A 109,981-nucleotide genomic window follows, 5' to 3' on the forward strand; every position below is an offset into this window, starting at 1 on the left:
TGTACTAATATTTGGATAAAAACTGAAAAGTAAGCTTTAAACACTAAGTGAAATTCACACTACAATTACACTAATGTAAGATAAGTATATTGTTTAATATGGTACTTTACAAAGGATATACTATGCATGTGGTAGATATAAGTATCTCAGTTGATTATGTATTAAAGAAAAGAAAACAACTCTTGATCAGGTATTGAAACACCATCTATTGTCAGCACAACTGTTCTTAAAAACAGATTTACATACGTCATTAAGCGTTCACTGCAGTCAAGTTCTGAAGGAGAATTAAAACGAATGATTCAGCTGAATACAGTTTAAAATCACATTTCTCTGTGTAGATTTGGAATAAAATGATGAGCATTACTTGTCTTTATTAGCACTGCACTGTTCTTTTCATTATCTGATTATCAGAATTATATCTTTCTGACAAACATTAACAAGATAGAGTAGTTACTCATTGTGTCCATTGGAGGGCAGTGATCCTCATAGATTATGTCCCTTTACCAGTTTTCCATTTACAAGTAAATACAACTTCAAGTTAAAATAAATGAGGATTAATTTAAAGACAAAAAGAATATCATAGAAGGAGAAAAAAATACATTACACGAGAGAAAGAGGCAAAGATTTCAAGACAAACACTGTAAGTTTGTATTTTGGTCGCAGAGTAGAAATTAATAACTAAGTGTTGAGCTGACTGTGAAGAGCCCGTCAGACTGACCTCACTTGTGTGCTTCAGCTGTACTGACATTTACATACTTTAGCAACAATATTAATCAATAAAGAAACTATGATTTCAGTCATACTGAAGAGGGATGGATAGATGGTCTTATCAGATTGGCTGATTGGTATTTACTACACTCAGCACGTCACACAATGCTCACAGCCTGGCAGTCAAAATGAATGTACACCGTAAAAATAATTACCACAAACATAAAGCAGATAAACTCTAAAGGCAAACAGATACAGGGCAAAATGATTTAGCGGACATGATAAAATATAGAAATGCCAAACAGAAAAACAATAAACCACTTTCATGTCCATGTGGGAAGAAACTTAATTTTTATATAGAAACTTGAACAATTTCTCTGTTAAGGCTGCAGCTCAAAGAATACTAATATATCCTGTAACGTTACACATATCACTGCTTTTCATAGTGATATTTATATTAGAAATACTGAGTATAGACATGCATTGAATAATACTGTTAGACTTCAAGAAATAACCAGTTGCTGCATTTCTGAGAAAGTGGAAACAGTTTCTGTGAACCTGTAAATTTGTCTTTTATCTTTTAAAGAGCTACTGGCCTTTTCTGACGTTCCTCAAACGCCTCACTGTGTTATGTGTGTTTCAGTTTCATTGTGAGAATGACAGCCGAGCAGATGATGTTCTCTGTGAGAAACCTCAATTTGAAGGTAATGGGTGCAGATTTGAATGCTTTGCTCGTTGACAACAGCATTGGTTCGGTTACTTACACTAGTAACTTATGCTCAAGTAACGGAGTCAGAACTTCTGTTTATTCGACACGTCAGCTACGGGCTGGAATTCGTCCAAAAATGACTTCACGTGTCCTCTCCCGATGGCTTTTTCTTTCATCAAAGAAATTTGTGAAGAATAATTGATGAGGACTTGGGAAAAGAGAACCGCTGTTAATAATACGATGACGTGTCTGTCTGCCATGTTTAAACTTCCTGAAGAAGTTTAAACATGGCAAGAAGCTCATCTTAGATTCTTCACCCATGCACGGGCGGACTGACCCTCGAGTAACAGATCGAGGAAATAAGCTGAGGGCACCATCAGAAGCACGCATCAAAAACAGGCACACACTCAGCCTGTTTGTATCATTATTGGTCATGTTTACTTTCACTGTTTGACGTTTCCTGATGCTTTTGCTTGATGATGTTGTCGAGTATAGGCTATGGATTATAAGTATTGTAACGTTCACAAGAACCAGACGGTTGGATCTCAGTCTGTCCGTTTATTCGGCAACACAGGAAAACGGGCCGTTAACTCCGGGGAGAGTGCCCTCGTACAACACTTCACTTCAGCCCCGCAGTCACACAACAACAACAAGAACCCCCCTCCCCTTCCTGCACACATTAACTCCCTATTTCCTGCAGCACAACCAAACATGTATCTTAAAGAAATAACAACAGCGTGCAGAGATAACCAACATGTCACTGTAAAATAACATTTAACCATCGTTACAGTATGTTCGTACTTCTTTCTACTTCATTTCGGACATGATGTGTTTATTAATTTATTTAGAGCACATATGTATACGCAGCTATCGGTGTATGTGTTTATTTTATATCTCCGTCCGGTTATCACCATCGTCATCATCACCATCAACTATATTCTTATGGACTCGCATTAAATGATCACGTCGTTTTGTGTGTCAGTGTCCCGCTCTCTGCTTTGTTGTGACCTTTGGCTGGTGTATCGTGAGTTTGTGAGAGTGACCGAGGCTTCAGCATGCTGTTAAACTCGGGTTTAAACTGCGCTTCAGAGGATGAAACTTTCTGTTGTTTGTACATTTTGCCCCCCCCGCAGCAAGCATGGTTGAAATAGTGACTTTAGCTCTTTTAGCTCTGTGGTAAAAACTGGCATGGCAGAAAAAACTGTGCCATGGATAGACAGGTATTGTTTCCATGGAGATTAGTAGTCCAGTCATTCCCTGACCAATAATAATAATATTAATAATAATAATGATAACAATCTGTTTCATTTAAATTTAACTGTAGTTACTGAATACTTTAAAACTGTACACTCAAAAAATTAAAAAGGTGGAGAAAATGTTAAGATAATTTTCATTTTCAATATCAAAATTCCAGTTACTAGTATTTTAAGGCATCTTCATTAAACTGGGTTCACCTTCATCTGAACTGAACTGGTTTCAGCCGTGAGCTGTGTAACTGTGTTGTATTAACTAAAATAGATAAGATCCGATCAGGGAAATGCAGCAGGACTTTCTCCAGGCTGTAGTTTAAGGGACATTCATGTTGAAATGACCTGTGGTGTGATTTCTTGCAGACTGATACTGATCCAGGGATGCTCCACCTTCCTGCATAGTTTCTTTTTCATTAACCTTTTTGGGGATTTCACAGCAGTTAAGTTGGAGCCTGTAATTATTGTCTTGTCTTAGCAGAAATCATTAAAACAGCCATGCTGTCTAGCCCCATCACTTGCTTATAATGTGTTCAGGTGACAGTTACCTATGAATCCATTAAATTTCTGTCATCACCAACATTTCACACTGCTTCATCTTAATCCTCAGTCTTGTCTCAAAGCTTATATGAATATGATTCATTTCCAGTGTTATTGTAGTTGAACGTGTGATTGTTAGTCCTCCTGACACATCATGACAGTCGGGATGCCATTGCCTCACCTGCATATGTTTCCAAAGACCATCACTGATCCACCACCGAGGTGGTTGTGCTTGTTTGTACAGAGACATTCACACCTGAGGCCTGCTGCAGGTAATTTTGTAGTGCTGGCAGTGCTCCTTGCATAAAGGAGTAGATAAAGCTGATGGGTTAAGAACCTTCTACAGCTCTGCTATAGTAATTGCGCGTGTTCTGGAACACTGCACTGATAGCAACATTTATCCCCGCAGTCCCACTACTGCACAAGTATTTCACAATTTTTTTCATGTATAAAGGGCAAATATAAGAGCAAATATTCAAAAGCCAAGTAGAGATATAATATTTACTAATAAGTGTTTCTGAGAAGCACAAGTGGTTTCTCATTATAATATCTGATTCTTTGAACACAGCTCAGACAGTCTAACCTGTCAAACCGGTCACAGTGATGTAATGAAGGTGTGGAGAAACATGCAAGCATGTAGAGAGGAAGAAGTGTTGCTTCGCTTCATCCTATAAAGGTTTAACATACAGAGCAAGACAGCTGTTGTATACAGAAGTGCTCGGGACACCAGAGAGCTGCACACTCATAGATTTTGTGTCTGAAAGTCCAGTGAGTAGATCACTGATCGGTTGCAATGGTATTAGCCTACTGTTAAACATTAGCAGTTTGATTATGTTCTCAGGAAAACAACTGAGGGTGAATGTGTTATTGTTGCGGGTGTAACATAATATTTGAATCACTCAAGAAAGCGTTTAATAATAAAAGATCTGAATCACATTATCAGCTCCATTGACAGACGTTTCATTATGTTATGTAATAGATCTGTTCAAGACACATGAAGTTATTTGACAGTTTATTTGAGTGAAAACTTTCACCTGCGTGTTCTCAGTGCTGAGGTCAATAAGCTGCTGCAGTGCTTGATAGCTTTAATCGAGTAAGAGGTATAATGTGACTCTCCCCCCAGCTTGATGTTTGTGTGAAGGTCTAGGCTTGGGTATGACTTGGATCTCTAACTATCCACGACTCTTTGATTGATTGATTGAATCTTTATTTTGAACATGTTGAAAAAGTACAACAAAATAGAATTAAAAGAGACAAATGAACAAAGCAAAACAAAAGGAAAACGAGCAACCACAACTCCAAATAACGTTCATGTTCAAAAAGGAGCAGGAAGAAGCATAAGCTTATTTAATCCCACCCCTTTTCCACTATCTAGTATCAATAGACTACAGAAATACCTCCTTGCAATTACATTATATGTTATGTGTAATTTTTTTTTTATATATATATACATATATGTTTCTATCTATCCATACATACGTATATACACATACGCACATATGCACATTTTCAATAACCCCATTAACACCTCAAGGATACACAACCTACAAATATATATATATATACCCATACCAACATACCCGTGCGCCCGCACACACATGAAAATATTAGACAAGAACACCCTATCAAATCTCTACCTTTTCCCTGTACCCTGTAAAAACCATATCCTTAAACCACTTTTTAAACTGCGCCATGCTTGGACATTGCTTCATATCTTTACTTAATCTGTTCCACAGCTTCACTCCACACACAGAGATGCAAAAACTTTTTAATGTTGTACGGATACAAGGATGTTTTAAATTTAATTCCCCCCTCAAATTGTATCCCCGTTCCCTTTTAGAAAACATTTTTAGAATATTGTCAGGAAGCAGGTTATTTATTGCTTTATATATATAATTTGTGCAGTGAGAAAATGAACCAGATCTGTGAATTTTAGAATTTTTGATTTTAAGAATAGTGGATTTGTATGATCTCTGTAACCAGTTTTATGGATTATCCTTATGGCCCTTTTTTGTAATATAAAGATTGATGATAGCGAACATTTGTAAGTATTGCCCCAAACCTCTGCACAGTAATGCAAATACGGTGCAGTCAGGGAACAATAGAGAATGTGGAGTGATTTGTGGTCCAGAATGTGTTTTACTTTACTCAAAATTGAGACACTTCTTGAAATTTTGTTATGTATATGATTTATATGAGACTTCCAGTTTAATTTATCATCTATAATCACACCAAGAAACTTATGTTCAAGTACTCTTTCAATTTCCACACCATCTAAATGAATCTGCACTTGTGCATTTCTAAGGGAATTCCCAAATAAGATAATTTTAGTTTTACTTAGATTTAGCGATAGTTTGTTCCTGTTAAACCATTTTTTAATTTTGCACATTTCTGAAGTAATTGTATCCAGCAGCTCCTTTAGATTCCCCCCAGAACAAAAAATATTTGTGTCATCTGCAAATAATACTAATTTTAATATATCAGATGCCTTACAAATATCATTTATATAAATAATAAATAATTTTGGACCCAGTACAGAGCCTTGTGGAACACCACAAGCAATGTCCAAGCATGATGAGGAATGGACACCCAGCTTCACAAATTGTTTCCTGTCACTTAAATAATTTTTCACCCATTGCAGTACAACCCCCCTGATCCCGTACCGTTCCAGTTTATTAATTAATATGTCATGATTGATTGTGTCGAATGCTTTCTTGAGATCCAGAAATACTCCAGCTGCATACTGTTTCTGATCTATAGCATTTGTAATCTCCTCAATTGATTCGATTAATGCCAGAGATGTTGATCTTTTTGATCTGAATCCATATTGACTGTCAGAGAGTAATTTATATTTATCTAAGAATTTGTCTAATCGTTTATTAAACAGGTTTTCTAGGATTTTGGAGAATTGAGGTAGTAAAGAAACAGGCCTGTAATTTGTGAAGTGGCGTCTATCCCCGGTTTTATACAGCGGCACAACTTTAGCTATTTTCATTTTGTTTGGCACTTTTCCCGTCTGAAATGATAAGTTGCAAATATATGTTAGAGGTCCTACAATTCCTTCAATGACCTTCTTGACGATTTTCATGTCAATATCATTACAATCAGTAGATGTTTTATATTTACACATGTGTACAATGTCAATTATTTCTTTTTCCTCCACTGATGTGAGGAACATTGAGTTAGGGTTCCTATCAATCAGGTTTTCACTACAGTCTACTGATGGCAGTGACTCAGGAATTTGTTCTGCCAGTTTTGGTCCAATATTTACAAAATAATGATTAAAGCTGTTGACCTTATCAGCAGTGTTTTCCATAATATTGCCATTGTCGATAAAGTATTGAGGATAACTTTGTTGTCCAGAATTATTTTTAATGATACCGTTTAAAACATCCCATATTCCCTTCATATTATGTTTATTGTTGTTCAATATTTTACTATAATACTCCTTTCTACATACACGTATAATATTGGTCAACTTATTTTTGTATTTTTTATATTTATTTATCTTCTCTGTATCAGAGCTCAGCACCTGATTATCATTCACAATCCCTGCTCTGTGTGTCCTTTGTGTTGAAGCCTGAGCAGCAGCAGCAGCAGCAGCACATGCCACACTCTAATGGACCTGCTGGACCTGAAACTGGAAATAAACTAAATTCTGTGACCATGAAAACTGACCAGCCAATGGAGTCTTATTTTAAAAAATTTGCTGATGGAAGGTAAATTTGGAGAGGAATTTTAGACACAATACTTTTTTTATTTAAAAAAAATTAATATTTACAGAAAGTCATTTATTAACATTTATCATTGCTTTTTCATTTCAGGATTGATCACAGACTACAATCTTCTGGATCTTCACCCAGCTGTGTCTCCTTCAACAGCAACAAGTCAAAAAGCGTGATTTATAAGTTTAAAAAGCAAGATCCTGATGAGCTGAAGTAAGCTGTCAGTAAAATGTCTCTGATGTGTCTTTGAATTGTTGTGTTATGGTTCTTACATCTGGTGACAGGGCAGGAGAGCTTTGCTAATGTACACAACTAACACACACATAGACACACACACTGATATTAGGAATCCATATTTCCTGCTGTCAGAAAGCTTCAAGCACAGTGTACGTTTTAGTTAAAGATACAAACTTTTTTAAATCTAATTTGTCTCTCATGAGCCTCCTTGATCTATACTTCTTCCCTCACAGTTTAAAACTCAAACTTTTTGGAGTCATAATGTCTCAGGGAGATGATGATTGATATAAGGATATTGTCATAATCTTTCCACCAATTGAACTGGTTTGGTCATCATTTGCTATTTATCCCTGCTTACAATACAAGGATAGACAAACTGTGTAGAACCAGGAGCAGTTATTGCACCCATAGAGGAGGATAACAAATTAGCATGTGTTAAAATCATTAGGCATTTCTAGTGGTTCAAGGATTAGGTGGGATAGCATAATGTCAAGCTTGGTCCGGATTCATTGATTTGATGCTATGCAGATCTTTGCAGGTAGACATCTACATGTTGTAGGAGCAGCGTACATTTATAAAAAATATATATCAGTTGTAATGCTTGTCCTTTTGTTTCCCTGCTGCACAGAAAACATGATTAACTGTAGCAATTATGTTTTGTAGTGAAGTTCTTAAACAGTTCATTGTGCTTCTTTGAAAGCTGCTATAGCACCTTGTTTTCACCCTGGAAGGGCCATGGACGTTCTGATTTTAGGGCGACTCTAATAAGTTATAGTGCTAAATAATGTTGGCAGGCACATCTTTGTAGAATCTGGACTCTATAGATGTGGGACCTGGAAAAGTAAACCCTTATCAGAACAAGGAAAAAGGTTTACTTTTTTTAAGCATTTATTCCTATTTATGCTATTTAATGAGAGATAATATAAGCTAATTATTTTATGGTTCATCCACAGGATTGAGGACTGGGAGAACTCAGAGGATCAAAGTCATCAGTATGACGTGGACTCCAAATTTATGGTTTGTCCATGTTAAAACTAATATTTTAAATATGGTCAGTTCACAGACATACCCATGCTATATTTTGCAAACCTGTGGTTTGCCAGTCTGGCCACCATAGATCTGATGTGTGGCTTCATTAGTCTAATTGTATTCTTCATTTACGTTCTATTACAGCAACTGGAGGACAATATTATCCCTTTTGGGAAAAATGAACTGAAAAACCTGCAGAAGAGTGTGAGTCCAGATAACTCAGAAGGCAATGAGTGTGAGGATGACAGATTTTTGGGGTGTGACGACAAACAGCAGAAAGACTCATTTCTAAGGAGCACGGTGCACTTCCTAAGAAAAATGAACCAGGGGAAGCTGGCTGACTGTCTACAGAGCAGTAAGACAACCTTCCAAAGATTTACCCCACTGAATGAAGACTAAATGGCTGATCGACTGATAGATTCAAATACTCATGCTTTAGGAGAATGCATAATTGGTGGTAGGTTTGATGTACCTTTGTACTTCTAAAAATCCTGCTTTGTGTGTGTTCTTTCAGAATGCCATGCTGCAGTTTGTCAGCATAAATTTAAATACAGTCTGAAGATGAAATTTCAGTGTGTGCTTGAGGGCATTGCTAAAGCAAGAAACCCTACCCATCTGAATCAGATCTACGCTGAACTCTACATTACAGATGGGGATACTACAGAGGTCAATAATGAACATGAAATCAGACAGCTTGAAACATCATCCAGGAAAGTAGACAGGCAAGAAACAACAATCAAACGAGAAGACATTTTTAAAGGTTTACCTGGAAAAAAGGAAGAGATCAGAACAGTGCTCACAAAGGGAGTGGCCGGCATTGGGAAAACAGTCTTAACTCAGAAGTTCACTCTGGACTGGACTGAAAACATAAGCAACCAGGACATCCAGTTCACATTTCCATTTACTTTCAGAGAGCTGAATGTACTGAAAGAGAAAAAGTTCAGCTTGGTGGAACTTGTTCATCACTTCTTTACTGACATAAAAAAAGCAGGAATCTGCAGCTTTGATGAGTTTCGGGTCATGTTCATCTTTGATGGTCTGGACGAGTGTCGATTTTCTCTGGACTTTCACAACACTGAGATCCTGACTGATGCTACACAATTTGCCTCAGTGGATGTGTTGCTAATAAACCTCATCAGGGGTAATCTGCTTCCCTATGCTCACCTCTGGATAACCACACGGCCTGCAGCAGCCAGTCAGATTCCTCCTGAGTTTGTTCAGATGGTGACAGAAGTCAGAGGGTTCACCGATGAACAGAAGGAGGAGTACTTCAGGAAGAGATTCAAAAATGAAGACCAGGCCACAAGCATTGTTTCCCACATCAAGTCATCACGGAGCCTCCACATCATGTGCCATATCCCAGTTTTCTGTTGGATCACTGCTACAGTTCTGGACGATGTACGGAAGACTAGAGAGGGAGCAGAGCTACCAAAGACTCTGACTGAGATGTACATCTATTTCCTGGTGGTTCAGTCTAAAGTAAGGAAGATCAAGTATCATGGTGATGCTGAAACAGATCCACACTGGAATTCAGAGAGCAAGAAGATGATTGAATCTCTGGGAAAACTGGCTTTTGACCAGTTACAGAAAGGAAACCTGATCTTTTATGAATCAGACCTGACGGAGTGTGGCATCGATATCAGAGCAGCCTCAGTGTACTCAGGAGTGTTCACACAGATCTTTAAAGAGGAGAGTGGACTGTACCAGGACAAGGTGTTTTGCTTCGTCCATCTGAGTGTTCAGGAGTTTCTGGCTGCTCTTCATGTCCATCTGACCTTCATCAACTCTGGTATTAATGTGCTGGAAGATCAGCTAAAAATGCCTTTATGGTCTAAACTGTTTAAAGAAAGAAATTATTTAAAATATCTCCACCAGAGTGCTATTGACAAGGCCTTGGAAAGTCCGAATGGACACCTGGACTTGTTTCTCCGATTCCTCCTGGGTCTTTCAACTCAGACCAATCAGGGTCTCCTTCGAGGCTTACTGACAGACACAAAAAGACATTTTGAGAGTAATCAGGAAACAATCCAGCACATTAAGAAGAAAATTGGTGAGAATCTGTCTGCAGCGAAAAGCATCAATCTCTTCCACTGTCTCAATGAACTGAACAATCGTTCTCTTGTGGAGGAGATCCAACAGTCTCTGAGATCAGGAAGTCTCTCTATAGATAAACTGTCTCCAGCTCAGTGGTCAGCTCTGGTCTTCATCTTACTGTCATCAGAAAATGATCTGGATGTGTTTAACCTGAAGAAATACTCTGCTTCAGAGGAGGCTCTTCTAAGGCTGTTGCCTGTGGTCAAAGCCTCAAGAAAAGCCGTGTAAGTACACAGGTACACATGTATTGAAAACAAAGTGTATAGATATTTGAAATTAGTGAATAGTCTTCTCTGTGAAACAGAAAATAAGGCTAAATAAATGTCTTTCCTATGTTGTTTTACCTAGATTGACTTTCTGCACCCTTGCAAAGAGAAGTTTTGAGGCCTTGTCTTCAGTTTTTACTTCTGAGTCTTCTAGACTGAGAGAACTGGACCTGAGTAACAACAACCTCCAGGATTCAGGATTGAAGATATTATCTGCTGGACTTGGGAGTCCACAGTGTATGCTAGACAATCTCAGGTCAGATGGATATAGTTCTGCCTTACTTAAAAGAAAGAAAATCCCATTTTGCAGTTGATTGTGGAATTTTTAGTAGTGAGGAAATTTTGCATCTGGATTGGACAAATGTTTGTCGTACCAGTCTACATGCTTAGATGCTTAATTTTATACACCTGTGGCTATGGAAATGATTGAAACACTTGAATTGAATGATTTAGATGTTTGACTGAAAAGTTCTACCGCCCAACACCCATTTCACCTGACTTCTTTGGCACTTCCTGTGGGTGGTGGGCTTACAGGACAGGAAGCCCATATTGCTTTTTTGGGCTGCACCCGGCCAGGCCCCATGGGCTAAGGCCCGACCACCAAACGCTCTCCCTCCAGCTCCTTCCTTTTTAGTCTGTGGGACTTTGGAGGCTGCTGATAGGTACTGGCAGTCCAAGCAGAATGTGGAATAGGTGGTAGCTGAAGCAAAAACTTGGAGCTTGGTCTGATCTTTTGGCAGTAAGTCGAACTTATTCTCAGTGGGTGTCTGACTCAGTCCTTTGTCACTGAATACATTCATAATTTTTATGGACAGAATTTCTAGTTGTAGCCAAGTGACAGAAGGCTTCCACTTTGGTGGCCTCAGAATCTCATCTCTGCTTTTAGAAGAGGATGTTGCCTTGTTGTTGTTGGCCTCAGGTGGTGGTCTCGAGCTCTCACTGGTGTGATTTGCAGCCGAGTGTGATTTGCAATCCGGTCCTCAGCCCAAAAAAGGGTGGAGTGCTCACTCCAGGTCAGAGATGAGTTTCTGCCCCAAAGCAGAGGAGTTTAAGTATTTCAGGGTCTTAAACTCCTCTGCTTGCGATCCTTGAGGAGAGAGGGGACTGAAGGGAGAGGGGAGTGAGAGATTGACCGAGGTATCAAACAGTCAGAGAGTGATGGGGATGCTGTACCAGTTTGTCATGTAAAGAGAGAGCTGATCACCACAGCAAAGCTGTCAATATAACGGTTTATCCCTATACTCACCTTTCACCACAAGCTCTGTTTATTGACAGAAAGAATGGTATCACAGATACAAGCAGCAGAAATTAGCTTCATGTAAAGGTGGCTGGCCTCTTCCTTAGTGATAGGGTGAGGAGTTCAGTCAAGAGGGTTTCAGAGTAGAGCCACTACTCCTCCACATTGAAAAGAGACAGTTGCGGTGCTTTGGCCATCTAATTACGATTCTCCTGGGCACCTTCTGCATGAGGTGTTCCAGGCATGTCACACGAGAAGGAGGCCCCTGGGGAGACCAAGGACACGCTGGGGGAATACCTACCTTCTTTTCATATATTATCTCACACGCAGCTATGGTCTCTCATTGATAATTTTATGCTTTCATGATTTTCGTGTTTTCTGTTCTTCAAACAATAGTAATGTGGGATATGTAAGAGTTAGTGCCACTTTTAGATAGATTAGACGGGTAGATAGGATTACATCTTATTCAAAAACGACTGACATGTCACTTTAACACAAATATTACTATTCATCATTTTCTTCAGGCTGAATGGCTGTTTCATAACAGAACGAAATGTTGGCTCCCTGGCCTCAGTTCTCAGCTCCCAAACTTGCAGCCTGAGAGTGCTGGACCTGAGTAACAACGACCTGCAGGATTCAGGAGTGAAACTACTGTCTTGTGGCTTGCAGGGTCCTTCCTGCACGCTAGAAACTCTCAGGTCAGATTGCAGTACAGTGCTGCTCTAGGGAAAACAGTTAGGGGAAAAGAAGTTGTTTCAATACTATCTCCAGTATCACCAATAAAGTCAATTTAGTTAATAGAACTATTTTATCACAGTCATGCTAAACACCAGATGACTGTATAATGTCAGACTGTACTGTCTATATTAGTGCTGTCAGCGTTAATCTCATTAAAATGACCTTAACACCATAACCGCATTAACGCGGCAAATCTCAGTTAGCGAGTTAGGGCGGATTGCCCCATGCGTCAACGTGTTTGCGCGGTTAGCTCGTTAATGCATTAGCACCGTGCAGCCCCATTAACAGGGCAATGCGTGCTAACTCGCTAACGAAGATTTGCCGTGTTTTGCGGTTATGGCATTATGGCACTAGTCTATATATATCTTTACTGTCTAGTATTGACTATACCGAAGGTATTTAATTGGGCTATTTATTTTTACAAGTAAACACCCCAAAAATGTGATAAGATCTTGATAACTTGTTTCACTTAAAATGTTATTTCTCTTATTGTCTCTTTAGACTGAGTGTCTGTAACCTCTCTGAAGCAAGCTGTGCAGCCCTGTCCTCAGTTCTTAGCTTGCAATCCTCTAGTCTCAGCGAGCTGGATCTGAATAATAACAACCTGCAAGATTCAGGAGTAAAATTGCTGTTGATAGGACTGAAGAATCCACACTGTAGACTGGAAACTCTCAGGTCAGGTTTCTCTAATCTAATCAAATGGTCATCTTTAAATTTAGTATATTCTTTTTGTGTGTCATACCAGTTGCACATCTATTCTGTTTCTTCCTATGGTACCATTTTTCAGGTACCTTTGTTGATTTCAACATCTCAACAGTCTAGTCCAGTCTAAAACACACCTTGGCACATTTCTATACAGTGGCTTTTATTATTGTTTAGATATGAATCTATTTCTCTGAGAGCAACAGCTCTTTATCATTAAAATAAATTAAAATATTGTATTTATGTCAAAACTGAAAATTTATGGTATTGGTCAGCTTGTTTTAATACTAGCCCACATCTCCTGCTGGTCAGGTTATTCTCTTCTATACATCAAGTTGGCAAAACTCATTTATGACATATAATATAGACAGCTTTAACCTTCCCGCAGTTGCTGCACTCTTCATGCCACTTGGCAGAACAGATCTATACTGCCAAATATGAATACTTGCAGATGAAAATAGCAATGGTAATTTAACAGTAATGGTCACTGCATTACAGAAAAAAAGTGATAAAATATTTAATTTCTTTGTGTGTTCTCAGGATATCAGGCTGTTCGATTACAGAGGAAGGCTGTGCTTCTCTAGCCTCAGCCCTGACTTCTAACCCCTCTCATCTGAGGGAGCTGGACCTGAGCTACAATCACCCAGGAGACTCAGGAAAAAGGCTGCTATCTTCTGGACTTGAAGATCCCTGTTGGAGACTACAGAGTCTCAAGTATGGAAAAATGTATTGCACTCAAAGATAATGACAAAGAGGAGAAAAAAGCTAAATAGGTATAGCCATAAGTAGATTAACTGGATAGTTACTGTATGAATGCTTCATTACTTTATTAGAAGAAACAAGGCAACAGATTTAGTGTGTACAAATTGTGGATCTGAACTTTATTTGTAGAGCGACATTTCATGTACTTCATGACATAGTAAAGTGATGATAACAGTAAAAATAAATGAATGGTAACTCAAAGAAGAACAGATCAAATAGACTTTAATCCTGTGTATTCAGCTTGTTTACAAGTGTTCCATACTGATGTAAAATGCATTCGTGAAGAACACAGTTATTACTCCAACACTGGCAGTAAATAAGTGAAGTGTGTGGATGAAAGTGCATTGTGAAAAGACTGTGTTGGTCCTGACAGTCCTCCTCCTTTCAGGTTGGAGCCTGCTGGTGTCCAGTGGCTCAGACAAGGTCTGAGGAAGTGTAAGTATGTTTTAAAATGAGTCAAAATTAAAATGACCAAAACTTACTGTGGATGAAGATGATCTCCAACGTTAGTTTTCATGAAAAGGTAATAATGAGCAGATTATGTCCTTTTGTCTTCATTAGATTTCTGTGAGCTCACAGTCAACACAGATACAGTAAACAGAAACCTTAAACTGTCTGACAACAACAGGAATGTGACATATGTGAAAGAAAATCAGTCATATCCTGATCATCCAGACAGATTTGACCAGAATCATCAGCTGCTGTGCAGAGATGGTCTGACTGGCCGCTGTTACTGGGAGGTTGAGTGGAGTGGAGGTGTGCATATATCAGTGAGTTACAAGAGAATCAGCAGGAGAGGAGAAAGAAATGACAGTTGGTTTGGAGGGAATCCTCAGTCCTGGAGTCTGTTCACCGATGGTGGTTACTCTATCTGGCATGATACAAAAGGAACATCCATCCCTTCCTGTTCCTCTTCTTCCTCTGTCTCTGGCAGAGTAGCAGTGTATGTGGACTGTCCTGCTGGCATTCTGTCTTTTTACAGAGTCTCCTCTGACAAGCTGATCCACCTCCACACCTTCAACACCACGTTTGATGAACCTCTGTATCCTGGGTTTGGACTCTGGTCTTGGTCTTACTTATCACTGGCTTCCTCGGTACGTTTGTGTTCTTTGCAGAAATAATTCACTTTTGTTAAATAAACTCAGACTGTTGACTGTGTCACACTGGTCAGGATCACACACAGCTACAGACCCAGTACTACAGAGCAAATCCAGATGTACATCAAGTATATCTTTTCATTACACAGATTCACATTTGAGCTGTCTTTCAACTCACATGTGACTGAATTTTGTTCTTGTGTCCTTAAAAGCAAAGGATAAAGACAGTAAGAGTTATAACTGCTGCCACCTGGTGATTAGTCACTCAACAACAAAATGCATATAGTAGCTAGATTGCATTTGTTTATTGTTTTCCATTTTGACGAGACAGATAGGCTTACTGAGTTTGGTTGCGAGCGTGTCCTGGAAAGAAACAGATTCCTGCTAATTATTACTTAGTAATATCAGAGTCTAAAGATTTCTTGTGTAACACTTTTAATGAACGCACTGGTACTTGTAGTATTTTTCTACACTAACTGAGCATTCAAGGTGAGTTTCACTATTAGCCACATTCACTCACAAATATTCATGCAGCGCTTTAATCTATGTTTATAAGCACTTTTTATCTGTCATGCACAAACTGACTGCTGGCTGCACTGGATACCCTCTTATACATTTATTAAAGGAGGGAATTAGCAAAACAGTTGTTGTAACCAGGCTGTAAACGTGTTTGTTATGTTGTTACCATGTTGTAAAAATGTTAATATTTTCATATTTTTTTAACAGTATACTTGTAGATGTGTTTTCAAAAAGTACTTGTATAAAATGTAAATGAAGATAGAAAGCAATCCGCAAACTATTTAAACATAATATTTATTAAAGATAAGATGAAAAAACACATAAAATTCTGAGGAAGTGTAACTTTTTTTTATTCCAGTTTGAATAGGGTGAATGTTGGCCTCTTTTGAAAGGACTCGTCACACAATTTTTCCAAATTTCTGCTGTTCATTTGTAATGAGTTCATAGCGCGAGTTGGCATGAATTGCACCATCGGTTGGTTTCCTGTTCTTAGCTAACAGGAATGGCACCCAGTGTGATCTAATGCTGCTGTAGCCCATCTGCTTCCAGGTTTGATGTGCTATTTGTTTAAAGATACTCTTCTGCATACCTTGTGTTATGATATCATGTGGTTTTATTTTGAATATGTTAAAATAATACAATAACAAAAAAGGAAAATGACAAGTTCATCATATATTATTGAGATTTCTACATGACACAGAGGATAAATACTGGGTGAGAACACCCAGTCAAAGCCATATTTGTTCCCTGTATATTGCAAAACTAGAGTCATTGCTCTAGTTTCTCACCAAGTTTGTTCCATAGCTTCACTCCCAATCCAGTATCATGGCAAAGCGTATAATAGACACGCTGGTCCACAGTGTCCATTTCCCAATGAGGCTAAGCGTGAGCTGCAAAAGTTGCAGTAAGCTGCAGTACCAGCAGAGGGAGATATTTTATTTCAATCCAACATGAAAATAATCACGGTTACACATTTAAAGAGACAACACATTTACATGTATATACACATTAGCCACATCTACAGTTTCATGCCATGATACTGGGATTTAACTCTTGTATGGACACAGATGTTTTAAACTGAACTCCCCTCAAATCAACAGTTTTAGAATATTGTCAGTGAGCACGTTGTTTTTGGCTTTAAACATAATTTGTGTGGTTTGAAAATGAGCCAGATCAGTAAATTTCAGTATGTTTGATTTCAAGAACAGGCTTTTGTGTGATCTCTGTGACCAGTATTTAGAATTATCCTCATGGCCCTTTCTTGCAAAATGGTAAATGATGACAGTGAACCTGTCATCATTTGAAACCTCTGAACAGTAATTCAAATTTGGTGAAATTAGTGGTCAGTAGAGAATGTGGAGTAATATGAGGTCCCAAATGTAAATTGTTTCAATGAAATAATGAAATGCTTTTTGAAACTTTGTTATACATGTCATGATCCTGGGTCATGTTGACCCAGCATTCTTAGTTTTCGTGTGTTTTGTATTTTGTTCTTTATTTTTGCCTTGGTTCCTAGGTTGTTCTGTTAAGATGTTCCTTATTGGATTTCCCCTTGTGACTTTAACCCCTGTGTGCCCCTCTGTGTATCTGTGAGCCCTTGTCTACACTCCTTGTGTTTTATTCCATGTTTTCCCCAGCCCGTTGTGTCTGTGCTCTCTCTCTCTCCTCCTGTCTGCACCTCTGTGTACTTCCTGTTTTACTTTGACAGTCTCCCATCAGTGTTTTACTCATGCCATGTCTCGTTATGATTATCAGTGTCACCTGTGTTCCCCGTGTGCTCCTACTTCCCTCGTTAACCCTCTGTGTATTTATGTCCATGTCTCCCTCAGTTCAGTGTCACGTTCTCCTTCATTCATGGCCGTGTGTTTCTCTGTGTACCAGTGTGTAGTTTTGCTCTCTAGCAATAAAGCTGTGAATTTTGAGTTCCATCCTGCCTCCGTGAGTTTGCGATTGGGTCCTCATCTTACCTGCACACAGCTGCATTATGACAATGCATGTATTTTATATGAGATTTCTAGCTTATACCATCAATCATCACACCAAGAAGGTTTTTTTCATGGAATCTTTCAGGGTCCACACCATCTACAGTATCTGTACATTTCCAGTCTTGTGAGTTTCTTTTACAATTCCAAAAGAATTAAGATAATTGTAGTTTTACTGATACCGATTATCTGTCATTATCATTAACTGTTTATGTATTTCATAACCAAAAACCTAGTGGTGTGCTGTTTATGCAATCCCATGTGTTCTCCTGGCAGCCAAATGCATTCATTATTGAGAATTAAAAAACAGAAATCTCTTGGTAAAGTAGCTAGTTTAGTAAATTTCAGCTTCAGCCTGACTCCTGTAGTTGCTGGACTTTGCCTTTGTTGGGCAGTTTAGCTTCATGTTTGTCTATGAACTCACACACCATAACTGTGCTTGCAGACTCTGGCTCCATTGTAACATCTAATTTAATGAAAGCTTGAAAATAATATTCATGCTCATGGTGAATGTGGAAGAACCGGCATCTGCATGATGCTTTTATCTTAAATCTGGTTAATATACCATATTTTTAAAAATGAACACATACGTGTATTTGGAAAATATATGCTTTATAGATATCTAAATTATAGACGTCTATATAGCAACTAGCAAAAAGAGTAGAATACCCACACTACGATACAAAGCATGTGCTCCTAGCTCAGAATAAATAGCCTGAAGGATCCTCACAAAGGCACATTTCAAACAAGTAGATGTGATTATGCAACCTCTGTTTTTGCCATTTAGAGTGTCCCCATTAAATATGAACATTAGCTAAAATAAACAGATAATCTCCCACTCTCTTTCTGCATGTGTGCATGCCTTGAGTTGAGTTTTTCTTAGAAGGCAGAAAAACATTAAACCTCTTCTCTGCTGTCTGTAATTTCCAGAGACCGAAAGACTTTTCTCGTTAAAGGGCTTTGAATGACAAACAGCCCACACGCACTAATCTGTCAGGGAGTCTTTTATTCAGGATTAACAAAACTGTAAAAGAGCAAATCACTGCTGGTAATTCACCCATTACAAAACACTGTGGAAGCAGCAACAGCAATGCGGAGAAGCAGGGTGGAATTACTGGAATACAGCAGGCGACTGTTTGTCTTGAACAGTGTGAATCTGTTTAAATGTAGAAAGTGTGAAGATGAGGCTGCATATGCAAGCTAAACTACCAATGTCTCTTTGATAAACAAAATGACGAAACCAAGAACATTTAGTATTAATGCTTTAGTGCAAAAGTAAAAGTTGCCTTCTATTTAAGGGCAATAGTCTGATGGTCTACAGTGAAGGTCATCTGATTTACATTTATGGGCTTTTAGCTCATTGCTGCTCACCAAGTAAATATTTTTTTGTTACGTTTTTTCTGTCTAAAGCAAAAAAAAAAGGAGAAAAAATACTTATTGGAAGCTTTTTAATCAGCCACATTTTAAGGGGTCTACAATAGTTGTGATGCCCCCCAGAGATAGTGACTGCTGACTGCTTAGCAAAATTTTCAGTTTTTCACTACTTTCCAGCACAAATGCCAGCTGTTTCAGCTGTTTTCAGCACAAACTTCAGCTTCTTAACCTCTTTTCAGCACAATTTTCAGGTTCCTTATCTTTTTTTTTTTGCTGTACATTCAGCAATTTTTACCTCTTTTCAGTACAATTTAGCTTCTTCTGCACAGTGCACATTTTTTCTCTCATCATATCTTTGTTTGAGACCAGAACTGCTTTGGCGCAGTGGGATGCGCAGCTGCCGTGAGATCCGGTGGCAAAGGTTCAAATCCTACATGTGACATTTACTACATATCTTCCCTCCTTGCACTCTCCCTGCTTTCTTGACACTCTTCAGTGTAGTCTTTCAAATAAAGCAGTTTTCAGCAAACAGTTCAGCTTGTACACAGTGTTTTCAGCAGATAGTTCTCCTTCTTCTGCTGTTTTCAGATTCCACTACACAGCATTCACACTGCATTTTCACTGGAAATGCAACTTTTTCTAGTTACAGTTGCTTTAATATCTAAGTCAAAGTGGACAGCCCTGTCTGGTTCCCCTCTTTGGGACATAAGATCACTGGTTCTAACACATGCCTTTGGCGAGCTGTATAGATAGATGTCTGTGAAGTTTGGCAGTCATCCAGGTCATTGTAGTTGAGGCAGCTTGGAAAAAAAAGGTCCTTTCCAAGCTCCTTAGACAGACGATAGATAGATAGATAGATAGATAGATAGATACTTTATTGATCCCACAAGGGAAATTGTTGCAGCAGCATGATGAAGTGTAAAAATAGTGCAGTCTACAATAAACAACAAGTAAACAACACAGTTTAAATAAAAGTGCCACAAAGGCCTGGTAAGGGCTTTATACTATGAGATAAGCAGCTTCTAATGATTTAACTAATACTACAGTCTTTTATTCATAAATGGGTTCTTTTTTAAAACAGTAAGATATTATTTTAAATCTTGGTTTTTGAGTAATGATATATTAAATCTCCAGGTTATTCATATATTTGTATATAAGGAACCCCGTTAGCTTCCACAATAGCAGTTGCTAGTCTTCCTGGGGCCCAAGCCATCAAATATAATCTAATAAAACATTACACAAAGTACATGAAAATATATCCACATAATTAGTAGGGGTGCAACGATTCAGTTTGGTTCGATACTTTGGTGTCACGGTTCGATATTTTTTCGATACAAAAAAAAAATGTTCATGCCTTTTTAATTTGTCATTTATTAAAATTATAAATATATATTTTAACTCAAAAGTACAGTTTTTAAATTTAATGTTGCTGAAACAACAAAGTAATAAAAAAATTAATATATCTGATTGAGGAATCACTCATCTTTGGAAAAGAGAGTTTATTACAGAGAAATGTCTCTTTCCAAAATAAAAGCTATACTATACGCTTCTTCTGGGCTGTATTCTCAGCAGCATATTAAACATATCAGGTCCCCATAAGGAGAATCATGTGCTAACGGCTGTCTAAATGACTCAGGTAAAGTGTGTAGCATGCGTGCTTGTTGTTTTTGTCTGCTTCCACTTGTCTTTGCACTAGGATGCTGTCGGAGTAAATGTGCAGTCATATTCGTTGTGTTCCCACCAGTGCTGTCAGCGTTAATCTCGTTGAAATGACGTTAAAGCCACAACACGGCAAATCTCCGTTAACGAGCTACCGCGGATCGCCTCGTGCGTGGGGCTGGACGGCCAACACGTCAACGAGCTAACTGCGCTAACACACTAGTTCCCACCCATGTAATTGAGCATTGCGTGGCACATCCAAAATACTGTTTTACTTTAGTCCATGACGCGCTTACCTTCAGGCTCATAAGTCACATGAAAACCAAAATAGTTCCAAACGCCACATCTGAATTAGGGTGGGGGAGGTTCAATTTGCTATGTTGCAAGGAGAGCTTAACTTCTGTCTGGCTAGCTTGCCCTGCGCTCAGTGAATCTGCGTTCGACTACTCCGCCTAGGCTGCACTGTCGAGCGCAGATCCACTGAGCGCTCAACACAGACAGCATCGTCAGAAGGAAAGTTGATAAAATAAATTAAAAATTTTGTATTGTTCGATACATATGCGTACCGAATCGAAAGCACTGTATCGAACGGTTCAATATCGATACGAGTATTGTTGCACCCCTACTATATATGTGTGTGTGTGTGTGTGTGTGTGTGTGTGTGTGTGTGTGTGTGTGTGTGTGTGTGTGTGCCGAGCCCAATGCACTGCATTTCTACTCAGTCTTATTTGTATGGTCACTGCACACAGTTCTTTATGGTCATCAATATTAGAAAACAAAATGAAAAAAACAACAGATTTAATAAGTTACTGAAATGGTCACAAGCAAGACAGGACTAAAGACAAGTTTTTTTTAATAAACCTTTGTTTTTATTAGTCTTATGCATTAAATTTCCAAAAAGGATGTTTCCGTTCCATAGATGACAGTTTTACAGTGATCGGGCTCCACGTAAGAGTATATGACATGCAATTAAAGAAAAAAAAACAACAACATAAGAACTCATATTTTACATTCTTAACCTCTGCCCCCTGAAATGAGTCATTATTCAACCTGAATTAAAAATAAAGACCCTCTCGTTTAGACTTTTGGAGATCTTTTTAAAAAGGGTTTTTTTCACTTCCTTACAAATTTTCTTATCAGCAGTTTCCGGTGATCATCACGCCATTCTCTCCCCAGATGGAGTCTGCTTCTCAGACAGTAAAGACAGCATGAGTGGTGACCAGAACAAGGTCACATAATCAATAACCTGGCGAATATCACTAGAGCCCTTCTAATGTAGCATTCAGAAGGCTGGCAGGCAGGTAAAGTAAACTGTCATGGAAAGTAGATGCCATAGCAGTTGCCAGTATAACATTTAAACTTATCCTAGTGCAAATGCCAAAAAAGTCAGGAATGTATTTCTGTTCACAGTTACAGCTAATGAGAGTTCACCAGTCACAAGTAAACTCGGTGACTAAGTATTAAGTACAGCACATTCACTTTCATTTCTATAGTCACTGGCAGGATTCAGCAGGGCAGTTCATATGCATAAGCTTATGTGAAAATGTTACAAACAAGACAAATGTTATGACATCTTTCACAAAGTCCAGCCTCGGAGTTGATTGAACAATAAAGTTTAGGTTAATTCTAAGATATTCTCTCCATCTCTATCATTCATTACACTTAATAAAGTTATATTTAGGATGTAAACATCTATGGTATGTCTTATGTCTTTTGGACTCTGCCGGTATGGATTCTTTGTGCTGTCATTTTCTAATAGTCACGAGAAATCACCAAACCCGGGGGTGTAGGGGTGGTGGACTGTGGTTTTGAATGGCAGTTCCAAGCCTATTATGTATATCTAATGTTTCTGGGCTCCTGACAACAGAATTTGATCATCCAGGTCTTCAGACGCAGTCTCCGATTAAAACGGTTCCATCTTTCTGAGTTAAGATGTTTCAGAGAAATATCAGCCAGGACTTGATGGACTTTTTAAAGCATTTGAGACCTTTCATGTATAATTTTCATTGCTCTCATTCACCTACATTTAGTTCTATTTTACCATAACTTTTTAAGTATTCCCTGTAAAAAAAAATCTGGATTATTCTGTGTATAATAAAGAAAAAAAACCTCTTCGCTTTTACACTTTCATCTATGAAACCAAGGATTTTGTTAAACTGAACAGCTCCACAAACAAGTGTATATCATGCAACCAGAATGAGTTCAAACAGCAGCACATCACGCACGGACACGCACAGGTGCGACAGATGAGTTACCGCTTACCTGACGTAAAGATGACATGGCAATAGCCCTTTTCAAAGGCAATTCACATGCTGTGATGCCTCGAAACGAGTCCCGCTGAGAGACTATTTTACATACAGAGGATGTATGGCTGTAGTTTCCATGAAGGGCCAGTAACCAAAGCCATGTCCATAATTCTACCCGCTATGGTGGGGGGCTTACTCTGTTCTCGCAGAGGTGCACATGGCCTGGCTTTGGGTGATGTGGGAATCATTTTTTAATGTAAATAATCAAAACTATCAAGATGATGTTCCTCATGCCACCTAACTGAAGCCCACTGCACTACCAACCATCCTCTAGAATGATCCCCAGTCCAAGATTTTCTTTTGAGGTCATTGCAAGTCCACTTAAATTTATCTCAGGACTGATTTCTTTAAGCTGAAGTCTATGATATTTTTTTTCACTCTTGCTAGCACAAGTTTAAATGACTTAACCAGGCAAATGATTTGCCCTACTTTGTGTTTTCTGGAAAACACCAGCTGAATGCATGACCCACAGTAGTAGAAGATATGCCACACATGCACGTGCCAATTTGAATACAAATATTTTTATTTGTCCTGTAAGCTTGATTTGTAGTAATATGACAGTGGCATTTTTGGCATGCCTAAACACGTCCCCAGTTACGGGCTGACAAAGAGGAGAACACGCACACGTATCTGACAAATCCAGTGTATTTGCAGGAAAGCTGTCCAGCCGATGAACAGCTGGGAATAAACTCTGAACTTCATCCCACTTAAACATGTTATGGCATGGCTGTGTAATGGGCTGTGAAAGTTTAGTTTTAGAGCAGTTTTTAAATACGAGACTCAAAGAATCCAATTTTATACATAAATGTTGTTTCAATGCCCCTGTGGTACATTTTCTTAAAATAAAATACAGTTTTTATTTTTTGTGTGTTTTTCTTTGACCACGTCTTTACTGACAGCTAATAATCTCCAACACTCTCCAGTTCAATCTCTCTGGATACAATGCACAGATTCTGTTGCCTGGAGACTCCTACAGAAACAGGGAGTTGTTTATTTTTTCATATTTTGGTTAATTTGGTGTATTCTCTACCAAACATTGCATGCTCAACATCTGAAAGGAATGTGTTAAGTATTCTTCTTTTTAGACATGGCACAAAAATAGCTCAAAGACACACTTACACGGTATAAACCAGGACTATATGGATCAACAACATGATCTCACATCACAGACACATAGAAAGACGCACACATATAAACACACACACACTTACAGTACACGTGTTGCACACTGAGACAGAACAATGGCTTTTTTTCTACATACATTTTCTTTGTCTACATGTTTAAAGATACAAGAATGGTAAGGATTTACAAACAAATTTATCCCTTTTTTTCGCTTCTTCTTTTCTTTTCTTTTTTTACGGGAAACAAACATGAGACATGTAACTTGAAATATTCTCTTTATATAATTTTTATTGCAATCTAAACAGTATGGCTTTGTCTAGTGAAAATTCCTATCTGAGCTAGAAAAATAATAATAATAAAAAAACTGAAAAAGGTGTTTTATGGTGTTTATGCCAACTTTATCAATGGTCCTAATAATCCCTAAAGTTGTTCTAAGTCACAGACTCCTGGAACAATGTACCGTCCGTACATTGTTCCATCACTAACCACCGAAATGTCATTGGGTCTTTTAAGAATAACCAACATGCTTTGTTTTATTGATTAATGTCCACATAGTAAATAGATTTTGTTTTCATCTACAGTACACCTATTTGAACATGACAAATCACTATGATATTAGTTGGATTAACTGATGCAGGATGCAGAATATTAGTAGGCTCTTTAGGCAGTGAGACACAACAACTCACAGACCAGTTATCCCAGACTCAGTCTACGGTAACATTACCTATTAATTATGGAATACCTTTGAGGAAGAAACAGAGCATCGGTTTTAGCTTAGCGGCGGTCCCTGGGATGCATGCACGCGCTGAACGAGCTTGCTGTGTGTCTTCTGCAGGCCTGGCACATATGATTGAAAATAAATTTACACATGCACGTCTTTGTTTATGACGAAAGAAATTAGGTCTTACCAGCATTTCTTTGGTCTGGATGTCGATGAGTGACAGTCAAGGTAGATTTGTACATTAAAAGATGAAGGAAAAGGTTAGCTCAGGTGGGATGTGAAGTCAATTTCAATTTCAGCACGTTAATGAAAGTGTGAAAAACACCAATAAGTTAATCAAGTGCTCAGTAACCAAATCAACCCGTTGCTAGTGGAGATGAAAGCATGTACCAGCAACCCCCAGTATCCCATTGGTCAATGCTCTGATTGTCTATGGCACCCACACCACCTAAATGATGACAACTTGGTCTGTTAGCTTATGATGAATGAAAATTCACACGTTGACATGAGTTTTTAAAATGTTTAAGCTGTAAAGTTTCTCTTCTGTCAAAACGTAGTGGCAGTCTAATCAGCTGACCAGATTAGAAAAGCTCTTGTAAAACTAGAGGTGGAAGCAGAAGGGATCTCTTTTTTTATCCTACTCTTCGCATACCGTTTTTTTTTTTTTTTTTGGAAGCTTTTGATCTTAAAAGGAATTACAAATCATATTTTAATGTTTTGCAATTATTCTGGCATTTCCACAAGTTTTGATGCTTTGAACATTGGCACCATCATCAACCATATATGCCCACTAGAAATCCTAATATCAAATACGTTATTCCAAAATTGTCCAGTCTTGTATCTTTGAACGAGTGCCTACATGCTACCAACAGCGTTGACTCAAAATGAAACCCTCATTTACAATTCCTTTGCTAGAGGAGATGATATGAAGGCACGTGTCCTAAAAACTCAAATGTTGATTTCTTGTACTATAAAGGTCTACACGAGGTTTGTAAAAGTCGAAAACACCCATTGATTTAAACAGAACATGCTCCATCAACTGGAAAACGCGGTGGAAGTGCCATTTAAACACAAAAGTAAGCAGACACGAATCCACTGTCGTCCAATGCTGTTCTCCACGATGGCCATGCTCCGTCTGTTCTTAATGGGCGTGAACAAGAGCAAAACAACTCAGGTGTAAGAAATGTGAAAGTTTTACAACTACTGCGGTAAAGAAAAGAGGAAGAATGACACTGTCATCAAAGAGTAGAAAAAGCAAAGTAAAGGTTCTCTACAAAGGCAGTGTGTAGCCTCTAACAGTTTGATGAGGACCCCCCCCCCCCCCATTGTGATCCCAAGAACCTCAACATGCCCCGAATCTACACTCAAACCCCAACAAATAATTTCCTCAGTCTCTTTTCAATTAACCCAAAGAACCTTTCCTCCCTCTGCCCCGCAGCCTCACCCATGCCAGACCGGACCCTGATTTTAGGGTTCATTTGATTTGTTTTGTGTTTTTTAGTTTTACTTCTTGAACATGTCCTGTAGAGGTCCAGGCAGAAACTTGAGGACCGTGTCAAGGATGCTCTCTTCGTCTTCCTCATCATCATCTCCGCAGCCTCGCGGGATCGCTTTCTTCGGGCGTGTCAGCGATCCCTCGCAGGCTTGCTCCATGGCCGCTTTTTCCTCTGCCTCCTTCTCTTCCTTCTTTTTTAACCCATACTGGACGAAGGAGGAACACCGGTGATGTGTAGGGAAAAAATAAAGGGTCATTAAATGACGAGTGAGACCCACCTCTGTAATCAGACCTAAAATGACATGCAGCATCAGTGCCAGTCTGGGGTGTAACATGTTACAAAGTAATGCGCTACTGTAATAACATTACGTTTTTCAGGAACACAGTAAAGTAACACGTAGCGATACAAAATTTCTTCTTTTCTTTCCAGTCTTCCCAGTATAGGTTTTTGTTTAGCGTTGAATTGGTTTTGCCTTTTGTTTCGTACTTCAGCCACAATAAACAGCTAACTTTTGGTTAAGAATCAAGTTTGGGTCCTCCTCCTCTGTCCAAGCAGTCGGAAGCTGACTGTGACAGAAAGAAAAGTATCAAACATGTCTGTGTTTCTAAAGTGGAATCATCTCTTTGAACTTTTCTTTGTGTTGTTGTGTTCACATTTAAACTCTAACACAAAAATTGCATGTGCGTCCTCATTAGGCTCGGGTGTGTTGGCGTGCTGGACTGTAGCCTCAGGTTTATATTGTTAGCTGGTAACTAAGTAATTTCTGTGTGTTGCAGGTCAAGTAGCGTACAGTAGTGTAGTAGTTTCTCCAGCTTGTGCATTACTTTTGAGAAAAGTAACAAGTAATGTGTAACGACCCCAACACTAACCTTGTCCCTGATGGTCTGCCGTACTTTTTCCCTCTCTGCCTCCATGCGGGCGTGTTTTGCCTTCCTCTCCTCCTCCTGCTGCCTCAGTGCCTCCTGTCGCTCCTCCTCCTTCTTGGCTGCATCCGGGTCCTTCTCCTCCTCCCCGCCTAACATCTTACCCATGTCTTTGGTGGCCCCTGGACAGAAAACATAGAAATACTGTAAGTTCCTTCCTCGTTATTATTTTTTTTAAATCCAGATGTTAAATGTTTCCAAAACCGAACAAATAAGAAAAATAAAAATAAGTTGCAGCAATAATTTCACTTAAGAAGAAGTCTAATAATACATTTGTGGCTGCTATGACGCAGACCGATTCAAAAGATAACATGTACCTGACACCTGCTTCTGTCATGGTTATCATCATCATCATCATCATCATCATCATCATCATCATAGTTTATTTACATAGCACTTTAAAAACACACAAGGCTGACCAAAGTGTTGAACAATAGAAATATAAGAGATACAGTAATAATAATAAATACGATAAAATAATAAATATAGTAAAAACAATACTTTTTTTTTTTTTTAGTCAACTATTAAAATACTGTGTGTTTGCATTTCTGAGGATTAGGTGGTGAACAGGTTCACCCAGGAGCTTCAAGGTCCGTTGGAAACAAGACGGAAGAAGGACAGCCAGCTGGAAGAGCTTCAAAGAAACACTGAGACAGAGGAAGACACATTCTTCCATCTGCTGTGGCCATCTGTTATCTCTACCTGTACCTCCGCATTCTGCTACTAAACATAATTCAGACTGAACGTAAGTTTTCAAAGTTTCTGGGCACAGCGTGTGGTGAAAAAATGAGACTTTATTATTATGAAGGAGATAGACTTTGGGCCTTTTTATACTTACAAATGAAAATATTGGTCAATTAGAAAAAAATCTGAATGAAATCAAATCAAATATTTAACATCATTTATCAAACAAAAATGCTAACAACCTCTGATTACAGAATAATTAGGTACACATCCCCGTACAGGGTCGGAACCTTGCATGCTTTTCATTAAAAGTCTAAGGTTAACACTTACAATAGTAGAGCGGTGTTATCGGTGAGCGTTACAGTCAGATACAATCAATTCTCAGAAATCTAAAAAACTAAAGCAAGCTGAGAAGTTCCCAGAGCAGTAAACAATTTTTTTTCTGAAAACGTTGATTCATTCAGATTCATTCATTGGCATTTTCTGTGTTACAAATACATTTTTTGGTTTATATCATAAAGAGATTAAAACTTAAACCACTGAAGCAAGTCTTTAGTCTGCCTCCTCTACATTCTTGGATACGTTTCCCAGCATCTGCTCCTGGAACACACTCACTCTTACTTACATTTGTCACTGGAGTTGCCTTTCAGATGTGAAAGCCACTCCCTCCGGCCTATCGATATTGCTGTTGTTACCTCCGTCTGATCGATAGTAAATACAGGACCACCTGAGAGTGTACAAATTATGGATTGTCCAGCAGAGAGAAAACTTCATCTGAGTATCGATCTGCCTCTCAGGGACTGGTGAGAGGACAGTCTGGCTGGCAGCCTGGTTTTCCAGCCTAGTGCCTTTCTTAAGCCTCACAAGCTGAATATGTCTTACTGCTCAGGCTGCTCAGGTTAATCATTGGAACATAGTCTTCTTGGGGTCCTCGATATCTTCATAAATACAAATACAATCTACAAGGTCTGTAAGTGGCCTGTTTGGAAGCAGATGGGGTCATTAAATATTGATTTTATCCATCATCATCAATTACAAACTCTATAAACTATCACAGATATATTGCAGTTATTTATTGTTATATTGCAGTAAAAACCCGAGTTAGTACCTCTCTCGCACAAGAGTCTAAAGAGACCAATTCTGAGTAAATTACTCAGAAGAAACGTGGCTTTAAAGACTCTGTGGTTCTCTCCTGGGTTTGTGAGCCTAGGGGCAGCTGCTCCTGTCACTCCTCAGCAGACTCATGCAGTGGCCCTAATTGCCCTGCAGCGCTGTGTGGTGGCAGCAAACCTGCAGATGACAAATTAGCGCTCAGCTGGTGGGAGGGGCAGGCTGTGAAATGTTCCCTGTAACTTGCTGAGGAGGTGGGTTAAGGTCAGAGTGTGTGCTGTGGAGCCTTCATTGTGATAAAACACTCAGTTACACCGTGTGTGAGCATGTACAGCTCGTGAATCAGGCGACCTTGGTTTTTGCCTTCACCTTAGAAAGAGCTCAGTAGTTTTCAGATCCTTTAAACAGAGTATTTATCGCATGAGGTTTGCTTCTTTGTTCATTTGCAAAAGGACAATCTGTTATGCAGCAGATGAGCTCCAGTTATTTAAAAAAACAGTATGCAGCTGTATTCTCCCTTCAGATTATTTTTGAGGTGATGTCCAAGCACCGGACATTTCATGTCTCATTGTGATTTTTTATAGTACTGATGGAACAGAGTGAAGTTCTTTTATTGTTTTTTGCTCCCAATGTGTTCAGTAGGCTCGTTCGCTGACAGTTATCTGTATCCATGCAACATGGGTTACAACACTAACTTGAAGCTGTTTACCAGAAAATATGTTCACCAACTCAATGGTAAGTGTCGATAAACACAAAGTACAGCTGAGTCTAATAATGATGTTTTATGGTTATAGTTTCTTAATCACACTCTTTCAAGTCAAACTAACTATGACTACCTTTCTGGATCAAATGCAGGAACAGCCAAGTGATGTTTCCACCTGCCCCCATTAGCACGATTAAAAGTTTAAGGTGTTTTGATAAGACTGTGCATGGTGAATATAATCTGTGTCAAGGATGCTCTCTTTGTCTTCCTCATCATCATCTCCGCAGCCTCGCGGGATTGTTAAAATAATTTCCCAGAGAGGCAGAGCATTTCCCTTTGCCCTTTTAACCACTTCAAAGAATGCATTTAGCCTGACTCTTGTATTTTGCTCATTTCTCTCTCTGCGTTTCAGTCTGTCGTTCCATTGCCGTCACTGCAGTCGTTTCCTTTCCTTTGCTTCTCATCCATCTCCCTGCTCCACCTTCACCACCTCCAAGAATCCATTAGAGGCAAGCTCACAGATTTCCTCTGTAGACAAAGATAGGTAGTTTGAGGCTAAGTGCTCTAACGCCCTCAGTCCTTGCAATGTGCATTCAATCACTCATTACTTCACTATTTCCCAGACTCAAGTCTTTGTGCCACAGGAGCTGTAACATACAAAAGCTCTGGGTTGGAAGGGGCAGAGATACGGAGCGTGATGGTTGCAGCACGGCTTCATCAGCATAAACTAGATGCCCAAAAGGCAAACAGTGGACAGAGAGTCCACTGCAGAGAGTCTCTGCAGATAAGATTTGATTGATTTAATAGATTTGGCTGAAGCTGATTAAGGAATGAAGTGGATAAATGTCTCAGCTGTATGTGGACAGATAACAGCAGAGAGAGAGATGCTCGTCATTACAAGCAGAGAGCTTTTACAAGGACTAATTAGCAGCTGGGAATGAAAACCTCAGAAGAGGCTGAAATGGAAACTGAAATGAAATGGAGAGTAGATGTCTTTGTTGTATTTTCTGCAGTATTTGTCATTTTTATCTTTAAGTGCCTCTGCAGCTCTCTGCCCAACTGGAACAATGATTTGTTCTGTGTGATGGGAGAAGGGAGAATTTTATAAGGCATAAAAATTAACCATAAATTAACTAAGAGCAAAAGAAAAACCAAAATTATCGCTCCTAGTGAAAATAACTGGGCATCACACACACTCAAGGATGTGAGAATGAACAACAATAACTTGTCCTGTACAGAAATGGTTGACAGATTTTCTTTTGTTTTGCTGTAAATAGATCAATATCTTTTTTTGGTCTTTATTAAATAAATAAATAAAAAGGGTTTTTGAGGCTATCTGGAGAATAACTAATGTTGACGGCAGGCTAAAATTAGAGTAAAAGACATTTTTCCATAAAGCAACTCCAGTGAAACTTATTTTTTTTGGTGGAAATAACACAATTCCCTTTTTGTCTGCAGGAAACATACGAAAACCTGCTCTACTGAAAATATATGTTTCTCTAAATAGATCAGTAGACCTAAAAATCATCATCAAGCAGCTGTACTTAATAATCATTAGGAACCGTCATGTCAAACTAAGTGCTAAACTTTACAAAATACTCTGATTCCTCAAACTCTGTCCTGATAATCGAACCCTCTTTTAAGCACCTGGCCTTAATCCTGAAAAATAAAAAATATGAAATCCTAAAAAACGAAAAGCAAGGCATTTTCAATAACCATCATTCTGCAACATTTTCAGGTTGAATCCAGGAAAAAAATAATTTCAAAGAGATCCATTTGCAAATCAGGTAAATCTGACTGAAAAAGCCTTTTAAAAAGATTCGTCAGACTCTGGAATACTTGGTGAGCAACTATGACTTTCACGGAAGAGTCTTTGGAAGGAAACTGATCCTGGTCTGGGTTTGTGTTACACCTAGTGGCACAAAAAAAAAAACATTTCATCGTTAGAGGAAAGAATACATCCAATTATTTATAGAGTAATTATTTAAATACATACAAAATGAATAGAAACTGAATGATACAACATCAGAGATCTAAATTTGGACAACCAGCAGCGTCCAGATATGGTGGTCACTTGCAACACACACTATCAAATTTATGATGGATAATACATCTTTTGCAGAAAAGATTATGGGTTAACCTAAAAGCACGGCAGAGCTTTAGTCATTTAATTTGTTATATAAAAATCATGTTAAAATAATTTCGTTTGTTTTGTGTGTTGCATTGTAGTTCTGTATGCATTTGGTAGAATTATAAGAAGCCAGTTCGCAGGACAGTCGACGTCTGTGTTTCAGACTTTCATTCGCTTTGTTTTCACTTGTTTAATTTCATTTCACTCATTTATTATGTTGACTCCATGTTGAAAAAATGCTTCTCCAGTGCATTTAAATGCAATGCCCAATGCAATGGGTACTAAGACAGTCTTGGTACCAGCAGCAATTAGAGACAAAGAGCCATCGCAGCCACAGCCTAAAAAAGTGTGGTTAGACATCAACCTGCTCTGAGAAGCAGAAGGGTTTGTATGTAGAATGATTAAAGACATTTTAAAGACTCAAATATGCCATTCAAATGTGTTTTGATGATACACTGACAAGCTAATTTTTCAGTTTTTCAGTGTTTTAAAACCATGAAATATAGAAACACAAAGTTCTCGTGCTCAGTTATCAGGTCATTGTTTACTCACTGAACTTCACTGTAACGGAAACTCTGACCAAACTTTTCCATTTAAAAGAGAACAGATGATAAAATTAATTAATTAATAAATAAAAGACAAGCTATGCCCCACTGACTCCTCCGGCCAGTCAGATGGATGGCAGTGCTGTTGGTTAATTTGTCAGGGGTGGGGAGATTTGAAAAATGAAGCTCATTTTAATAATGGATTACCCTCGTTACCAAATTAGGCCTTCATAATTCACATGAGTGTCTGGATTTGCCACATCGATCAGATATTCGGGCAGCATGACAGGGTAGTTGTTTAACCCTTTGTCAGAATCCCACATTTCCAACTGGGAGCTTCTTTTTGCGGAGTCTAATCGACCGATCGCCATGCCCGCTGGCTTCCTGTCATTACTGTATCCTTATCTTCATCACGCCTGCACAGGAAATGAGAGGAGAAGCGCGACCTGCGTGGTCAGGACCGGTTCACGCTGATCTTTCAGAGAATATCTGAACATCTTTTATTTGAGCTTCTTTATGAGAAACGGCGAGACATTCGCATGTTTGATAACCTCCAGAACACAAAAAAGGCACGGAGTCCATATTAGGAATAAAATGAACGAACTGATGGCAGAGACAAAACGTGGGCAACAGAGAGACTCAGAGATCACATCTTATCACTGGGGTTAATGACAAATTTCAAATATCCACATGACTAATAACGTTCCACCTTAAAATGAAAAGTCACATATTGTTCTGTGAAAACTTGCTTGATATTTTTGCCAGTCCAAAGAACCCAGATTTCTGATAAAAAATAGTCCTGCTCAGATCCAAGCTCTTTGTTTTGAGTAAGTGTTGGACATGCGTGCAATCATTTAATGTGAGGATTAAAATTTGATGCATGTACTATTTCATGATATTTGAGTTAAAAATGCAGAGCATCTCTCTCTCGCTCATGTGTTTGTGCACAGTTTCGTTCCCAGCCTGTGTGTGGATCGATCACGCTGCCCTGGACTGATTAATCCAACACATGGAAACTCTGATGAATGTGATTTGTAATTAAATAACCAGTAAATACAAACTGAGGCCTGCAGCTGAAATCTATACCTCAGTCTGCACCAATGAAACGTTCAGGAGGTCTCCTACAAGTAATGACATTAGTGAGGCTCAGCCTGAGAGTGTGTCAGGCTGCATTAGACAAAGTTTGCTTCCATGTGTTGTGTTTTACTGCACACACCTAAATTAAATGACATTTTTCTCTGTGTTTGTGCAGATAAAGCATAAACCGGAACCAGGCCTCAATCATGTCCACATGTGGAGAATTCACAAAGCTTTCCAAAGGCTCAGAAAATGCATCACAGAATAAATGTGCACTGTCATCTACGTGTTGATGGTTTTCTTTTCAAAGGAAAAATAAGTCTTTTTACAAAAAATGTTTCCACCAAGCTTGGAAACTACTATTTAAAATTGTTTAAGAATTAAGTTATAAGAGTGTCACATCTGTTTCATTGTGTTTCTTTTTAGTTTAGTTTTTTAATGTTGAAGTTTCAGGATTTTTTTCTTTGAATTTATGGGATAAATCTTCACTGAAGACTTGGGGAAAAAAAGGTTCTGGAAGCTGACGCATCAGAAACAGGAAAAACTAGGCAGTGTAAGAATCTGAGCAAATGTTAAATAGACAAAACTGCAGTGACTGCAGTGATGGAAACCTAGACAGGGTCAAGTACCCACAGCAGGAAAGAAGTCCAATCCATGCAGCCTGAGCCCACAGAAGAGCTTCAGTAGAACAAACCTCTGAAAGCCTTATGATAGAAAGATGCTGGTAGACATATTGTGTAGACCGTGGTCAGACTGTCCACAATGTCCACTGCTGAAGGCACCTGTTCTGTGGACATGAGTATCTGAACTGAAGCTGGCTCCATTAAGAGGGCCAGTCCCCACAGTGCCCCCCATTTCCAGCTTTACAGTAGAAATAAATATGGTTTTGGCCTCTATGGATGATTTTCACTCTAAAATCTGCAGCCATACACGTATGCGTTCATGTTCTCATATTTTAGTCCAGATTAATATCTGAGAGTAAAAAGTTTAATCGATGGAGGAACGTTCACTGGGAAACTTTTCAGGCAATATAACTTGGTCTTGGTGCTTTGGTGTAATAAAGTGGGGGTTCTTCACAATATCGACTAGCTAAAACGTGCCTGATCCACAGTAGGAAAGACAAATATGACTTTAGTAAAAAAAAAATGTACATTTCTTTTTACTTTTTTATTCCCTTTCTCCTGTTTATTTCCATATTTCTGTGTTTGTATGTTAATGGCACGAGAGTTCCTCACCTCATTTAAAGCCAGCGTGTAGTTAATAGGTTACTGCTGCCAGCTAGTGTCATGGAGATTATGTTTTGCTTCTGTGTGCTTCACCCTAAAGACCAAAACGCCATACAAAACATATGAAATGAACACTGTGCTCACAATGTTTTCTCCACTGATGTTCCAAATGCCAAAAATGATGAAGTGTTAATATTTAAATGTAGCAGAGTCTTTTCTTATTAAAATAAAATAAAAACAAAAACGTTTCAAATAGTTTTATTCAGCGTTAGTCTCCCACTATAAAAAAATATATTAGGGGCATTGCTCTATCAGCTCTTTGCCATGGCATTAATAATTTACCTACCATTGATGCCTCAGCTTCCATAGACGACCTGCTATCTCACTATAACAATGAACTTATCAACCTCTTAGATACCTTGGCTCCCCCAAAAAACTTGAACTGTTTTTTTCTCTCGCTCTGCCCCATGGTATTCATCTGAACTTCGCCAACTTAAAGCTACTGGACGCCACCTGGAACGTCTCTCCAGGAAAACAGGACTTACTATTCATAAGGACATGTATCTCAGTCATATACAACATTATAAAGAAGCTATTCATCATGCTAAATCTGCCTACTACCCCTCTGTTATTGAATCCGCTAAAGGGAACACACACTTTGTTTTCTACATTACATAATATTGTTAAACCCCCAGATACCTTTGCCATACATACACACTCTGCTGCAGTTTGCAACAAATTTATGGACTTTTTTTACACCAAGATTGAGAATCTTTATCAACAACTGTCCTCGTCCTGTGATATGGTCAATTATTCTATCTGCATTTTTTGCCCTTCTCAACTGTCATCCTTTCTATCCAATTTTGAACTTCCCACAATAATTCAGCTAACTTCCATAATTACTAAGTTAAAGTCATCATCGTGTAAACTTGATCCACTGCCGACTAATCTTGTCAAACTCTCATTCCCGTCTCTTGCCCCACTGATTACTAATATAGTACACTCCTCTCTTATATCTGGTTCTGTTCCTTATTCTCTTAAAACTGCAATAATAACACCCATACTGAAAAAGAATGGTTCAGATCCCTCCAATCTAAATAATTTCAGGCCAATTTCAAATCTCCCTTTCTTAGCAAAAATTCTGGAAAAGATATCTGGCTGCACAGGTTCATCGTCATCTCACTGGAAATAACTTGTGCGAACAGTTTCAGTCCGGCTTCCGTTCAAGTCACAGTACAAAAACAGCCCTAGTAAAAATCACCAATGATCTTCTGCTTGCAGCTGACTCTGGACTCATCTCCATCCTCATTCTCCTTGACCTCACAGCAGCTTTTGACACTATCTCCCACCACATCCTTCTTCACAGATTAGCATCTATTGGTATCAATGGTACAGTACTCGCCTGGTTTACCTCTTATCTCTCTGGCCGCTCACAGTTTGTTTAATTACTCACTCACAGATCATGATCTACTCCAGTTAATTCCGGTGTACCCCAAGGCTCTGTCCTGGGTCCTTAACTTTTTATCATCTATCTACTACCCCTAGGTAATATTTTCAGGAAGCATAGCATCCAGTTTCACTGCTACGCAGATGACACCCAGCTCTACCTGTCCCCCAAACACACAGCTACTCTCCCACCCAGATCCATTTCTGACTGTTTAAGTGAAATCAAGGTCTGGTTTACTCACAACTTTCTTAAACTTAATGGCAATAAAACAGAATTCATTTTATCAAAACTGACTATAGTCCCAACCACAAGTCTTTCATTATCCATTGATAACTCTGTTGTCACACCTTCCCCTCAGGTTAAGAGTCTTGGTGTCATCCTCGATAGCACTCTGTCCTTCACAGCACATATAAATAATATCACTCGGTCTTCCTACTTTCATCTCCGTAATATTAACTGCCTTCGTCCCTCACTCACTCCAAACAGTACTACCATACTTCAGAATCAGAATCAGAAAGGGTTTTATTGCCAAATGTTGAGCAGGTTTACAACATTAGGAAATTGCTGCGGTGCTTCAGTGCAAACATACTGTCATAAATTACGCTTAAATAGACATGAAAAATAAATAAATAAAAATAAGAATAAGAATAAGAATTAAAAGTGCTAAGTAGATAGGTATATACATGAGTGCAGGTGGTGATCAGTGCCAAACATGGAGTGATGCAGTGAACACAGCGTAGGGTCATGTGTTAGTGGTGGGAACAGTCATACGGTTATTGTTCATGTGTCCAACAGCAGAGGGGAAGAAACTGTTCTTATGGCGAGAGGTTCTGGTGCGAATGGACCGGAGCCTCCTGCCTGAGGGGAGCAGGTCAAACAGACTGTGTCCAGGGTGAGAAGGGTCAGCTGAGATCCGAGCTGCACGCCCCAGTGTCCTGGAGGTGTACAGGTCCTGCAGAGATGGGAGTCTGCAGCCAATCACCTTCTCAGCAGAGCGCACAACACGCTGCAGTCTCTGTTTGTCCCTGATAGTGGCTCCAGCATACCACACGGTGATGGAGGAGGTGAGGATGGACTCGATGATTGCAGTGTAGAATTGCATCATCGTCCGTGTTGGCAGGTTGAATTTCTTCAGCTGCCTCAGGAAGTACATCCTCTGCTGGGCTTTCTTGATGACGGAGGTGATGGTGGGCTCCCACTTCAGGTCCTGGGTGATGGTGGTACCCAGGAAGCGGAATGAGTCCACAGAGGTGATGGGGGTGTCAGTCAGGATGATGGGGGGGAGTGGGGCTGTGTACTTCCTGAAGTCCACAATAATCTCCACTGTCTTCTGGGCATTCAGTACCAGGTTGTTGTGGCTGCACAAGGACACCAGACGTTCAACCTCCCTCCTGTAGGCAGACTCATCCCCGTCCGAGATGAGTCCAATAACGGTGGTGTCATCTGCAAACTTGATTAGCTTGACAGACTGGTGGGTGGAGGTGCAGCAGTTGGTATACAGGGAGAAGAGCAGAGGAGAAAGAACACAGCCCTGAGGGGAGCCGGTGCTGATGGTCCGGGAGTCCGAGACATTCTTTCTCAGCCTCACATGCTGCTTCCTGTCCGTCAGGAAGTCAGTGATCCACCGGCAGATGGGATCAGGCACATTCATCTGGGAAAGCTTGCCTCGGAGATGGTCTGGAAGGATGGTGTTGAAGGCAGAGCTGAAGTCCACAAACAGGATCCTGGCGTAGGTTCCTGGGGAGTCCAGATGCTGCAGGATGAAGTGTAGGGCCATGTTGATGGCGTCATCTACAGACCTGTTGGCTTTGTATGCAAACTGCAGGGGGTCCAGGAGGGGGGCCGTGAGGGTCTTGAGATAGGAGAGAACCAGGCGCTCAAATGACTTCATGACCACAGATGTCAGAGCCACGGGTCTGTAGTCATTTAGTCCAGTGATCCTAGGTTTCTTGGGGACAGGGATTATGGTAGAGGACTTGAAGCAGGCAGGCACATGACATGCCTGCAGTGAGGAGTTGAAAATGCCAGAAAACACTGGGGCCAGCACGTTTGCACAGTGTCTGAGGGTGGCAGGAGACACACTGTCTGGGCCGGGAGCTTTCCGAGCATTCAGACTCTTAAACTGCTTCCTCACACCTGCTTCATGAATATGAAGAGTTGTGGTGGGAGGAGGTGGTGTGAAATCCTCTTTTGTGTGGGGTGAGGAGGGGGGTGTTGTAGGTGAACGGTTTGAAGGTGGTGATGGCTCTATGGAGGGGGGAGAGGTGGGGGAATGAGTGTCCAAAGTGTCTCTATTGTTGGGGCCGTTGGAGGTGTGAAGGCTGCCTGATGGCTCGTCAAAACGGCAGTAAAAGTCGTTAAGGGTGTTGGCCAAGAGCAAGTCATCAGTGGAGTGGGGGGTTTTAGGCTTGTAGTTGGTGATATTCCTAAAACCTTTCCACACAGAGGCCGAGTCATTCTCTGAGATCTGCTGCTGCATCTTCTCAGAGTGCTGATGTTTAGCAATGTCCACTTCTTTAGTAAACCTGTACTTGGCCTCTCTGTAGCAGTCCCTGTCTCCACTTCTGAACGCCTTTCTCTTTTCCAGCCACAGCTTTTTGAGTTTAGGAGTAAACCAGGGTTTGTCATTGTTATAACTCACCCTGGTGTGTGATGGCACAATGCTGTCCTCACAGAAGTGGATATAGGAGGTGACAATGTCGGTAAACTCGTCCAAGCTGTTAGAAGCAGCCTTCATTGTGTCCCAGTCTGTAGACTCCAAACACGTGCGAAGCTCCTCCACAGCCTCGTTGCTCCAGTTTTTTGGTCCTCACGACAGGTTTGGAGAGCTTCAGCCTCTGTCTGTACGCGGGGATTAGGTGGATCATGACGTGGTCAGAAAGTTCCGAGTGAAGCGCGGGGCACCGCACAATAGGCCCCGCTGATCGTGCTGTAGCAGTGGTCTAATGTCCTCCCCTCTCTGGTCGGGCATTTAATATACTGCTTGTATTTGGGAAGCTCATGGCTCAGATTGGCTTTGTTAAAGTCCCCAAGAGCAATGATGAGAGAGTCTGGGAATGTCCGCTCCATGTGCAGTATCTGCTCCGCGAGTGCGCACTGAGCTGCCTGCACATCTGCATCTGGCGGGATGTAAACAGCGGCCAGGATGAATGAAGCAAACTCCCGCGGAGAATAAAACGGTTTGCAGTGAATAAAAAGGTATTCCAGAGAGGAAGAGCAGTGCTGAGCAATCACTGTTACATCTGTGCACCAGCCACTATTAATGTAGAAGCAGACACCTCCACCTTTGGTCTTACCAGAGAGAGAGGCCTGCCGGTCCGCGCGCAGCAGATGAAAGCCCTCCAGCTTGAGCGCGCAGTCCGGGATGTCCTCGCAGAGCCACGACTCCGTAAAACATAAGACACAGGAGGAGGCAAAGTCTCTGTTCATGCTTCTCATCAGGGCCAGCTCGTCTATCTTATTCCTGAGTGAGCGTACATTGGAAAGGAAGATCCCAGGAAGAGCAGTTCGCAGTCCGCGTCTCCTCAGACGCACGAGTGCGCCGGCTCGCTTTCCTCTCTTTCGGCGTCTCACTTTCCTGAGCACTTGTCAATGCTCTTGTCACAACTCGTTTAGATTACTGTAATTCTCTTCTCTATGGTCAACCTCATAAATCCCTCCATAAATTGCAATTAGTTCAAAATACAGCTGCTTGTATTATTTCCATAACTAGATCCACTGAACATATAACACCTGTTCTTAAACAGCTCCATAGGCTTCCAATTCACCTCAGTGTTAATTTCAAGATCCTACTTCTCACTTTCAAAGCGCTTCATAACCTTGTTCCTCCATATTTATCCGATCTTCTCCATACATACTCACCCCATCGTACACTCTTTTTTTTCTAAGCCTCAGATTCTGCAGGGTTTTTATTTTTAGACTGATGTCCTTACACGACCACCTCAACACACTCCCACTTCATATCAGAATGGTCATGTTCCACCTCAGGACTGAAATTGTGTTTTGTTTTTTGTTTTGTGTGTGTGTGTGTGTGTGTGTGTGTGTGTGTGTGTGTGTGTGTGTGTGTGTGTGTGTGTGTGTGTGTGTGTGTGTGTGTGTTTGTTTGCTTGTATATATTCATGAACAGCCAGCTGTGTCCTGGTGAAATAAATGCCACCCTGTTCCAAGGGAAAAGGTCACTGCACTCAAGCACACCTCTACAGGAGCTAAATTACAACAAACACAAACATTGGGGATGGATGGATGGACAGGTGGATGGATGGATGATAAAGGAATGGATGAATGGGTGGATGGATGTTATAAGAAAATGGTTGATGCTGTTTTACTTGTTCAAATGTAACAGCTCATTTAATATTATTAACTGACAAAACTAACACTCGCACCATTAGCAGACAGGTGCCAGTACTTAACAATAAATTAACACAATTTTTTTAGGGATTATGAAAGTATTCTGATTCTGATGATTCTGATGAATGTGACAACTTTAAAGCTTGAGAGAGGAAAGAGGATCACGGTTACTTTAATCCCATATTTGTGTGATAAAGAATGTGTTCAGATGCAAGGAGGCAACAGTTTGCTGTCAGTAATGAAATTATTTAATCTTATTTACTCTAATATGCCACACGTTAGCAGCATTATTTACAAAAATATTATGTGCTGTGAATCAGGGTTGACATGACTTGGCGTTGTCACGATCCTGGGTCTTTTGACCCAGCGTTTCGAGTTTTAGTTTTGTTTTTTTAAATGTTTATGGTTTATGTTTAAGTTAATTAGGTTATCTAAGTTCGTTTGTTTATCAGATTCCCTTGTGTTTTCAACGCCTGTGTTAAGTCTTCCTTGTCCTTTATGTGTTTCATGTCTGCATGTCTTTTGTTGTCAAGTTCATGTAGTCATGTCTGTGTTTCATTATGTTTCCTGTTTTATTTTGAAGAGGTCCTGTGTTCTTAGGTCAAATGTGTTTAGTTGTACTCTCCCCTTGTGACTTTGTTATGTTCATTTGTTTCAGCTGTTTCCCTATGTGTTTCCACTTCCCTCATTATCCTCCTGTGTGTATTTAGTCCGTGTGTTTTCAGTCATTCCTTGTCAGGTCGTCTGCTAATCCACGTTGTGTCTCCAGGGTATCAACACCAGTCTTCATGTTTAAGTTTTTTTTTCTTCATGTTTTACTTTTAGTTCACTCAGTTTAGGTTTTTGTTTAGTTTCACCCATGCCCTTTGTTTGTATCCATTTTTGCCAGCCTTAATAAACGGCTTGTTTTTGTCCACGCCACGTTTCACATTCTGTTTTGGACTGCAATTGAGTCCTTTTTACAATACATACTCACGTAATGTCACCTCAGCCAGACTGTGACAGGCGTTAAGGCCTACCTGTGCATTTATGCATGTGACTGAACCAATGTGGATCATTAAAATATCACCAGTTCACCTGATAAATGGGCATCGGCACTTAGGTCACATGACCCATAAGCCAGATTCTATGAATCATCAAATGCAGGTGGCATCTTTGCATGTTGGGGCATCACTGGAAGCTCTAATTTTCATTTGTTCACTCAACTACTTCTGACCCAACCCAGATCTCGGCTGAAGTCCCGGGGTGACCGTGCGTTTGCTCTGGCTGCCCCGGTACTGTGGAATACCCTTCCTCTCGACCTCCGGGCATCTGATTCCATTGCACTGTTCAAATCATGACTAAAAACCCACTTATTCAATCTTGCCTTTCCCTCTAGTTAATATTTCTTTTATGATTTTATATCATGCACTTTTATGCTCATTTAAATTCTTGTTTGCTCTGTACCTGTTGCTTTCCTATGTATCAGTGACAGCTACCTGCTTGCATACTTAGTACTTGCTTTGGTCCTATTTCTGTTATCCTGCTCCTATTCTCTATGTTACTTTTTAAGCAACTTGGCATACCCTTGGTTTTTAAGTGTGCTTTATAAATAAAGTTTATTATTATTATTATTATTATTATTATTATTTGTTGATCTTATTGAGCCAGCTTGTCTGCAGCAACATGTGAAACTGTCGAAAGATTACTGTACACCAGAAGCAACTGTTGAAGGCAGCAACACTAGCTCTCTTATGAGAAAGAGCAATAGAAGAGAACACACACAAGGAATAAGCATAGAAGAATCGATTGCAGGAAAACTGAGAAGAAGAAAGGAAGAAGGAGTCAAAGGAGAGGAGCAGATATAAATTAGTCCTGTGACAAAGTGGGAAGGCTGAGCTTTAAAGGAATAAATCTCATTTCATTTTGGCCGGTGGTCACCGAGCCTACTGAACTAGATGAGAGGGCTGATTTAAGGAGGCATGACCTCAGTACCCTTGGGGGACCTTCACTTACAAGAACATTCACTTAGATCTGTTTTAGTTCGCTCTTCGTGAATGAACCCAATCTCAGCTAGCATAAAAGCCAGATGGGGTGTAAATGACAGGCTGGGTCAAAAATATGGAATTGTAAAGGAAATACAAGAGGATAAAACTTATTATCACCATTATTGTGATAAATCTCCTTTCCTGTTACAGTTTGTCAGTGAAATAAACTAAATATGTTTTTTAAAACCAAAAAATAAGAAACGAGAGAACTAAAGTGCTGCTGCTGAGGTTGGACGTGCCTTTGCATAAATATGCACACATACACGACAGGTTTTAAAGTGCTCTGTGGGAAACATCTACAGGCTTCTCCACCACAGTACCCACACCAAACACCTAAACTTTCTTTATGCCTTCAACAAATTTCACTTAAAGTATAGATTTGAGTAGGGCTGCCACAAACGATTATTTTGATAGTCGACTAGTCACCGATTATTTTTGCGATTAGTCGACTAATCAGATCATGCATCCATTGGATGTACAGCGTACAGCTTATTGCACCAGCATGCATCTGCTCTTATATAACTATCATTAGCTTACAGCTTTAAGTGTTTAAGGTATGTGCTAACTAAAAATAAAGATAAGATGATAGTTTATTAAATTTTAATGAAATTTGCAGATTGTTTCGGTGAAGTTTAATAAACTCCTTGCTATCTAAAGTATAACGGGACACCAGAGTATATTCTCGAGCATCTCACAGTTCTGATAATCAGTTGTCTGCTTGACGTTTATTCAGCTGTGTAAAAACTACAACTTTAATCTCAGCCAAACCGATTTGCTCAGGAACAAATAAAATACTAAAAAAAAGCCAAACAATAACATTTTTAAGTTATCTAAGTGACTTATATGTGTTTAACCTGAGTAGCGAAAGACGGCGGTGGGTTTGAAAACGATTTGCCGGGAGTCCGGTGTTCTCACGGGCTCTAGTGAGCCTACCCCCGGCTAGCTATCGAGCTAGTGGGTAACAGACTTCTCCGAAAACGTAGGAGCGCTTTTGAAAATATGTGGTGTCTTGATAAACTGAGCAGATATTTGAGGTTTACACAGCTACATTCTCGCCTGAAAATATGTTAAACGTTTATTTTGTGACCCAGAAAGTATAATAAGAGTAATATTAAAACTAACTAGCTGCCGCCATTATTGGAAACTGAGCAGGGCCGCGCTATGAATTCTGGGACAGAGCTACTTCTTCTTCTTCGGGGTTTAACGGCAGCTGGCATCCTTGTACATGCAGTGCTGCCATCTTCTGTTTCAGTCCGTTATTACACTCTTAAATTCTACTACTTATTCCTGTGTCTTTTGGGATCTTACAAAGCTTCAAACGACACGTCGACTATTAAATCAGTCATCGACGATTTTGATAGTCAACGTAATCGTGACTAGTCGACCAATCGTGGCAGCCCTAGATTTGAGAGCTCAAAGCACTGGAACTTGACCCATTTGCTAGTCCATTGAATTAGCCTCAGGGGGGAGGACCAATTTTTGGGAGCTTCTGGTGCAGTCAGGTCAGGTTTCCAGTTCACACATTCATTTTTATGAAGCCAGATACATTTTTTTAAATGCTACTAGAAGCCTATATGGTTGTCAGGTGATAGCTATAGTAATCACAGCCATACATTTTTAGATGTAATTTGTAACGGCCGCCATTTTCTTTGTGAGTATTTATTGCATTGCGTGCTGCGGGGGAAAGCCTGTTCTAATGTTTGAGTCTATTTTTTAGCACCTGACGACTCTTTTTTGCTTCTCATCCGTAAACTCTCTCCATACTCGTTCATGTGATTCTTGCATAGGTGGTTGAAGAGGTTTGTCGTGTTTGAGTCTGTGGTAGGGACCTGTTTGTGGCATAATTTGCATAGTACAGTTTTCTGGTCCGTGTCAGACTTTTTCATAACCAAACCCTGTCCATGCTACAGCAGTAGCCCCTCCTTTAGGAATAAGGTCCTGGATTTGTTTTGACTGGTTCTTCTGTTTGGAGCTACCTGGTTCTGCCTCATCTTCACTGGCCATGCTGGTATTCTCTGTGCATGCATCCATGTGGTGACTGTAAGCACCATTTATAGCTACTTCATGTTTTTATTTGAGGTAATTTGTTTGATGCATATTCTTTATTAACCCGAGGGATTAATAAAGTTCTATCTTATCTTATCTTATCTGAAATTTGATGTTTGAGAATGATGTATATACTTTCAGTTTATTTTGAAAAGTCTCAACAGGATCTTGAGCTTTAATATGAAAGGTTTATGTGGGAAAATAAACAGAATAAGCAGATGGCGGAGTCACACGATTGTTTTTGCTAACGAAAGTACGCATAGAAACGGTCACCTGTCTGTCCATAGTGTGGTTATTTTAAATATAAGAGCAAGAGAGAACTTTAAGAAATTAATATAGCCACTACAGTGACCATCAAAACGATGAAAAAATATTGCCATACACAGTTTATTTTGCGACACCACGAGACAAACAATAGCGTAATAAGAAAACGATAGATGTTTTCATATTGGCATCCAATATATATTGTCCTATTGAACAGCCCTACTTCTGCTGCAGCGGCATCCCACCCAGTGGAGAATCAAGCGTGACGCCCCAAGAAGACTTAGCTTGAGCAAGTTGAAGACGATCTTAAATGACGACGTCTAACCCTTGAGTAAGCAAAGGTCAAGGCCACAGATCACAAGGCCTGGAAGTGCATCGTTGACCAAGATGGAAACCCTACAACACCCACGGCAATGTATTGGCTTCATGCACGACCTCTCCTGCTGACTGCCAGCTAGGGACAAAAGATCTCTCCTTTACTTACTCCTTTACTTTCTACATGGACTATCTACATGCAGCTATGTGATCGAAAATAACTGGTCAAACTACAGGCCGATTCAAAGAGAAACCAGAAAGCCTTCATGTTTATATGCACATCTTAAACAGAAAATATCTCCAACTCTAATGTATTCCCAGGAAAAGCATTTAGGACTGCAGTACTTACCACCTAGAGCTTGCTTCATTACAAAATCCATGATTCCTGCTGATTAGTACAGATGTTCTTCTTCAAGCTGGAGACAACTGAGCATGCAGCCACCAAGCCCAGGATCTGTGAGTGTCTCAGTTCTTCCCCCTTCCTCTGTGATGCCGAGCGTCTTCAGCAACTCTCTGCTGGACACAAGAGATGGAAAAAAGAAGCAATTAAACAAACCATACAGCTGTAAAACAGTAAACTGTTTTCCTCACATAGAAAAACACACCAGTGATTTGATTTAAATTTAAGCTTTTGCAGCTGTAAACAATCATATTTCCTCCTTTGTAGAAAGTGCATGATTACATCTCCAAACACGGTGAAAGATCCGCAACACGCCTGGCATCAGGCAGCATGAGACAGCATTTCCTTCTGAGTTTAAAACAACACATAATGGGATCTTTTTAACACTCTTTACCCCCTGACAGATATCCCTTCCTGGGAAGATCGTAGATCAATACTGAGCCCTTTTGCTCTGAGTCACTTATCCGACTGTAACTGAATACCAGAGCAGTCAATAAGTGGTCATACATATTTAATGGAAAAATGAAAGAATTGCAGTTGTTTTCTATTTAGATTGACCTGAAACATATGAAATATACTAAACATGTATGAGAAAAATCAGGCTGTGCTCACTCATACAGCATCAACATAAAAACACACACTAGATTCATGAGAATGAAAAATCCTGTCTACATCAAAAGTCTATATCTAATTAATATTTCATACACTATGCTAATCTCACTGTCTCACTTTCAGAAGCGACTTCGTGTATTTCAACCCAGCTGGTAATAAAATCACTTTTGCATAAATTTCATCTTTAGCTAAATCTGATTTACTCAACTTCAGTAAAGCTGCAGGTTTGACTGTGATTCAGTGACTGCAGTGCACACTTTTGTGTTTGTAATCAGAATTATTATTTAAACTGATTCTCAAAATAAATCGATCAGGTGGAATTACCAGCTGAGACATCAACTGTGCAGTAAAAAACTGTGTCGTATCATCTGTACAGAGACTGCAGATGAAAAATGTGAGCATGTAATGATTATTGCTGCTTTTCTGGATTACTGATGGAACAAACTGTCATAAGATCTGATACTTGAAGATAAAATGCTGAAAATATGGCTGCATGTACAGGTCCTATTAAAGAGGTAATGTATGGATTTAACCGGTGCAAGAAAATAAAAATCCAGAATGTAAATAATGCAAGAGTGAATATGCATCTCGAAGAAGAAGCTCAGAAAAATTTAGCTAGCTGTAATATCAAATCCAGGAATTTGGATGACATTGGTACCAACTAGGGCTGCCAAGATTAGTCGACTAGTCACGATTACGATTTAAAGTTATAGTTTTTACACAGCTGAATAAACGTCAAGCAGACAACTGATTATCAGAAATGTGAGATGCTCGAGAATTTACTCCGGTGTCCTGTTATATTTTAGATAGCAAGGAGTTTATTAAACTTCACCGAAACAATCTGCTAATTTCATTAAAATTTAACAAACTATCATCTTGTCTTTAGTTTTTAGTTAGCACATACCTTAAACACTTAAAGCTGTAAGCTAATGATAGTTATATAAGAGCAGATGCGTGCTGGTGCAATAAGCTGTACGTTTTACGTCCAATGGATGCATGATCTGATTAGTCGACTAATCGCAAAAATAATCGGTGACTAGTCGACTATCAAAATAATCGTTTGTGGCAGCCCTAGTATCAACTACTATATTTTCCATCCATCCATCTTCTTCCGCTTATCAGGGGCCGGGTTGTGGGGGCAGCAGCCTAAGCAGAGAAGCCCAGACCTCCCTCTCCCCGGCCACCTGCTCCAGCTTTTCCGTGGGAACCCCAATGCATTCCCAGACCACCTGAGAGATATAATATCTCCAGCGTGTCCAGGTACTTAAACTCTTCCACTTGGGGCAGGAACTCATCCCTGACCCGGAGTGGGCAGTCCACCCTTTTCCAGCTGAAGACCATGGCTTCAGATTTGGAGATGCTGATTCTCACACTCAGCTGTGAACAATTCCAGTGCAAGCTGGAGGCCATGACCCGATGAAGCCAACAGAACCACATCATCTGCGTAAAGCAGAGATGAGATTCAGAGACCACCCAAGTGAAAGCCAAATTGGCTACACCTAGAAATTCTGTCCATATAAATTACGAACAAAATCTGTGACAAAGGGCATTCCTGGCAGAGTCCATCACCCACCGGGAACGAGTCTGACTTATTGTTGGCTTTGCAGACCAAGCTCTTGCAATGGTTGTATAAGGATCGAATGGCCGGTAGCGATATTCCCGAAGCACCTCCCACAGGACATTCCGAGGGACACAGTCGAACGCCAAATCTACTATATTTTTTTAAAGTAAAACATCTAATTTATTATGGTGACATTAAACTGGCCAACATGACACTCACCGTGCATGTTCTTCAAATAGTTGACACTAAGGAGATGAGTGATAAAACTATGGTAACAGTTTGTTAGCATTGACAACGCTAGCAGTGCAGATTTTCTTCCCATCTGAAGAAAACATGCACAATATGTGCTGTGCAAAGTTTGGATTTTAAGTTTTCTTTTTTCTTTGTTGGCTTCTTGGTCATTAGACAAATTGCAGCCTGAATGCTCATTGGCCCATTCTGAATACAGTGCCCCCTCCTGTGCTGCTGTATAAACTCACTTGTATCTATTTGATTAACTGTGCAAGTGGCAGCCAAGATGAAATCCTCCACATTTATTGCACCTGGCGAACCAGAACAGCATTTCCATTTTGAAGCAGATCTCTCCTGCTCTCCTCGCTGAACACTCGTGGCATCATTTTGATACGCCAGTATTTGCCAGGGCTGAATGGTGCCGGGATGAAATAGGAAGGGACGGCAGATTGAGCTGCACAGCTTATTCTGGGAGGCGACACGGGAGACGAGGCCGAGTGGGATGGCAATCCATTTGTAACTGTGACCGAGCGCCTCGAGGGGTGAAGTACCTCATTTCAATACAAACACATTCAGAAATTCAAAATCGGCATGCTCACCCACACGCAAGATTTGATTAAAAAGACTGCAAATGTATGCTGATAGATAATAGAAGAAATGTCAGACTGTTAACCTGGTGAGGAGAGTAAGTGTTTCTGCATGAATGTGTGCGTGCTTACGGAGAGGTGCATGCAGAAATATGTGACTATCATTTGAGTTTAACTGGAATCACATGTCAAAGAACTCTGAACAGCTGTGTATGTGTGAGTAAAGTCTCTTTAGTCATAAGCTGTTGGCTTTTCCAGTTTCTAGCCTCAGTCCAGTGACATGTAACTGGCTGGACCTTTGCAGCCTGTTGTTTACATGTTGTAGCTGTGTACTGACACCAGGGGGCAGTGTCAGAAATACGCTGACCAGCTGGTCTGGTCTGACTCATGTTTGTGCTGTTGTCAGACCTTTAGCTTAGCCGCTCCTACAGGTATGACCAAAGTCGTAAAAGAGGAAGAATGAGTGTTTTAGCGAACTGAACGTGAACATTATAAACAAAGAAAACACGCCATTGCAGCCCACTTGGGCTTGTAATCACATTTTTTTGATCTTTAATTTATTTTTGTGCTTCTTTCTGCTCCTAAATGCTGCAGTTGCTCCTTCTCTATTGAAGCCCACTTTTCAACCACACCACGTGCGTCTTAAAATCCATCACAAATGCACCACAAACTGCACTTTGTGATAATTAGTCATTCTAAGCTGGCTGTGTAGGTGTTGCCTCAGCGTCTGGTGCCGTCCAAGCTGACTTCTTACAGACCTGACTAGCTAAATCAAACAGGTCACTTTGGTTCAGTTGGAGGTGAAAGTGGGTTTTTTTCCTTCTATCTTGAGTACTTTTTTGGTCACTGTCTCAACAAGACGGCAGCTGTCGTGGTAAATGTCCCGGCTGCTTTAAGAAGGTCAGAGGTTACAGTCCTTACAGTCACCTGCAGTTCAACTATTAGATATTAAACTCATTCTTTTAACCACTGAGGAAGAGAAACAAATATATACCTGTGGCCTTTTGGATGAATGGACTGCATTCATACAGCTGCACAGCTCTAGTCTTCCAAACCAATCAAAGTGCTTTATACTACAACCACATTTACTCACACACACACTTTTATTATAGCAATAAATATACAATTTTAACTATCACGCACAGTTTATGGGCTTCTGATAGCGAGCGAGCCTCTGTGTCCTTCAACAGAACAGTGAACACTGGAAACAGACGCCACACAATGAGGAAAGGATTCTTTCTTATTATGCTGCTTTCCTGAAACTTCTATATATGGCTATATGTGTGCATGTGCTTTTCTAATACCACTGTGGCCAACTTTCTGGTGCATGAATAACACAGCATGTAGTCCTGCAGTACATAATTTGGGTTATTTTGAACTGTGAATCATCCAAAGCTACTGTAGTGGAGTCCAAGAATAAAAATCTAGTGCTGGAAATGAGCAGAACAGGTCCACACTTAGCTAAATGTCACATAACTGGTGCCTTGGGCTTTATTATACACAACAATAAGTGAATATTAACGATCAGCAGTGATGTAAGGTGTAAAGTTACTACAAAACTAGCACACAGGAGCGCCGATGGGAAATAATAAACGAAGAAGTTTTTGTTGTCATATTGCAGTTTTTTTTATGTTAGATTTTGTGTATTTTATTGTATTTTGTATTTTTTTGTTATGTATTTTCATAACAAGGATGAAAAGAAGTTCCACAACACTTTATGTATCTGCTATCGGGGGGAAGACGGTGGGTGTGTGGCTGCTGTGTGTTTGTGCGTAGCGTAATCTGCTGCTGACATTCATTGCTGTAATGTACAAAGACACACGAACCCATCTGAGCCCACGCATCCCTAACAGGACGGGCCATGTGTCCGTGTTTAATACGATCCCAGCTGGTCAGGTGTGGCATGTTTCTGTGATACAGTGAATGTGGGTTTTTTCATAATAATGTTTTTTTACTTTTTGTAACAAAGGCAAAGATAAGAAGGTCACAATTATGATGATAAATTCTACAATTTAATATTTCCCTCTGAATATCCTTTCTTTTATTTTATGAGACTTCAAAATGGCTTCCAGTATATTATTTGAAGCTTCCAACCCTGAGCTGGAAAAAAATTGAAGACTGGATGTATGTTGTTTTTTTTTCCTGGTATTTCACCTGAACAAAACGTGTAGCAGCGTAGCAGAAGCAGGGACGCATCTCATGAACTGGACGAGGGGTCTGCGTGTGTGTCTGTGTGTGTGCACGCATTTGGAAGCAGAACATTTCTCTTATCATTACAGAAACAGACTCAAGGACTCACTAATGGAATAAAGGAAAGATGCGGCTGTCAGACAAGGACATCTGGAAGAGGACACACACACGTGCGCGCGCGCACACACACACACACACACACACACGCGCGCGCACGCACACACACACACACACACACACACACACACACACACACACACACACAGGGGGCATTCTCTTCCTAACTTTGACATATAAAAATGTCTGACTGTTAGTTTGAATGTTTGATTAGTTTTTATATAATAAAAGAAGTTTGGTTTTTAAAAGGAATTGTTTGAAAACAATTTCGAAAAAATGATGACTCTTTATAGTGTCACGATTTAATTACTAATACTTAAATAAAACATGTCGATTCAAAAGAGAAAGTGGGCACAAGATAAAAGCCAATCAAAAGGGTGATAATAAAGCAGCACCTGGCAACTGTGGAAAGGAAGAAATCCGTTTTAATAGGAGGAACCAGGTTCTGGAAGTCAATGATTCTCCTCAGGAAGGCCCTTCCAAAGCTGAGGAAAGCTCATAATACACAGTACATTAACCAAAACCTAACCTGCCAATGCCATCTGGTGTTTCCTACAATCCGCTGTTAGCAATCAGAGGCACGTCTAAGCTCACTGAAGACATTTAGTCCTCCATTTAAAAAAAAGAAGAGATGGGTCTGACATTTTCAAATCACTGCAACCCAAACAGTCTCTGCTTCTTCATCTCGACACAACAGAAATGCAATCTTCAAAAATAATTCATGTGAGAAAAGACTGAAGCAATTCATCACGGCGTTATCGTGCGAAACGGAGGAGCGCTCCTCTACTTGCCTCCATTTACATACTCATCAGACACCAGAGACCTCAACCGCAGCTCGTTATGTAAGCGCTTATCAGTGGGCGGTTAGCACTGGACTGGAAGCTGAAGCAGCTCTCCGGCATATTGAACTTCTCTGTTCTGGTGATAGTGGAGGGGCTTTAAAACCTTACATAACCCTCCCTTTCACACAGGGCCAAATATACTATACAATCACTGATGACAGCCCCCAGGGGCAAGCCTCCCTCCCACCTCAGCTCCCATTCCCCAGCACCCAACCACTTTCCCTCCATCCTCAACCATCCTTTCTTCTTCTTCTTCTTCAGCTTCTTTTTTTAATTTCATAATCCGGGCGCTGGCAGCAGTGCATGACGTGGGATAATGTTATCAGGGCCAGGCAGGACGGCTTGCTGATCCTATCCAGTTAATTGGAAGTTGTTTCCAAGTTTCGTGGAAGGAGATGTGGATGGGAGCGACTGGTGAAGACAAGCACGAGGCTGTCACTGGAACATGTTGATGACAGGCAAAGGGAGCGTGTTTCAGGGGAGGGGAGGCAAGAAAAAGGAGGAAAAGCTTTAAATGTGTGCATGAGCAGACAAAAAGTACACATGAATGAGCTTTAAAGGATAATGCTGGCTACAGGCTATTCTGTGTTTCTGTGTGTCATCAAATACATGCAAACACCAAAAACACTAAAAACACACTGTGTTTTTTCCAAATAGACAGATTTCTACTGAAGAAATAAATCAGAAATTTATGCAAGAAGGGAAAAACCCAGTTTTAACTGTCATTAATAATCACTGTTTAGGCATCCATATTATTATTAACCACACGCGAACAATTATCAAATAAATAAGTTCTGCATTTTTGGTAACTATGTTGTAGGTGTTGTAGGTTTTAGTTTAGTTTTAGTTAACTATAATAACCTTGGACAGAACCACCCTTTAACACCTCTATTTTTAACACGTTTGATCCTTACTTCATTACAACCTTTGAACCTTTGGCTTAAATTTTGAAAGGTGGCTCTATAATCTATAATAAGTTATTTTCACTATGTTGTAGTTCAAGTGGTTTGAGAGGGAACCCAGCTCCTGCACCTCCTCTGGTTCACAGGCTTTGGAAAATCCTGCCTATACTCTAATAGAGGACTTTGGCCAACTGTGGTTCTGTTAGGACCAGTGAATAGTGTAACCATGGAAAAGGACACAGAGAAGTATATGGCAGCATGGTGGATTAAGAAGAGGATTTTCACTGGAGAGAGTAGGTTTTGAGGCCTAGAACTCAGCACACAGCAGGGCGGCTGCAGGAGGAGGGCTGTCTGGTTTCCTTCTCTGTATTTCTGCCTACTGCAGCACTTAATGTCACAGTAATGAATTACATGAGTAATGAAAGTCAGTTTGCATAAACTGTGTACAAGAAAAATCCTGCAGACCACATCAGCGTTAATATAAAGTCCCCAGACTTCAGACCCTAGAATTCCCTGAGCTGCTAGTATAGCTATAAAGTTCAAGTCATCTCCTTTCCAAACGCAACCATTTCAAAGATGGAAAATAAAGCTTCAGCAAGCAGGAACCGAACTTCTGAGGGAAGTTCCCCTCTCGACTAAGCAAGTTTCAGCACATCAGTCACACCAGAATTGCTCCTGTCCTTTTTAACCAGTTCCAGGAACTTACAATTTGTAGTGCTTAGCGCACATGCACTCGCACAAACAGACACACACATCCAGCTAGCCTTTCACCCAGTGCTTGATGAGCTGACCCTGGGGACACGTGGGAAAACCTAGAAGGGAAATCAATACTGGACGAGTGGACCGAGATGGATTACTAACAGGAGCCATTTTTCACAGCAGGTTAGCAAGACTCCACCACAACACTCCATCTTCATCTGTCCAGGAAGGATGTGGGAGCACAAAAATCTCAATGTACTGTAGCATCCTAGTGCAAAAGTATATTCATTTTACCCTTCATATGCCCAACCTGCCATTCCATCTGGTGCCAATGGGACCGGGCTGTGCCCCCGATTACAACACAGTCTGAGAAGCTTGTAAGGCGGCGCCATCAGTTCTCTGAAGCTTTCCTGGTATTAACCCTCTCAGGCTCAAATTAAGTTTTTGTTGCTAATGCACAAAAGAATACCTGCAGTGGTACTTCTGAGTAAATAAAACTCATAAAATATGTATGTGGGGTAATCAGGTTGTTAGCTTTTACTTGTTGCAAATCTGCAAAGCCTGCCTTGAGAGGGTTAACAAGTAAAATGGCTGCATCATTTGTTGTGCTTCATTCATGTTGCATCAGATTGCCAAGGTACCTCTGAGAAATTTTAGAGCATGCTGAATAATAAATAATGTTAAGTAAAAGGCTGGTTTACTCTTCAGGGGTTTGGATAAGCAGAAGTTCATATTTTGCATGTTTGCTGCGGCCTGGTGACGGGGATAAGGAGGTTTACTCTAGACCAAGCTTGCTAATTCTGTATTTTTTGCAGAGCTGTTACTGACTGATCTTTTTTAACAGAATTAAAACAAAATGAAATATTGAAATGTTGGTCAATCATTGCCCCAATCTGCAAAATCTCATACACACACACAGAGACACACAGACACACACACCTTCATACACCAAGTTACTCTTTGCACAGTGCTCAGGCTTTTGCACATTTCTATTGCACTGTTGTGTCTGTATCGTTCTCTTCTGTCTGGTGTTGCACTGTCTTTGTTTTGGTTTTTTGGAATTTTTACACCCTGCACTTTATGTAGTTCTGTGTTGATTGTCTGTTATATGTAGCACCATGGTCTTGGAGGAATGTTGTCTCATTTCACTGTGTACTGTACCACTGCACAGTGACAATAAAGTCACTTGATTTGACTTGACTTGTTCATTTATGCTGATATTGAGGTACCCCAGAGAATCCCCAAACTTCACCTGGTCACTAAAATAAACAGAATTCCTATGGTACAGCAAAACTGATGTTTGCTTCATTCAGTTTGAGTGTTATATATTCCATTTAAATAAGCTAGATTTTCTTTGTTAGGGTTAGGGTTAGGGGTTAGGGTGATGGGTGATGAGTGGGGTGGATCATCTGTGTATGGGGAAAACATTAAGTGTGTTCCCCATATTTATCAAACCACAAAAACATCATCAACCTCTGAATTATGTTGGGCTTTGTCATTTTGAAGGTGTCTGGATAATGTGAAGACTACAGAGGTCAAAAAGCACCTGTAGGAAACTGTTGTTGTGATTCGGAGCTATATAAATACAACTGAACTGAAAATTCCAGCAATGATGTGTAAAAACAACTTCTACATAACCATGCTGTATGCCTCCAGCTGAAACCATTGTTTCTGCAAGCCCACTGTTTCAGGCCTGTGTTGCATTATAAAGTAGGACGACTTTCATCAAATCTGAATCTTATATCTTTAGTCCTGACACCAAATAAACACCAAAGTCCGATCACCCCTGAACCTAACACGATTATTTGTTCCTTCATAGATTCTGCACTCATGCTCATATTTTGAGTCTCTCCATGCACAGACTGCAAATATGTTTCACTTTGTTTATCAGAGTAAAACGCTGCTGCCCGCTCTACAAATAATACATTGATGATTCAAAAGTCACCAAAGACAGAAAATAAATGTCACAGACGCCAGTAAATGAATTAATTATGAACTGCTAACACTGTTCCGCTCTCTCAGATTTGCCGGGCAGAAACTTTAGCACTCCAGACATTATTTATTCATGTGAGTCTGCAGTGAAAAATTATTTCCTCAACAGAGGCTAGAAGGCAAAGGAGGTCTACAGGACTGCATTTGATTATTCTTCTCATTATTCTTCTTGAGTCACTGACCCACTGTGGTAAAGGAGCTTGAGAAAGACCGTGTCACAGAGACAGGGCTAATTTTAACTTGCATATTTTACATTTTAATAATAGTTAATAGGGTTAATTTTAGCACTAGCTTCATCAAGGACTGATATGATGGATTAAATATGACACTATTCCTTCTTTTTTAATATTTAATGCAAGCCTGTCTTGAGAATGACAGATCCACATTTTAGTGACGGATGGTTGCTAAATTAAATTCTGGATCTTTCTGTTCATACTTGCCACTAATATCAAAGAAAGCTAAAACTCAACATTTAAGATTAAAATGTTTTACATTTTACATTAATTAACACTGTGAAACAAAACATTATCGGGTAATTTGGATGCAACAGTGAGGAATGTTACCTTCAGTCAGGAAGTTCCAGGATTAACAAGTCCATGTACAGGAAACAGAGCAGGCAGGTTCCAAGTTTTATTGACTGAGAGCCAACTGAGGACAAAACGTTACAACAGAGGGCCACAGAGGAAAATGCACACAGTACTTTTCTGTTCAGAGAATGGATGGTTATCATGGCAGGGTTTTTTTTTTTAACAATTAGTGAGGTGGCTGTTAGGTTCAAGTGTTTATTCTGCAATGATGGCTAAAGCAGTTGATACTGAAGGACAACGCTCCTTTGTCCACATGAGGAAACAATAATAGTATCACTTATAATCTCCCTATTACCCATTTGTTTTGCTATTTTCAAATTCGAAATTTTGTTGCCAAGTGTTTCCCAAATTTCCCCTCTTTACCTCCAGAACAGCAGTGGGAAACTACGTTATCATTTATTCCTCACCACAGAGGAACCATTTCGAAACTCTATGATGCTATTCTGTCTTTTAGTAACCACTCTAATGTTAAGCTTAAGTGTACATGGGAAGAAGAACTGGGAATTCGAATACATGAGGAGTCTTGGGAACAGGCTATAGCGAGAGTACGATCTTCCACCTCCTGTGCTCGTCTTGGACTTATTCAATTTAAGGTCATACACAGGGTGCATTTTTCTAAGTCTAGACTTTCTGAATTGTATCCAGAAGTGGAAAATAAATGTGATAAATGCCACGGTTCTCCTTGTCACCTCGGCCACATGTTTTTTCTGTGTCCTGAGCTACAAGGTTTCTGGACAGGATATTTTGCTATTATGTCAACTGTTCTTGGGGTAACTCTTCATCCTTGTCCTCTGATTGCTGTATTTGGGATTCCTGTTCGCTCACTTACACTTGATTCCACACAAAAGGACATTATAGCCTTCACATCCCTACTAGCGAGACGTCTAATATTGTTGCATTGGAAGTCTGTTAAGTGTCCTACTATTTCCCGGTGGCTTAAAGATGTCATGTTTTTTTTAAAACTTGAAAAAATTAAATATACGTTGAGAGGTTGCACAGCCAAATTTTTTCACAAGTGGCAACCCTTTATCTCTTATTTTGCTAGTCTAGAGGTATTGCCTGTTTAAATCTACTTTTGTTACTGTTATATTCCTCTAATATGTTTGATGGTTGTGTTGATCTGTGTGGGACTGGGGGGGGGGGGGCGTTGTGGTTTTTTTTTTTTCATATATATGTGTGTTTATTTACTTAGGAAAATGAAGAAAGGTTGATTGTATTTTGGTAACTGCAAGTACTGTTGTTTTCTTTTTTCAATAAAAATATTTTCAAAAAAACAATAATAGTATCACTGAGGAAACTGTGGCGCCTTTCTAAAACTGATTTACAAGTAGCACCTCTATTATTTCTACATATGTAAGATGAAAGGGAAAAACAAACGGCAGTGATAAAGATGGCTATCTAGTCCACCTATACAGTACAAGTACAAGAATAGATTATCAATATATTAACTTATTTATTAGATTAGAATATTATACTAAAGATTATGAAGCTCATATAATATTGAATAGAAGTTCGTTCCACATCATTGGGCCTGAATGAGCAAAACCATAATGTCCACTGTTTTAAGCCTCTACTGTGGAACCTGTAAGTGATTCACCAATCGGATGGATCCGGGAGCAGGATAAGGTGCTACTGGACTGAAGTCATGAGTTCCCTAGAGTATTCAGAAGTAGAATGGGAGCCTTCAGTTTTCAGGCCCCTCTTTTATAGAAACAGCTTCCAGTTTGGATTCAGGAGACAGACACTATCTCTACTTTTAAGATTAGGCTTCAAACTTTCCTTTTTGCTAAAGCATATAGTTAGGGCTGGATCAGGTGACCCTGAATCCTCCCTTAGTTATGCTGCTATAGGTGTAGGCTGCTGGGGGATTCCCATGATGCACTGGGTGTTTCTTCTTCACTCATGATGTATTAAGAGACCTCTCTGCACTGAATCATACTTGTTTTTAACCTCTGTCTCACTTCCACAGCATATCTTTTATCCTGCCTTCCTTCTCTCACCCCAACCGGTCGCAGCAGATGGCCGCTCCTCCCTGAGCCTGGTACTTCCTGTTACAAGGGAGTTTTTCCTTCCCACTGTCGCCAAAGTGCTTCCTCATAGGGAGTCATATGATTGTTGGGGTTTTCTCTGTATTTATTACTCTAGGGTCTACCTTACAATATAAAGTGCCTTGAGGCGACTCTTGTTGTGATTTGGTCCTGTACAAATAAAACTGAATTGAATTGAATATATGTCAATGAACTTGGTGAATGTTGTCAGCAGTGCAGACTGAGACGGACCCCTTCAGCCTCGGCAGTTTGTGCCTAGCACCAAAGGACGCCACGCCATTAACATCCTGTGCTCTGATTTTTTTCCTGGTGAGTAAATGCTGAATCCACCTGATGTCAAAGAGGTTCAACTTTGTTTCTGCAGGTTTAAACTTTGATAGCCACTCCACGCTGGCAACCCCACGGAGAGAGGACGATTGTATTTTCATACTCTCTTTGTTATAGTCGTCTCTCCGTCTGTTTGTGCCTCTGTGTCTTTGTCTCACTCTGCCTACTACATTTTCACCCTGCTGTTACTCTCTCTCACCCTCTGCCTCTCTGTTTTATCAAGCTTACTTTATATTTCCTCCACTTTTTCATTTCCTGCCTAATTTGGAAATTTACCTAGCGCTGTTTAAGCTGAAGCTCAGTTCTTTGTTTTTCCTCCATAAAAAATATTTTTAAATATTATAAAATTGTTTGTAATATTCCAGGAAATTGTCGATGGTATTTACTTAAAATTTCAAGGAATGATTAAACGGAATTTCACTCATAATTATGATAAATGTGATTTTGAGCAGTGATGACTTATAATATAATAATACTATTATTGCAGTTCAATTCATTTTCAAACATTAAGACAGCCTTTATGTTGCTGATGTTAATATTGATGAAGGCCTTGGGATTATACCAAGCTCTAACAGTACACATTTGGGTTTTAAAAATAGTGTTAAATTTATGCATATGGGTTCAGATTTTCTTTAAAGTCTGCAGACATGAGTAAATAAATGTTTCTAAACTGAACCAAAATAACATATTTTTAGTCTCAACTCAATTCAGCTCCACTTTATTAATAAATCACAATAAATCACAGCCTGGATACAATAAATAAGGGGATAGATAAGAAACAAATAAAATACATGTGTGGGTGCAAAGCATATATAATCATGGCTTTAAAAAAAAGGAGAGACAGAGAGCAAGTCAAATGCTGCGTCTTCAGTGAGCACTAAACCTGCAGCTTAGTTCTGTCATTTGATCTTCGAGGCGCTTTGCAGGCAGTCAAATATAAGACAGGTGCCTCATCCACACCAAAATAAAAACATTACAATTAAAAGCTGCTTTTTAACCATGCTCAGGTAATGTGTGTGTCATGTTAACCTGCTCATTTTAGTTAAAGGATCGGCCTAGAGTAAATACAACTTCTGACTTTGGTCTACTTTTTAATGCTCCTGGACTGGTTACCTTAAAAACAGCTAAAGTTAAGATTTAGCAGTGTCACAATAATGAAACCATTTCCTGGCATCTGACTCCTTGTGGTCACGAAATCAGTGGGGGTCATTTGGAAGGTACTTGTCTGACATTTTTAAGGTTTTTATTAAATTAACAGCTCTAAATGAGGTTCCCTTGGTGGACATTTGACTAAACTCAGCAGGCAGCTTCTACAAACTACACATTCCACCTTTTCTGTTTGATTTTCTTCTTGTTAACAAGTGTCCATTTCATGCTGCAGTCCTGCTGGTTGGCTAGTTGGTGTAGATGATAGCAGCAGGTAGAGCAGGGCGATATGGCCAAAAATATTTATCACGATATATATTTGAAAATTTGCGATAACGATATAACTGACGATATAATTGATGCGAGACAAAATACAACTCCACAACATTACTAGCGCAAAAAGACAACCTTCCATTTATTTTCACTTAAACAAGAAGCTGGTTTTTATGTACATTAAAGCTTTATAAAAATGTAACAGTGCAAATGCAAATTCCTTGCTGAAAGTTTAACCAAAAGGCATTTCCAGTAGAAATGGGCTGACATATCCTGAGCATAACCATATATAATATCCACTGAAGTTAAAAAGAGGTGCTTTGCAACATTAAACTGCAGTGTGCAGTACGCATTTTTCGGACCATAAGGTGCACGGGATTATAAGGCACATTAAGCGAAACAAAGCAGTCAGATAAATCAAACTTTATTAAACTCATTCTTCTTGCTTCCTCCACTTCTGTTAATTAATTAATGTTGAATTCTCTGGCAGCTGCTCTATTCCCATGTTGTTGCAGTATATTAATGACTAACCTCGTATTGTGGATGGATTATCTCAGTTGTTCTGACTGAAGTTTGGTCCGTTTACAGCATCCTGCCATGCGATTGCATTTGTCTCTAACCATCAGGAACCTTAACGTTAACTTTTATAAGTGGAAAAGTGTTAGTGTTCGTCCTCCAGCTTCACTGTTTATGTTATGCTAACATAGCTGTGTCGCTAGCGATCACGTAGCACATCATTATATACCAGCTAGCCCAACTTCAGTAACCCTACAAATGTCACTGCTGTTTAGTTTCTTGTCTTCATTTATGTTGGAAGTGATAGCAGAGCTGTACGTTTGAATTTTTTCAGAAATCTCTCAGTCAGAACATGCAATATCATGCTTAGGTAACTAGCGAAACTAGTGAGCTAACTTCCGCTAGCTTCCTGCTAACTCCGTTAAATGTAATAACTTTTGTTTTCATGGATGCCTGGAAGTTAAACTTTATAGTTACACCTGGTAAAGCAGCAATGCTGATCGTTTTATTAAAGATGAAAGAATTTAGACAGTTTTTAACTCTCAGTGATGCTGCAGTGTTCGTTTGACCTGAAGCATACAGAGTTTAGGACCCAGATTACTCCCAGATTTAAGAGCATCTTAGTCCGACAAATATGACAATAACAACGGCCGCTTGCATGTTCTGCAAAAAAATGTGCTTTGTTGTGTATCTGACGGACAAACACCAAACCAGTTCCACATCACGGAAGTTGCACCATTTTTACAAACCAATTCTGGTTCATCTGTTTCACTCAACAATCGGCCATGTGCGTGTGAAAACAAAGGCACTGCGCATGCGCGTTTTACTCACATTCTATCGCGATATTTCATTTTCCTATCGTTGCCTAACATTATACCGGTATTACCGTGAACGGTATAATATGGCCCAGCCCTAGCAGCAGGCACACAACGAGACACTCATCTTAAACTCCTGACACGGTCTGAAAATGACCACGACCACAGTTATTGTCAGCTGTATTAATCAAGCTCAAGCAAAGCAAATGTAAACACATCTTTGGAGCATCAACACATCCAACATCAAACTTCAATACAGATGCAGGATGCCTCACAGATGCCTGTGAAAGGATCGTTTATATATAGCCTTGGACATTTGGACCATGCACATCTGCATTTGCATCTTGGTAGGTTTGAAAATGACTGAGTAGAACTGAGCAGGAAAAAACTCCAGCCAACTGCCAAATAAATAACCTCTGAGGTGTTTTCCAGCAGATGAGTGAACAACTCCACAACAAAGTGCAATTAGCATGAAACTACAAAGCTTAACACAATAGACAAACAGACACTGAGTGAACAAAAAGACTGAGAGAAAAGGCAGCTGGTGATGAAGTGCAACCAAACAGCTGGTGACATTTTCAGAGTGAACTCATTCAGCCTGAAGACAAAAGACCCCAAAAAACAAAAGACCCTCAGACGCTGCTGACACGTTCACCTCTGACAGACAGAAACACTATTCACGTGCTGACATTTAATCATCTCCTGATATTTTACTGTTTGCATCGATCCGGAACATCATTCAGTCGTTTCTCCATCTGTCCATCCACTCAGTGGATGTCTGAAAGTTCTCCAAAACCTGATCACTCGTTTGAAATATCACTACTTTCCATAATCAACTCACTATTTTTAGGATTTCTTTTTGTTGTACATAGAAATAAAATTCAAATTCAAATTCAAATTTTATTTGTCACGTACACAGTCATACACAGTACGATATGTAGTGAAATGCTTGGACAACTGCTCGTGACCTAAAGAAAACAAAAAAGGAAAAGGCTATGAATAAGATAGGAAATAAATATGAAAAATTAAAAAGGGTAAATTTAACTAGGAAGGAATAAAATATAGATTAAGGTTAAAAATGAAATAACTGTACAACACAAATTAGAATGAAGGGTAAATTTAACTGGGAGAATAAGATAAAATATATAAATTAAAGTTGAAAATAAAATAACTGTACAACAAAATACACAATATCGAACTATATAAGAATGTATGAAGAAATATAAATAAATATATACACAATAACAGCAGCATATACACAATAACAGCAGCGTGATTTAAGTAATGAAGTGAAAACAATGTCCAGAATGTCCAGTGTGTGTAAGAACTGTATGTGTGGGTCAGTACTGTGTGGTGGTGTGATTGAGAGACCGTATCGCCTGCGGGAAGAAGCTCCTCCTCAGTCTCTCTGTGTTGGTCTTCAGGGAGCGGAATCGCTTTCCTGACCTCAACAGAGAGAACAGTCTGTTGTTGGGATGGCTGAGGTCCTTCACGATCTTCCTGGCCTTGGTCCAGCACCGCCTGCTGTAGATTGAGTGCAGGTCAGGGAGCTCGGAGCGGATGGTGCGCTCAGCTGACCGCACAACCCTCTGTAGAGCTCGTCTGTCCTGCATGGTGCTGTTCCTGAACCAGGTTAAGATGTTTCCCGCCAGGATGCTCTCTATGGTGCAGGAGTAAAAGTTCCTGAGCACCTTGGAGGGCAGTTGGAAGTCTCTCAAGCGTCTGAGGTGGTAGAGACGCTGACGGGCCTTTTTCACCACGGTGTTGATGTGACAGGACCACGACAGGTCCTATAAATATAAATTAATTGAACTGTGGATTTACATAATAAAAGGCTTATAAAGGAGAAGAAGTGGATATATTAATACTGAAATTAATGGCAGTTTAAATAATATTTTTTTATGACGGGATAGTAAAAGTAATAAAAAGATAATAATAAAACACAAGACAGACTTAATCTGAATTAAAGTGATGGTGCAGACCTCAGCCTGACTGAAATGGACCTTAAACACTTGCTAACCTTAATGAACTATAGCAACATTGCAAAGAAGAGTGGGCCAAAGTTGTGCATGACTTCATCAGAGACTGATGAAGTCATGTACAAAGTGATGATTTCAGGTTATTGCTGCTAAAGGTGGTTCTACAGAGGAAGAAGAAGCACAGTGAATCCAGGGAAGGGTCAAAGTATAAGACAGCAGAATTTGCTTTTGCTTGAAATCCTAGTAGTGATGCATATAATGGAGCCCATGATATAACACATACCTCAGGTGATTCTGGCTGCTTTTCTTGATATAGCTTGATATGCCTCCTCCCCTCCGGTACTGGAGGCTATAGGGGGAGGAAGCGGGCTATATATTACCATCGTGGCACTTGTCCATTTGTCTTCCCGTTGTGTGGGTGAAGCAAGAGACAAATGAATAGAATGAAAAGAAATGAGGACAGTGGGAGGGACTGGAAAGAGGAGGAGGTAGCAAGGGAGGATAGGAAGAAGAACATGACTTGCCAGAAAATATACGTAGGGCAGAAAACTAGATGGGAAAGAAGAAGAAAGTAGACTAAATGAAATGACAAAGGTATATGAAGTATATGATACAACAGTACAGACTGTGCAAAACCCTTAAGACAAGGTTTCATATGTTCATGGTTTTTTTTGTGATGAAATGCTTCATCACAAAAAACAGGGCATTAAAAAAGAAAAAACCAAGTTGATGTCGAATGTTGAATATGTAGGCAAAGGACAATTCTTGGTAACAAAAACGTAGTGACTGGCCTTTGTAGCTGAGGTAGTCCTGACCAATCAGACTTGAGAGTGTTCTGGTTGCATTCAGGTAAACAGTCTGTGTGGAGAGCTATAACTTAGATTATTTACTTGCACTACCTTTGATGCAACAGAAATCCCAAAATATTGGCCACTGACAGCAGAGGACATCATGGCCACGGCCTAAAATCATCAGATCACAACCACAGGTGCGTGTTAGTTCTTATATTATTAAAATAATATCATTTTAAAACAAACTTTGACAATAATGATCATGTAGAATCCTAAACAGTGGACGCATCTGAGCACTTTTCTCCCCATCCTGCTGTAGTGGATACAGGCGAAAATGCAGCACTGCTGCTCCATGATCTAAACATTTATACATGCAATTACAATGATTAAACTTAATGTTGCACCACATGATGCACAGTAAACATGTACACCCTCTTTCTTTCAGTCTGTTGACTCGATTCAGAGAGTGCTAACAGTTTGATGCCCCCACAGGTGCTAATTCAAGATGCAGACACGAGTCACCTGCTAACAGCTGCAAACGCCACTGTCCTGGTCAGCATGTGAAATCCCCCCAGGGCCAAACATCTGTTCCCATGCTCCTCAGCACTGACTCCGAGTGGTGCACAGCTCACTGCCACTTGATGCTTGAATATTACTACGATAATAAATTCTCATGTGTCACGACTGAACAAGTACTGAAGATGCTCATTTATGTTAACGAGTAAAGACAGTATGTGCAGTCTGAACTGCACCAGTTTCATTCATGTTTTTATTTATAAGGTTGCTATAACAAAATGTTACAGCTGTGAACATGCTAACTATTATTTGATGTGTGCCGCTAATTCATACAGCAAAAACACAAAGTTTTGCCTTGAAATGATTTGTAAAAATCCGGCTATTTTACCATCTCTCCATAACTGAAGGTTTTAAACGGTAACAGTGTAGAGGTTTCCCCTGAGAAGACTCTAAAGCTCTGAAACGTGTTCACCGCACACTGAAAGCAGTAGGAAAAAATTCACACAACAAAAACCTTGCAGCAAGGAAAAAAACCAAAAACCATTTGTACACAGGGAAAAAAAAGGCTGAGGTTGAGCTGCACGAGAACAGAAAATAGCTGCAAACCTTTCTTTCGCCCAGTAACCGTACACTTCCTGAGATGAATGTGTCCAAAAACAAGGAGAAGAATGATGACGATGATGCACCAAAATGCAGTGCATGTTCCTCTGCCGCTGTTTATACGGGACAGACGTCCTGAGAGGGGTGGATGCTTCATTATGCATGGACAGATAAGTGGTTTGACTGTCTGCTCGGCTGTGCAGGACAGATCTGGGTTAAAGGCGCTGCTTCTCCAAAGATGCACAGAAACACGTCCACAGATAAAGAACTGTGTTTTCTGCACAGTAAGGTGTCCAATGGAGTCAGTGTTCACACCTCCTGGTTGGTACATGAAAATCAAAAGTCAAGAAGGCCCCAAAGTGAGCAGGATTCATCTTTTGACCAAGAATGCTTCAAAATACATTTTTAAAAATCTAAAAGCAGACCAGCAGCTTTAGCTCTGATCAAAGCGTTCTGATTCGCGTCAATCTGATGCTTGGAATGCCGATCAGGTTTACTGAACCATTTTTATTTTCTCATTCCTCAAAGGAAGAAGGAGATTTGCGTTGATGTACTCTGATACAGTACTTAACTTAGGTGTTCTTTTGGACAGCTCCTTTAAACTTGATAAACAAGTGTCCTCTGTAGTACAGTCTAGCTTTTACCAACTACGACAAATCTCTAAGGCTAAGCATTACATACCGCGAATGGATCTTGAAAAACTTATCCATGCCTTTGTTACTTCAAGATTAGACTAGGGCAACTCCCTTTACCTGGGCCTCTAATCTGCCCTTCTTCATAAACTACAACTTATCCAAAATACAGCGGCACGCCTTTTAACTGGTACTAGAAGGTTTGATTCTATTACTCCAAACCTTGCTCACCTACATTGGCTGCCCATCAAATATCGGATTGATTTTAAGATTTTATTGCTTACATTCGAAATCGTAAATAATATTGCGCCGTGCTATTTAACTGAACTTCTCCGCCTGTATACTCCTAGGAGAGCACTTCAATCATCGAGTCAAACGCTCTTGGTGCAACCTAGGTCCCAGCTGAAAACCAGAGGTGATCGTGCCTTTGCCATTGCTGCACTTAACCTCTGGAAGAGTCTTCCAGCTGATATTCGCGCTTCAGAATCTATTCAATCTTTAAAACACGACTGAAAACTTATTTATTTGATCTTGCATTTTCGATTAGTTAGTGATTTATCAGATGTACACTTTGTACTTTTATTGCATTTGTATGTAATTTTAACCTATTGTGTTACTGGGTTTTTCCAGTTGATATTTCTGTGTTGATTTTACCTAACTTTTATACTCGGAGTGAAATATTTCTTTTAACATAGTACTCCCGGGTTAATTAGTGCTTTGTTTTGTCTGGAAATGTATTTGTACTCTACTATTGCACCGATATGTAATTAATTTTATTTCATATTTTACTATTGAAAAGCACTTTGGTGTACCTCTGGTGTGTGCTATATAAATAAAGTATTGATTGACTGATTGATGTTGATGTGGCTGTTTGAGCCTTAACTTACACACAGTGCAAAGAAAACGTGTCCTACTTCAAATAGTTAGGTAACAGATAAATTTAGACATCTGAAGTTTGTCAAAGTCTATATTTGGCAAACCGCTCCACATCTTTCACATCTCTCAGAGTTGAAATGACTCTTTTCCTTTTTTGGGTTTCATTTTCTTTCTTGTTCCATTTATTTCAACTTTTACACACCATCCTCCACTGATTACACATGCACACAAAATGTTCTGTCAAAGAACAAAACTCCTCTCCATTGGTTATGAAACCCTGTTAGAAATGCAGGAAATAAAGCCAGCCATGGCTGTTTTCTCATGTTGGATTCCAAACGAGTATATGACCAGAATGTAAGAGATAATGAGATGCGTTCGTTGGTATGAACGTGTGACAGATTACTGCTGAATATAAATGCTGTTTGTTTCTTCCTTCAGCTATTTTTCCTGTCAGAGCGTTCACTCTATCCTCCTCCCTCCCGTTTCACTCCATTGGGGTTAAGAGGGCTGTGGTAAGTGGCCGGCAGCATGCTGGGAGGGTGGGTGGCGATGCTGTGTGGGTGGGAGGTTTGTTACGCCTGCCAACTGCTCGAGTGATGAATGCTGCTGAGAGAGGGAGAGCTGTGCTGGAAAAAGGAAATTAAAAAAAATACTGGACGCTTACATTTACTTTACTGTCAGGAGGATTTCAACTATATTTTTATTGTTTTCCAGTTTTTCCTGTGGAATCACATTTTCTTTGCGGCATCATCTTCAAATATTTTGTTGCTGATATTTGTTATTTAGCAATTTGGGATAAAAAATTAACCTGAAATCAAGATCATCCATGATTTACTGACAGCAGTCTTATTGATTAATACATTTTGCTTTGTGTGGGAGGGGTGTAATCAAGTTACGCCCTGTTAGCTCTTCCAGCGGGTGATTAGCATTAAACACAGAGCTTAAAAACACAAAGAGCAAAGGCTGCGGTCTGACAGAGGCCCCGCATATAGTCGCATTGTTTTTAGAGTGTATATCAGATAATTGCAGAGCTTACTGCACACAGCAGGAAGTCTTGGGAAACTGTATTGAATCCAACACTGAAGCATTTTGTTTAAATGTGCATGCGTGCCAATACTGGTCAACTGCAACATACTTATAAACTGAAGTCTAGAACGATACTTTATGCATTTCAATTAAAATCAGTGATTAAAGTGTTGAGACAGACATCGAGGCTGGCTTCATACAATTTATTTGCACCTATTAGAAACACCAATGCTCAACAAAAACGAGGTAACACCGCTGACCTACCAACAGCTTAACCTGGAATATATCTTCCTTTTACATGTCAGAACCTTCCACCATTACCTTTAGACCCCAAATATGTTATGATATTGCTGGTCTTTCTCTATCAGACTTCATTAGCCCTGGAGGATTCTGACCACAGATGGACAGACAGAGCTGTCCAGAGATGTTGGCAGTGACAACAACATCACAAAGAAACTCTCTTTGTGTGTAATCGTTGTTGATCTTTGAATGAGGTGAATGAGGTACAGTCTTATACAGAGGGCTACACAGGGCTCCATGGTGCGTGGTCAGTGCAGTGTGTATGTGGTTTGTGCTGAGCCCAAATACCGTAACATTCTTTTCACGCCCAGATGTGCTGCATATATCTAAAAGCCATCAGAAGGAAGAACGCTAAAAGTCCACAGAGACCACAGTACAGTGAGATGCAGGAGATTTGACCCCAAATAAATTGTTCATGGAGAGAAAACTACAGCAGCAGAGTTTAGAAAGATGGTGAAATGGATAGCAGTGCGTACAAGTGGCTTCAGTTTGTCCAGATATTAACTGGCACACTTCTCATCATGACTGGAGGTGAAGTCTACACCAGCCTCAACTGTAGAGCATCACGTTGAGTTGGTTCATAATTGATGAAAGCAGATACTCCATCTGGGACAACTCATGGCATCTCAACACAAACACCTGCATGTTCATTTTTTTGTTTTTCTCGCAGGTGCAGAGATTAATCAGATCATTTAAGAGCTGCTGTGGACGGGAGGTGCAATTAGAGCATCCTGAAACTGTTTTAAGACTTGAAAAAGTTTTTCAAATCTTCTCGATTATGTATCAATAAAAACAACAAGAGCGTCTCCAGTGTTCTCCATATGCATCCACTCCACTGTCCAGACCATGTACAGAGATCTAATTCTAATTCATGACCTATTTCTGTTCTAGGCCTCGTACGGTGAAACGAGACACTACAGTCACGCTGCCAACATTGTGCTGAACAGTGTAGCGGGGCCAAGTTTTGCCCCATTTCCTGTTACAGACTTGCAGTGTGAAGAGCACCATGATAAGCACAGTGACAGCTGTGTGTTAAACACAACTTTAGAGGCCTCAGAGCAGCGGCAGCTCGCCAGAGCAGGCTAATGCCCGCATACATGAAGACTTCCTGTGCAAAACACAAAGAGAGGACAATGAGTGCAACTGAAAAACCCAGCATAGCGTTTCAGCAGGACTTTGGTCTGAATATACTGAAGGCGGTCAGCTGGAATTGAGCAAAATGGCTTTGCTTCGGCGTGGACACAGTGTGGACCAGGCACAAGTTATTTAACTGAGAGATGCGAGTGCAGTTAATTAGGTTGGGATTGCGGACAGTGATTGATTACATGGCTGATTGAACAATAAATCGGCGTGTTTTCTGAGGGGTGAGATGAGGGGCTCTGTGAAGCCGAGGTCTAAGTGCGGAGACCAAAGAGACGGAGAAACCCTAAAACTGATGTGGTTCTGAGAAAAAACAAAAATAATGAGTTGAAAAATTACTTTTCCCTGCCGTTTCTTTATTGAGCCAGTTTTGTAAGAGAAAATAAAAAATAGGAATTTGTGAATTAGAAAGAAATTTTGTCATTTTTACATGAAAATGTCTTTTCAGTTCATTGGACCATTTTAATTCTAGTCATATCTCACTCATTTTAAACTACATTAAAAATCTGAGTCAAATAATGTAGTTTTTAAAAAAAATACAATTGAATTCAACACCTATACACACAGTCAACATTTTTTCCCTTTAAGACCCAGTCTTACGGATTAAAATGGATAATAATAAAAGAAAGTCATCCAGATGATTTTCAGCCTTTGACTCCACCACAGCAGCAAAGAAGACATCAAGGTGAAGACACCACGTCAGAGTGAAGCAGTAAAATGCACTGAGAGCGCTCCGTCTCTTCACCCTCCCTCCTGGTGCACAAGCTGCTTTTTCTCCCAAGTCAGCCAGAACTGTCGCCCATTGGCAAACGCTGACACGGTGAACCACGGCAACAGGTGCCAAAGGGTCGTTGCCAGGGCAACAGAGGCAATTTGCATCAGCCAGTAGATAAGCGTTAAAGGAAGGAAGACATGCAGGCTAAGTTTAAGAAGCAAACTGCATCTGCTGCCACTTGTGGGCCTCAGACAACACCAGGACGAATGTGATTAGCTGATGCATGCAGGGCTACATAACATTTATGTGACAGCTCCACCATCCACCACAGCCCTGACATGTGAATGTCATTTCATTCGATCCTAATATAGGGAGTGCAGAATTATTAGGCAAATGAGTATTTTGTCCACATCATCCTCTTCATGCATGTTGTCTTACTCCAAGCTGTATAGGCTCGAAAGCCTACTACCAATTAAGCATATTAGGTGATGTGCATCTCTGTAATGAGAAGGGGTGTGGTCTAATGACATCAACACCCTATATCAGGTGTGCATAATTATTAGGCAACGTCCTTTCCTTTGGCAAAATGGGTCAAAAGAAGGACTTGACAGGCTCAGAAAAGTCAAAAATAGTGAGATATCTTGCAGAGGGATGCAGCAGTCTCAAAATTGCAAAGCTTCTGAAGCGTGATCATCGAACAATCAAGCGTTTCATTCAAAATAGTCAACAGGGTCGCAAGAAGCGTGTGGAAAAACCAAGGCGCAAAATAACTGCCCATGAACTGAGAAAAGTCAAGCGTGCAGCTGCCAAGATGCCACTTGCCACCAGTTTGGCCATATTTCAGAGCTGCAACATCACTGGAGTGCCCAAAAGCACAAGGTGTGCAATACTCAGAGACATGGCCAAGGTAAGAAAGGCTGAAAGACGACCACCACTGAACAAGACACACAAGCTGAAACGTCAAGACTGGGCCAAGAAATATCTCAAGACTGGTTTTTCTAAGGTTTTATGGACTGATGAAATGAGAGTGAACCGTTCGATACAGTGCTTTCGGTTCGGTACGCATATGTATCGAACAATACAACATTTGTAATTTATTTTATCAATTTTCCTTCTGACGATGCTGTCTGTGTTGAGCGCTCAGTGAATCTGTGTTCGACTACTCCGCCTAGGCTGCACTGTCGAGCGCAGATCCACTGAGCGCTCAACACAGACAGCATAGTCAGAAGGAAGAGAGCAGGGCAAGCTAGCGAGACAGAAGTTAAGCTCTACTTGCAACAGGCAAATTGAACCTCATTCAGATCTGGCGTTTGGAATTATTTTGGTTTTCATGTGACGTATGACCCTGAAGGTAAGCGAGTCATGGACTAAAGTAAAACAGTATGTTGGATGTGCCATGCAATGCTCAATTACATTGGTGTGAACTAGTGTGTTAGCACAGTTAGCTCGTTAACGTGTTTGCTGTCTAGCCCCATGCACGGAGCGATCGGCGGTAGCTCGTTAACGGAGATTTGCCGTGTTGTGGCGTTAAGGTCATTTCAACGAGATTAACCTGAAAGCACTAGTGGGAACACAACGAATATGACTGCACATTTACGCCGACATCATCCTAGTGCAAAGACAAGTGGAAGCAGACAAAAAAAAGCAAGCATGCTACTAACTTTAGCCGAGTCATTTAGACAGCTGTTAGCACATGATTCTCCTTATGCTGCTGAGAATATAGCCCAGAAGAAGCGGATAGTATAGCTTTTATTTTGGAAAGAGACATTTCTCTGTAGTAAACTCTCTTTTCCAAAGATGAGTGATTCCTCAATCAGATACAGGGCTTGCAATATCGCTAGCCCGACGTCCCGGAGCTAGCAATTTTTTCAGTCGGGCTACCAAAATCTATCTCTGCCCTGCCCGTCGGGCTATTGTAGGAAAAATATATGTCAATGCTTTTGCATTCTTTCAGAAATGTAGCTGGGTAATTATGTCATTGGCATCGGTGAGCCACTGTCAATATGTGACATATTGAAGTCGCGTTTGAATTTGCGCTTGTTTTTTTGCTTTCACTTTGCAATCGTGCGAACTGTGTATAGTGAGCGACAGCACTGATCTGTGAGTGATGATAATTTGTGCACCAATTCCTCTGACATCGTCTTATTAATCGTTAGCTTACTATGCAAACATGACAAGTGAAATCTCCCGCAGCTTAAACATGTGAGAGGTTGATCGCGCAGAGAATCGCTGAGCTTATATGAGTGAGCGTGTAAAAGCATTTCAGTTCTGCTGAGCCAAATAAGACAGGTCAGGGTGAAGAAGTGACAGCCAAAGAAAAGCTTACCACAAAACGGAGAAGTTATGACAAATCAGACTATAAGGCAAAAAGAAAGTGCAGCTTTATGGTTTCATGGACAAAAGAATTTCTGTGGCTGCAATATGATGAGCTAAATAACCAGGGCTGCACATAAGTGGTCCGCAGGTGCGCATTCGCTGTCAAAATAAAAAACACGCACAAGGGTTAGGGTTAAATTTAAAAACTGTACTTTTGAGTTAAAATATATATTTATAATTTTAATAAATGACAAATTAAAAAGGCATGAACATTTTTTTGTATCGAAAAAATATCGAACCGTGACACCAAAGTATCGAACCGAACCGTGAATTTTGTGTATCGTTGCACCCCTAATATATATATATATATATATATATATATATATATATATATATATATATATATATATATATATATATATATATATATATATATATACATATATATATACACATACATACATACATACATACACACACAGAAAGGAATTGGCAAGAATACCAGAGGCGCAAAACACCAGCTACTGGTAGACAGAACAGTCAGCCGAGACTGCAAGACCAGACTGACCAACCTGTGCACTGCCTGGATTGATTACAAGAAGGCCTATGACTCAATGCCCCACAGCTGGATACTGGAATGCCTAGAATTGTACAAGATCAATGGGACCCTAAGAGCCTTCATCAGGAACTCAATGGGGATGTGGCGTACAACACTAGAGGCCAACTCCAAGCCCATAGCACAAGTCACCATCAAGTGCGGGATCTACCAAGGAGATGCTCTGTCCCCACTGCTGTTCTGCATAGGCCTGAACCCCCTCAGTGAGATCATTAACAAGACTGGCTACGGATACCGACTATGGAACGGAGCAGTTGTCAGCCACCTCCTGTACATGGATGACATCAAGCTGTATGCCAAGAGTGAACGAGACATCGATTCACTGATCCACACTACCAGGCTATACAGCAATGACATTGGAATGTCGTTCGGACTGGAGAAGTGTAGTCGGATGGTAACAAAGAGAGGGAAGGTAGTCAGAACTGAGGGGATTGAACTACCAGAAGGCAACATTGCAGACATAGAGGACAGTTACAAGTACCTGGGGATCCCGCAGGCGAATGGGAACCATGAAGAGGCCGCTAGAAAAGCTGCAACCACCAAGTACCTGCAGAGGGTCAGGCAAGTCCTGAGGAGTCAGCTGAATGGTAAGAACAAGATCCGGGCCATCAACACGTACGCCCTGCCCGTGATCAGGTACCCTGCTGGGGTAATAGGCTGGCCAAAGGAGGAGATAGAAGCCACTGACATAAAGACAAGAAAGCTCCTTACCATGCATGGAGGGTTTCACCCCAAGTCCAGCACCCTGAGGCTATACGCTAAGCGGAAGGAAGGGGGCCGGGGACTGGTGAGTGTCAGCACCACAGTCCAGGATGAGACAACGAACATCCAAGAATACATTGGGAAGATGGCCCCAACTGACCGAGTGCTCAGTGAATACCTCAGGCAGCAGAAACCCAAGAAAGAGGAGGTAGACGAGGAACCATCATGGAAGGACAGGGCCCTGCACGGTATGTACCACCGGCAGATAGAGGAGGTGGCTGATATCCAGAAATCCTACCAGTGGCTGGACAAAGCTGGACTGAAAGACAGCACAGAGGCACTAATCATGGCAGCACAAGAACAAGCTCTGAGTACAAGATCCATAGAGGCTGGGGTCTATCACACCAGGCAAGACCCCAGGTGCAGGCTGTGTAAAGATGCCCCAGAGACAATCCAGCACATAACAGCAGGGTGCAAGATGCTAGCAGGCAAGGCATACATGGAACGCCATAACCAAGTGGCCGGCATAGTGTACAGGAACATCTGTGCCGAGTATAACCTGGAAGTCCCGAGGTCAAAATGGGAGATGCCCCCAAGGGTGGTGGAGAATGACCGAGCTAAGATCCTGTGGGACTTCCAGATACAGACGGACAAAATGGTGGTGGCTAACCAACCGGACATAGTGGTGGTAGACAAACAGAAGAAGACGGCCGTAGTGATCGATGTAGCGGTTCCGAATGACAGCAATATCAGGAAGAAGGAACACGAGAAGCTGGAGAAATACCAAGGGCTCAGAGAAGAGCTCGAGAGGATGTGGAGGGTGAAGGTAATGGTGGTCCCCGTGGTAATCGGAGCACTAGGTGCGGTGACTCCCAAGCTAGGCGAGTGGCTCCAGCAGATCCCGGGAATAACATCGGAGATCTCTGTCCAGAAGAGCGCAGTCCTGGGAACAGCTAAGATACTGCGCAGGACCCTCAAGCTCCCAGGCCTCTGGTAGAGGACCCGAGCTTGAAGGATAAACCGCCCGCAGGGGCGTGCTGGGTGTTTGTTTGTTTTTTATATATATATATATATATATTTTTTTTTTTCTTTTATTTATTTTTTTTTTTTTTAATATGGAAAAAGTATCTGAACCTAAATTATCAAGGTCAGCCAGAGTTTGTGTGTTTAGCACAAGGATTACTTGCATTATTGAAAACCTTGGCCGTGTTTAGCATAACTGTAACAGTATATTAAAGCAAATGAGGAAAAGCATAATAAAACTGCTGTTAGATAATCAAAACTATGAGTTTGCATTTTTAAGCAGAAAGTAAGGGGGTCAAAGTGACGTCACATCACACTGACCCCGAGCCCACTACAAGTCCATTAAATGTCTGAGTGGTCATTAAAAAGCAATAAATGTGAAAATGTTTTACAGTGAGTCACCTAATGGGAAACAAAGTGAAATCTATCACAGGTGTGAGACTCGTAATGAGCCAGGGAGGCATCGATGACTCATACAGGTTTTAGAATGAGTCATCAATTTAGAGCCGCTGCACAGCGCATCTGTCTAGGTACGAAGAGACAGGCAGGTAGACTGGGATAATCAGAAAAGCAGGCAGATGTGTCGAGGGACAAACAGACCAGACGATGTGTCGCTTAGCAAACTGATACATTGAATGAATATCAGCCGAAGCAGCTGACAGGCAGTCACACTGATATACAGATAATTAGGTATTGACAGGGAACAAGGGATCAAGTACAGCCAGATGGGAAAATGATGACTGTTTAAGGAGCACGTTGCCAAAAAAAAAAAAAAAAAAGAAACTCAAACAAAGCACCCAGAAATGCTGATGTGAAGCAAAATGTCTTATTATTCTGTCGTCTAGATTTCCTTGAGACTAATGTGTGCAAGAGCGGTTTAAAAAAATCTGATAAAAGTTTAGTTATTGGATTTAACTGAACGCCAACATACAAAAGCACAATTTATTACTAATTGTTGAAATATATTACGCGATGAGCACAAAGACAGTGTGAGGAAAGTGCCTTAAGAAAGTCAGTGAAGCCATAAAGGGATGTTGGTAAACTTCTGAGGACTAGTCAGATCCAAAATGAAGATACAGACTGTCATGGTCCTGGGTTGCTGATCCAGTGCTGTGTGTTTATGGACTAATCATTATGGTGTTTCTAGAGTGACTCATATTTCCTAGTTTAGTTTTTCTTGTTGTTTATCCCTAGTGGTTCTGGTTTTGTCTGCAGTGTTTCCTGTGCTTGCCAGTCTTGTTGTCTTGTCCTGTCCATTATAGTCTTCGTCTCTGTGTTCTGTCTTTAGCACACTCCTTAACGTCTCTCTCTCTCCTCCTCTGTCTCTCCTATTGATAAGATTTATTTTGAAGCTACCTTGTCTCAGGTGTATGTTCAGTTTTGCTTCCCCTGTTCCATCAGTCAGATTTGTTTCTGCTGTGTTTCCACTTGTGTCCCATCCTCTTGTTATCCCGTGTATTTAAGTCTCTAGTTTATCACTGTTCCTCGTCACCTCAGCAGTCTTCATGTCCTCCTGCTGTGTGCTTCATGTTTTGCAGCCTAGTTACCACGCCAGGAGTTTATTGTTTTGTGCTTTGAGTTTGTAGTTCTCAGCAATAAAGCTGATTAAGTTCATGTTTCATCTTTGGAGTCCTGCATTTGGGTCCAGCCTCTGCTTGCCACACAGCCAGACCCTGACACAAACTGCAGTGAGACACAATAGCAGAGTGGAGATAGCAGTGCTCAGATGAAGCAGAAATTAACCTCTATCAATATGATGGAAAGAAATAACCAACTTTACCACATGCTGACGGTCTTCTACTAAATATGTTGAAAGTCTTCGATGGGCAAACCTTATGTCATTACACTGGAGCTTCATCCACAACAGCCAGAAGTGTAACAGTGTGTGTGTGTGTTTGTGTTCCTGTCTAGCTATCTTTGTGAGGACCGAAATCTGCATTCTACTATACTTGTGAGAACCAACAGTCACTTGTGAGGACATACTCACGATATAATCGATATAATGTTACATTATAATTATACTTGTGGAGCCGCAAGTTTGCCTCTCTTTCGTCCACTTTTGTTTCTACGCAACATTACTCGGCCTCGCCTCTCCTTCACTGAACACAACTCCCCCTCCCCCATCGCTTCACCTGCAGGCAACGACAAGATGGACACGGCAAATCTCCACTAATGAGTTACCGCGGATCGCCCCATGCGTGGTTTATGTGGTACACGGTGCTCAGCAATCTGTCAAAAAATGTTTTAGTACGACTTTGCTGCTGCACCGCTTGATGGCTCCAGACTACGGCTACCGTAGTCGCGGAGTAATATGCGAAGTAATACGCGGAGTAATACGTACAGTGCATCAACGTAATATTACTGTATTGTGTGTGTATAAGGACCATAAATGGCACCTGTAAGAGACGTGGTTACGAAGCAGATTTCAAACTCAAGGCTGTCAGTCACGCAGTAGAATTTGGGAATATAGCAGCTGTGAAATCTGTCTTTGTTATTATGCTCAGCGTCTGTTAGTTTACATTTTGACTGCACAGTTGTGAGCTTTTTGTTATGCACAAAAACAACATTGTTTTCTTTTATTTATGGAGAATTATTATTTAATAAATGATGATATTATTTTTTTGAGTAATTTCTTCATGTACATCTACGCTGTATGTTAATAAAAGTGCCTGTGTGACATCTGGTGTGTAAAAAAGATTTGTATGTGTAAAAAAGATTTGTGCGTGTGTCAAAAAAGATTTGTGTGTGGACTTAGCCAAAAAAAAACCCTGCAAGTTACAAGTACGAATTTTGACCCTATTTTTCTTCCTTTAAGCTGATTGGTCAATGTCATGTCAATCACAAATTAAACAATCCAATCAGAGAACAGATGGGTTTGGCTGTCGGAGGGGCACTTCTTTGAACTGCAGGTCCTTGAAGGGTAATCTCTATATAAATATCCGATAGCAGTTAGGTCCCCTTACTTTCAGCAGCTGTTGAAAGGATAAAGTTGTGGTATGTCAGTGGTTAGAAATACCATTATTACTTTAGGATTAGTTTAACACAACGTCAGGGCTGACCCGGGACCATTGCTGTGAGTCACAGTGCGCAGCATAAAAGTCCTTTCACATCGGACGCAGGATGTGCTGCTAATGCTAATTGCTAACTAAAAGCAAAGGATCCAGAATTTGTTGCGCTGGCTGCTGGGCTCTGTGGGTTTTTGCAGCAGCTCTACCTGTACTAGATGCACCTGCTCCTTGTCGTTTTTATCTCTGACTTTATGTCCTCTACAAGAGTTTCTGGGTTTTCTTGCTAGTTCTTCAAATGTTCAATAAAAACATGTATGCTAATTCATAACGAAGAAAGCTTTGTAATGAAGACTGTCATTTCCAAAACACTGCCCCCCCCCCTGCGGTCCGCAGCGCTGTTGAAAAGGCTGTGGAAGTCCCTGTATTAAACACGTAGTCTTGTGACACAAAAATCACCAAACTCGGACGACCACAGACTGTTTTCCTTCGTGGTGATGAAGGAAAACGCTGGGTTGGCATGTAAAAGGGCATTTATTCCCTTCAAAGACATGCAGTTCAAAAAAAGCGCCCCTCCGACAGCCAAACCCATCTGTTCTCTGATTGGATTGTTACATTTGTGATTGACATGACATTCACCAATCAGATGAAAGGAAGAAAAATAGGGTCAAAATTCGTACTTGTAACTTGCAGGGTTTTTTTGGCTAAGTCCACACACAAATCTTTTTTACACACACACAAATTCTTTTTACACATACAAAACTGATTTACAAGTACAAAATATTTATGACCACATTTTGAGCCCATAGAGCGAGCCTCTCGTGTCTGACTGTGCCTGCTGTTTGTAAGGTCTCGGGTGTTTGCGTGCTCTACATTTGTAAGGATTCAGGGGTTTTATTGTAATTTCAACACATGAATTCACTCGATGTGAAACTACATTTAGCACTCAGATACTGGCTAAGGCCATCAAGAGCAAGAAACACATTTACAGTGTGACTATAAATAAGAAACATCCACAATGGGCTGTACATTTGTTAAAAACATCAGAACTAGAAAAAGAAAAGGAAGATGTGTCACTGAAACTAAAAATGCCAAATCAAACGTGTGGAGCTGCCTGCTGTGGTGCCCCCTTGTGACAAAGAAGCAGCTGACAGTAGTAGTAGTAGTAGTAGCATGTGCCCGTTCGAAACTTTATACTGTTCAAGCAAAACAATTTGAACTGCCAACTCTTTTGGGTAGTGACCTCCAAAAACATCAATAAAACTATGAAAAAAGGGGCAAAATGTCAAATAAAGTGTTTTAGGTTTGCACACCTATCCTTTCTTCATCTCATCAAATCAAAACAAATTTATATTGACTAAACAAAAATAGTCCCGCTGATAAAGGTACGTTAGTTGAATAGGGCTAGTTGTTCTAAAATTTTGATTTCAAGGACTTGTTTGTATTTTTTTAAGTTTCTATAATGCTCCTTCATGTCCAGCCAGCATGATATATAGAAGAAAAGAACATTTTGAGGCTAAATGAAACCTTATGCCAAACAAGCTAACAAAATCGTAAATAATTTAAAAAACTGCAAAAATGTGAAGACAGACTGGATCGGGACAGAAAGCAGAAACAAGCTCCAAACTTACGTTCCATTAATGCCACGGTGCTGCCTCTGAAAAGGTCACCTGGTTTCAGACCACTGAGTCATGAATGAAGCCAAATGAAACGGCAAAAAGTTGACTACCCTGAAAATCATCACAGGAGAACAACAAGGTCAATTGTGAGCTGAACGTCTATCCTGGCACTCGTATCTATGCTTCTTATTTCCATGTGACAGCATCCCTAACTGTCCCCCGGGTGGTGTTAAGCTAGTATCCAACCCTCTCGCAGTAGTTCAGGCTCAGTCGAGCCAGGCGCAGACTGAGCCTCATCAGAGCTCAGCATGAAGCATCAGTTATCTGCATAACATTTCAGAAAGATTAAAAACACTCCATCCAGCCACTATCAGCCCCTGAAAACAGATGGATTAAGTGTCCACGTCAGAGTATGCTGTGTGTGTGAAATTCACTTTAAATTAAATAAAGTTACTTTCATACCACTGAGCTGAATTTTCAGCATATCTGAAGCTTTGGCGCAGCCAGTGTTGGCACGAGGAAGGCCTCCGAGTGTCCTTTCTCACAAACTTGGACCGCTTTTGCATGCCTGATCTCAGCAGGGTTACTCCTGCTACAAAGCATTAGTTTTCATTAATTATTTTCCTAATTACCACAGTAAATCATGTCCACAGATATGATCACAGCTTAGCTGCTTCAAAAGGTGTATTTTTCTAGCTTACAATCAAAATAACCCAAGAGCAATGTTCCCTCCAAGCTGCGCGCGCAATTGCGCACTGCTGGCACTGTCTCTGCGCACAGAAAATCTGCATTGCGCACAAAAAAAATCTAACCTGAATTGAAATTAAAATTAATACTTTAACAATTCTGTTTTGCAGTGTTAGTCAGTAAGTGACTGGCTGCTCCCGTATGGGATTAGAACGATGCCACCTTATCCCATAGTCCAGCCAATGATGTGATTCACATTCGTATATACGCAGCTAATCAACGTCGACAGGCTATGACAGCGTCCTTATGTGTCGACAACAGTGTTTTAGCTAGCAAAGCAGTGTGGCTGATGTGGAGTGAAGCCACGTTAATGACAACGTGTACAACCATTGGAGATGTGAGCAAGACAGACGGAACAATTGACGGGACACAATAGCAGAAGTGTGGACTTTATACCTGTTTTTAAATTGTGTTGATAGGCCACATAAAACCAGAGTCAATAGTCAATAGTTTTGTTGTGTGTGTCAGAACAATGAGGTGACTGCTGAATGTTACAGGTGTTACAGGAGTGACACATCTCCTGTTGTCAGGCCTGCAGGTATCAGGCTGTTGTTCTCCTTTATCTCATAGTGGACAGAAATTATTTTTTGGAGTGGCACAAATAATTTGTGTGGTATCAAATTTGATGCAGAACAGCTGATTGTTCTGTAAATAGTTTGAAATGTTTATTTTAAAAAAACGCTTTGGCTGCATTTTTAGGTAAACAACTGCAAAAAAACATTGTTGTTTGCATAATTCAGTTACTTTTTTGAAGAAGTACTATATAATTGCCCAAAATTGGTCTTTATATACTGTATTTTGCAGACACAGAGTTACAGGACTCTCTCCCAGACCACAGACTCATAATACAAGTCAGAGCTGTATAAAAAAAAAAAAAAGTTGTTTTTTTAAAATTGGACTTCAAGTTATTTTTACTTCCAATAGTGTTAACATACTACACAGGTCATGAACAAGATTTTTTTTAAATTTTCATTGTAAGTGGGCTAAAGCAGTTAATTAAAAGTAGTCTAACACAAATGTAAATGCTGTAATTTGATTATTCTAATAGACCATGTAACTTGGATGGATTCAATGCTGGCATTACCACAGCGCACACGTCTAATGTCGCTCACAGTGATCCAAGGGACCGCTCAGGGAGTTTGTGTGTTCGCTCAGACACATGAAAAATTAGAGGGAACATTGCCCAAGAGTCCTTTTGCTGACACACAGTGAAGGAAACTGGAATTTCATCAAAAATGTGAAGATCTGAGGCAATGGAAATGAAAAACAGCACTTTCCTAGTCTCAGTGAGACATGTTTGTGCACATGTTTATTAGTACTTTTAGTGCTTTATCATTCTCACACCTACGGCCAATTTCAAATCCCCAGTCCTCACAGCTCCTCACCTCAGAGCTGAGAGAATTTTAACTTTGATCCACTAAAGTTTCTGTTTCTTTTGTCACTACAAGCTGCTGAATGTCACATATATTCCATGTTCTCTGGTCACTACAAAGAAGCTAATCCTTTTCTGCTGGTCACTCCTCGGTCTTTTAGACTGTCAGAGAAAACCAGGACACCCGGAGAAAACCTGTGCAAACACATGCAGAAAGGCCCCAGAGAGACTGGACCACAGAACATTCTTGTTATGAGGTCACATTGCCAACCACTGCACCTCTGCCCCACCCAAGAATAATATACCTTTCAAAAGGTATAAAAGTACTTATTAAACCTGCTTAATCATGGGATGCAGGATAGACAAAAACAGTTCACTGTCCTGAATATCACTTTGATAATACTGACATTCCTGTTTAAAAATCGCTGATTATAGCCTTCAGCTTTTGAGTTTACTGGTCCAAACAACTTACAAAAACAAAGTGGGAATACTGCATGCTGTGTGCATGGAAATCTACTGGCAGTGAAGACTTTACTTACACTATAAAGCAAACGCTATCAAACTCTGGCCTATAAACACCCATAACATGCTGCTGTCATCACCCTCTTATGATGATTGTGGACTTCACTGCAAACATGCTGTGTGAAAGCATTATAGAAAACACATTTAGCACCCTTTATGGTGAAACTGCACTTCTCAGCAGTGCAGTCAGATCAGGCAGCTGTTTGTCGAGACATGAAGAAAAGAAAAACTCATCAGGAGAAATATACGGTGAAGCACGGCGGCGGCAGCATCATGCTATGAGCTATTCTGATGAAAATGTTAATTTAGATTCTTGGCAGTGCAATAATAATACTCTCAGATGTGGTGACCATTAATTGATCGACTGAATTTATTTACATATATGACTTACTCTCAGATTCTGACCTATTCTCTTCCAGTGTTCCCTTCATCACAGCTGGTGTCCTGATGTTATTTTTTGTATGCTGCCATCCACACATAAGGCAAAAAGGCAATGAATGAATACAGCGGTAAATTGAGCCACAAACACAGACACAATGTTTTCAGCACTTAAACTTTTTGAGTAGTCACTTATTTGTACTAGAGAGCGAAGGAAAAGTGAGAGATCTCACGGCGTGAAATCTGTGAGATTCTCTCTAAATAAAGAACTCTGAGTGAAGGTATTGTAGTGCACAGCTGGCTACAAATATTGCATCTTTTATGAAGACTCTCGGGCATGCAGTCACTCCTGCAGAGAAGCTCCTGTAGAGTGACAGCACAACAAAAAGCACACACACACACACTCTCTCACACACAAACTGAATTGTTCTTTATACAAATACTCAGAGCGTCACAGATGAAGGTTTCTACCAGTAGTGATTAACCACGACCATAATTATTTTGAATTTTGGTGAAATGTAGAGTGCATATGCCAAATATTTTTGTTAGTTGTTAGAACTTCTGTTAGTCATACTGGATTTTAGACAATAATAAGTCATTTTGAAGAATTTAGACGATCTTCAGCTGATGAACCTTGTGTAAATGTGATTTACCTCACTCTAGCAATCACAGCCTCAACACAGACCTCAATAACAGAGATTGTCTATCATGCAACATGTTGGGTAAACATGCTAATAAATATAAATGCAATATTTTTATTTGTGCACAGATTTCTGCCATGACATGAAACATCATATTTAATGGGCTGTGACTGACTCTGGCTGCCTCATGTGGTGGACTGGCAGCCTGTCCAGTGTACACCGTGCCTCAGCTGACATATCCCCACCCACCCTGTGACCATAAACATAGTGTTTCAGGAAGAAAGGATCCCTGATAATGCTAATGTTAGCACAGCAGGGCGGTGTTTTGCCGGTGCAGGCAGCTGCCATCTTCCTATTTTCAGAGCTCAGTCGTTCTTTTTCGTGTTATATTTATTTCATCTTAACTGACTTGTTAAACCTTTAAAATCGAAATATCTGAACTACATGAGATCCTTAACAGGGCAGCATAGTAACATCACTGCCAAAGAGCACTGAAAGTGTGATTACAGAGGAATGCAGACATGTAAAACAAGTGACATAAAGTGTGATGTCCTTTACATTATTTTCAGTAACATTTTATTTGTCGAAAAACTGAACAAAATTCACACAAACAGCTTTTATAGTGATCATGCATCCAGAGTGACTAACGTGAGATAATGGCCTATCAGCGCAGTGATAGAGGTCTGTTTGTGGCAACAGTGGGGTGACAGACAGAGCGAGAATGCCAACACGCCGGGCAAATTTTTTCTGTGCAGCTGTCACTCAAACGTCTCACAGCTCAGGAGCACAAAGCCAGCGATGCTCGGTTTTATTCAACTGTTGAACACTGGCTGATTTTCTTTTGTGAGAACAGAAAAGCAATGCAGTGCTGATCATGGAAATGCATTCTTTTATACGCACACTTACGGGATCAATGCAGAATAGACAGCAGATCATTCTCCTCACCTTGACTGTCTGTGATGTGTGTTTTTAAGATTGCGTTCTGACTCCGGGACTGCTGAGTGATCATCGTCAATAAAAGAGAGCGAGCTGTAGAGGCACCAGTGCAAGCCAAGGCCATAACTTGACCTCCAGCCTCCTTTGCATTGGTTCAGATAGATCAGGTAGTTCAGGTATCTCATCAATCCAGAAAATACAATGAAATACATTTTTACTCTTTGTTGTGTTTTTAAGTAAAAAAATAAACGATTAAAGCAGGAAAAATAAATGTTACTGCTAGCATACCGTTTACTGGAGGGGCTGTAACTTTTAAGTCCTTTAGCATGTAAGATTTTTGGTATTTACATATAATAAGAAAACTGAATTTTCAAGAATCAATTAAAGTAAATTAAGATAAGTAGTAAGTTAAGTTAAATCATACAAACCTAAGTATCCACATTATATCCAATATATGAATAAAATTACAGGTTATTAGAAATCAGCTTTCCAACTGAGCAAATGACTCGCATGCACAGTTACAGGCTCTCATGGGTTACATGAAATGCATAATGATACAGGACACGTGTAAAGATATTATTTCAAAAGTAAATCCTGTAAAAAGTACTTTTCCGATGCCAGCGTCTCTCTGTTTCACGGGATCTGTCTAGTGGCACAAGTTTTTTCCTGATAGCAAAAAACTATCAAGATACTGAAAACAAGGGCACTTCCACCCCCCATATATTGCATGAGAGCATACATATATTGCATGCACTCATGCAATATATGTATTTTTCTGTAAAAATGTGACCCTAACTTCAATAAATACTTTTAAAATAAATAAATGAGATACAAGGTGTTCTCTGGAAGTATAAGCATAAGTATAAGGTCTGCTCTGTGCAGCTGGAGAAGAAGCTGAATGATAATGATAACTGCCACACTGACTAGAACACCGACACATGAGACAGGAAGCGCTGGGGCGCTCTGGTTAGCAGCAGCTAAACTTTTAAAACAAGAGTAATCCCTACTGCTATTCAATCATACAGTTTATGTGAATGGATGAAAAAATAGGAATAAAAACATCAAAATGAGGTACCAGAAATACTGGAGGGTGTATGCCTACCTTGATGTATAAAAAAGGCTGTTCGTGTTGGTGGATAACAAGCCTGACTCTTGTCTGATAAGTTAATTATTGCAGCTCCTGAAGGATTAAGGTGGAAACATTGTTTTTGAACAATACATCTGGATTTAACTCAGATTAAATGTTCTCTCCAAAGGTGGTTGTGGGATTTTTTTTGTCCAGTCCAGGAACTATATGGGTTTAGGGAAGCTCTTTGCAGATACAGCAGAAAGGCGAGATGATGTGATGCCTAACATGTAAATAAATTTGCTGTCAGTTACTCGGATGTGAAGGTGGCACTGTGGCAGCAGAGATTACTGCTCCATCTACGGTTGTGTTTGATATGAATATGTCTGATATGATATGAAACCACATGGGATTTCAAATGGCAAAGCTTTTATCATAATATGTGCTATTACTCAACAGCGTTACATACAGTAGCAGAGACCCAAGTGTCATCTCAGCATTGCAGTCAACACAACCACAATCAGAACAACCACACACGTGTCTGGAGTCACAGCAGCCTGTGGGAGCGCTGGGTGAGACATGACTGCCACCTTTATCTCAGGTGGGCTGACCACAAGAATTCAGATATGCATGCAATCTCACACTTTAATGACACTTACAGTGAGAGTATAAAATTACAATTATACTAAATTCTACACTACAAAAGGTGGTCAAGTGTTTGGCTGCTTGAGAAAAGGTGGATACACAGGAAGTCATCTACGACTGGCTGCTCCAGTCTGCATGTCAAAGTTCATTTTCATTTCAGGCTAATCTATGATGGTAGCTGATATGTATGTGTCATGTAGATTAGTTTTATGTTGAGCTGAAAGACAGTTACGTTTTTACACATTTACTTTCTTTCCCTGTGACAGGGAATATAAAAACATAACAATACAAACATTTAGTTAATGCAGGAACGTCTGAGAGACATTTTACTGCTGAGCTGTTTGTCTGTGGCACACATCGTAAACTAACCCATCCAGGATCAGGCACCAATGAAGGCTCTGACACTGTCAGTGAAATCTTTATCTGAAATAAACGTCGTGCTCAGAGCTGTGGGAGTTGCAGTAACTGTGTCTGTGAGAAGCATGCGGTGGAAACTTGAGTAAATGATCCGCTGCTCTTACGTTTCTACAGGTGATTGGCTGGGTGCCTCACTCATTTCCACACACACCGCCTATCAAACGCTAATCAAAAGCGCGTGCGCATGTGTGCGCATGCACGGAGGCACACACACTTGATTTTCACGATGCCAAACACAAACGGAGACTTCCTCTGTGACGGCACCCTCTGCTCATAAAGCCAATCAGCGCGCTGGCTGCTATAAATAATTCCGGCTCTCCGCCGGCCGGCCCCGCCGACACCGACACCAACACTGCGGAGAACCGGAGCCGGCCAGGCCCTCCTCCTCCCTCGGCTGACTCCCCTACAGCCTCGTCCTCCTCTCCCGTCTGTGTCACAAAACGCACACCTTTGAGTGCGAGTGATGGCGGCGGAGGATTGAGGAGATCCGCCTTTACCTGGAAGAAAACGGAAGGCACAGAGCGAGAGGGGAAAGGAGGAGCAGGAGGGAGGGGGGGATATCCGCAGCATGCCTTTGTGTTCCGCGCCCCGGTGCCAGAAGTGGCTCTTTCAGCCCACAGCCGCGCGGATTGTGCACAGACATCGAGCCAGCAGGTGAAGCGCGTACCTGCAGCCCGCCCGCGTGCACAAACACACCGAGACCAAAACAGCCTCACGCCTAAAACCGTCTGCCTCACCGAGAGTGCCAGCTCCCCCTCCATCCATCCGAGCTGCAGCACTAATGCACAAACAAGCACGGAGCACCGGGGGTCCCCGCGGCGTCCCGGCAGCGCGGGCTCTCTCATCGTCTAACATGCGCTGCGTTTGCTTTCACTAACCTGATGCGTCTGAAGGACCGAGGGGCCGAAGGGATCCCGACCAGTCTGCAGGAGAGCTTTCGTTTGATGCCTGTCCTATATCCAGTCTCTCTCTCTCTCACACACACACGCGCGCTCTCTTTCTCTCCACCACCCCCTCTTGCGCACTATTACCTCACAGCCTCCACTCTGTTCCTCCAAGACGAGAGAGAGAGAGAGAGAGAGAGCATATGGCGACAGATTCTCAACAGGAGCGCGAATCCGTGTAAAAGTAGAGACGCTGCTTTGTGCTTTGTTTAAATTCTCCAAAGTGCGCACGCCACCACCAACAAGTGAGCCTGTTAGGATACACATAAAGTTCATTCAAAGAGAACAGTGTTTAAGCTGACAAAGGTGCACAATTTAAAAGAGGCCAGAACACAAAATAGGATTTTACCCTCAGAGGTTTTAATGGGGTGTCGGTGAATTCATTCATTTTGATTGCGGGCGTGAATATTCCAGTTTACAGTATGCCATCTATTTTATTTTTCCAGATGTGATCAGAGGGCACTTTGATAACCGAATGCTACATCTTTCACACAGAGGCCTGACACTGCCATTTAAAAAATAGCATTCATAGAAATATACATGTGGACAAGGTGGGCGCACGACAGGAAGCCAGCTGCAGCAGCTGTTGGTAAATTCAAAGTTAGCCTGCTGTACACGTAGAAGTGAAAGAAAGCACCAGACAGGGGGACTTGCATGTGTCACTTTAATTTTGAACAATGCAGGCTTCAAGGGAAAGTTTGGAAGTTTAAAATAGCCTAGAGTCGTCAAACAGCTGGTCCTGAGTCATCAAGCCCTCATGGGAGTTGAAACAGTGACATGAAATAACAGGATGTTCAGATTTTATTGTCATGCAGCTGTAGGTAGTTTATAACTTAATAAATGTCCACAATGTGACCGAGAACAGATGCAAAGGCCACATACTGGCTTTTATTTCTTTATGAATCAAAACAATGGTGCCGCTGATGCATTCGGGGCCAGCGCAGCTCTCAGAGCAGCCTGCGTAGCCGGAGGCCGTCAATCCGAAGCCTCGTGATGCCTAACGCTGATGCACTCATTGTTAACGTGTCATTACCGAGCTCCTTTATCGCTGAGCAAACACACACGCATGTACACAGATCCTGTGCAAACAGATAGGACAGGTGCTGCCTCCTGCGTGTCACGCTAACATCACGGCTGAATCAGCCGAATCGAAACAAACTCGCAGTCCTCACAATTAAGCACCACCAGGCGTTCGTTTAGGTTTATTTATTAATATGCGTTTTGAGATCAAACCCCATCTTTGCATGAGGACATCATGAGCGCAGATGCTGTACTGGCGTCTTTATTCTACACTTCAAACACTTCTTACAGAAAGTGACAACATTAGGTGTACTGTCAGGGACTAGTAAGCATAAGAAATGCAGAGATTAAATACTGCAGCAGCGAATGACCCAAAAAAGTTTTTGTTTTTTGTTTGTCTTGTTCCATGTTCAATAATCCATGTAAGGAAATCAACTTTCTGAGATTCACTCAGAAACATTTTCACTTTATTAACCTTCTAAATTTAAAGTGAATCACTGTTATCAGTTTTCATATCATTTCCTTTAATTACACAACCAAAAACATACATTTTCTCATGTATATAAAATCGTATGAAGAATATGTTTGAATCACTACAATAACATCATGAACACTGAAAGATGGTTTGTACTTAGTTATGCAGAGATGTTGTGTTGGGGTTAAATAATGAAATGTCTATATTTTTACTTAAAAAAAAATCCTCCTGCAAAACAACCTTAAATATTTCAAAAGAATGAAGGCTCTTTCCCAGAGGCAGTCATTTCCCCATGTCTGCAGGCTTTTATGCCGTCTGAGGATACTAATCTTAGTTATGGCAATCACATCACCTCTCCAAAACATCCATTGTGTGGGTTCAGAGGGAGGTTACTCCTGTGTGCACCATGTGCGCATTTATTTAGACCTTTTTCTTTTTCCAAAGCAGATCCCATCTTTGGATGTTCTAGCTGGTTAATGTGTTAGAGGTGTATTTTTGACTAATCCTCTAATTTAAAATCATTTAAAGGCTGCTTGTCGGGGTTAATGTCACGGGATGTTTGTCTTTGCATGGTCAAGATTCCTGGTTCCCACTTTTGCAAGGTCGCATTTCACTCATTTTTGTGTTAATGAACAAATAAGTGGCTTAGACACAAGCAAACAAAACCATCCCTAGGCTTCTGAAAACAGAGGATTCAGTCATCAGCTATTAAGATTTAGTTGAGTCTGCAAAGTCAGTGGTGCTGGTGTTATGATGTGGAACTCCAATCGTGGATGCTGCCATTAGTGACATTTGCCCATATTTACTGCCACTGCATCCTGCTGGCGCCGCTAAGGCTGCTTACACAGCATTACACACCCACTTCCCCTGGAGAAATCAATGATTAAAAAAAATGTTGGCAGGTGATTATTGGTTGGATAAGAAGACTCTGTCATGTTGCACAACATCAGTGTACAAATGTGATCATGAAACTTTAGACTGCGTTGATAATTTACTCTTTTCTTCGTCTTTCTCTCTTTGCATCACATACATATTTAAATTTTATTTCTATGAAATTTCATACAGATGTCTGTGAGCATGAGAAAAAAAAGTCAAACATCAATTTGATGATTAACTGACTTTTCATCAAGGCCCATATCATGTCAGGCTGTGTGTTTTAAATTGTGCTTCAAAGGAGAGGTCAGCTTGAGTTGTCTGCAGTACTACAAGGCTTTAAGGGTTTTCCAGGCAGACTAAAGCCCCACGAAGAGAAGGCAAATGAATCAAGTCAAGCAAGAACTGATCCCCTGCCTCATTCCTGACTTTAAAAGACATTGACAAGCTATTACAGGTAGCTTATTTTGCATTCTATATTCTGCAGACACGTACAGCATTTTACACAGTTCCAGTTTCCAGCACCAAGAGTCCCACCCCACTGATATTCCATAAAAACTCTTAACTGTGAAACAGTATAGCATCACACATTTTGTTACAAGACCGGGCTGCGATTACATAACCACATTTCTGTTAAAAAAGCACATCTCCTGTCAGTGTAAACACTATTGGTCTACATGAGATTACTCACTACACAAAATACAACGAATGGACAATTTGGATCTTTTTTGGAGACTAAACTTTCGTCGCCACGGTGGATCATCTGCTTCTGTTTCCCAGCATCCTCCTCTGTCATGACTGAGGACACCGACTGCATGTCCTCCTTTAGTACATCCATGAACCTCCTGTATGGTTTTCCTCTTTTCCTCCTGACTGGCAGCTCCATCTTCAACATCCTTTGTCTAATATATCCATTCTCTCTCCTCCAAAGCTCTGCTCCTTGCATGTCCAACTGTCTCCTTCTCATTCCCACACATGTGTTCTGTCTTGCTTCTTCTGACTGTCATTCCTCTTCTTTCCAGCTCATGCCTCCACCTCTCCAGCCTCTCCTCCACCTCCTCTTTATCCTCACTACAGACCACAGTGTCGTCTGCAAACATCAGCGTCCACAGAGACCCCTCCCTGATCTCATCTGTCAGCCTGTCCATCAACACTGTAAACAAAAAGGGGCTCAGAGCAGAACCCTGATGTAATCCCACCCCCCACCTTCAACCCGTCTGTCACTCCTACCCTCACCACACTTCCTCTTTTGGCACCCTATCATCAGTGAATCTCCTCTGACCTTCTCTAAACTTCTCCATCAGTGCTGTCGAAGCAAACATCACATCTGTGGAGCTCTTTCTCAGCAGGAAGCCACACTGCCACTCACTGATCATCTCCTCTCATCTTAGCCTAGCTTTCACAACTCTTTCTCATATCTTCGTGGTATGGCTCATCAGTTTTATCCCCCTGTAGTGACAACTCTGCACATCACCCTTGAATACTCAACACTTCCCATTTACTTTAATGAAGTTTAGGCTGTAAAACAGGACTAAGTACAACTGAGTGTAAATGAAATGAGTTTCCAAGCTGCTGAGAATGAACTCAGCACATTTTCAGAAAATGGAATCTGTAATATAAATGCAGTGCTAGATTAGCTCCATATTAAATGACACTGTCAGGGGCGGGAAGGCGATCACACCACAGCTGCTACAGAGAAGGCAAAAATTTGGCTCGACGATGAAATGTTCTGGATGTTAAATTTAGTTTTCCAAATAAATTAGCTACGAGTACAACTTCTTCAAACACAACAGCATATATGAGACTTTGTTCTTCTTATCTTCTTAAGAATCATCACCGGATAGACTGGATATAACACTTTGACTCTTAGCTGTCATTTATTGGAAGAAGGACCATATTTGAACAAGCACAGACTATCAGGTTGCAACAGACAGATTTGTGCCAATTAGTGCTAACATCCAAAACAAAATCAGTTTACAATTTTGCTTGCTCAAACTGGAGCTCTGTTAGTATAATCTCTCCGCAGCCATTTTATTGGTCACATAATGTTATTAAAATGCTCCAAAACAGTTTTTGTGTCAGGCTGTGAACATGTGGGGATTGACTCCCTGTTGGAGCCTCTGCTGGACGTTAGAGGAACTGCAGGTTTTGGCACTTCTTCAGTGACTTCATTTTCTGAGGTTCAAACACATTTATGTCTGTAGTATATAAAAGAATTGCATTGTTAGAAAAAAGTAGAGTAAATAATATATAAAATATGATTTTTATTGTCATCATAGTCTGAAGAATTTAAGGATTTATTCCTGCTCACAAACAGCTGGCTGAGACAACACTTCAGAGAAGAGTGACGTGAACCTTGTGCTGTATATTTGTGGCCTGAGACAGCTCTGTGGAAAAAACAGACATGAGCATGTAATTGAATTAACCCACCATGCCTTTAAAACACCACTGTCCTAGCAGAAGAAAATAAAGCTAATTAATGTGCTCTGCGTCCACACCGTCTGCAGGCTAGCCTCCAACCGAGGAAAAATACGTCACATATGGGACTTAAGAACAGAGAAGCTGCAGCAATGAGTCTTTGGGAAAATAAAGTTAATGTATTTAAATAATACATGTTGAAGTGAAATAAAACTATAGCCAAATGGACTTTGCTGCTATCTGGTTTCTCTATAAACAAATACAATCCAAACCAACTCCAGTTGGCTTTGCCATTTTTACTGTTCATAATACTGATACTAGAATACAGTCCAAGTAGTGATGAAAAACATTATTTAATTGCATCTTGTTTATGAGGCGGGACTGTTATAATTCATTATTATAAGTTTAATTGTCAGGGTGTGTGCTGTGGCAGGCAGGATGGAGGACCCAAACACAGGACTCGTACACGGAAACTTATTGTTGAGAAGACTTTCCATTAAAAATAAACTTCACAAAAAAACAAATCAAAACCATGAAAACTAGAAACTAAACTGGACACCAGAAAATAAGAAACACAAACTAGGAAAACAAACCAAGGACTGAATTCAGGCCCACAAAGGGAAGAACAGCACAACAAGGGTACAACATGACAATGGACAGAGGAAAACACAGGGCTTAAATACACCAGGAGTAACGAGGGGATGGAAAACAGGAGGGAAGCACAGCCGGAGTTAATCTGACATAACGAGACACAGGAAACAAAGCAGAATACACTGACAGCACACAGGAGGCACAGTACAAAACCACTAAAGTATAACCAGAAATAAACAGAAATAAAGAATATAAATACTTAAAAACCATAAATACTGAGTCACAAGACTCGGGACCATGACATTAATGTGATAAAAGCTCCTTTAAAATCAGTTGATCCCAAATCCTGCTCTTCACATACAAGGTCTTGAATAATCAAGTCAAATCTTACCTTAATGACCTTGTTGTTTTTAAGAAAATATATATAATATTGTAGAGTATCTGTACCTGTGCTGTATACAACAGAAGCTTTAGGTGACAGGGTTCTTACCTCACGATGTAAGGTGAGGTAAGAACAGCTAAATGTTCTTACCTCATTTAGCTGTAAATACCTAAATGAAGTAAGAATGAGTGGTTATATTTGTGGATGCATATATATTTTTTATTTAAAAGCATATAAAGCCTTCATGTTTAGAGATATAATTATTTTTATTGCTTCTGTTAAAAACTACAGCAGTAAACAACAGGCCTGCTTGTCTGTAAAGGTTTGATAATCTTGTGCTGGGGCTTAAATCCGTCTCCACAGGACATCCCTATAGTTTTATTCGTTTTCCTTGTAAACTTATTTTGGGAACTGAGTAAATCCTCAAAATATTCAGAACATAAGAAAAATTAAATAAAAATAATCTTGTTTAATTGCAGCCGGTGTTTGCCATAAATGAAAGTCCTCCTACAGAACAGCGGCAGCATTTTCATTAACCAGATGTCACTTTAAAACACACAAGGTTCAGCCATTAGTGAATAATTCATATGAAGAAAACACTGTATATGCTCTGGATTCATGCTCCATCTGTTTACAGCTCACAAGACACTTTATCATGTGTTCATGCTGCAGAGCCATCAGTGCTTAAATCCAACAGTGGTTCACAGAATCAACACTTTCAGAGTTGACCTGCTGTTTTAAAGTCCAGGAACATTCCTACAACGCAACAAGGTCTTTTAAAAATCTGTCCATCAAAACGGCGCTGGAGGAAGTCACTGGCATCAGATTAGTCATGCTGCTGCGATTGCAGTGCTAACACGAAGCGCCCCGCTCCCCCCGCTTCAAGGCATCAGCTGAGATGTTTCGAATCAAGAAATGACTGATCCGCACGCCGACATGAAATTTCACGAGTTTGTGTCTTTACAGCTTTTATAAAATGCAGTCACAGATAAACATGTGCTGCCTTCAACAAAGTGCCCTTGTATAAAAAAGGAGAAGAAATCAAATGACTACTAAAATCTTTGCATCTAGTAGTGAACGACAGAATCAGATTTGACTGAAAAAACACAATTGTGATGTGGAGGAAGGAGTACTGTGGTGTGTACGGTGTAGGCTGCTGAATGTCAAAGTCTCCTTATTTGTCTCCTTTTGGACAGACGGGTTACATCGCACAGACCCAGTGCACTCTACATAGATTAATGAAAACATTAGAAGATTACTAAAATTATTATTAAAATAAGTAAATAAATCAATTAAAAATCCCCAACCTCCCCAAAAACCCACATATATCTGTAACCACGAGATAAAAATGATTAAAGAACCAAATTAGTTATCTGGGTATTTTTTTTATTATTATTATTCTGGACCTGTTCCTCTCATGGTCTGTGTTCATTAATCATCTTAAATGATGGAAGGGAAGGAATGAGTGCTTGTACCAGTTATGCTTACATAGAAAAGCTCTGTACCTTTGCCTTGAGTATAATAAAACATACTCAGAATGCAGAAAATGAGAGAACATGTTATGATGCCATCTGCCTGCCTGAGGGTGGTCAGTTCTAGTAATTTTTGAGGGTTTACAGGAGCTGTTGTGCCCACGATCATCCCTGCAGTCGTAATCAAAGTTCAAATATAAGCTTTTGATTTGACAGTTAGATTACCAAACCATTAGCAACACCATACCTTAAAACTGACTCAATTGTTGCTCTATAAAAGAAAATCATCATTATATCCCTGCAAACACCAAACGACCCGAGTCTACGGAGAAAGTGTCAACACTGATGGATCTGAGGACAAACCAAGCTTAGATCGCCAACAATATGAATTCCCAGGTATTTGAAGGAGTTAACTTGCCGGATGTTTCGGCTGTTTACAGCCACTGGAAGGTGATCTCCAACTGACCTGGGATCCACCAGCATCTCCACTGTCTTATTTGTATTAATATCTAGTTGGTGAGCATTCCTCCACAACACAGCTGTGGGTTTGTAGTATCACAGTGTCACCAGAAAATTTCACAACATATTGATTTGGCTGGGAGGTAGTACAGTCATTAGTGTAAAGTGAGAATAAAAAAAGGTGAACTGAGCCTCTAATGTACATTTAGAGGCTTAGAGAAGTTTGATAAATGTGTTCAAAATTATCCTCAGAGTGGTTTTGTTCAATAAGAACACATTTCCCTTGATTCTTATTGTTAACGTGATTATCCACCATCTCCTGAACAGGTAACATGCGCCTCTGTATATACGCCGTGAAATGAGACTGGACTGAATGAAGACGCGTGTGTGTGTGTGTGTGTGTGTATCAGAGTCGTATACCAGTGATGTGAAAAGGTCACTGTAGGAAAAGGAGCTGGATTTACTTTGATGCTTTCTTTTTCATTTCCTAATTTTCTACACTTACTTCACAAACAGGTGATATGATGACGTCACCGTGAAACTCAAGAAACAAATCCAACCACAAATCTTTAATCATTACAAAATAAATGTGCAATCCCAGAAAAAGACTAGCTGCTTTTCTGCCTGCTGATCAGCACAGTCCAGGAGCTGTTTGCCTCCTTTAATCTGATCAAAGGTCAACATATTTTGCTCCAGTTTGCTTTTGGCTCAAGACAGTTTGAATGTGGAGGTGCGGAAGCATCCAAAAGCAAAATACAAAGGAAAAGAAATGTTTAAAGTATGAAATAATGTCTGTAAAAAATAAGTGGTCAAATGACATCATTAGCACAAGGGCCATTTATACCATACCTGGCTTCACTCACAGTGGGAGGAAGTGGTGTGTTTATAAATGGCCTATAAACTTTCTCCTGAGTCTTGTCCCCTTCCATAGCGCTGTCTCTGCTTCCTTTCTTCAGACCACATTTAGGCTTCCTTTATTCATTCTCCTCTATTCTCTCTTCCCCACCTGCTCTCCCTCCTTTATCTCCTTTCCTCCTCATTAATCCGGTCTTTGTTCTTCCTCCTGCTGCAGTAAAATCTTTCATAAAGCATTTAAACTGAAGCGAAAACACAGCAGTGGACTGAAACTTACTCCATGAGCTTCATACCAGATTGTGATTCATATTTCGCCAACCCTGTTCAGCTTAAAAAGCCGTTTGTGTTTTCTCACCAGCATTCTGGGTAATGTAGGAGGAGAAAATGCAAAAGAAATGAAGTAATTCACAAGAAAGTGAAGACGGTGGAGTCACCGGAGCATGGTAAAACCTTGGTATCGGCTTAACTTTCTTCAGTGGAACAGCTTCTATATTTGTTTTCCCTGTTTTTGGATGGTTACCTCCTCCTCTTCCTTTGTTGTGCGGCGTTACCGCACTGATTAGTCCATTAGTCACAAGGGGAGCTCAGTTTATCATCAGCCAACAAGCCATCGCTCCTGCTTCGGGAAACGATCCATCACTTGCCTCGATTGTTGGAAATACTTCAAAGAAGAAAACATGAGATGAATTGCTGCTGCATCTTTCATCACAACTGCTATAAAGGTTGCAGTAAACAGTTTGTAAATCAGGCTGTTTATGAAAGGAAACATGACAGTTATCAGCCAAGAGGAAGGATTGCTTATGACAGAACAAAACTGATCAACAACTGAGCGTGTCTGGAGCCAAAACTTACTCAGTAAAACATTGTGAAGACTGAATATCTCATCATCTGCAGTATTTAGAGATACAGAGAAATCTCTGTGTGCACAGGACAAGGCTGAAAATCAGTGTTTGATGCCTGTGATTTTCAGGCCCTTAGCAGCAACTGGAACTGGCAGCTGGCACATGTGGAAAGTTCCATACAGGTGTTAGAGCAACATATCTGCCCATCCAGATGTCTTTTTCTGCGAAGTCCTTCGTGGTTCAGTAGGATGATGCTGAACCGTATACTGCATCTATGCCAGCAGTGGAAGAGTTTCCTATGAATAAAATACTTTACACAGCATCCCAGCTTCTTTGGAGCTGGGCTTGTATTTGTGGTCTCATTTGCACTGGCCAAAGCTAGTGCACAGGTGCATGGTAAAGATGGTAAATGGACTGGTGAAGCTTTGCCAATCGGTAGGCCCACAAAAGCACATTAGAAAAAGTCTGGTTCAGCTTGTATGAGCTGGATCCTATGCAGTAGAGGGTGCAGTAAGGTTCTAGAGCCGATGTGGTTGGGGGGGGGGGACTCGCCCAACGCAACTGCTTTGACATCTACTGGTTGCCCTGATACAAAGAAACCCAAGTAACCTCGCAGGTTAAATCTTATCAGTCAGACTTGTCATGGCAGCTCCCCTCTTGATCCTGGCACTTGTTAATCTGGGTTGGTCTTAGAAGCCTGGGTCGCCCCAGGGGAAGGTATTACTTGGAAGGCTAGAGCAACCTATTAGATCTATTTGAACTAATATAGATTAATACACAGATTTATGCCTTTATTGTTTCAGGGTTAACAAGTGAATGTCCACAATTTAGACCCAGGAAGAGACTTGGGGATACGCAGCAGAAGATGACTGATAGAGTTATTCGAAACATCTCGAATCAAGAACCAAGAGTTCTCTGTGCAGCTACAGCTAAGGTCCAAATCCCCACATAAGCGTCAAGTTTTTTTTCTGCATTCACTTGTTTATGACCAAGCTCATAAATTTTTTATACTGAAGTTTATATTTATCAACTACAGAGTTTGGTCATTAACTACATGCGCTAGAATGTCGCACTACAACAATTATGATAATCAGTTAATCAACATTAAGTCTAAAACGACATTCGTCTTAACAGTCTGCACTCCTGTCATTATTTAGTCATTATTTCAACAACAGAAGGTGAAAAAAATATGTAAATGAGCTCTTTATTGGAAATGATTTAAAGAGAACATGCAACTGATATATATGAGGACCTTCAGACAGACTGAAATATTATTTATCTTCAGGTTTTTTCCCCTGATGCGTCGTTGAAATTCAGGTGTGCAAACATTTTGTAGAACAAATAAAGCTGCATTGAAAAAATAAAATGTAAAAAAAGATGACTTTCTTTAGGATGAATTCTGCTGAGGTGAGTGCTTGTGTGTCCCAGTGCTTCTCGTCTTTACGCAGAGCATTTGCTTCAGTCAGCCGAGGGTTGCCGCTGTCAGCAGTTCACTGCCTTCCCAGAAAGAAAAGTCCTGACTCCTGCACATGCAGTTAAAGCAGTAATCTGTGTCATTCTCGCCTTGTCCCCTGAGGTTGAAATCACAAATTAGACACCCAAATGTCTCGTATTGTCGTCTGTGATAGACTCAGCCTTTATTTGTCCAAGCAGGGCTTGCTGAACACACCTGCCGCTTTTCATAAAAAATAAATACAGTGATTGCTTAGCATCCCCCTCCACGCGGTTCAGCACCTTTCGTATAAAATGCAAAGTATGTGGGCCGAGCTAGAAGCTATAATGTAGAAATACACATCTTTGTTTATATTCATGAAGTCTCTCCAGATTCATCCCAGCTCACCAGAGCCAGACCTGCTGCTTGTGTCCAGAGCCTCATTCAAGGACACACACAATATATAAGACCACTTCTACCTCACATTCTTCATAGAGCTCCGTAAGAAGCACATATTCTGAAAAAATTATAAAGCTTTGTGTCTGTCAGGTGGAAACTTTCACATCCTTAAAACATATTTCTGAGAATAAGGAATACTGCTCATACTGATGTGCATTCAAACACGAGGGGCACATTCGCCCTGCCCTCTACTTTGTGGAAGCACAAATAATTCATGTTAACGTGATCATCTGGGTTTGGGCTATCTGATCTTCAAACGTCACCGCTCGCTTTCATCCAAATATGTGATTAGAAATAAAAGAAAGACATTGAAAAAAGACAAAAAACCCTCCTGATAAATCGAACCTCAAATTAAAATTAAGCCTTTCTACATGTCTGTAATCTCCTACAGATCCCAACTCAAATAAATCGATAACTTTAATCTGGAAACAACAATTAAATGTTTGAGCACTAGCTGCTGAACAAAGCCTGTGTGGATTGACAATGAGGCTGCTCAGATCTAGTTTGAGCTTCATAGGCTTAAATTCTCAATTATCTGAGAAGCTGTTAGGGGGAAAAAGCCAATGAAGTTGCATATATATATATATATATATAATTATGTTTCCAAAAACTGTCTGCTGTTTTCTGCTGCACAGAACTGGATTTGTTTTTTTCTTTTTGTTAGTTTTACTTTATAAACAGTCGATAGCAGCATGCAAAAAATGGAAAGAAAAAAAAAAAGGAGCAGCTTTACTGCAAAATAAAATAATTCACTACATGCAGGACCATTATATTTTCTTATATTTCTAAAAGTAAAACAAAAAACCTATCACATAACCTGTAACAGATGAAAGAATTTAGACAGTTTTTCAACTCTCAGTAATGCTGCAGTGAACATTTGACTTAGGGACCTGCAGCGGAGTTTGGGCCCAGACATGGCTAATGACGTCAGACTTAAAGACCGGATTGCCTTCATATTAAATAATTTTTTGAAAAATTATTTTTAAAAATATTTCTTCACGTCATTATGCGCCTGCAAGTAGAGGTGACATGGGCCACGAGATTGAGACACAGGCATTAGAGCCTCTTAATGCGTGTTTTGTCCGGTGTGGAATTACCAAAAAATAGAGAGGGCATAGCCTAACATATGAATCAGGAAAAGCCGTGTAATCCATTTATTTCAACAAAGTAACTGTATTCTGAATACCACCTTTTAAAATGGTAACTGTAACTGTAATAGAGTTGCTCATATTTGTAACATGCCCATAATAGACCCATATTTTGTACCCTCATACCTATAACAGACCCATTTCTGTATCTATATATCTATATTATTGCTAATATATATTTTGTAATATATCTATATTATGGCTAAAGCACTTTCTGGATGGATGCAAACTGCATTTCATTGCTTTGTACTTGTGACATTTGCAATGACAATAAAGTAGAATTCTATTCTATTCTACAATAATACATACAGAGAAAAACCCAACAATCATATGACCCCCTATGAGCAAGCACTTTGGTGACAGTGGGAAGGAAAAACTCCCTTTTAACAGGAAGAAACCTCCGGCAGAACCAGGCTCAGGGAGAGGCGGGGCCATCTGCTGCGACTGGTTAATAATAATAATGGATTACATTTATATAGCGCTTTTCGGTGCCCTCAAAGCGCTTTACAATTCCACTATTCATCCACTCTCACATTCACACACTGGTGGAGGCAAGCTACAGTTAGCCACAGCTGCCCTGGGGCAGACTGACAGAAGCAAAGCTGCCATATCACGCCATCGGCCCCTCTGGCCATCACCAGTAGGCACCAGGTGAAGTGTCTTGCCCAAGGACACAACGACCGAGACTGTCCGAGCCGGGGCTCGAACCGGCAACCTTCTGGTTACAAGACGAACTGCCAACTCTTTGAGCCACGATCGCCCTATGTATGTGGTTGGGGTGAGAGAAGGAAGACAGGATAAAAGACATGCTGTGGAAGAGAGACAGAGATTAATAACAAGTTTGATTCAGTGCAGAGAGGTCTATTAACACATAAGGAGTGAATCTAATAAAAGATATGGACACCTCTTCCATCACTGTTATATACCTGTCAGCAGTCTTCTGTCATGCACATACCCACCATACACACTTGTAAAGTCCAATTAGAAATCTGGTTTATCACAAATACTGTAGAGAAATCCACCTGGGAAATCAGATTTCTTTAATCCTCTATTTCCATTACGGTAACAAGGTTTGTTGTTTACGTGGCAGGAATAAGCTGGAAAGCTGGAGTAGTCCGGTTCCTTAAGGGCATGTAAATACAGCGAATGTTAGTCTGATCAATAATGTTGATTGACGGATGTTTGTTGAACAATTTGACCAGCTGAAACAAAGCACATTTGGTCACTGCTGGGACATTTAAGATTCTCATCAAACTCCAGAAATCAATCAGGAAGCCTGCAATCAATGCAGCACGCCGACGATCCAGAACAGTGGAATTGCCCTTTAATGGATCTGGACCCTAATTCATTGTGGCAGCGGCAAATGGACGGGCGGGTCTGATTGTCTCTCAGCACACAGCTGGCCTTCACCAGCAAACACACACACACACACACAAACACACACAGCTACATATACCTTGTCTGAAAGCATTAGTTTCTGGATAGATTGATTAGCATGCTGGAGCACATCTGAGCTCTCTGATGAAATAGAGGAGGATCACATTGGGAAAGCTGCTGTTCAGTTAATGAGACAATTGATCAGCGAAACCTGTTTCAGGCTGCGGCTCAATCCTGACACGTTTCACCTCCCATATGTTTAAACTGTTAAGCACATTAAGAAGAAGGCATTATTGAAAGGCTGTTTAGGAGTCTGTGAGCATCCTGCTGTGTTTCAGAAGCTGGATTTTTGTTTTTTTTTAATGTGAAGTTAGGAGAGCACAGGCAATGCTTAAATACCTCTACATTTGTCTGTTTAGTCACAATAATGCTGGCTTTAGTCTGAGCAGGCACAGCTTCTCACTGTGTGCCTGGTGATGTCTACAAAATCCATCCAACCTCCATTATCATTCCCATCCCTAAAAAGACTGGCGTAGACAGCCTCAGTGAATACAGACCTACAGCCCTCCCGTCTGTAGTCATGTAAGTTTTGAGCAGGTAACGTCTCAGCACATCGGAGACTGCCTACCCCTACTTTACACTCTGTACACATATGACTGCACACAACCAACCCATCCAACCAACATTATTGTCAAGTATGCCGATAACACCATCGGCTAGCTGGGCTCAACTCTGATGGAGATGAGACAGCGTACAGGGTGGAGGTAGAGAACATGTGCTGCTGGTGCTCGTAAAACAACCTGAAGCTGAATATCCTTAAAACAAAACAACTCATAATGGACTTCAGCAGGCACAGACAGATCCACTCCCCTCATTATAAATAGAGAATGGGTAGTATCTGTCTCCACCTTCCAATTTCTGGGCACCCACATATCTGCCAACCTCACCTGGACCCACACCACCATCACCCTGGTAAAGAAGGCCCAGCAGCAGCTGCGCTTCCTCCGTATCCCAAGGAAAAATAACCTGGACCAGAAGCTGGTGCTGGCCTTCTACCACTCCTCAGTGGAGGGCGTGCTCTCCTCCTGCCTGGTGTTTGGTACTCAGGGGCCACGACTGAGAACAGGAAGTCTGTGCAGAGGGTCATTAACACCGGCTGCCCTCTGCAACCCCTGGCAGACAGGATCACCAGATCCTGCTTTCTCAGGAAAACCAGGGCCATCACAGGTGACCCCTACACCCTGCCCACCACCCATTGGACTGGCTGCCCCCTGGATGGCACCTCCAGACTCATTAACAGCTTCTTTCCCCTGGCCATTCAGACTATTAAACATTATCCCCCCACACTCCACCCGTACCCACTCACCTCATCAATCTGAGCCATGGTCTGAGTAACCCTCATCACTCAGGCCACTCACATACAGACTCTATACTCAGACACGTCTGTTCTTTGCACTACTTCCAAGCACTTTGCAACAACTTTCTCTTGTTTTCTATATACTTCTAATGTTTGTTTTTTATTGACTACTATTTATATTTTATTCTGGCACAGTTGGTGTGGAGCACTCTGTTTTTTTTGTACAGGTACTATGACAATAAAGGGCTATTCTATTCTATTCTATTTAAGGTGGAGACTGTCCTGACACCAAAGAACCAATCAGCAGGCAAAGTGGTAAACATAGCCGGTAGTGATTAAGTCACACAGAGAGGTTAGCAAGCAGTTTTAAGCTGTCAAACAGAATTAGAAGTTCTTATTTGGGCCAAAATAAAATTTTTGCTATTAATATAATTTTTATGTTGCAGTGGCTGGTGACATTATGGCTCTCTCCCCATTTATTTGAACAAGGGCTTCAAAATAACCTCCCTGATTCTAATATGGCTGTCATGTTGCAGACCTGCTGCCCTTAGCTTTGTTGGAAAGCATCTTTGAGATGTTGGAATTGATGTTTTACAGCATGTAGCGGTCGGCAGTTAACGTGAAGGGGACCAGATAACAGAAAAAACAATCACAACAGACTTAGAATAGAATAGAATAGAATTCAACTTTATTGTCATTGCACATGCACAGGTACAGGGCAACGAAATGCAGTTTGCATCCATCCAGAAGTGCTTTAGTGATATAGATATATTACAATATATATTAGCAATAATATAGATATGTGAGTATATTACAGAAATGGGTCTATTATGGTATGTTATAATGTACACAGTATGAAGTATGTTGTGAATATTCTATAACTATAAGTATGTACAGGCTGTAGTGAGTACAAGCTATGTACAGGCTATGAACAGGATATAAATATGAAAAACTATACAGAATATGAAATAAATAACTTTACAGAATCTGAGATATACAGCTATACAGAAATGGGAACTATGCAAGTTGTAAACAGTTGTAGGATTAAAGATTATCGAATGTACAGAATGATTATTTACACAGAGCTATACAGTAGTGCAGTTAAGATAAGTGAGATATGTGGATAATTCTACAGAGGCTATATAAAGTGCTAGTGGTTGTGAGTGGTGGTTCAGTCCATGTTATTATTGTGTGTTTGAGGGTACAGTTGTCCATTGTGGGTGTGTGTATGTTCAGTCCATGAGTTTAACGTGGGTCAGATGTCAGGAGGCAGAGTTCAGGAGTCTGACAGCTGTGGGGAAGAAGCTGTTCTGGTACCTGGTGGTCTTAGTCCGGAGGCTCCTGTGGCGCCTCCCAGAGGGCAGGAGGGTGAAGAGTCCATGTGATGGGTGACTGGGGTCTTTGATGATTTTCCCAGCCCTTTTCAGACACCACTTCCTGTAGATGTCTTTTATGGCAGGAAGTGGTGCTCCGGCGATGCGCTGGGCAGTTTTCACGACCCTCTGCAACGCCTTCCGGTCCGAGGCAGAGCAGTTCCCGTACCAGACTGTTATACAGTTGGTCAGGATGCTCTCGATGGTGCAACGATAGAAGTTCACCAGGATGTCTGAGGACAGGTGGTTCTTCCACAGAGTCCTCAAGAAGAAGAGGCGCTGGTGAGCCTTCTTGACCAGCTTGGAGCAGTTGGTCGTCCAGGTGAGATCCTCAGAGATGTGGACTCCCAGGAACTTGAAGCTGCTCACACGCTCCACAGCCGTCCCCTTAATGTGGATGGGTGGATGTGGGTCAGCATTCCTCCTGTAGTCCACGGTGAGCTCCTTGGTCTTCTCGGTGTTAAGCAGCAGGTTGTTTCTGTCGCACCACTCAGCCAGACGATCCACCTCCTCCCTGTAGGCGGCCTCATCGTTGTCACTGATGAGGCCGATCACCGTGGTGTCATCTGCAAACTTAATGATGGTGTTGGAACCATCAGCAGGTCTGCAGTCATGGGTGAAGAGGGAGTAGAGGAAAGGGCTCAAATGCAACTGTGGCCCGTACGGGGACTTCAGTCGTTTCCCAGAGCTCTGAATATATTTCTCTTTATAAATACCAAGGTTCAACACACATGAACACATGAACATCGCAGCCCCCCCAAAAAAACTCCTTAAATAGGCACCTCAGACATGGCGAGTGTGTGCTTCACTTTAGCAAGGAAAATGCTACCCTGCACCCTCACACAGTGAAATAAGATTTTTTTTAATTTCCACATTACCTCACTTAAACCCCCATCCCTACCCCCAAATACAATACTGTGCAAAGGTCATGAGCCACCATCCCCTTGTATTTGCTACCTTTCTTTGCTCTAAAAAAAATGCATATAGTAAAAACTCTAATTTGCTGACTGAACCAGTAACACAAGAGACACCCTGGGCTGATGTTTACATTTTTAGTGTCTGAATTTATCTAATAACATCAAATATTGTAGATGGCAACATCAGAGCAGGCTCATGTAGGCTGACTCGTTGTCTCATTATACTGAGAGATGAAGAGCAGATATCTAGTATGAGATGTGATGTTACTGCAGATTTGTCCTGCTTGCTTCTCTGCTGTTTACCTCAAATTAATCTAGAGGAAATGACCCAGGCCAGACACAAAGTCTGGCAAAAATCCAATTTGGATTTGACTTTTAACAGTTTCTGTCATTATGTTTAATAAATGTCCAGTGTTGGGAAGGTTACTTTTAAAATGTATTCCACTACAGATTACAGAATACATGCCCCAAAATGTATTCTGTAACGTATTCCGTTACACTACTCAATGACAGTATTCTGAATACTTTGGATTACTTAATATATTATCATGGTTTTTACAACTATGTGAATGTACTATTGCTGTGATTTATTACTGTTACTGAAGGTCCGAACCGTAGTAAAGGGACCTCTGGCTAATACGTCGGGTTCCGTGTAGGGCTGTAGCTGAAAAATAGCTTTACTTTGTTGCGTGGAGAGGCGTTGAAAGGCTGCTCCAATGGAACATTGTTTCGGAGGAAAACACGAACACAGCGTACAGTCGAGTCTTAATAGCTTACTTACAACTGGGCTTGTCAGGCAGTGCCTGACAGGCACTCTTCTTGGCTGCAGTGGTTATTATTATATTTACATGCGTCCAGCTCCCGTTTCTGCTCGATGACAGTTCGTACTTTTCCACTCGCCTTTTTCTCCCTCCTCGCGCTCACAGACACATAACGAGTATGGCAGTCCATTCTCCCTGCAGCACGGACTACACTGCCCATGATGCTACATTCTTTAGAGCAGTAGCATTCTGTCAGCATTCAGCTTAGCACAACAACAACAACAACAAAAGCTCTCTCACCCAGGAAACACGCAGAGAGAGAGAGAGCGTCACCCTGTAACCAACATAGCTGTCAAACAAAACCCAAACAGTCCTGACCCGCCTCAATATGAAACAGGAAAGTACCGCCGTGTAATCCATTTATTTCAACAAAGTAACTGTATTCTAAATACCACCTTTTTAAATGGTAACTGTACAGTTACTCATATTTTGTATTTTAAATACGTAACGGCGGTACATGTATTCCGTTACTCCCAACACTGTAAATGTCTTACAGGCTTATAACTCCTGCTTTGCTTGCAGCAGCAGCAGAGTTAACAGGGTTTCAGAGCTGCATCAAAAAGCTGAAATATCAGTGATTTACAGGCCAGCAGTTAATGAAACGGTGAGGCTGCTCCAGGTAGATCAGATATAGCCTGCAGGTGACTATACTTGATTTATTAACTCACGATGCTCACTGGTAATCACAAATATGGATATTGACCACCTTCTTCAGAATACTCAGACACAATGAGTAACAGCTGGGATCAGCAGGGACACTGATTGGATGAAACACTCCAGGTTCATGAGGCCAAATTCAATCAAAGGTGCTTGACTTAACTACCGTAATTGTCGGGCTATAAGCTGCTACTTTTTGCACAAGCTTTGAACCCTGCGGCTTTTAGTCAGGTGCGGCTTTTCTATGGATTGTCCATGATTTTTGTCATATCGTAAGACGATTTGTTTTGTTTGTTCCGGTGTTGTGCGGCACTACGTTGCCTGGCGGAAGGGCATGTGATCAGACACACAGTATCGGGTTCAAGAGTGGTATGTTGGTCACACGTCCATCCGCCAGGCAACATAGTGCCGTACAAGTAGCGCGAAAAACAAACTTCAAAGTACCGCTATGCGTTCAGCGGGAGTCGTGGATGATGTGCGGCGATAAACTTGCGAAAAGCAAGTTATGCTCAACTCCACCGGTGGAATCTGACAGCGTGGAAAAGTGTGGAAACATCCACGATCACCAACGGATTTCGAAGGGCTGGACTGCTGCATGATGGAGAGGAGGACACCGCCACGGCCCTTCTGAGGGTGTTCGACTCTGACACTGACAACGAGGATTTCTTTGGTTTTGAAAGTGACAACGAATGAAAGAAGCTGAGAGTGGATGACGTAGCCATCCTGAGCCTGTTCGTATCCGACACTGGAGAAGAGGACTTTGGTGGTTTTAGTGCGCAGGAAGATGGTGGTGAATGACTGACTTTTCTTCTTGTTGAAGCCGTGTCACTGCACCTGAGCCTAAAAGGTAGTCCAATCTATTTTTCTGGTGTGCTGTAGGTTATTGTTATATACTACATTTGTTACTCATTCATGAAGCACAGTACATGTTTCGTACTTGTAATTACCGCTACTTGTACATATACCTAAAAAGTTATGCAAATATGTACCCATAACTTGTTTTTCAAAATATTAATAAAAGGGATGTGTCTCCAAACAGCCATCTCTTTCCTGACAATTCGCTTTGTGCATATTCTCTTACATATGATAAGTCAACATTGAAACACCTGTGGCTTTTAGTCAGGTGCGGCTAATGTATGTACAAAACAGGATTTTCCCCTGATTTTAGCTTGTGCGGCTAATATTCAGGTGCGCTTTGTAGTCCGGGAAATACGGTAATACTTATGTCAGCATCGAAATGAAGATCCTTATAGGATCAGTTTTAGCCTGTGCTGGTTTAAATCACTCATTTGTCTTCACAAAGTAAGGTCCTCACAAAGTTGAGAACATGAAATAGTCCAAAATGTCTTCGCTAAAGCACAAAGAGTTCCTTTCACCTGAACTAACTCCCGAAAAACACCCCCACACCATAATCCCCCCTCCACCAAACTCTACACTTGGCACAGTGCAGTCAGAGAAGTACCGTTCCCGTGGCAACCGTCAAACCCAGACTCTTCCATGAGATTGGCAGATGGAGAAGCATGATTGGTCACTCCAGAACATGCTGCTGCTGCTCTAGGGTCCAGTGGTGTTGTGCTTTGCACCGCTGCATCAACACTTTGCATTGAACTTGGTGATGTAAGGCTTGGATGCAGCTGGTCGCCATGGAAACACACTATTCTTGAGTTAATCTGAAGGCCATGTGAAGTTTGGAGGTCTGTAGCCTGCATCCACTTTGTTATAATCCCTCTAATACTTAGTAGAATATTTACAAGTGAGGAAATTTCACAACTGGACCTGTTGCACAGGTGTCATCCACAGTATCACACTAGAACTCATTGAGGTCCCAAGAGCAGCCATTCTTTCAGGTATCTGCAGAAGCAGCCTGCATGCCTAGCTGCTTGATTTTATACACCTGTAAACATGGAACTGACTGGAACACCTGAATTCAATGATTTGGATGAGTGAGTGAATAATTTTGGTTGTTAGTGTATTTATGCTGTTATGATTCATGAGAAGGATACAAACTCAATCACTTGTATGTGACTGCCATTTGCTTCACCCACACATTGTAAAGACAGTCTATAAATTCACATAAAGAGTACAACCTCACTGTCAGTTAATTTGGAAAAAGCAGACAGTAGAGCCACAGATGAAAGGACCCTGCACACATGTTAACAGCTGTGCTTCCAAACACAACACGAGCAAGCAGTGAGCGTACAGGGAGTTCAGAATTATTAGGCAAGTTGTATTTTTGAGGAATAATTTTATTATTGAACAACAACCATGTTCTCAATGAACCCAAAAAACTCATTAATATCAAAGCTGAATGTTTTTGGAAGTAGTTTTTAGTTTGTTTGTAGTTTTAGCTATTTTAGGGGGATATCTGTGTGTGCAGGTGACTATTACTGTGCATAATTATTAGGCAACTTAACAAAAACAAATATATACCCATTTCAATTATTTATTTTTACCAGTGAAACCAATATAACATCTCCACATTCACAAATATACATTTCTGACATTCAAAAACAAAACAAAAACAAATCAGCGACCAATATAGCCACCTTTCTTTGCAAGGACACTCAAAAGCCTGCCATCCATGGATTCTGTCAGTGTTTTGATCTGTTCACCATCAACATTGCGTGCAGCAGCAACCACAGCCTCCCAGACACTGTTCAGAGAGGTGTACTGTTTTCCCTCCTTGTAAATCTCACATTTGATGATGGACCACAGGTTCTCAATGGGGTTCAGATCAGGTGAACAAGGTGGCCATGTCATTAGTTTTTCTTCTTTTATACCCTTTCTTGCCAGCCACGCTGTGGAGTACTTGGACGCGTGTGATGGAGCATTGTCCTACATGAAAATCATGTTTTTCTTGAAGGATGCAGACTTCTTCCTGTACCACTGCTTGAAGAAGGTGTCTTCCAGAAACTGGCAGTAGGACTGGGAGTTGAGCTTGACTCCATCCTCAACCCGAAAAGGCCCCACAAGCTCATCTTTGATGATACCAGCCCAAACCAGTACTCCACCTCCACCTTGCTGGCGTCTGAGTCGGACTGGAGCTCTCTGCCCTTTACCAATCCAGCCACGGGCCCATCCATCTGGCCCATCAAGACTCACTCTCATTTCATCAGTCCATAAAACCTTAGAAAAACCAGTCTTGAGATATTTCTTGGCCCAGTCTTGACGTTTCAGCTTGTGTGTCTTGTTCAGTGGTGGTCGTCTTTCAGCCTTTCTTACCTTGGCCATGTCTCTGAGTATTGCACACCTTGTGCTTTTGGGCACTCCAGTGATGTTGCAGCTCTGAAATATGGCCAAACTGGTGGCAAGTGGCATCTTGGCAGCTGCACGCTTGACTTTTCTCAGTTCATGGGCAGTTATGTTGCGCCTTGGTTTTTCCACACGCTTCTTGCGACCCTGTTGACTATTTTGAATGAAACGCTTGATTGTTCGATGATCACGCTTCAGAAGCTTTGCAATTTTGAGACTGCTGCATCCCTCTGCAAGATATCTCACTATTTTTGACTTTTCTGAGCCTGTCAAGTCCTTCTTTTGACCCATTTTGCCAAAGGAAAGGATGTTGCCTAATAATTATGCACACCTGATATAGGGTGTTGATGTCATTAGACCACACCCCTTCTCATTACAGAGATGCACATCACCTAATATGCTTAATTGGTAGTAGGCTTTCGAGCCTATACAGCTTGGAGTAAGACAACATGCATGAAGAGGATGATGTGGACAAAATACTCATTTGCCTAATAATTCTGCACTCCCTGTACAGATGAGACTGTGCTGACACATAACTGCCTGCTCCAAAGCAATACTCACACAATATACAGTAAGAGGCACTAAAATACAGCAATGTTTATATATATATATATATATTAACCTGTTTGTAGCAGTTGTGACATTAGGGTTAGGGTTGTGGGCGAAGGGGGGGGGCAACTAATACATGTTTGTTACTCTTGTTTTGCTATATTTCTTTGTATGTATGAAAACCTTTACAACAGTACCTGTTGCATATGAATGCCTCTTAGTATCGCACAGATATAACAAATTGAACTTATAAAATATAAACATATATGAACTATATATATATATATATATATATAGATAGATAGATAGATAGATAGATAGATATCTCAAAATCAAAATGACCTGGTTAAGGTTACAGAACGCCTGCTCAGGTTAAAATATCTTGATTATCTTCATGTTAAACACTGTGGTGGGAGACAAAAGACACACAACATCAAATTCACAAACCTTTAAGTTTCAGTGGTGACACTTCACCACTAGAGCAGGGTGATATGGCCAAAAATATTTATCACGATATATATTTGAAAATTTGCGATAACGATATAACTGACGATATAATTGATGCGAGACAAAATACAACTCCACAACATTACTAGCGCAAAAAGACAACCTTCCATTTATTTTCACTTAAACAAGAAGCTGGTTTTTATGTACATTAAAGCTTTATAAAAATGTAACAGTGCAAATGCAAATTCCTTGCTGAAAGTTTAACCAAAAGGCATTTCCAGTAGAAATGGGCTGACATATCCTGAGCATAACCATATATAA

The 109,981-nt window shown here is 40.6% G+C and overlaps 2 protein-coding genes and 1 long non-coding RNA gene across 7 annotated transcripts; 2 read left to right on the forward strand and 1 right to left on the reverse strand.

Annotated features, from left to right (window-relative positions):
* Positions 1-1,193: 1,193 nt before the first annotated feature.
* On the forward strand, positions 1,194-17,181 carry LOC120740643 (NLR family CARD domain-containing protein 3-like). Of its 4 annotated transcripts, none has more exons than XR_005697426.1 (13): positions 1,194-1,412; positions 6,784-6,923; positions 7,029-7,142; positions 7,961-8,035; positions 8,120-8,183; positions 8,340-8,550; positions 8,710-10,513; positions 10,638-10,811; positions 12,317-12,490; positions 13,032-13,205; positions 13,773-14,005; positions 14,383-14,429; positions 14,556-14,623. XR_005697426.1 is itself a non-coding variant. In XM_040043104.1 (13 exons), the coding sequence occupies exons 1-13, from the start codon at positions 1,365-1,367 to the stop codon at positions 15,113-15,115; spliced, it is 3,759 nt and encodes a 1,252-aa protein (XP_039899038.1). In that variant the 5' UTR covers positions 1,255-1,364; the 3' UTR covers positions 15,116-17,181. The 4 variants fall into 4 exon arrangements, 3 of the variants coding, with proteins under 3 accessions (XP_039899040.1, XP_039899038.1, XP_039899039.1); XM_040043104.1 differs by having other exon boundaries at positions 1,255-1,412; positions 13,773-13,946; positions 14,556-17,181; XM_040043106.1 differs by lacking the exon at positions 12,317-12,490 and having other exon boundaries at positions 1,253-1,412; positions 13,773-13,946; positions 14,556-17,181.
* Positions 17,182-22,272: 5,091 nt separating this feature from the next.
* On the reverse strand, positions 22,273-86,671 carry cplx2 (complexin 2). 2 transcript variants are annotated; one of them, XM_040043109.1, is made up of 4 exons: positions 86,419-86,671; positions 45,465-45,628; positions 27,140-27,315; positions 22,273-26,475 (listed from the first exon to the last, which is right to left on the reverse strand). In XM_040043109.1, the coding sequence occupies exons 2-4, from the start codon at positions 45,493-45,495 to the stop codon at positions 26,278-26,280; spliced, it is 405 nt and encodes a 134-aa protein (XP_039899043.1). In that variant the 5' UTR covers positions 45,496-45,628; positions 86,419-86,671; the 3' UTR covers positions 22,273-26,277. The 2 variants fall into 2 exon arrangements, with proteins under 2 accessions (XP_039899043.1, XP_039899042.1); XM_040043108.1 differs by having other exon boundaries at positions 45,465-45,631.
* Positions 65,720-80,663, forward strand: LOC120740647. The gene is made up of 3 exons (XR_005697427.1): positions 65,720-65,899; positions 72,875-72,879; positions 80,653-80,663. It is a non-coding gene; the product is annotated as an uncharacterized LOC120740647 (long non-coding RNA).
* Positions 86,672-109,981: the final 23,310 nt, after the last annotated feature.

The sequence above is a fragment of the Simochromis diagramma genome, unplaced genomic scaffold, assembly GCF_900408965.1.
Source record: "Simochromis diagramma unplaced genomic scaffold, fSimDia1.1 OVJJ01000433.1, whole genome shotgun sequence".
Lineage (NCBI taxonomy): Eukaryota > Metazoa > Chordata > Actinopteri > Cichliformes > Cichlidae > Simochromis > Simochromis diagramma.

Bases quoted from the DNA above. Each gene is read 5' to 3' on its own strand.
- LOC120740643 (XM_040043104.1), top strand. From the start codon at position 1,365: ATGACAGCCGAGCAGATGATGTTCTCTGTGAGAAACCTCAATTTGAAG. The intron at 8,036-8,119 runs GTTTACTTTTTT...GTTCATCCACAG, and splicing joins TTATCAGAACAAGGAAAAAG to GATTGAGGACTGGGAGAACT. The intron at 10,812-12,316 runs GTCAGATGGATA...CATTTTCTTCAG, and splicing joins TGTATGCTAGACAATCTCAG to GCTGAATGGCTGTTTCATAA.
- cplx2 (XM_040043109.1), bottom strand. From the start codon at position 45,495: ATGGATTTTGTAATGAAGCAAGCTCTAGGTG. The intron at 27,316-45,464 runs GTAAGTACTGCA...TTTTCTGTCCAG, and splicing joins AATGAAGCAAGCTCTAGGTG to GGGCCACCAAAGACATGGGT. The intron at 26,476-27,139 runs GTTAGTGTTGGG...TCCTTCGTCCAG, and splicing joins GGCAGACCATCAGGGACAAG to TATGGGTTAAAAAAGAAGGA.